The 144,179-nt window shown below is 44.4% G+C and overlaps 1 protein-coding gene and 1 long non-coding RNA gene across 3 annotated transcripts; one reads left to right on the top strand and one right to left on the bottom strand.

The window, feature by feature from the left end:
- Positions 1-19,931: 19,931 nt before the first annotated feature.
- On the bottom strand, positions 19,932-71,559 carry LOC130272951 (uncharacterized). Its single transcript, XR_008843799.1, has 3 exons — positions 71,473-71,559; positions 71,131-71,304; positions 19,932-19,987 (listed from the first exon to the last, which is right to left on the bottom strand). It is a non-coding gene; the product is annotated as an uncharacterized LOC130272951 (long non-coding RNA).
- On the top strand, positions 21,175-45,096 carry TFPI2 (tissue factor pathway inhibitor 2). Of its 2 annotated transcripts, XM_056519002.1 has the most exons (6): positions 21,175-21,404; positions 27,209-27,385; positions 37,660-37,734; positions 37,970-38,149; positions 41,970-42,143; positions 44,357-45,096. In XM_056519002.1, the coding sequence occupies exons 1-6, from the start codon at positions 21,314-21,316 to the stop codon at positions 44,410-44,412; spliced, it is 753 nt and encodes a 250-aa protein (XP_056374977.1). In that variant the 5' UTR covers positions 21,175-21,313; the 3' UTR covers positions 44,413-45,096. The 2 variants fall into 2 exon arrangements, with proteins under 2 accessions (XP_056374977.1, XP_056374979.1); XM_056519004.1 differs by lacking the exon at positions 37,660-37,734 and having other exon boundaries at positions 21,177-21,404.
- Positions 71,560-144,179: the final 72,620 nt, after the last annotated feature.

Here is a 144,179-nt window from a genome sequence, read left to right on the forward strand (position 1 = left end):
GGCAACGGCAGGAGGTCTGGAACACAGGCTAGGAACACACTAGGAAACGCTTTCACTGGCACAATGGCAACAAGATCCGGCGAGGGAGTGCAGGGGAAGTGAGGTATACATAGGGAGTGCACAGGTGAACACACTAATTAGACCAACTGCGCCAATCAGTGGCGCAGTGGCCCTTTAAATCGCAGAGACCCGGCGCGCGCGCGCCCTAGGGAGCGGGGCCGCGTGCGCCGGGACAGGACCGACGGAGAGCGAGTCAGGTACGGGAGCCGGGGTGCGCATCGCGAGCGGGCGCCACCCGCATCGCGAATCGCATCCCGGCTGGGGGCGGTATCGCAGCGCACCCGGTCAGTAGATCTGACCGGGGCGCTGCAGTAGCGAGGATGTTGCGAGCGCTCCGGGGAGGAGCGGGGACCCGGAGCGCTCGGCGTAACAGTTACACTTTAAAAGAAATAGAGGGACAGGATCATAGTAACAGGCAAACATAAAAAAAAAAGGTAACATAGTGCAGCAAAACAGAAGCACGCTCCTTGGAAACCTGATCCCAAAGTCCCAATATGTAGAAACAAAGAAGGAGATGGAAGAAGAAATCAGTGTGAATTGACCATTTCTTCATCATTCACCCATAAGGATGAACATAGTAACAATTATAATTTTCTGTTGAATAAATCACCGGTTATCCCATCTTTTATACCACCTAAAATAAAAAAAATTAAAACTTCTAATCCCACCCAGCACACAAATTGTGGTGTCAGTGGACCCGATCCTTTTCTCTTTATCCATGGAATTGGAGAAAATACTGACTGCACTGGTCACAGAAACCAGAGAGTTTTTTTTACATGTACTCTCAGACAGGACACTTCAGAGGGGACTCAGTTGGTGTCTATAAGTGTAGTGAGTCTATATACATCAAAGAGAACGCATACCTGGGATTAGGAAGGAGTGGATACAGGACTATGCAGTAACTTTTTTTTTTTCTTCTAGATTTACTATGTCTGGCATATTATTATTTTTTATACACCAACAATTTCTACCTACAGAAGCGAGGTACAGCAATGGGGGCAAACGTGGCTCCCCTCAAATGCAAATGCATACATGGCTCATTTTGAAGCTAATTGTTCTTTGAATACTTAAAGGGGTACTCCGCTGCTCCGCTGCTTAGAGCCGGCGCCAGGAGCTTGTGACATCATAGCCCCGCCCCTCATGATGTTACACCCCTCCCCCTCAATGCAAGTCTATGGGAGGGGGCGTGACACCCCCTCCCATAGACTTGCATTGAGGGGGCAGGGCGTGACATCATGAGGGGCAGGGCTATGACTTCATCGAGCTCCCTGCACCGGCTTTAAGCATTCAGAACATTTTGTTCCAAACGCTGAGTAGTGGAGTACCCCTTTAAACAATGTGAGAGAAGAACTGAAATTTACTATGGTGTGTGACCAGAGTAGGATCAGCTTTCAGATACTGTTTTTCTAAAAAAAAATGGGGAAGTTTATGTACTGATCTATAGAGGAAAGACACCGACCGCAATAGTTTATTACATTACATGAGCTCCGACCCAATGGAAGTAAAAGGATCAATTCTCAGGACAGACTTTGGCTGTCCGGGTATGCTGGGAGTTGTAGTTTTTAACATCTGGAGGGCCCCCTTAAGCCATGAACAATATTTATCCTTATTACAGGATCTCATCTGCTGGTTTTCTCCCAATGGTTTCTTTATGGTATTAGAATTTCTTATCTAATCTCTAAAACATTGGACATTCGGCCCCTCATATGGATTATACATAATCACCTCTGAGGAGGAGACGCTGCAGAATTTTGGTTATAAATCATGAGTTAAGAAAACATTTACATTTTTTGCAGTTTTGCCCATAAAGGAATGCGTCAGGAATAAGTCTCAAAATGTAAAAGTTTGTGTTAGGAAAAAGTTGAAAAAAATATTCTGACAAAAATAAAAAATATATATCTACAGTATCTGTTGGCATGTTCTCGCTCCGGAGTTGTGGACACAGTGTAGCTGATGGTGCTACACTTTTTATGCAAAGATTTCGAGATAGGTGCGGGTCCCAGAAATGTGACCAACATTTATCGAACATTCATAGATATGGCATAAATGTCCAGATGCAGGAACATCAGTCACCGGATGGTGTCACTAAAAAGTATCCTGTCGACGTTTCTCCCAAATATAACTCCAGGAGGAGCATTATACACTCCAAGCATTTATTTAAAAACACTCACAATAACATGTTTCGAGTCAGGACCTGACTCTTCATCAGAACCAATGAACAGTCTGGTAATGACTCGAAACGTGTTAAAAGTACTTTTAAATAAATGGTGTCACTAAATAGGATCTTGTCGACGCTTCTCCCTAATATAACTACAGGAGGAGCATTATACACCCCAAGCGTTTATTTAAAAACACTCATAATAACGCGTTTCGAGTCAGGACCTTACTCTTCATCAGAACCAAGGAACAGTCTGGTACTGACTCGAAACGTGTTAAAAGTACTTATAAATAAATGCCATGAGAGCTTTTTAAAGTTAGATGTGTATCATGTATCACCCTAAACTATAGCTGAAGGAACAGAAGCAGCAGCCACTTATGTATTAGGCATCAGAGAGTTCTTATTATTGTCCACAGAATTATATGTAACTTTAAAAAGCTTTGGCCCAGGTAATTTAAAGGTAAAAAATAAAACAATCTTGCAAACAGTCTGCATTAAAAAAGTTCCTGTGCCTTTAGCATCTATACAGACATGCATCTCCATGGTAACAGACAACAAACAAGCCATTTGTAGTCTGAACCTGCTATCACATTCCCATCTATCTGTCCCTTATTTTCTGCTAATATATCAAATGTAAAGGTCAAATATAAGGGTATATGTGTACACCCAATGTCTATGTCTTAACCCCTTAAGGACAAAGTGTTTTTTTTATTTATTCATTTCATCTGTAGTGACTAGAAGTCTGCAATTCTGGAAATTCTAGCCAGACTAGAGAAGCAGAGCAAACCGATGGCACAAAGGCAGGTAGGGACCCTCCGACTGTTGTAGCAGCTGATTGGGACCCCTCAATTTTGCTGCGGAGGAACCGATCAGCCACTGGAAAGACCAGTGCTCTAATTTACCCCCTAGATGCTGCAATCAACGATGAGCACAGTGTCTGAAGGCTTAATGCCAGATATCAGCCTGGTCGATGATGTCCGGCATGAGCCGTGGTTCCTGATTGCTAATAGCAGGAGTGGGTGCGGGGTGTAAATGTACACTGCACTGCACCCGGCACTCTAAATGAACACTGGGTCCAGCGGGGGGGGGGGGGGGGGGGGGGATAAGATGTCTAGGGGTGGAGTACCCCTTTAAAGCTAGCCAGCCTAGTGGACTATAAAAGTATATAATTTTGGGGTTCATTTGCAACCTACATGTCATGGTTTGCCAAATAGACTAGCACTGACTACTGCACTATTAAAGGGGTACTCCACTGCTCAACATTTAGAACAAACTGTTCCCAATGATGGAGTTGGCACTGGGAGTTCATGACATCATAGCCCTGCCCCATCGTGACATCACGCCCCTCCCCCTCAATGCAAGTCTACGGGAGGGGGCGTGGCAGCTGACAAGCCCCTTCCCATAGACTTGCATTGAGGGGGTGAGGTGTGACGTCATGAGGGGCGGGGCTATGACATCACGAGCTCCCGTTGAAGGCTAAAATTATATATATGTATATATATATATATATATATATATATATATATATATATATATATTTTTTTTTAAACAATTTACTTTTATTCAAGAAATAAAAGACAAAATATAACAAATACATGTGTCTTCATTGTTTACAAGGTGTACCATTAATATAGAGAGAAACAATAAAAATGTTATACAGAGAGAACCACTTGAATACGACATGTAGACCTTCCCCTATCTTCTTGTGGTAGTCTCATAGTTGCAACAGTACGACCTGGAAAGTCACCTCTTAACCTACTGACATCAAGGAAGTCCGAACATGTATCTAGAAAGGCTAACTATCTTTGATAGTGTAAGAATTAAACATTTCGCATGGGATGAGTCATATGGCGCTCATGTACTGATTGACATGTCAATCAGCTGTTCGATTAGAACTAGACAAAAATGAGTATGAAACCTCAACGATAGAGGTCAAGAACATTAATAACTATCTCAATTTAACCTAACAACTATGCAGTTCACTAACATTGGAGGGAGACATCACCTGACTGACAAAGGGAGACCAACAGGACAAGACAACATATCACACAAAAGAACACATTGACGACCTCCAGAACCCCAATCAGACGTGTTTCGCGGGAACAGTATAAAAAGTCAGTAAGAACGATACAGTAATTTATTTTTCTTTCCTTATCAATCAGGGAACTTTCAGGGCTCCCAGAGATCCGTTCAGTGTCTCCATTATATACCATTGGTAAGAGGCAAAGGGGCATACAATAAAATTATATACTTTTATATTCCACAGCGTTCCAAACGCTGAGCAGCAGAGTACCCCTTTAAATACAGCTGTATCATGAAACATCAGTTTGGGCCTTGCTTTTGTTAGACACCAGGCTCCTCCTCACAACTGGAAGCCTCGAAACTCTGTTTTCGGCTATTCCCGGCGGACACAGTAGAGCCGGTGGAGGGGAACACAACAACACAGGTGAGAGGGAACACGGACTACACTCCGGGACAACACCTGTTCCTTGCCCCCAGGGTGAGTGCTCCCTATTTACCCTCTTACACCATGTTATTCACAATCCCGTAGATATAAATCATTTCACAGGAAGAGGTAAATGCGTTTCTCTTGTGTTCCCATAAGAGGGATTCTCAGAGCTGGGTGCATATAATCACTTTAAGGGTTCTTAGCAAATTTCCAGAAAAGTCCCATTGGGTAGGAGATTCTTTGGAATTATGTCTGTAGGAATGAATATTCAGATGGAGAATTAAGGAGATCACCAGGGATCTGTTCCTTACATAACACCATTAGTCACCATTGCCAACAGCATGTAAAATAAGGAAACCTACAATACTGAGATATAGACACTAGGAATTGGTATCATTGAGTTCATAGAAATTAAAAAGACGCACTTTACCCAATATGGTAGAGATGAAAACTACAATCTGTGCTGCTAAAAACAACCTCCAGTTCAGTTCAATGACTAAAATAAATTTTAAAAAACATGAGATTCTTAGGATACGATGACACAAGAACAATTTTTTTTCCATTGTTTTTAGAATATATATATATATAATATTATTACTTTTTTATTTGTTAATGCATCCAGCCCACACATTTTTTTTTCTCTTTTCACCATATGAATGTTGTAAAAACAAAATTTTTATTAAAGTGGTTGTCCAGGACTGCAGCACTCTACCATAAACAGCACCACTTTTGTCCTCAGGTTGAATGTGGTATTACATCTTGGCTCCATTCACTTGGCCTGTAATACCACACACAACCTGAGGACACAAGTGGTGCTGTTTATGGAAGAGAGCTGCTATGTTTTTCTATATTTGGACAACCTCTTTATTTAATTTATTTCTATTTTTCAAAATATACATATATATCCTAAAATAGTATTGTTAAAAACCACCTGTCCTGTAAAAAACAAGTTCTCATATGGCTATGTCGATAAAAACTGTTAAAAAAATTAAAAATTACCTATTGGAGGTAACATCCTTTTGAGTTAATGATCAACCTTTAGAGTGCCTTAAAGGGGTACTCCCCTGCTCAACTGAGTACCCCTTTAAGTCAATGGGAGGGGGCGTGATGGCTGTCACGCCCCCTCCCATTGACTTGCATTGAGGGGGCAGGGCGTGACATCATGAGGGGCAGGGCTATGACGTCACGAGCACCCGGCGCCGGCTCCAGCGATCAGAACAGTTTGTTCCAAACACTGAGCAGCTGAGTGCCTCTTTAAACTTGACTGGGGAATATATGCCAAGTCACAATCTCTCACAGGTGGAAGAGTTACCCATCTGAAGAAAAAGCCAGTCTTCTACAGTCTTCTGGGAGACATTGGAATATAACCCCCAGTCATAGTTCAAGGCTTTTTTTTTAGGTCAGCCATTAGCTGAAAGGGATGCTACCTCCAGTAGAGGAGAACTGTTTTACAGACCTCCAGGGGACAAAACTAAGTCCTGGTCCGGTTTGTAAAGAGCCATGCATCTGTTTGTCCCCTGCAAGTAAACATTGAGGGTACAGACAACAAGGTTAAAAATGCTGCATCTCCCCCCATTATCCACGGCAGAAAAGCTGCATTAAAACATGCCAATTTTTGTGTGTATTATACAAATTAAATGGGCACTGTCATTAAAACAAATGTTTGCTATTGCACTCCTTATGGTAAATAAAAAAATCTTTCCAATTTACTTTGTTTAAACAAATGAAGTATTTGTTTTAAAAAAAATCTGCCACTAGGGGTCTCCCTACTTGTCCAGAGCATATACCCCCCCCCCCCCCATCTATTGCACAGACTTTGGACTCCTGCTGGCCTGGCAGAGGTCCAAAATCAGGAAATGCAGTCTAGAGTGCTGAGGGGTGTGTGTGCAGCCTTAGCCAATCATAGTTCATCTCACAGTGAACTGCTCTGGGCTGTGTGTAGCAGAGTGAGGGAGGAAGTTCTCCCCTGTATGGCTTCAGATGATGTCACGCCTGCTGGGGAATGCCCCTTCCCAGTTTGTGAATCTGACTGAGACTAAGCAGAAAATACAGAGCAATATCAAGGTAGAAAACAAAAAAATAATAAAAATAAAGGCAGGGGGTGGTTTATCATGATAGGGACAGTGAACTGGGAGGATTATACAATTTAGCAAGATCATGGCAGTAAAGGGGTACTCCACTGCTCAGCGTTTGGAACAAACTGTTCTGAACACTGGAGCCGACGCCGGGAGATCGTGACTTCATAGCCCCGCCCCCTCATAACGTCACGCCCCACCCTCTCAATGCAAGTCTATGGGACAGCCTTCACGCTGTCTACCTCCCATAGACTTGCATTGAGGGGGCGGGCATGACATCATGAGGGGCAGTGCTATGATGTCACGAGCTCCCGGCACGGGCTCCGGCATTCCGAACAGTTTGTTCTAAATGCTGAGCAGAGGCGTACCCCTTTAAATGCAATGTAAACCATAAAAAAAGCTATAAATCAGTTTTTGATGAGAAGAGATGCTTTGACTTTCACCCCATTGCTGATATTGTTACTACTGTCATCTGTAGCAAACATGCCACATGTGTTGCTCTCCTGAAGGTTCCGGTTAAATGATATCAGTCAAAGATCTTGAATAGATTGAGGAATTTCTACATGATATTAAGATATAATAATAAGATTTATTCGCTAAACCATAATACTCCTTTATCCTCTACAATTAGAAAGCCAGTGTGACAGATACTGCCATTATGTCTGAGGTGACTGCCCTCTTGGAGTCGGACTTGCCCGCGCAGTCACTGACACCCATTCATTCCTGGCACGGTGGGAAATTCCAGTTCCCCGGCCAACAGCGATGTGACCCCTGTGGCATGTCTGGCATGTGATAAGCGTCTATCGTAGGAAAAACCCTGAATGATTTTGATATATTTTAAAGGGATTTTCTGGAGTCCACAATTTAATAGTATTTAACCCAACACCTGCTGGGCCTCCACCAACAGCCTAAGTATGGCTGCCAATGAGAACTTTTATTAAGATAGATATTGCACAGCAGCAGAACCAGTGCCATATCCTGTAACTCAGTGGTCTCAAACTGTGACCCTCCAGATGTTGCAAAACTTCAACTCCCAGCATGCCCCGACAGCCAACGGCATGCTGGGAGTTGAAGTTTTGCAACATCTGGAGGGCCACAGTTTCAGACCACTGCTCTAACTTAAAGGGGTACTCCAGTGGGGGAAAAAAAATATTCAACTGGTGCCAGAAAGTTTTATAAATTAGTAAATTCCTTCTATTTAAAAATCTTAATCCTTCCAGTACTTATCAGCTGCTGTATGCTACAGCAGAAGTTGTGTAGTTCTTTCCAGTCTGACCACAGTGCTCTCTGCTGACACCTCTGTCCATGTCAGGAACTGTCCAGAACAGGAATAAATCCCCATAGCAAACCTCTCCTTCTCTGGACAGTTCCTGACATAGACAAAGGTGTCAGCAGACAGCACTGTGGACAGACTGGAAAGAACTACACAACTTACTCTGGAGCATACAGAAGCTGATAGGTACTGGAAGGACTAAGAATTTTAAATAGAAGGAATTTACATATCTTCATCCAGATAGAGTTAAGAACAGAACGGAGCACTCACCTCCAGCCTTGCAACACAGATAGCTTCTTTATTACTCACTTAAAATGGACATGAAGGAAGGCAGATAGGTGTAACAAACAGCGGGGTGGGGGGGGGTCACATCACAGCGGGCAACGGAACCCTGACGAAGGGTCAGGCACCTGACGAAGCACAAAGGCGCGATATGGCAGCTACTCGCGGCATGCCGCCACACCCGGTAAGATGGGCGTGGCGGGATAGACAGCCATCTTACCTAGGGACCTAGGGGAGTTTCGTCCCCCCCCTCACCTCTATCACTACTATCAGCTAGTCAAATCTGACTGAATTGACTCTGGGCTTCCCTCTTAGACCTCTCGGACTTGGCCATGGGAACTGGGGGATGGGGCTTCCCTGGCGGGGAAGAAGGTGCTCTTGTATATAGTGGATCGGACCAGGCTTATCACCAAATAACCAACGGGGCAACGGTGGAGACCAGGGGCACCCTGCAGACTTCTGGACCTGGGGGGTTTGCTCTGGGCTTGGGGTAGAAGGAGGGGTAGAGAAAGCGGCCTCAGCCAGGGTACTCACTTCTGACTCCTCTGTAGGGATCACCGCCCAAGATCTCCAGGTCCGGTGGTGAGGGGACAGCCTCACCGGTGATGCTCCATGGGAAGATGCCGACGTTCCCTCTGCCGGGGTTGCTGGCCAGTCTCCATCGTCCTCGGGCAGTGGTACTTTGTAGCAGGCCTCTACAACCCCGATGGAGATTTGTTGTAGACGATCTGCCAGCTCCTGAAACATTTGCGCCACGGCCACAGCAACTTTCCGGGCTTCCGACGCCATTTTGGGACTCTCTGACCTTGTGCTTGCCTGTTCTGCCATGTTGCTCCACTCACAGACTTCCGGCGGCGCTGCTCCTTTTATGCAGAGCTTCAAGAAAATGGGCGCAGGCCGCAAGTATGTCAGCGATGCAGCGCTGACTTCCGCTCCCCTGGCAACAAGGGGTGGATCTTTACTGTTCCACTTCGGCTTCGACACAGCAACATGGTTTCCAACACGTTGACCAGTGCAGGACATTTTTGTGCACTTCTCTAGACATCTTTAACCCTTTCTGGTACAGGCAATGTTTTGTTACGCAGCATAACTTCGGTTCTGCTTTTACACATGGTCGGAACAGTTCTAGGGCAGTTCACAATGGCAGATGTGGTGAGGGTGTGATGTGGGCAGATGGAATTACCCTAAGGGCAGATGGCATTAACCCCTTGTGTTCGTGACGCCAGGGCGAAGGTATACCACTGGATCCTGGGCTAGTCACGAGGGCAAATAATGACTCTGACGCCAAGTTACGGAACAACGGCAGCTTTACTAAGTCAGACAGATGTAACAGTCTATACAGCTTGGCTAGGCCCACAGAGGTGACCAATGACTTCAGAGACCACAGGGCTTGTTGGGAATTATAGTGGACTTGGACAATTTGATACAGGGCCACGCTGACAGATTGACTTGGACTGACTTGACTGAGACTGACTATGACAAACTTTACCCTGTTAGTAACTTGCCAGGTTTAGACTTTGGCCTCCTCTGGACTAAAGACACACACACACCTAGGACTTGACCTTGCTGCACTCAGCTAAGCAGGAAAAGAGACTGAGCTAGCTCCACCCAGGGCTTATATGGGGGAGACTCTGGAGGGGTCCCATAGGTTACAATCACATGACAACCTTCCCTGGTTACAATCACATGACAACATTTCTTAACGGTATAACACATTATAGGTACAATACGTGATGATGCTGATATCATGCTGATATACTTCAGGGCACACAAAGTCCAGTAAGTGCCAGGACCATCTATTAAAGAGGATTGAACTGCAGAATTGGTTACATATCAATGCAGGAATGGTAGCAGTCAGGTGTTAGGGTGCAAAAGCATTGAGGCGAAGGCTTTTAGAGGCATTTGGTGTCAAGAAAATTAGCAAAGAAGTCACTTCTCTGCAAAATAAAAATAAAAAACATTAAGGACAGACTGATATTCTGCAAGACGTACAGGGATTGGACTGCACAAGGCAGTGGGGGAGGGGGGGGGGAGTTGTCTTCTCTGATGAAGCCGTTCTTAGGCCATTTTGGACATCAGGGAGAATGATTGTCCAGAGAAGAAAAGGTGATGCTACCATGAGTCTTGTGTCATGCCAACAGTAAAGCCTTCTGAGACCATTCATTTCATTCAAGGGAGTGGGCTCATTCACAATTGTGCCTATGAACCCTGCCATGAATAAGGTTGGTAGCTAAACACCCTCCAATAGCAACTTCTCCCAACCTTCCAGGAGCAATTTGTTGGTAAACAATGCTATTTCCAGCATGATGGAAACCAAGTCACAAGGCAAATGTGATAACCAGGGGGCTTGGGAAACAAAAATTTTTAATTTTAGGTTCATGGCCAAATTGTGGGTTCAGATCTCAATTCAATTGAGAAATTGTCATAAACACCAAGCAGTGATGAGGAACGAATGGGATGTCTCCAGTCAGGATTTGGTGGAAAAGATGATATTCAGCATCCCAAGGAGCACTGCAAAAGTCTTGAAAAAGAAGAAGGATCTACACTGTAAATACATACATAAACTTCAAGTATTTGTCAATAAAAGTTTTAAAACGTAAAGGGGTATTCCGGCCATAGACATCTTATCCCCTATCCTTTGGATAGGGGATAAGATGTCTATGGCCGGAATACCCCTTTAACCTAATGCTTATAATTATACTTTAGTAACCACAGAACCATCTGACTAAAAGATGGTCTTGGTCTTTTGTGTCAGCCTCAAAATTTGTGTCAGGACTGTACTGTTTTAAACACTTTCAACACTCCTGCATTATATTGAAAACATTTGTTTTTGAAGAAATCTTAAATTTAGGAGAGAAAAATTCAAGGGATTTAAGCCTCAGTCCCCTAGAAAACAAAAATTCTAAATCGGTTATTTCCCTAAAAACAGTAACTCCATATTCATCACAAACTAACTGCCAAAAAACATGATCTGCGCGGGGTATTAAAATGAATCAACTGTAGCGTAAACTGAACAGATTACATCAAAAAGTAGGCAACAATCATAAAAACATTCTGGGGTTATCCAAAGAAACCATTAAAGAGTACCTGTCATCAAACCATATTTTCTGAACTAACTCAGATTATATTCCCTAACTACTCCTAAAACACCTCCTGCCCTTAAAAATTTTTCTGAGCTTTAAAAAGCTGTGTATCATACCTTTCCCCTTGCTCACAATGTGCAAGCTGCCGGCAAGAGAAAGTGGGCGTTCCCCAGCAGGCGCAACGTCACTGAAGCCTGTGAGAGCTATGCCTCGCCATGCCCCGCACACACTTCCTGAGTTTGATCTCCTGCCAGGCCGGGAGGAGACCAAACTAACTGTTTGACTTGCGGCAGGGAACAGAACAGAGCCACCTAGTGGCCGTTTTTTCAATCACATTAAAACATATAAAGGTTGAGAATTTTAACAGCAAGTAAATAGCAAAATGTCTTACAATTACATAAGGAACAATATATTACAATTTTAGTTTGGTGACACGTACTCTTTAATGAAAGGATATTCCTGTATAGAAAAAATATAAAATAATAGCAATTCACTTATTAGTAATTCCACTTATTAGCCTCAATTGTTTTTCTTTTAGAGACAAGGAATGTGCTCAATTACCCAACTGCAAAAAAAAAAACACACAAAAAATGCACAAGGATGCGGTTCATCACATACCCTTTCTCCTTAAGGACAGAGGCCTTTCAACAAGCCGTACTCTTCCCCCATGAAAAACCAACAATGCTCCTAGAATCCGCCTGGGCAACAACCCAAGTATCAATCAGGGAGCCAACAAGGTGGCATCCTTGCCGGAGCAGAGACCCTGATGGCCACATACACCCTCCCTAGACCGATAGGATGGACACCCAGAAGACACCACACCCTGAAAAATCCAAGTGGACAAACAAACATAATGTAACATCTGCGCTCTGGCCTGACAGACTGGCCGTGAGCGCCCTCTTGTCATGTCCCCGCGGGATGCGCCCGCATGCGAATCGCAGCCCGCCACTCACCTCCTTGGTCTTCCTGTTCTCGCAGCCCCGGCGTGCGTGCCCCCGCCTCCTAGGGTGCACACGCGCCGGAGCTCTTACATATAAAGGGCCAGTACTAATTTCATTAAGTGTCTACACCTGCACCCTATTTTTAAGTATCTGCACCACCCTTTGTTCCCTGCCAGATCTTTGTTGCCTTGTGCCCTAGTGAAAGCATACTGTGTTCCTGTGTTCCTGATATCCGTGTTCCTGATTCTTGTTCCGTTACCTGACCCTGCACCTGTGCCACCTTCCCTGACCTACTGCTACCTTGACTTTGTCTTGCCAGTTTCCTTTTGTGCTACACCACATCCCAGCAACATCTGTGGTTGAGTCATGCCAGGGAAGGTGACCTGGGTGCCGCCTGCCGCAGCAAGACCATCCTGCTTTGCAGCGTGCTCTGGTGTAAACCAGCGGCACCTTAGACTCCGCTCTCTGGCACGGCTCACGTCATCATCCACACAGACCCAGAGGATCCACCACCTTACCCTTACACACAAAAAGTGGCACAGTGACAAAACAGAAGTGTTAAGCCTAATTGGCTTTATTTGTGGGAGTGGCGTGGGGTATATAATCACCCCTCTCCCACATCTGGGGGCGTGTGTTACGTTGGCGGTAGTTCTCTAGTAGTCTACCGTGTTAGTGCATACGTCCCCCCCCTGGAGTGTCGTTGGTAGTGTGTAACGGTTCTATCCCCCGTCCTCGCAGAGGTTGGTTAGGTAAGTGCCAGTGTGGCTCTATGTTGTTCAGCCCGGGTTCGTAGTGCCGGAGCAGGCTCACCCCCAGCTGGGTCGCTTGCCTCCTCGCGCTCCCCCAGGTTTTTTGTACCCCGTCTTTTCTTGCATGTTTTCCCCTTCCCGTGTTCCCCCACCGCTCACCTGGCCCGCCCGGTTCCCGGTCCCGAGGGAGTGGAGTTGCGCCTGCTGCCGGGCTTGGGGATCCCGTCCCACGCTCCAGATTGCGGCGCGGGGCTGCGGGGGGCGGGGTCCCCATTCGCCCCGGCGGTCGGCGTCGCTTCCGGTCACTCCTTCCCACAATACAGAGGGCGAGAGTACGCGTGCTCGCCGGGCCCGGGGCCCGCTCCCCGCTCCGGCCGACGGCGCGAGGCGGCCGGGGGGGGGGGCGGGGCTTCGCGTCCCGGCGTCCCGCGTAATCACCCGGCGCCGCGTCGCCACGGGGGGGGGCTCCGTTCCTGCACCCAGCTCTGCGGCGACACGGGCTGCGGGGGCGGGGCCCCGCCGTTGAAGGGGGCGGCGCCACTCCCCGGAGCCACACCATCCCTGTCATGGGGGCCGGCCGGGACATTCGCAGGGTGCCATCCCACAGTCGGGTCCGGGCGCTCTCCCCCCCTTTCATGCTAGCTCCCGGCGTGCTTATGCATGGTCGGGTGCCGCGAGGGGGGGAGGCGCCCGGGGTCTGGGCTGTCGCGCCGTGAGCGTCGGCATCACCCAGGTTCGGCCACCATGTCACACCTGCCCCCCCCCCTTCCTTCTCAAAAAAAAAAAAAAAGAGAAAGAAAAAAAAAAAAAAGGGGGGAACCAGCCCTATGGCCAGGCACATGCCGTCCCTCATCATTAATGACTCTAGTATTTGTCTTACCCTTCAGGTTCCACTGTCGTTCCTAAGCCCCACAAGTGGCGTCGCCTCTCAGCTTTCAGCTCGAGGTATATATAAAAAAAAAAAAAAAAAAACGCATATACTGATTTCACTTCTTCTCACATAGCCATCAGTTCTCACTTCTGCACGACATTCAATCATTTTGGCCAACACATTTTACGCGCTGGACCCGCCGCTGACGCGGCCCAGGGCCTCGGGCGGCCGACACCCCCGTTCAGCCTGGGCCGTTCGCGTCAGTGGGGGCCTTGGTGTAGCCCGTTGTTCCTGACTTGCTTCAGCACAACGCAACTCGACACACACGAACACTGGGTCATCCGTTATCTGACACACCCCAAAAGAAAAAAAAAAAAAAAAATATATATATATAGGGGGAAACTCATTTTTAGCCCACCACGTCACGCACTCATCACGTCAGGCACTCAGCTGCCACCCATTTTCACTTATTTGTTGTCTGTCTCTGTGTATCCCCTCAGCCGTGAGCCGGATCGTGCCTATTCAGGCTCCCTCTATTCCCACAACTCAGGATACAGCAGGTCAGTGTTACAAGACAGCAGCCAGAGTTGTTCAGGTACCATCCCTGTTCTCACCAGCATCCAACTTTGTCTACCGGCACCCGTTACTGGCCCGGACAGGTTCCGACGCAGCATGTCGCAACCCTCTGACATTGAGGACACCCTCTCCGTCCCCGAGACCCCAGCAAGAGCTTCGGACCGGGGTAGCATGTCCTCCTACCGTACCTGGACAATCCCCAAACTGATGCAGGAACTCAGGAGGAGGGGCACCCCCTTTCCGGCCTCAGCCAAGAAAGGGGAGCTGTTCAACCTGCTGGGCACAGACCGGGCCCCCCCGGCGAGGCAGGCCGCAGCATCGGACCAAGCGTCCAGTGCTTCACTTTCGCAGCTCCACACCATGATGAGCCAGGTGCTCACATCAGTGTCCGGGCTACAGGATAGACTAGAGGACATGGAACGCGCCAGGGTCACGGACACAGCCCCAGGCCCCGCTGTTCCTGTTGCTTCTACCTCTCAGGCTCCGCCTTCAGGTATGCTTCAGCCTCCCCCGAATGTTACACCCGCACACTTTATCCCGGCAGCAATTAAAAAAGACATTCTGGAGGGCAAGAATGTCAACTTGGCTCTTCTGCTGATAGCCACCACGGACATCAATGACACCAAAACCGTTGCCTGTGGCGATCTCGCTGTCACCTTCAAAAGCAAAGATGCCAGGCTTAACAGGAAACTAACAATTAACGAGTTTGTCATAGCCTTTGGGCTATATAGAGACGTCATTTGCTCAGTTAGTCCCAGTCGCAGGGAGGAACTTGATTTGTACCTCCACAAGATCGCACAAATGGCGTACAAACACGGAGGGTCCACTTTCTACGAGTACCACAAATCTTTTGCTGCTAAGGCAGCTGCTTCTTTCGAGCAATTCAATTACACGACCAACTGGGGAGCCGTCGACACTGAACTTTACTGCGAGTATTTCGCAGGTCTAAAAGCCCCCTCCTGCAGCTGGTGCGGGGTCACTGCACACACCACTAATTGGTGCCCCCTTAGCAAAGATCAGGCGGATACAAGCACCAACAGGAGCCAAAATATCTCCATAGGCCCCAGTCAGAGGAACTCTCCTGCTCTAGACAGGCTAGGTAGGCCGGTCAGGTTTCTGGGCAAGACTCAGATATGTAACAATTTCAACCTCTCTGCATGCACCTACAGCAACTGCAAGCTTCTCCATGTGTGTTTTCTCTGTTTCCGGGCCCACCCCAGCTCCATCTGTTCTCAAAAAGGCAACCAGGCGTGACTAGGCGTGGTGCGGGTTGATGCCCTGGCCCGCATTCTAGCCAGCCACCCTGATCCCTGCTGGGTCAGATGGTTAGTTGGGGGGTTTCGCGAAGGCTTTCACACAGGGTTGGTCGCGTTGCCTCAAAGCACGTATGAATGCCTTAACCTTCAGTCAGCACTCGCTGAATCCACGGTGGTGTCAGAATTAATACAAACCGAACTTCTGAAAGGCTTCATGATAGGCCCCTTTGATGTACCCCCTTTTTCTTTCTGGAGGGTTAGTCCGTTGGGGCTAGCCACTGGGAAGTTTTCTAATAAAAGAAGGTTAATCTATGACCTCTCCGCGCCTTACTCTTCTAACATCCCTAGCATCAATGCACTGATCCCTTCCGATCAGTTCAGTATGAAATATTCCACTATCGATCAAGCCATACAGGCCATACTACAGCTGGGCAGGGGCACGTGGCTCTCCAAAGCTGACATTACCGACGCCTTCAAACTTCTCCCCATCAAGCAAGACCTGTGGCAGTGGCATGGTGTAAAATGGGCAGGCAAGTATCACTTTGCCACTAAACTCACCTTTGGAGCCAAAAGTAGCCCCTGGCTTTTTGATCAACTAGCCACGGCCTTACACTGGGCCTTACAACATGTCTCCAACTGTCACTACACTATCCACTATCTGGACGACTTCCTGTTGCTGGAACACCCTGGTCACAGTCCCTCCAATCTCAGGTCACTGCTGAGGCTGTTCAAGGAAGTTGGGGTCCCAATCGCACCCCATAAGACCGAAGGCCCGTCCACTCAGCTCACCTTCCTAGGCATCACCTTAGACACAGAGGAAATGCAAGCCAGGCTTCCCCAGGAGAAACTGGCTAGGATCCGTGAGGTTATCCAAAAAATTGCAAAGTGCCACACAGTATCCAGGGTGGAGCTCCAAAGCCTCCTAGGCATGATGGCCTTTGCGATGAGGATCATTCCGCAAGGTAGGTCATTCATATCCAGACTCCTGGACTTACTTCCTTCAGTTTCCGGGCAGAGGCATGTCATTCGAATTGACAGCGAGGCAATGTCAGACCTGGCCATGTGGGGTCACTTCCTGAATAACTGGAACGGAATCTCGCTCTTTGTCCCCTCAGCCACGGAAACATCCCCCTCTGTGGTTTCTGACGCCTCAGCCGTCGGTTTCGCCGCTCTCCATGGCGCACACTGGCTGGCCAGTCCTTGGCCTCAGGACATACTGCTTATCCCGAATTTTCACGAAACTTCGGCCTTATTTGAGATCTATCCAATAGTAGCAGCCGCTGCCGTATGGGGTGATTCGTGGGTCAACTCCACTGTCCGCTTCAGATGCGATAACATGGCCACAGTAGACATTTTAAGGAAAGGGCGTTCTAAGTCCCCGCATATCATGCGTTTTGTCAGGAAGTTTGTCTTGATCGCTCTTCAGCACAATTTTCACTTTTGTGTTGAGCACATTGAGGGTACTAAAAACACAGCAGCTGACGCTCTGTCACGAGGTAACATGAAGCTGTTCTTTCAGGTACACCCAGAAGCAGACATCGTCGGGGTCCCAGTTCCTTCAACACTTCTCCAGATGGACTAACAGACTTCATCACAGTGGCAAATTCTTCAATCAGACAGTCCCTTGCACCCAGCACCAAACGGGCGTATGACGCAGCTCTAGCCTCTTTTTCCACGTTCATGCACAAACAAGGTCTCCGTGCCACAATTTCGGTTCGTTCCTCTCTTGCTTATGTCGGTTTCTGCCATTCTTCTCTTCACCTCTCCCACAACACCATCAAGCTTCACTTAGCAGGGTTACAACACCATAGATCCTTCTCACATCCCGACGCACTTTCTCTACTGTCCACTAACCCTATTAAGGCGGCACTCAAAGGCATCCTTGTCCTGTCACGTCCCAAACCACCCTCCCGTGCACCAGTCACTGGCGACCTTTTCCGATCCATGTCCTCACTCCTGGACACTCACCCGTTTGGTCCCAGACTCAGCACTGTCATCAAAGCAGCGATCTACTTGGCCTTCTACGGATTCTTGAGGCCGGGGGAGTTCACACGCTGCGGTCGAAGGTCACGGGGTCTTCTCCTGAGCCAACTATCACCGCACGGGGCAGGGTTTGCACTCACTCTGTCTTCCACCAAAACCTGTAGATGGGGAGCCACCATACGCTATTTCCCCACTTTTCACCAATGGTGTCCGGTCCTGGCCCTCACACAACTCCTTTCCACGTTCCCTGGACAGCCAGCGCACAGCCCTCTTCTGCCGGTCAATGGGTCAGCACTCTCCTCTTCACAGTTCACCAAACACGTGCGGTCCCTTGTCAGAGTCCTGGGACACGAGCCTAGTGGCATTTCAGGTCACTCGTTTAGGATCGGAGCAGCCTCTGCAGCGTCTAAACACAATGCCCCTGCACACGTCATCAAGAAGTTGGGGCGCTGGAATTCTGGCTGTTTCGAGCGCTACGTCCCTGACCCGTCCACCGAGATGGCGGGGGTGTTTAAAGTGTTGGCTCTGTAAATTCAAATAAAACTCAGTTGTACCCTACCTCCGACTCTTTGCCCTCTATCAGGCATACCCACGGTCGCGGTAATTGGGCACACCTCATCCGCTAGTTTTCCCTCTTAGGTCCTCTAGATGGTCTCCTGTTTCCAGGTCGGTAAGTACGGTCAGTATTATACAGTTTGTACAGGTCCCACTCTAGGCTCTTGGAGCCATGACCACAAGTGTTAAGCCTAATTGGCTTTATTTGTGGGAGTGGCGTGGGGTATATAATCACCCCTCTCCCACATCTGGGGGCGTGTGTTACGTTGGCGTCACCCACCCAGCCCTCCCTCATTTCTCATAAATCCCACTAGGGTATGCCCTCTATCAGGCATACCCACGGTCGCGGTAATTGGGCACACCTCATCCGCTAGTTTTCCCTCTTAGGTCCTCTAGATGGTCTCCTGTTTCCAGGTCGGTAAGTACGGTCAGTATTATACAGTTTGTACAGGTCCCACTCTAGGCTCTTGGAGCCATGACCACAAATGTATATAAGTGGATGTATGCCATGAAGTACAGGCCGGACAGCTGGATCTATAAAATTTCCCCTGTGATCAACTAGAGGTGAGTGCGCAAATAGAATTAGAGTAAAGTATCCGCTATGTGCTTTTACTTAATGGGGTATGCTGCTCCTAAACATCTTATCCCCTTTCCAAAGGATAGGGGATAAGATGTCTGATTATGAGGGTCCGACCGCTGGGACCCCCCACGATATCCAATGCAGCAACCCGAACTCCACTCCGTGCCTGATGACGGGTGACCACAGCCGTCACGCCCCTCCATTCATGTCTATGGGAGGTGGCCTGATGGCTATGTACTGTCACGCCCCCTCCCATGAATGGAGGAGGTGTGGCATGACGTCACAATCATGGAAGCTCCAACCTTTTGATAGGGGACAAGATGATTAGGAGCAGAGTACCCCTTTAAGTGTGTTGGCTACACCCAGTAAGCTTCGACATCACTCCCAGGGCATATTTGCACTTAGGCTCTTACCTTACTCAGACCTTAAATGGGCACTGTAAGATACAAAAACTTTGGACACATACTAGTCCTGCTGTGTCCATGCGTCATCACCTATGTCATGGACACACTTCCTTGATTGACAGCTGTGAGTGCAGGGATTACAGCTGGAGGAAAAATCCTCCCACTGTCAGCTTGTGTCCCGCTACTTTCAGTGAGGACATGCTGGGAGTTGTAGTTTTGCTAATGCTAGGGGAGATGTGAGCAGACAGCATACTGAGGGAGGGGGCGGAGACCTGCACAGTGAGGCCCCACCCCCTCCCTTTGAGAGGAATTCAGACTAGTGAGCTAAACACATAAAAAAATAAATAAAGGTGCTAGACAAGGGTGCAAAATTAAATGTACATGGTCAGGATTAGGTACTGAGTGATGTATTAAAAAAAAAAATTAGTTGGATCTGATGGGTACGCTTTAAGGCCAGTCCCGGAGGGAACAGGTTGCTTCAGGGCAACCCCGGAATTCCTTGGTACACCTGCCCCACTCTGTGTGGTTCTCCATTCTGCTTTAGGGATCTTCCATACCGCCAACAGGACAGATACTACAATTGATCTTAGCCAAAATGAAAGTTACAACCTGGTTACTTACAGGTAAAAACCACAGCTCCACTTTGATAAATCTTCCCCATTGTGCTTCAGAATCGGCTTCCTATGAGATTACTAAAATAGTATATAATAATAATATAGATATTATTATTATTACTATTATTATTATACAAAATAATGACAGTGATTGTGAGAGATTATTATCCTGTATAATATAAAAATATAATAATAAAATGATAAATAATAATATAAACAATATAATAATCATAACACAAAATACTAAAATGATAATAATAATAATATGAATATTAATAATAACATAGATACTACTATTATTATTATTATTATACAAAATAATGACAGTGATTGTAAGATACTATTATCCTGTATAATATAAAAATATAATAATAAAATTATAAATAATAATATAAACAATATAATCATCATAACAAAATACTAAAATGATAATAATAATAATAATAATATGAATATGAATATTAATAATAACATAGATAATACTATTATTATTATTATTATTAATAATAATAATAATAATAATAATAATAAAATAATAATAATAATGACAGTGATTGCAAGATATTATTATCCTGTGTATATAAAAAACAATAATAAAATAGTAAATAATAATATAAAAAAATACAAGAGTAATAACTGAAGTAACACTGAAATCCCCCCAAAAATAACAAATAATAATAAATATTAACAACAACAATATTATTGTTTTGTCGTTGTTATTACTATTATTATTATCACCATCATCATCAAGTAATTCCGTGACCTTATTATCCCACATTGTAAATGGAATTTTTTTTTCTCTTTATATTAGTTTTAATGACCAAAGATCCCAAACCTCTCAAACTTTCTAACCTTTCACTTTTTAACTCTGTGACTACACGAATAGTCAACGTCACATTTCCAAATTCTGACACCTCGCCCGCCCTTCCTTTCCCCTCGCCTCCGAATGTTTTAGTCACATCGAGGAACACGAGATAAAAATAATATTTTATGAAGCTTTAGCAAAAAAAAAAAAAAAAAAAGAAAAGAAAAAACATTGCGATGACTTTAACCTATGAGAAATCCGCTTTGCATTTCCTAAAGGAAAGGGGTTTCTGCAAAGTCACTTTTTTTTTTTTTTTCTAACTAAATTTAACATTGCAAAAAAATTCCCTCCCTACGGTGGGTGACGTGAGCTTTTTTGCATAATAAGAGTGGATAAGAGTTGTGCAGCTTTGGGATAGGGATGATGTCTACCCCAGATGGGATGAGTCACTATGGCCACTCCTTCTGCTCCACTCCAGGCTACTACTCTCTTTGTGTATAAAAGTTCCCCTTGGAACTTGACTCTCTCCATTACTCCATGCCCAGCTCCGCCTTGTACAAGCCTTGGTGAGCCTCAAGCCTGAAGTTCAGAGTCCAGCCATGCCAGTCTACGCTGCCCAGGTTCTCGCTGCTGCCATCCTGCTGGTGCAGGTCATCGCTCTACCCCAGGATGGACCATCTGCAGCAAGAAGTAAGATGGATGGGGAAGGAAGAAGGAAGTTTTGGGTTGTCTGGAGCCTTCAATTACTTTTCCTTTAGCTTCAGATATGTGGTCTCCAAACGGTGGACCTCCAGCTGTTGCGAAACTACAACTCCCAGCATGCCCGGAGTCGTAGTTTTGCAACAGCTGGAGGTCCACCGTTCGGAGACCACTGTTCTAGATGAGCTAAACTTGCCACCTAACTAGTGTTGAAAAACTATAGTTGCAAAGCTGGCCGGACATGCTGGGGGTTGTAGTTTTGCAACAGCTGGAGGTCCACCGTTCGGAGACCACTGTTCTAGATGAGCTAAACTTGCCACCTAACTAGTGTTGAAAAACTATAGTTGCAAAGCTGGCCGGACATGCTGGGGGTTGTAGTTTTGCAACAGCTGGAGGTCTAGCGTTTGCAGACTGATACATTTGCTTATTCAGTAGCAGCAGAGCTCAACTTGCTACCCAATTAGTGTTGCCAAACTGTAGTTGAAAAATTATATGTTGCAAAACTACAACTCCCAGCATGCCCGGACAGCCAACGGCTGTCCGGGCATACTGGGAGTTGTAGTTTCGCAACAGCTGGGGATCCACCGTTTGGAGACCACTGTTCTAGAGGATACAGTTGCTTATTCAGTAGCAGCAGAGCTCAACTTGTTACTTAACTATTGTTGCAAACTATTGTAGCAAAGCTGTCCGAGCATGCTGGGAGTTGTAGTTTCGCAACAGCTGGGGAGCCACCGTTTGGAGACCACTGTTCTAGAGGATACATTTGCTTATTCAGTAGCAGCAGAGCTCAACTTGTTACTTAACTATTGTTGCAAACTATTGTAGCAAAGCTGTCCGAGCATGCTGGGAGTTGTAGTTTCGCAACAGCTGGGGATCCACCATTTGGAGAACACTGTTCTAGATGATACATTTGCTTATTTAGTAGCAGCAGAGCTCAACTTGCTACCTAACTAGTGTTGCCAAACTATTGTTGCAAATGATATGTTGCAAAACTACAATTCCCAGCATGCCCAGACAGCCAACAGCGGCTGTTGGCTGTCTGGGCATGCTGGGAATTGTAGTTTTGCAACATATCATTTGCAACAATAGTTTGGCAACACTAGTTAGGTAGCAAGTCCACCGTTTGGAGACCACTGTTCTAGATGAGCTAAACTTGCCACCTAACTAGTGTTGAAAAACTATAGTTGCAAAGCTGGCCGGACATGCTGGGAGTTGTAGTTTTGCAACAGCTGGAGGTCTAGCGTTTGCAGACGGATACATTTGCTTATTCAGTAGCAGCAGAGCTCAACTTGCTACCCAATTAGTGTTGCCAAACTGTAGTTGAAAAATTATATGTTGCAAAACTACAACTCCCGGCTGTCCGGGCATACTGGGAGTTGTAGTTTCGCAACAGCTGGGGATCCACCGTTTGGAGACCACTGTTCTAGAGGATACAGTTGCTTATTCAGTAGCAGCAGAGCTCAACTTGTTACTTAACTATTGTTGCAAACTATTGTAGCAAAGCTGTCCGAGCATGCTGGGAGTTGTAGTTTCGCAACAGCTGGGGAGCCACCGTTTGGAGACCACTGTTCTAGAGGATACATTTGCTTATTCAGTAGCAGCAGAGCTCAACTTGTTACTTAACTATTGTTGCAAACTATTGTAGCAAAGCTGTCCGAGCATGCTGGGAGTTGTAGTTTCGCAACAGCTGGGGATCCACCTTTGGAGACCACTGTTCTAGATGATACATTTGCTTATTCAGTAGCAGCAGAGCTCAACTTGCTACCTAATTAGTGTTGCCAAACTATTGTTGCAAAATGATATGTTGCAAAACTACAACTCCCAGCATGCCCAGACAGCCAACAGCCGTCCGGGCATGCTGGGAGTTGTAGTTTCGCAACAGTTGGGGGTCCACCATTTGGAGACCACTGTTCTAGATGAGCTCAACTTGCCACCTAACTAGTGTTGAAAAACTATGGTTGCAAAGCTGTCCGGACATGCTGGGAGTTGTAGTTCTGCAACAGCTGGAGGTCTAGCGTTTGCAGACTGATACATTTGCTTATTCAGTAGCAGCAGAGCTCAACTTGCCACATAACAAGTGTTGCCAAGCTATAGTTGCCAAATTATATGTTGCAAAACTACAACTCCCAGCATGCCCTGACAGCCAACAGCTATTTGCAGTAGCTGGAGGTCCACTGTTTGCAGACCGCTGTTCTAGATACATTTGCTTATCCAAAAGTAACAGAGATTGTTGCTTAACTATTTTTGAAAAACTACAACTCCCAGCATGCCAGGACGGGAGTTGTAATTTTGCAACAGCTTCAGGTTCCACCGTTGGCAGACCACTGTTCTAGATGATACATTACCTTATTCAGAAGTAGCAGAGCTCAACTTGTTACTTAACAATTGCTGCAAAACTATACTTGAACAGCTTTATGTTGCAAAACTACAACTCCCAGAAGTTCAGTGGTCTCCAAATGATGTGCCTCCAGCTGTTGCAATACTACAACTCCTAGCATGCCCGGACAGGAGTTGTAGTTTTGCAACAGCTCCATGTTTACCGCTTGCAGGCTACTATGATACATTTGCTTATTCAGAAGTAGCGGAGCTCAGCTTGTTACTTAAAAGGGTATTCCAGGGAAAAACTTTTATATATATCAACTGGTGCCAGAAAGTCATCAGAGAGCAATTAGACAGAAAAGAACAACTCTACTTCAGCAGCTCATAAGTACTGAAAGGATTAAGATTTGTTTAATAGAAGTAATTTACAAATCTGTTTAACTTTCTGGAGCCAGTTGATATATATATATAAAAAAGTTTTTTCCTGGATAACCTCTTTAAAGGGGTACTCCGGTGAAAACCTTTTTTCTTTTAAATCAACTGGTGCCAGAAAGTTAAACATATTTGTAAATTACTTCTATTAAAATTTTTTAATTCTTCCTGTACTTATTAGCTGCTGAATACTACAGAGGAAATTCTTTTCTTTTTGGAATGCTCTCTGCTGATGTTATTATAATAATAATAACACTTTCTTTATTGTTGTCCTTAGTGGAATTTGAACCCAAGTCCCCAGCACTGCAAGGCAGCAGTGCTAACCACTGAGCCACCATGCTGCCCTTAGCATACATCTGCTATGCACAGTTGCTAAAATGGACAGAGATGTCAGCAGAGAGCACTGTGCTCGTGATGTCATCAGTGTTCCAAAAAGAAAGGAATTTCCTCTGTAGCATTCAGCAGCTAATAAGTACTGGAAGGATTAAGATTTTTTAATTGAAGTAATTTACGAATATGTTTAACTTTCTGCCACCAGTTGATTTAAAAGAAAAAAGGTTTTTACTGGAGTACCCCTTTAAACATATTTGTAAATTACTTCTATTAAAAAAAATGTTAATCCTTCCAGTACTTATTAGCTACTGAATGCTACAGAGGAAATTCCTTTCTTTTTGGAACACTGATGACATCGTGAGCACAGTGCTCTCTGTTGACATCTCTATCCATTTTAGCAACCATGCATAGCAAATGTATGCTAAGGGCAGCATGGTGGCTCAGTGGTTAGCACTGCTTATTATTGTTACTATTATAATCAGCAGAGAGCACTGTGCTCGTGATGTCATCAGAGAGAATTCCAAAAAGAAAAGAATTTCCTCTGTAGTGTTCAGCAGCTAATAAGTACAGGAAGGATTAAGATTTTTTAATAGAAGTAATTTACAAATCTAATTAACTTTTCGGAGCCAGTTGATTTAAAAGAAAAAAGGTTTTCACCGGAGTACCCCTTTAACTATAGTTGCAAAACTAAATGTTGCAAAACTACAACTCCCAGCATGCCCGGACAGCCGTTGGCTGTGCGGGCATGCTGGGAGTTGTAGTTTTGCAGCAGCTGGAGGTCCTCCATTTGCAGACCACTGTTCCAGAAGATACATTTGCTTATATAGTAGTAGCAAAGCTCAAGTTGTTACTTAACCTTAGCACAGTAACAGACCTGTGATACATTCTGATACATTATAGTATCACAACGTGTCAAGTGACTCAGCTCTGCTACATCTTGGACAAACTGTGTATATTCTGCATGGGGAACAACTTAGGCTCTTCTGTTTGTGTAAATATGAGAACGGCTGGAACACAAATTCCTATCTTGGAATGCTCCACAATACTCAAGGGGAGAGGGGGGATGGGATAATTGGTTCAAGTGGTGGAAAAAGAAAACATTTGTTGCAGATTTTTAGTGCATTGTTATTTATATATATTTTTTTAAGTAAAGCTTTTGCGTCGCCATGGGGCAGGCAAAACGGCGATGAGATCTGCAAAGGGGATGAAGGCTGAAGAGTTTAAGGCAGTGTTTCCCAGCCATTGCACCTCCAGATGTTGCAAAACTACAACTCTCAGCATGCCTGGATTGTCGACGGCTGTCCGGGCATGCTGAGAGTTGTAGTTGTGCAACATCTGGAAGGCTGCAGTTTGGAGAACAAAGTCCTAGAGGTATTAGGGCAACCATTTTGGCCATCACAGACTTTGTCTCAGCTTTTGCAAAACTACAACCCCCAGCATGCCCGGCTCAGCCAATGGCTGTCTGGGCATGCTGAGAGTTGTAGTTGTGCAACAACTGGAAATCCACAGTTTGGGGACCCAGGTCCTTGAAGTCTTAGGGCAACCATTATAGCCGTCACTGGCTTTTGGCTGTCTGTGCATGCTGAGAGTTGTAGTTGTGCAACATCTAGAGGTCCACAGTTTGGAGACCTAGGTCCTAGAGGTCTAAGGTCAACCATTGTTGCTATCACAGACTTTGTCTCAGCTTTTTCAAAACCACAGCGCCTGTCCAGGCATGCTGGGAGTGGTAGTTTTGCAGCATCTGGAGATCAACAGTTTAGGGACCCAACCCTAGAGGCCGTATGGAAAACAACCCTAGAGGCCGTATGGAAAACAACCCTAGAGGCCGTATGGAAAACAACCCGAGAGGCCGTATGGAAAACAACCCTAGAGGCCGTATGGAAAACAACCCTACAGGCCATATGGAAACCATCCCTAGAGGCCGTCCAGGGATGCTGGAAGTCGTAGTGGTGCAACAGCTGGGGACTCACTGTTTGAAAAACACTGTTCTAACTCTGTCCGGGCATGCCGGGAGTTGTAGTGTAGCAACAGCTGGAGGCACCCTGGTTGGGAATTACTGATTTAAGGCATCATGCATATGGCCGTATTATAGGTCTGCGTTGTAAGGGCACATAACGCAACCTCCCATACCCTGCATTGCGTCTGTAATTTTAGACGGAGGATTTAGTTTTTCACACTAATTCATGCGAAAAACTATTTTTGAAATGTTCTATCAGATGCTATATCATGTATTGCCAAGGGGAGAATACGGTGTTGTGCAATGACACGTCTGCTACATCGATTCTTCTTTTATAGGAAAAAAGTGTGCACTAAAGGAGAGTCGGTGGAAAAGTTCAGAAGTAGTAGTGACGAGAGTGTCTTATGGTTCTCATGATGATGATTTTATATATATATATATATATATATATATATATATATATATATATATTTTTTTTTTTTTTTTTTTTTTTCCCCTGTGGTTTTGCATTGAAGTACAGTTTAGAATGCTTTAAAAGAACGCAGACATCCTTCGCTAACAAGATCAGCTCTGCTACATCCAGGAGTTTTAATGTATGGGCGCTCCAGGATCCTGCTGGTCTGCTGACAATGTTGCACCATGGACCCTTATGTGCTTTTCGTCTGAGAAATGTTAAACAGCTGAGGGTTTACTATCTGTGAATTTTGACCTACAACCACCCTTCCCCCACTAAAAACATATGATCTCCTTGCAGATATGACCGCATGTCTTCTTCCCATGGACGATGGTCCCTGCAAAGCCCTGCTGCCGCACTATTATTACGACCGATACACCCAGACGTGCCAGGAGTTTCTCTACGGAGGCTGCGGTGGAAACGACAACAATTTCGAGACGTTGGAGGACTGTGAAAAGATGTGCTGGAAGATCAAAAGTGAGTAATGTCGACGACTGTACCCAGCAATCTGGTGTCTCCCAACCAGTGTGCCTCCAGCTGTTGCAAAACTACAACTCCCAGCATGCCCGGACAGCCGAAGGCTGTCCGGGCATGCTGGGAGTTGTAGTTTTGCAACAGCTGGAGTCACTCCGGTTGAAAAAACACAGCCCTAGAAACACATATCCACCTGCGCGCACTGCCAGCAATGTTATTGAGAGGTCCTCAATGAAACATGGAAAATATGATAATGAGCACTGGATTTCTTAAAGGGAAGCTCCATGGGGTAAAATACGCTCTTCAATAGGCCACACCCCCTGTTTACTGTACTCTAGGAGGACTACCGGCCCTCACTTTGTCTTGCAGGAAGAGCTTCATGGGAAACAAATTATGTAAATTAGCTCCCACCCACAAGGAAGTAAGCTGTCTCTCTAGTGCCACCTATGGGTAGCTATTCTGTAAGTCAATACTGAAGCCTGTATTGGCCCAGACAACTAAGCAGCAGCAGCATATAAGATGTATAAGTCTATACTGTAGTATAAGAGATACTACAACCCCCAATTGCAGTGTTTACTAGGGCTATCTCTAGCCAGTATGGCCCATAAAAGAGTAAAGGGTCTTTTATTTCACTTAATATGAACACTGATTTGGATATAGAATATACATTTTATTTAATTCCTACTTAAATATTCCGTCCGCCACCAGTTTACCATGGGCATGCTGGGAGTTGTAGTTTTGCAACAGCTGAATCCACACTGGTGGGGAAACACTGCTATAAGCTACTGGTTGCATAGTAATGCTGCATGATAAAGCAGATATTGATGGGTCCACCTACAAACCATGAGGGCACCATATGGAACTAGCGATGCAAGTGTGACTGCACCCCCTGAACCTTTACTAAAGTTCTCCATGGTAGCCTAAAACTTGGATTTTGGACACTATTGATTTCCTAAATTTGTGATATATGCTTTGTAGGTTTTTTTTTTTGTTTCTTTTTTTCAGATTATTTTGGGTATTTGAAAGCTTTTTGTCATGAGGGGGGCATCAATACTAAAGCCAAATAGGCTCCTAGCCAGTGGGTACTCTCCACTGGGTGATCAAGAGACTGGTCTAAGAGGAAACTAAATATAAACAAACAAGGGTACAGGCACAAGGCTAACTCACTCCTAGATAGACAGATTAGCCCAAGGCTCAGAACAGGATTCTGTCCTCGGAGTTGAGTCAAACAAGGTCAAAACAGGACTAACATAGCGGCAACACAAAGCAAATGCAGAACGAACATACACAAATACTAAAACCCCATAAATGTACTAATACAAAGTAGACTAAAATCTATATGTCAAAAGGTGCATGAAAAACAAGGCATGGTCAGAGTACAGGTCTACCAGCAGAGAGTTCCAGCAGAGCTAGGGTTTAAAAAAACCCACCCGAGATGCAATAGGCTGGAAGCATTAACTCTTCCCAAACCAGGGAGAATTAACATAGAAACTGTTCAGACAGAAACAAAATCTGAACAGGACCCAAAGTAGGAAGTACAAAAAAATGAAAAATGGACATTACACGTTGTATCATATAGGTTTGGACTGGTCCACCATAGAAACATAGAATGTGTCGGTAGATAAGAACCATTTGGCCCATCTAGTCTGCCCAATAATCTGAATCCTATGAATAGCTCCTGGCCCTATCTTATATGAAGGCTAGCCTAATGCTTAGGCCATGCATGCTTAAACTCCTTCACTGTATTTGCAGCGACCGCATCTGCAGGAAGGCTATTCCATGCATCCACTACTCTCTCAGTAAAGTAATACTTCCTGATATTACTGCAGAAACCTTTGCCCTTCTAATTTAAAACTATGTCCTCTTTTGGTAGTTTTTCTTCTTTTAAATATCTTCTCCTACTTTACCGTGTTGATTCCCTTTATGTATATAAAAGTCTCTATCACATCCCCTCTGTCTCTTCTTTCTTCTATACATGTTAAGGTCTTTTAACCTTTCCTGGTAAGTTTTATCCTGCAATTCATGTACTAGTTTAGTATCTTCTCTGAACTCTCTATATATGTACAGCGGAATGAGCACTTCTCTCTACAGCTTATACCTCTCCCTATACATCCATGAGCACTGTTACGCCGAGCGCTCCGGGTCCCCGCTCCTCCCCGGAGCGCTCGCTACACTCCTCTCACTGCAGCGCTCCGGTCGGTTCCACGGACCCGGGGCGCTGCGATACCGCCTCTGGCCGGGATGCGATTCGCGATGCGGGTAGCGCCCGCTCGCGATGCGCACCCCGGCTCCCGTACCTGACTCGCTCTCCGTCAGTTCTGTCCCGGCGCGCGCGGCCCCGCTCCCTAGGGCGCGCGCGCGCCGGGTCTCTGCGATTTAAAGGGCCACTGCGCCGCTGATTGGCGCAGTGGTTCCAATTAGTGTTTACACCTGTGCACCTCCCTATATCACCTCACTTCCCCTTCACTCCCTCGCCGGATCTTGTTGCCTTAGTGCCAGTGAAAGCGTTTCCTTGTGTGTTCCTAGCCTGTGTTCCAGACCTCCTGCCGTTGCCCCTGACTACGATCCTTGCTGCCTGCCCCGACCTTCTGCTACGTCCGACCTTGCTTCTGTCTACTCCCTTGTACCGCGCCTATCTTCAGCAGCCAGAGAGGTTGAGCCGTTGCTAGGGGATACGACCTGGTCACTACCGCCGCAGCAAGACCATCCCGCTTTGCGGCGGGCTCTGGTGAATACCAGTAGTGACTTAGAACCGATCCTCTAGCACGGTCCACGCCAATCCCTCTCTGGCACAGAGGATCCACTACCTGCCAGCCGGCATCGTGACAGTAGATCCGGCCATGGATCCCGCTGAAGTTCCTCTGCCAGTTGTCGCTGACCTCACCACGGTGGTCGCCCAGCAGTCACAACAGATTGCGCAACAAGGCCAACAGCTGTCTCAACTGACTGTTATGCTACAACAGTTACTACCACAGCTCCAGCAACCATCTCCTCCGCCAGCTCCTGTACCTCCCCCGCAGCGAGTGGCCGCTTCTGGACTACGACTATCCTTGCCGGATAAATTTGATGGGGACTCTAAGTTTTGCCGTGGCTTCCTTTCCCAATGTTCATTACACTTGGAGATGATGTCGGACCAGTTCCCCACTGAAAGGTCTAAGGTGGCTTTCGTAGTCAGCCTGCTGTCTGGAAAAGCCCTGGCTTGGGCTACACCGCTCTGGGACCGCAATGACCCCGTCACTGCCTCTGTACACTCCTTCTTCTCGGAAATTCGAAGTGTCTTTGAGGAACCTGCCCGAGCCTCTTCTGCTGAGACTGCCCTGTTGAACCTGGTCCAGGGTAATTCTTCCGTTGGCGAGTATGCCGTACAATTCCGTACTCTTGCTTCTGAATTATCCTGGAACAATGAGGCCCTCTGCGCGACCTTTAAAAAAGGCCTATCCAGCAACATTAAAGATGTTCTGGCCGCACGAGAAATGCCTGCTAATCTTCATGAACTTATTCACCTAGCCACTCGCATTGACATGCGTTTTTCCGAAAGGCGTCAGGAGCTCCGCCAAGATATGGACTCTGTTCGCACGAGGCGTTTCTTCTCCTCGGCTCCTCTCTCCTCTGGTTCCCTGCAATCTGTTCCTGTGTCTCCCGCCGTGGAGGCTATGCAGGTCGACCGGTCTCGCCTGACATCTCAAGAGAGGACACGACGCCGCATGGAGAACCTCTGCCTGTACTGTGCTAGTACCGAACACTTCCTGAGGGATTGTCCTATCCGCCCTCCCCGCCTGGAAAGACGTACCCTGACTCCGCACAAAGGTGAGACAATCCTTGATGTCCACTCTGCTTCTCCACGTCTTACTGTGCCTGTGCAGATGTCTGCCTCTGCCTTCTCCTTCTCTTCTGTGGCCTTCTTGGACTCTGGATCTGCAGGAAATTTTATTTTGGCCTCTCTCGTCAACAGGTTCAACATCCCAGTGACCAGTCTCACCAGACCCCTTTACATCAATTGTATAAACAATGAAAGATTGGACTGTTCCATACGTTTCCGCACGGAGCCCCTTCTAATGAGCATCGGATCTCATCACGAGAGGATTGAACTTTTGGTCCTCCCCAATTGCACCTCGGAAATTCTCCTTGGACTTCCCTGGCTTCAACTTCATTCCCCAACCCTGGATTGGTCCACTGGGGAGATCAAGAGTTGGGGGCCCTCTTGTTCCAAGGACTGTCTAAAACCGGTTCCCAGTAACCCTTGCCGTAACTCTCTGCTTCCTCCAGTAACCGGTCTCCCTAAGGCCTATACGGACTTCGCGGATGTTTTCTGCAAAAAACAAGCGGAGACTCTACCTCCTCACAGGCCTTATGATTGTCCTATCGACCTCCTCCCGGGCACTACTCCACCCCGGGGCAGAATTTATCCTCTCTCTGCCCCAGAGACTCTTGCCATGTCTGAATACGTCCAGGAGAATCTAAAAAAGGGCTTTATCCGTAAATCCTCCTCTCCTGCCGGAGCCGGATTTTTCTTTGTGTCCAAAAAAGATGGCTCTCTACGTCCTTGCATTGACTACCGCGGACTTAATAAAATCACGGTTAAGAACCGCTACCCCTTACCCCTCATCTCTGAACTCTTTGATCGCCTCCAAGGTGCCCACATCTTTACTAAATTGGACTTAAGAGGCGCCTATAACCTCATCCGCATCAGAGAGGGGGATGAGTGGAAAACAGCATTTAACACCAGAGATGGACACTTTGAGTATCTGGTCATGCCCTTTGGCCTGTGCAACGCCCCTGCTGTCTTCCAAGACTTTGTTAATGAAATTTTTCGTGATCTGTTATACTCCTGTGTTGTTGTATATCTTGATGATATCCTAATTTTTTCGGCCAATCTAGAAGAACACCGCCAGCATGTCCGTATGGTTCTTCAGAGACTTCGTGACAATCAACTCTATGCTAAAATTGAGAAATGTCTGTTTGAATGCCAATCTCTTCCTTTTCTAGGATACTTGGTCTCTGGCCAGGGACTACAAATGGATCCAGATAAACTCTCTGCCGTCTTAGATTGGCCACGCCCCTCCGGACTCCGTGCCATCCAACGTTTTTTGGGGTTCGCCAATTATTACAGGCAATTTATTCCACATTTTTCTACCATTGTGGCTCCTATTGTGGCTTTAACCAAAAAAAATGCCGATCCCAAGTCTTGGCCTCCTCAAGCGGAAGACGCCTTTAAACGACTCAAGTCTGCCTTCTCTTCGGCTCCCGTGCTCTCCAGACCTGACCCATCTAAACCCTTCCTATTGGAGGTTGATGCCTCCTCAGTGGGAGCTGGAGCTGTCCTTCTACAAAAAAACTCTTCCGGGCATGCTGTTACTTGTGGGTTTTTTTCTAGGACCTTCTCTCCGGCGGAGAGGAACTACTCCATCGGGGATCGAGAGCTTCTAGCCATTAAATTAGCACTTGAGGAATGGAGGCATCTGCTGGAGGGATCAAGATTTCCAGTTATTATTTACACCGATCACAAGAACCTCTCATACCTCGAGTCTGCCCAACGGCTGAATCCTCGTCAGGCCAGGTGGTCTCTGTTCTTTGCCCGATTTAATTTTGAAATTCACTTTCGGCCTGCTGATAAGAACATTAGGGCCGATGCTCTCTCTCGTTCCTCAGATGCTTCTGAAATTGAACTCTCCCCTCAACACATCATTCCTCCTGACTGCCTGATTTCCACTTCTCCAGCCTCCATCAGGCAAACTCCTCCAGGAAAGACCTTTGTTTCTCCACGCCAACGCCTCGGAATCCTCAAATGGGGTCACTCCTCCCATCTCGCAGGTCATGCGGGCATCAAGAAATCTGTGCAACTCATCTCTCGCTTCTATTGGTGGCCGACTCTAGAGACTGATGTGGTGGACTTTGTGCGAGCCTGCACTATCTGTGCCCGGGATAAGACTCCTCGCCAGAAGCCCGCTGGTTTTCTTCTTCCTCTGCCTGTTCCCGAACAACCTTGGTCTCTGATTGGTATGGATTTTATTACTGACTTACCCCCATCCCATGGCAACACTGTTATTTGGGTGGTCGTTGATCGATTCTCCAAAATGGCACATTTCATCCCTCTTCCTGGTCTTCCTTCAGCGCCTCAGTTGGCTAAACAATTTTTTGTACACATTTTTCGTCTTCACGGGTTGCCTACGCAGATCGTCTCGGATAGAGGCGTCCAATTTGTGTCTAAATTCTGGAGGGCTCTCTGTAAACAACTCAAGATTAAATTAAATTTTTCTTCTGCATACCATCCTCAATCCAATGGACAAGTAGAAAGAATTAACCAGATCTTGGGTGACTATTTACGACATTTTGTTTCCTCCCGCCAGGATGACTGGGCAGATCTTCTACCTTGGGCCGAATTCTCGTATAATTTCAGAATCTCTGAATCTTCCTCCAAATCCCCGTTTTTCGTGGTGTACGGCCGTCACCCTCTTCCCCCCCTCCCTACCCCCTTGCCCTCTGGTCTGCCCGCTGTGGATGAAATTTCTCGTGATCTTTCCATCATATGGAGAGAGACCCAAAATTCTCTCTTACAGGCTTCTTCACGCATGAAGAGATTCGCGGATAAGAAAAGAAGAGCTCCTCCCATTTTTTCCCCTGGAGACAAGGTATGGCTCTCCGCCAAATATGTCCGCTTCCGTGTCCCTAGCTATAAGTTGGGACCACGCTATCTTGGTCCTTTCAAGATTTTGCGCCAGATTAATCCTGTCTCTTACAAACTTCTTCTTCCTCCTTCTCTTCGTATTCCTAATGCCTTTCATGTTTCTCTTCTTAAACCACTTATCATTAACCGTTTCTCTCCCAAATCTGTTTCCCCCACTCCTGTCTCCGGCTCCTCGGACATCTTCTCCGTCAAGGAAATTTTGGCATCTAAAAAGGTCAGAGGGAAAACCTTCTTTTTAGTGGATTGGGAGGGTTGTGGTCCTGAAGAGAGGTCCTGGGAACCTGAGGACAATATCCTGGACAAAAGTCTGGTCCTCAGGTTCTCAGGCTCCAAGAAGAGGGGGAGACCCAAGGGGGGGGGTACTGTTACGCCGAGCGCTCCGGGTCCCCGCTCCTCCCCGGAGCGCTCGCTACACTCCTCTCACTGCAGCGCTCCGGTCGGTTCCACGGACCCGGGGCGCTGCGATACCGCCTCTGGCCGGGATGCGATTCGCGATGCGGGTAGCGCCCGCTCGCGATGCGCACCCCGGCTCCCGTACCTGACTCGCTCTCCGTCAGTTCTGTCCCGGCGCGCGCGGCCCCGCTCCCTAGGGCGCGCGCGCGCCGGGTCTCTGCGATTTAAAGGGCCACTGCGCCGCTGATTGGCGCAGTGGTTCCAATTAGTGTTTACACCTGTGCACCTCCCTATATCACCTCACTTCCCCTTCACTCCCTCGCCGGATCTTGTTGCCTTAGTGCCAGTGAAAGCGTTTCCTTGTGTGTTCCTAGCCTGTGTTCCAGACCTCCTGCCGTTGCCCCTGACTACGATCCTTGCTGCCTGCCCCGACCTTCTGCTACGTCCGACCTTGCTTCTGTCTACTCCCTTGTACCGCGCCTATCTTCAGCAGCCAGAGAGGTTGAGCCGTTGCTAGGGGATACGACCTGGTCACTACCGCCGCAGCAAGACCATCCCGCTTTGCGGCGGGCTCTGGTGAATACCAGTAGTGACTTAGAACCGATCCTCTAGCACGGTCCACGCCAATCCCTCTCTGGCACAGAGGATCCACTACCTGCCAGCCGGCATCGTGACAAGCACTTCTCTCTTTCTACTGCTTATCCCTCTCCCTATACATCCAAGCATTCTGCTAGCGTTTCCTGCTGCTCTATTACATTGTCTTCCTACCTTTAAGTCTTCTGAAATAATTACTCCTAAATACCTTTCCTCAGATACTGAGGTCAGGACTGTGTCAAATATTTTATATACTGCCCGAGGGTTTTTTTTTACGCCCCAGGTGCATTATCTTGCACTTAGCCACATAAAATTTCAGTTGCCAGATTCTTCTAGCTTGCCTAAATCCTTTTCCATTTGGCGTATCCCTCCAGGAACATCAATCCTGTTACATATCTTTGTGTCATCAGCAAAAAGACCAAAACCTTACCATCTTTTGCGATATCACTAAGGCTGGGTTCACACCACGTTTTGTTAAATGCTTTTTCGGCCATATGCGGTTTCCCGACCGCAGGCAAAAACGTGGTCGACCACGTTTTTGCCTGCGGTCGGGAAACTGCATACGGCCGAAAAAGCGGCCGTCCGGAGGCTGCGGTTCACTCCGGTCGGCTCATAGGCATGCGTTAAATACGGTTCCCGAAGACGGCTGAGTGCAGGCGCTGCGATTAAGCCCCGTCTCCCTCCTCGCAGCCGTATAGGGGAACCGTATTTAACAAAACGTGGTGTGAACCCAGCCTAATGAAAATATTAAACAAAACTGGTCCCAGTACAGATCCCTGAGGTCCCCACTGGTAAAAAAAAGGCTTGCTCTGAATATTCTCCATTGACTACAACCCTCTGTTGTCTGTCACTGCCTAATCCACTAAAAAATATGGAGTCTAAGCTCAATGACTGTAGTTTATTGATAAGTCTTCTATGTGGGACAGGGTCAAAAGCCTTACTAAAATCTAGATACCAAAAGGGAGGTCCAAGAGTGGAGCTGGTCCTTTGCTACTAGGGTTGACCACTAACTGAAATAACCTAAACAATGGCCCAGATTTATTAAACTGTGTGAGAGAAAAAGTGGAGTGATTTTCCCCCAGCAGCCAATCACAGCTCAGCTTTCACTTTACCAGAGCTCGTTAGCTGAGCTGTGATTGGTCGCTATGGAAAAATCACTCCAGTTTTTCTCTCAAACAGTTTGATAAATCTGGGCCAATGTGTTTCATATGGTGAGACGGTGTGCCTTCAGAATAATTTCTCCTGGTGGGTCGGGATGCTTCTGCCAAATTATTTATCTGAGATAAAAAGTATAATCGAGCCATACCCCGTCCAACCCTGTCTATGATGGAAATTGCATGGATGGGCTGTGTGCCTGCCAAATGCTGCCGTCTTAAAGAACAATGTCGCCTGAGGCAAGGTTCTTGGTTGAGAATAACCTAAACAATGTGTTTCATACGGCTAGACTGTGGGCCTTCAGAATAATTTCCTCTGGTGGGTCGAAGCGCTCCTATCTTCTTATTTATCTGAGATAAAAATTGGAATAGAGCCATCCCCTCCCAACCCTGATTATGATGGAAATGGCAAGTTGTAGAGATGGGCTGTATGCCTGCCAAATGTTGCTGCCTCAAAGAACAATGCTGCCTGAGGCAAGGTTCTTAGTTGATGGATGGGGTACTTATGCATAGGCCAAATGCTGGTGCCTCAAAGGACAAAATAAAAACAATAAGCTCTCCATAATGCATTTCCATGAGAATGGGTAAAATGCCAAAAGTCAATTAGAACCTATCCTTGTTGGTTGTGCAGCCCAAGCACAACTTTGGAATCAGTGTAGAAGGATGTACTGTGGCATCTCTGTACAGCCCTTCCAGTCAAATCACACTACGATATCACAAACGACACCTCCAAGAAAACCCTGAGAGTTTCTGGCAGGCGCCTAGAGGGCCTATACTCCAAGAAGGTGTGTATAAAAGGTTTATTACTCAGCATGCAACGCATTTCACTGCAACTTCCTCAGGAGTCTGAGAATGCCTGAGGAAGCTACTGTTGCAGTGAAACATGTTGCATGCTGGGTAAAGGCTCTTTTGGCACCAGAGAATCCCATAGTTTTCCTGGAGGAGTCATTTGTGATACCATAGGGCCTTAAGGTAAAATGCCGCCTGTTGATGGATGGGGCACTTCTGTATAGGCCAAATACTGCCGCCTTATGGAACAATGCTGCCATAGACGAGGTTCTGGGTTGATAGATGGGTCACTATTGAATAAGCTTGAAATGTTTTTGGCAGAACTACCAATTGTTCATAACTTCCGACAAAGCCAGGGGCAATCCATAAAGAAGGGGGGGAGGGTTGTGTAACAACTATGTGCTTTTTATCCCTTACCTATTTTATGGCCTATTATTGGTGGGAATGTCAATGTGTGGGAGGACAATAAATCTCTATTTCCTATTCAGAATTAACAAAAATGTGTGGGTCCTATTATTAAACTTGCGCTAAATTGGTGTAGTCTGGAAGGTAGGTTTCCATTACCTATGGGCATTTAGCCGGATCATGCTCGATCTCTAACACGGATGCCATAGATAGATCTAGCTTGGGGTCATTGATGGGTTGTGTTGGATTTATTTCAGATGATTCGATGATTTATGTTTCTGAAAAAAGCTTTCAGTCGACTGTCGAGAACTTACGGAAAGTGGAGGAGTTGGGTAAGGTCTAGCTAGATCAGTCTGTGTGTGCCAGGGTCCTTCTGCAAAAGTTGATTAAAAATAAAACCTACTAAAAAAACACACGTCAGATGACCTCAGTTTCTGCTTGTAGCCACGCTTCTATGTTGGTCTGTCTTACTTATAATATTTATTATCTATATATATATATGTTTTTTTTTTTTATTTAGTCTTTGATGAGTCAATTGGTCTAATTATCTCCCCTTACATTTTATAGAAGTCCCCAAAATTTGCAGGATGGAGCTAGAGCCGGGCCGGTGCCGAGCCTATCTGAAGCGCTTCGCTTTCAACCTAAAGACCATGAAGTGCGAAAAGTTTATTTATAGCGGCTGCTATGGAAACGACAATAATTTTAGGGATGAAGCGTCTTGTCTGGAGACCTGCGCCCCCAAAAGAAGTAAGTGATCTCAGTCAACAGCTGGGTTTGGCCCAGATAAAGTAAAACAATGTAACATGTACAACCTAATACAATTATCAGAATTTTATTAATGGTGGAAAGAATACAAAACTTGAAGGGTCACTCCGCCCTGAGACATCTTACCCCCATACCCAAAGGATAGGGGATAAGATGTCTGATCGATGGGGTCCCGCCTCTGGGACCCCGCGATCTCCGTGCCGCACCCGACATTCTAAACGGTAGGTTAAGAACGCTGGGTTTCCATGGCCAGAGATGTGATGTCATACCACGCCCCCTCGTGATGGCACGCCACCTCCATTCATGTTTATGGGAAGGGGCGTGACAACCGGTCCCTGCATCGGGACCCCCCTGATCAGACATTGTATCCGCTATCCAAAGGATGTCTCTGGGTGGAGTACCCCTTTAAAATTAAGGGAAAAAAAAGTGTTACACAATAATAAAAATACAAGATTATAGAAATATTTGTTATAAGTAAAAATGCTAAATATTATCTAGGACTAGCTTAAAATTCAATACTAATTCCAAATATTCCAATACATTTATTGGTTTGCTTCTCAAATAAGGAGATACCATGGAGGCCCATAAAAATGGAAGAACATTATGGCATCCTCCAATTCTAGAAGGGTTCCGGAAAACCTGTAACAGTAGTCTCAAACTGAGACCCACCATATGTTGCAAAACTTCAACTCCCAGCATGCCCGGACAGCCGTTGGCTGTCCGGGCATGCTGGGAGTTGAAGTTTTGCACCATCTGGAGGGCCACAGTTTAAGATTGCTGGTCTATAACTCTATCTACGGTCATACCGGTAGATGATACGCGCTCCTTACTGAGAGTGCCGGGGTCCCGTCCCGGTTATCGCGGAGGTCCATAGCAGTCGGACCACCCTGCGATCAGCTACTTATCCCCTATCCTTTGGATAGGGATAAGTTATTTTTCGGCGAAGTACTCCTTTAAGCTGTCCATACATCTAAGATACGCATTGGCGAATGCTCAACAGCTATTTTATCTTTTATGGTTATGGCCGTACCCTTGATAGGAAACAGTGAGGAGCTTTTATACTTTCAGCTTTTGCTTGGTGGTGGTGTTACTATAATTGTCTTTATCTATCTATCTATATATCTAGCTATCTTTATAATAATTGTTATATAAAGTATCCATTATATGCAATACAGAGGTCATGTTTTTTTTTTTTCTTGACAACCCCTTTCCTTATGCACACATGGACACCATAGAAGTGGACTACCTCTATGATCCAGGGAGTTGGCTTTTACCCTGGCAAACCCAAACTATTCATTTATTACCTGGATAACCATTCATTTGAATGGCTGCATGTAATACCATGCTTCACCTGTAGTGGCCACTGCAGGCAAAATAAACAGTCAATGATCAATTCTACCTGTTAAGGGGGAACTCTGGTGGGAAACAATTTTTTTTTTAAATCAATTGGTGCCAGAAAGTTATACAGATTTGTAAATTACTTCTATATAAAAAAATCTTAATCCTTCCAGTATTATCAGCTGCTGTATGCTCCAGAGGAAGTTGTGTAGTTCTTTCCAGTCTGACTACAGTGCTCTCTGCTGACACCTTTATCTGGGTCAGGAACTGTCCAGAGCTGGAGAGGTTTGCTATGGGGATTTTCTTCTGCTCCGGACAGTTCCTGACACAGACAGAGGTGTCAGCAGAGAGCACTGTGGTCAGACAGAAAAGAACTACACAACTTCCTCTGGAGAATACAGTACTGGAAGATGATTATATGGAAGTAATTCACAAATCTGTATAACTTTCTGGCACTAATTGATTTAAAAAACATTTTGTTTTCCACCGGAGTACCATTTTAAGGGGCAATAACCCTAAAACAGTTGTCTGCAGATGGGTATCTCCATGTTTTGGTAGAGATTCTGGCTTGGAATTTAATCCCCAGTCATATCTCAAGGCTCTTTGATCTGAAGTGACAGCTGGAGGCACACTGGTTGGGAAACACTTATCTAGGGCATCTTACAGAGAAAGGAGTCAGACTTTGTGACACAATCCCTTTCACTAGTTTATTGTCTCTCTAGGAGGATATCACTTAATCTCCAGTATAGTACTATTGACTTAGGTGTTGTTCACACAATTTGTCATGCATGAGTAATACTTGTCTGAAGAAGGCATTACTCACACTTCAGTCACCAATCCATGGAGTAAGAGAAAAAAAAATCAAAAATAATGACAAAAAATGTAGGTGGCTATAAACTATATGGAAAAAAAATTTAAAAGACCGTAGCCAATTTTTTTTTTGCATTTTACTTTTTTTTTTTAAACTGTATTTTAGAGGGGTATTTAATTTGGATTAAAAAAAATTATATTCTGTTATTTAAAGGTGTTTTGCATTATCAATGGTTAGGATAGACGATCAGTGGTGGTGGGGGAGGGGACACAACAAGTCTCCGTTCATTGTGTAGTGGCTGTGGTGGGTGACTGCAGCTTAGGATCCATTGAATTATATGGGATGTACTGGAAAAGTTCTTGAAAACGTCTATAATAAAAGATGTTCATTAAAAATGACCGAACCTCCCAAAATTTATTTGAAGAGGATCAATTTGGGTCATCAATTGGATTCCAATTGGATGGCTGGTTTGAATTTAGCCCACAACTCACAGAGCACCCGGCCCAGCTAATATACTAGTGAGTGTAAGAGGCGATGCGTGGAGAAAGACGGGAGGGCCTTATGTACTGAGAAGAGAGGCATATGTCAGCCCTGTTTGCCTTGCCGCTCAGTGAATATTCACAGATTGTCCCGGCCCAGCTGATGTATGATGTAAGCCATGATGCGTAGAGTATCACTGCTCACCTCTTGGATCAGGTGTCCAGTGAACATGAACCAGTTAGCAAGGTATACAGCTTCTGCACTGATTCTCCCCAAGAGGATCACAAAATCCAATTTTTTATATAAAATTCGGAAAATTTATTTGCTCATCTCATTCACTCATGCACAATGGATAAACCCTTTAGGGAGTACAACTATTTTTCTTTACTGTTGGTGTTTTCAGTAATCTAATTCCAGATCAAACGATATATAGATAGATATGAGATAGATAGATATGAGATAGATAGATAGATATGAGATAGATAGATATGAGATAGATAGATATGAGATAGATAGATATGAGATAGATAGATATGAGTTAGATAGATAGATAGATAGATAGGAGTTAGATAGATAGATAGATATGAGATAGATAGATATGAGATAGATAGATATGAGATAGATAGATAGATATGAGATAGATAGATAGATAGATATGAGATAGATAGATATGAATTAGATAGATATGAGATAGATAGATATGAGATAGATAGATATGAGATAGATAAATAGATAAATAAATAGATATGAGATAGATAGATATGAGATAGATAGATATGAGATATATATAAGCTAGATAGATAGATATGAGATAGATAGATAGATAGATATGAGATAGATAGATTAGATAGATATGAGATAGATAGATATGAGATAGATAGATATGAGATAGATAGATAGATATGAGATAGATAGATATGAGATAGATATAAGATAGACAGATATGAGATAGATAGATAGATATGAGATAGATAGATAGATATGAGATAGATATAAGATAGATAGATATGAGATAGATAGATAGATATGAGATAGATATGAGATAAATAGATATGAGATAGATATAAGATAGATAGATAGGAGATAGACAGACAGACAGAGTCCCTTTCACATTCTCTGATCTTTCTGCGCTTATCCTATACTTTATAGCGGCTCTTTGGTTTTGTGTTATAGATGCTCCCAGCTTCTGCTATAGCCCCAAGGAAGAGGGATCATGTTCTGCTTCTGTATCCCGCTATTATTTCAACATTGAATCCAAAGCCTGTGAAGAGTTTACCTACACTGGCTGTGGAGGAAACTCCAACAACTTTGTCAGAATCGAAGATTGTAATAACGTGTGTAAGAAAGGTGTGTGCGGAGATTTAACCAAAATTGTTTAGGTTACAAAAACAAAACAGAAAAATGTCCAAATAACTTGGTTTGATTGCAAATATTAGAGAAAGCAAGAATGAGGTAAAAATATGCAATTAAACATGTTAATTAGTTTTGTTTTAAATTGATTAAATTAATAGAATTTTAATCTACAAAATAAATGAGCTGCAAATGTATTTGCAGTAATGCAGGTTACTCAAATATTTCCTGAAAATCAATAAAGAATTGTACTTAAATTAGAAAAAAAAAAGGGCAAAGTGAAATAAAAAAAATAAAAAAAAGGTAATATGCAACTAAACCAAGTTTTCATTTTTCTGGTTTTACACAAAAATATCATACTAAATAAAAATATATATGAAAATACTTTTATTATAGTTAGGTGGTTAATTGTATTACCGTATATACTCGAGTATAAGCCGACCCGAGTATAAGCAGAGACCCCTAATTTCAACCCAAAATCCCAGGAAAAGTTATTGACTCGAGTATAAGCCTAGGGTGGGAATTACATCATCCCCCCCTGTCATCATCCAGACCCGTCATTAACATCCTCATCATCATCACCGCCTGTCATCATCCAGACCCTCATCATCATCACCTGTCATCATCCCCTTGTCATCATCCCACACATCCCCCCTTCATCATCCCCTTGTCATCATCCCCACCCCCCTTCATCATCCCCTTGTCATCATCCCCACCCCCCTTCATCATCCCCTTGTCATCATCCCACACACCCCCCTTCATCATCCTCTTGTCATCATCCGCCCTCAGTGGTCTTCAACCTGCGGACCTCCAGAGGTTTCAAAACTACAACTCCCAGCAAGCCCGGGCAGCCATCGGCTGTCCGGGCTTGCTGGGAGTTGTAGTTTTGAAACCTCCGGAGGTCCGCAGGTTGAAGACCACTGCGGCCTTCAACATCATCCAGCCCCCTCTCACCCCCTTTAGTTCTGTACAGTACTCACCTCCGCTCGGCGCTGGTCCGGTGCTGCAGGACTGTCCGGTGAGGAGGTGGTCCGGTGGGATAGTGGTTCCGGGCTGCTATCTTCACCGGGGGCGCCTCTTCTCTGCGCTTCCGGCCCGGAATAGAGGCGTTGCCTTGACAATGACGCAGAAGTACGTTGGCAATGAACGTACCTCTGCGTCGTTGTCAAGGCAACGTGACTATTCTGGGGCCGGGCCCGAAGCGCGGAGAAGAGGCCTCCCCGGTGAAGATAGCAGCCCGGAACCACTATCCCACCGAACCACCTCCTCACCGGACAGTCCTTCAGGACCGGACCAGCGCCGAGCGGAGGTGAGTACTGTACAGAACTAAAGGGGGTGAGAGGGGGCTGGATGATGTCGAAGGCCGCGGTGGTCTTAAACCTGCGGACCTCCGGAGGTTTCAAAGCTACAACTCCCAGCAAGCCCGGACAGCCGATGGCTGCCCGGGCTTGCTGGGAGTTGTAGTTTTGAAACCTCCGGAGGTCCGCAGGTTGAAGACCACTGCGGGTGGGGGAGTTCACTCGAGTATAAGTCGAGGGGGTGTTTTCAGCACGAAAAATCGTGCTGAAAAACTCGGCTTATACTCGAGTATATACGGTATTTATACAGAGATGTTCAAAAAATGTCATACACACTTACACACACACACACATATATATATATATATATATATATATATATATATATATATATATATATAAACTTTTTGAACATCTATGTAGAATATTAAATGTGTATTTAAACATATTACATATTTATCCGTAAAAAATGTTCTTTAATTTTATCTTTTTTTTTTTACTTTTTTATTTTATTTTTTTTAAACCAGGGATGGATTTATAAATAGTCCATTGAGCTTATGTGTAAAGAACCTGTAATTTACAGGCGTCTCATTCATATGATCACCAAAGCTAGTTTATTACTTACTACTTACATCACATAAAATTTTAGAAATGTTTATTAATATGTAAAGTACCGGTATTTAAAATGCCCAATCTAGCATCTATCCCTATAAATCTCGGCTAAGTATTTTCTAGATAATATCTTTTTACTTTTTTTTTGCCATTATGAAAATCTTTATACTTTGTAATGTCAAATCTGTGATCACATTCACGAATGAAAATATAGATACAAAAATAAAAAAAAATTAAAATATACAAAGCAAAAATTTAAAATTTGTTCCTTAATTATTTTCAATTATTATTGATTTTTAGGAAATAAAAAGCCAAGGAATAGGAATCGTATTCGCAAGATGAAGCCGCAGTCTTGAGTGGTGAATGTCGAAGATAACGCTCTTATAAGGGTCACATTAATGCACTTTCTGTCTTTCTTGGGACAACTGCGATTCGGCCGGCGGAGAAGAGCTCGCCAATTGTTGCAATGTATCTAAAATCGGAATATTGTACTTCCAGTTAACTAAGCAGTAACGTAATTTTGCTTAAAAGAAAAAAAAAATCTTTCATAAATTTGTGTGAATTTTAAGTTAGCTAAACGGGCCTACATCTGGCTCCAGGGAACACTGTGAATTGAAGGCCAAGCGGAACTTTTTGAACAATGTGAACTTTCTCCTTGGCTGTACAAACTGTTCCACTTACAGACGGGGCGGTACAGACCTCCAGGATTCTAAACAAGCCACGTAAATTTTGTTGCCAAAATTACAAAAGAAATCCAAAAAGTCTCTGGAAGATGAAATTTACAAAAATTCCAAAAAAGGCTCTAGATTTACCATAATGCTCCTTCTAGTTCTAACAAAGTCTGGATGGACTGAAAGGGGAAATCTACATCCAAGTCTCTTTTGAATTAAGGTTTAGGACCAACCCTGTGACTATGAGCTCAGGGGTTTATTATATACTCTCAAAAATGTCTTTTTTTTTTTTTTTTTTTTATAATAATTTGTATATAGCTGTATGTATGTATGTAAGGCAATGCTTCCCTTTTTTTTTTTTTTTTTTTACCATAACCAAGGATACTGACACTATTTGTACATCTGTATCTATACTATACACAAAGGGGCAGATGCGGGCGATGCCACTTTCGTGGTGGATTCACATTTATTATCTCTATATGTTTTGTATATTAAAAAAATTTAAAATTAAATCCCTGTTGAAGTCTGCAGAATGCTTCATTTTATTTGATAAAGTTTAATAAAGTGTAATGGTTATGTGTTGTAGAGACATGTCTAAAGTTTTGATCGGTTAGGGTCTGAGTGTTCAGAAGGACATGGCTGGGCGCATGCGTCTTTGTCTGTTACGTGGCAGAGAGCTGGAGAAAATGTTTTTAGTGTACAAGTATCCCCACTCATTCTAGCGATTGGAAAACGTTGACATGTCTCTACAACAAATGGTGTCACAGACAATACACTAAAATATAACTTTAATCTGTAACCTTCTACACGCGGATACTAGTATGACTGATCAACCAAGTAACACTAGAGTACTAGGGCATTTTCATTTTTTCCTCATTACCTTCTAAAAATCATAACGCTTTCAATTTTGCACATAAAATTCCATATGATGGCTTAATTTTTGCGCCACCATTTCTACTTTGCTGTGACATTAGTCATTTTACCCAAAAATCCACGGCGAAAAGGAAAAAAATTCATTGTTCGACAAAATTGAAGAAAAAAATTCATTTTGTAAGTTTTGGGGGCTTCTGTTTCTACGTAGTGCATTTTTTGGTACAAATAACACCTTATCTTTATTTTGTAGGTCCATATGGTTAAAATGATACCCTACTTTTATAGGTTGGATATTGTCGCACTTCGGAAATAAATCATAACTACATGCAGGAAAATGTATATGTTAAAAATTCTCATCTTCTAGCCCCCTATAATTTTTTATTTTTCCACGTACAGGGCGGTATGAGGACTCAATTTTTGCGCCGTGTTCTGAAGTTTTTATCGGTATCATTTTTGTATTGATCGGACTTTTTGATCGCTTTTTATTCATTTTTTCATGACATAAAAAGTGACCAAAAAGACACTATTTTGGACTTTGGAATTTTTTTGCGCGTACGCCATTGACCGTGTGATTTAATTAACAATATATTTTTATAGTTCCGACATTTCCGCGCGTGGTGATACCACATGTTTTTTTTTTTTATTTACACAGTTTTTTTGATGGGAAAAGGGGGGGGGGATTCAAACTTTTATTAGGGAAGGAGTTAAATGACCTTTGTTAACTTTTTTTTTTAAACTTTTTTTTTTTGCAGTGTTATAGCTCCCATAGGGACCTATAACACTGCACACACTGATCTCGTTTGCTGATCCCTGCAAAGCCATAGCTTTGCACGGATCAGTGAGATAGGGGCTCGATTGCTCAAGCCTGTAGCTCAGGCTTGGAGCAATCAATCAACGATCGGACGTCGCGGAGACAGGTAAGGAGACCTCCGCTCACGTCCTAGCTGATGAATAAGCTTCCGGGAAGCATTTACTTTCACTTTCAGACGCAGCGGTAAACTTTGATCACCGCGTCTGAAGGGTTAATAGCGCGCTGCACCGATCGTTGTTAGCCCAGGATCCCGGCTATGAATAGCAGCTGGGACCGACCCGGTGTGATGCGGGGTCACGGTGTGACCCCGTTTTAAACACCGGGATCGGATGTAGGGCGTACAGGTATGCCCTGCGTCCTAAAGAGGATACATTTAAAAAATTCTTGTGTTTTTTCTTGGAGATTGTGAAGCCCTGGTGTGTACTCATGCTTCTGCCAACTCCAGGCTGTGTCATTCAGGCAATATATGGTTTACTGATGCCGCTGCTGGGCCTGGGTCTGGGATTACAATTTTTGTTATGGTAGGTAGCACCAGCTATCCAAAATCTTCTGTTTACATTTATGAATTCATCTTTTATTCTTAGGGATTGTGAAGGCCTAGTGTCTACTCATGCTGCTGCCAACTCCTGGCTGTGCCATTCAGCCCTATATGGTCTCCCCATGCTGCCAACACCTCCATGCTGTGTCATTCAGCTACTATATGGCCTCCACATGCTGCCAACACCTCCACGCTGTGTCATTCAGCCACCATATGGTCTCCTCATGCTGCCAATACCTACACGCTGTGTCATTCAGCCACTATATGGTGACCTCATGCTTCAGCCTCATCCAAGCTGTGTCATTCAGCCACTATATGGTCTCCTCATGCTTCAGCCTCATCCAAGCTGTGTCATTCAGCCACTATATGGTCTCCTCATGCTGCCACCACCTCCACGCTGTGCCATTCAGCCACTATATGGTCTCCTCATGCTGCCAACACCTCCACGCTGTGTCATTTAGCCACTATATGGTCTCCTCTTGCTTCAGTCTCATCCAAGCTGTGTCATTCAGCCACTATATGGTCTCCTCATGCTGCCAACACCTCCACACTGTGTCATTCAGCCACTATATGGTCTCCTCATGCTGCCAACACCTCCACGCTGTGTCATTTAGCCACTATATGGTCTCCTCTTGCTTCAGTCTCATCCAAGCTGTGTCATTCAGCCACTATATGGTCTCCTCATGCTGCCAACACCTCCACACTGTGTCATTCAGCCACTATATGGTCTCCTCATGCTGCCAACACCTCCAAGCTATGTCATTCAGCCACTATATGGTCTCCTCATGCTTCAGCCTCATCCAAGCTGTGTCATTCAGCCACTATATGGTCTCCTCATGCTGCCACCACCTCCACGCTGTGCCATTCAGCCACTATATGGTCTCCTCATGCTGCCAACACCTCCACGCTGTGTCATTTAGCCACTATATGGTGTCCTCATGCTTCAGCCTCATCCAAGCTGTGTCATTCAGCCACCATATGGTCTCCTCATGCTGCCAACACCTCCACGCTGTGTCATTCAGCCACTATATAGTCTCCTCATGCTGCCAACACCTCCACGCTGTGTCATTCAGCCACTATATGGTCTCCTTATGATGCCAACACCTCCATACTGTGTCATTCAGCCACTATATGGTTTCCTCATGCTGCCAACACCTCCATACTGTGTCATTCAGCCACTATATGGTCTCCTCATGCTTCAGCCTCATCCAAGCTGTGTCATTCAGCCACTATACGGTCTCCTCATGCTGCCAAAACCTCCACGCTGTGTCATTCAGCCACTATATAGTCTCCTTATGCTGCCAACACCTCCACGCTGTGCCTTTAGCCACTATATAGTCTCCTCCTGCTTCAGCCTCATCCAAGCTGTGTCGTTCAGCCACTATATGGTCTCCTCATGCTTCAGCCTCATCCAAGCTTTGTCATTCAGCCACTATATGGTCTCCTCAAGCTGCCACCACCTCCACGCTGTGTTATTCAGCCACTATATGGTCTCCTTATGTTGTCAACACCTCCACGCTGTGTCTTTCAGCCACTATGTGTTCTCCTCATGCTTCAGCCTCATCCAAGCTGTGTCATTCAGCCACTATATGGTGTCCTCGTGCAGCCAACACCTCCACGCTGTGTCATTCAGCCACTATATGGTCTCCTCATACTGATGCCACCTCCAGGCTCTGTCATTGTGCCGCTCTGCGGCAGTGATTCTAAAAGCGATGCCAGTAATCTGCATGTTATTCTGAATAACAGTACTATTTCACTACCCCAGCACACTCCATATGCATTTTAGAACACAGCAAAGTGTTCTATACTCCTATTGAGGCTGTATGTAGGCTAGAAATAGCCATTTTTAATATAGATTCGCCACAAATAAATTCGTAACGAAACAAATTTTTTCGCAAAATTCGACGTATCAGCCGAATCGAATTTTTGAAAAGTTCGCTCATCTCTAAACATTAAAACAGGAAACTTCATAGGTTTATGTTTAATAGAAAAGCAGAAGAGCATCCAGCTCCATCTATAGATACAGGTGGGGCACGTCTGGAGTCTATAGAAAGCACAATATCGGTCATGGTTCTGGTAATAATGGTCATTGTCCTTGTTGTTTTCTCTACAATGGGTCAGCATGCCCCGCCCACAAGAATATTTAGGTAATTATGTCCAATCTTATGTACATGCACTTTAATAATGCCAATTGATGCTTTGCACATATTTAGACATTATATGGAATGTTTTGTATGTACTTCACTATGACACGCACTTTATATTTAATGTAGAGAATGCTTTGCATCTTGTATATCCTTTACTTTATTGTATTTACTGGCTGAGTAACCGGCATTGCCCAGTTTTTCCTTCCTAGATCTTGTTGGGGAGGAAAATCAACAAAGGAGGAAGCTTTTGACTTCATATCCCATCCTCATTGTTATTGAATCCCAACCCCATATCCCATCCCCATATCCCGTCCTAATATCTCGACCTCCTATCCCGACCTCCTATCCCGTCCTCCTATCCCGACCTCATATACTGTCCTCATATCTCGTCCTCATATCCCGTCTTAATATCCCATACTCAAATCTCGACCTCATATATTGTCCTCATATCCCATCCTCATATCCCGTCCTCATATTCCGTCCTCATATCCCGACCTCATATCCTATCCTCATATCTGTCCTAATATCCCGTCCTCATATGTTGTCCTCATTAGTGTTGAGCGGCATAGGCCATATTCGAATTTGCGATATTTTGCGAATATATGGATGAATATTCATCATATATTCGCTAAATTCGCATATTCGTAATATTCGCGTTTTATTTTCGCATATACGAAAATTTGCCTATGCGAAAATTAGCAGATGTGAAAATTTGCATATGTGGAAATTCGTACATGCGAAAATTTGCATATGCAAATGTTCGCATATGCGAAATCTCGCACGCCAGTCTCACACAGTAGTATCTTTACACCACACAGCTGGATGCAGAGAGGGATGATCACTGTGATGTGTACTATGAAAAAAAAAAGCCAAAAAACCAAATATTCGTAATTGCGAATATATAGTGCTATATTCGCGAATAAAATTTGCATGGCGAATATTCGCGAGCAACACTAGTCCTCATATCCCGACCTCTTATGCTGTCCTCATATCCCATCCTCATATGCTGTACTCATATCCCATCCTCATATCTCGAAATCATATCCCGACCTCATATCCCTACCTCATATCCCTTCCTCATATCCTGTCCTCATATCCCGTCCTCATATCGTGACCTCATATCCCGTCCTCCTATCCCGACCTCGTATCCCGACCTGATGTCCTGACCTCATATCCCAACCTCATATCCAGTCCTAATATCCCATCCTCATATCCCAACCTCATATCCTGACTTCATATGCCGTTCTCATATCCCGTCCTCATATCCTGTCCTCATATCCCGTCCTCATATCCCGACCTCCTATCCTGTCCTCATATCCCGACCTCATATACTGTCCTCATATCTCATCCTCATATCCCGTCTTAATATCCCATAGTCAAATCCGGACCTCATATATTGTCCTCATATCCCGTCCTCATATCCCATCCTCATATCCTGTCCTCATATTCCGTCCTCATATCCCGTCTTCATATCCCATCCTCATATCCCGACCTTATATCTGTCCTAATATCCCATCCTCATATCCCATCCTCATATGTTGTCCTCATATCCTGACCTCATATGCTGTCCTCATATCCCGTCCTCATATCTCGAAATCATATCCCGACCTCATATCCCTACCTCATATCCCCTCCTCATATCCTGTCCTCATATCCTGGTCCTTATATCGCGACCTCATATCCCGTCCTCATATCCCGACCTGATGTCCTGACCTCATATCCCAACCTCATATCCCGTCCTAATATCCCATCCTCATATCCCGTCCTCATATACTGTCCTCATATGATGTCCTCATATCCCAACCTCATATCCTGACTTCATATGCCGACCTCATATCTCATCCTCATATGCCGACCTCATATCCCGTCCTCATATCCCCACCTCATATCCCGTCCTCATATCCCCACCTCATATGCTGTCCTCATATCCCATCCTCATATGCTGTCCTCATATCCCATCCTCATATCTCGAAATCATATCCCGACCTCATATCCCTACCTCATATCCCGTCCTCATATCGTGACCTCATATCCCGTCCTCATATCCCGACCTCATATCCTGACTTCATATCCCGACCTCATATCCCGACCTCATATCCCGACCTCATATGCTGTCCTCATATCCTGTCCTCATATGCTGTCCTCATATCCCGTCATCATATGCTGTCCTCATATCCCATCCTCATATCTCGAAATCATATCCCGACCTCATATCCCTACCTCATATCCCGTCCTCATATCCTGTCCTCATATCCCATCCTCATATTGTGACCTCATATCCCGTCCTCATATCCCGACCTCATATCCCGACCTGATGTCCTCACCTCATATCCCAACCTCATATCCCATCCTAATATCCCATCCTCATATCCCAACCTCATATCCTGACTTCATATCCCGACCTCATATCCTGTCCTCATATCTCGACCTCATATCCCGACCTCATATCCCATCCTCATATCCCAACCTCATATGCTGTCATCATATCCTGTCCTCATATGCTGTCCTCATATCCCGTCATCATATGCTGTCCTCATATCCCGACCTCATATCCCGACCTCCTATCCCGTCCTCATATCCCGACCTCATATACTGTCCTCATATCTCATCCTCATATCCCATCTTAATATCCCATAGTCAAATCCTGACCTCATATATTGTCCTCATATCCCGTCCTCACATCCCATCCCCATATCCTGTCCTCACATTCCGTCCTCATATCCCGTCTTCATATCCCATCCTCATATCCCGACCTCATATCTGTCCTAATATCCCGTCCTCATATCCCATCCTCATATGTTGTCCTCATATCCTGACCTCATATGCTGTCCTCATATCCCGTCCTCATATCTCGAAATAATATCTCGACCTCATATCGCTACCTCATATCCCGTCCTCATATCCTGTCCTCATATCCCGGTCCTTATATCGTGACCTCATATCCCGTCCTCATATACTGATCTCATATCCCGACCTGATGTCCTGACCTCATATCCCGACCTGATGTCCGGACCTCATATCCCAACCTCATATCCCGTCCTAATATCCCATCCTCATATCCCGTCCTTATATGCTGTCCTCATATCCCAACCTCATATCCTGACTTCATATCTTGACCTCATATCCCGTCCTCACATGCCGACCTCATATCCCGTCCTCATATCTCCACCTCATATCCCGTCCTCATATCCCAACCTCATATGCTGTCCTCATATCCTGCCCTCATATGCTGTCCTCATATCCTGTCATCATATGCTGTCCTCATATGCTGTCCTCATATCCCGTCCTCATATCCCGACCTCATATCCCGACCTCATCCCGTCCTCCTATCCCGACCTCATATCCCGTCCTCATATCCCGTTCTCATATCCCGACCTCATATTCTGTCCTCATATGCCGTTCTCATATCCTGTCCTCTTATGCCGTTCTCATATCCCGTCCCCATATCCCGACCTCATATCCCGTCCTCATATCTCGACCTCATATCCCGTCCTAATATCCTGTCCTCCACCCCGTCCTCATATCCGACCTCATCTCATCCTCCTATCCTGACCTCATATCCTATCCTCATATCCGACCTCATATCACATCCTCATATCTTGACCTCATATCCCGTCCTCATATCCTGTCCTCCTATTCTGTCCTCCACCCACGACTTCATATCCCATCCTCATATCCCGACCTCACATCCCATCCTCTTACTCGACCTCATATCCCGTCCTCCTATTCTGTCCTCCACCCTCGACCTCATACCCCGTCCTCATATCCCCTCCTCATATCCCGTTCCTCATATCCTGTAGAGAATAAAAGGGGTGAGGCTTAAACAGTGGGCGTGTCTGTGTGAGATGGGGTGTGGCGTGCAAACTGGATTGACACATTCACCAGGAGATGAAGAGCGGAGCTTGTGGCGTAAGATACTATAAGTCCCATGTACTATAAGTAACTCATGGATTGTACATAGTAATGGGAATATATGATTTGAGTTTAATTTTATTTTTTCATTGTATATATTATTGTATTATTATTATAATTTTTTTCTTTTTGTGGCTTGCAGGTGTGACAACAGTTTGACCATATTAGGTTAACTAGTAGGACATGAATACACAGGGAGATGGTTCATTTACTATCATGTAGATACCGGTATTAGGTAGGGGGTTTTATCTATGGTGAAATTTTGACAATCTTGGTGGCATATTCTTTGGAGATTAATGTGATAAATTATAGTGTGATAATATATACTATTGTTGATATGGATGATACAATAGGGTAGTTTCACATGATTAGAATTATGAGGCTTTAGGATTTTCCTTATATATCATGTGATATGTAGTGTTGCTTGCGAATATTCGCAATACAAATTTTATTCACGAATATCGCATATTTGCGAATATTCATGAATATAGCACTATTATATACATATACTGTGTGAGACTGGCATACGAAGTTTCGCATATGCGGAAATTTGCATATGCTAATTTTCGCATATACAAATTTTCACTTATGCTAATTTTTTATATGCTGATTTTCGCATCTGCTAATTTTCGGATACGCGAATTTTCGCATATGCGAAAATAAAACGCGAATATTACGAATATGCGAATTATGCGAATATATATGACGAATATTCGTCCATATATTCGCGAAATATCGCGAATTCGAATATGGCCTATGCCGCTCAACACTAGTGATATGATGGGCTTTAATTATTTGTGTTTTGTGTGCATGGTGTGGTATGGGTATGTGTTTTTTAATTTAATTATGTTATTCTATTATCTTTATATATTAATTACTACATTTTACTAGTGATGTCACTTTATGAATTATGATAATCATGATTATGTTTGATTTATTATTATCATGTTTGTGATTTATAGATTATGTGCCCTGGGATACATTAATCATGTTTATTTTACTGTAGTAATGAGGTTATTTAAGTATTATGATTATTGCACAGTGATTTGGTAATTATGCACATTATACTACATTGATTACGTCTATTATTACCCATGCACCTTGTGCTACATTAATTGGGCCATATTAATTATGTCTATAGGTTTAGTGTTATATTGTTATCACACTACTGTATTGCGATCTATTAATCATGCACATTGTGCTATATGAATTGTCTCATATTAATTATGTCTATAGGTTTAGTGTTATATTGTGGTTTATTAATCATGCACACTAATTATGCACATTATGTCTTATTAATTAGGTCATTAGGTCGTTTAGCTATCATTGTCATTATTATATTATCATAATAGTATTAATTTTAACTAAAGTACCTGATCCGTATGACTGTATCACCAATGATTGTATGAAATTTTGTTGTATTCATTGTCTCTTTTTTTCTTTTCTTATTTTGTTAGATAGATTTTGTTAGATAGAGCATATGGGAGGTTTTATTGGGTCATGTGACCGCGGGCCATGTGATCCGGAGGCGTGGGTATCCATGGATGCTTACTACTGCTCTGTCTGCCTCGGCCGGCACATCAGCGTCATCTCCATGGTGACCGCGTTCTCCATGTTATCATGTGATCGCGGGTCACGTGGTCACATGATCCTACGACATCATCGCGTTTGCTGATGCAGGCGGGGTTGCGTCTTTTCTATGGGAACCTTCTACCTATTACAAAATGACGCCATTTTGATGGCGTCCGTGGACGCCAAATAAATATATCCATATTAGTGGAGACTGCGGATATTCTTATATCCTTTGGTGATGTCACGCGGCATGGCCACGCCCCTGAACTCTGACCCTGAGGGTCAGCTGATACAGCAAGATGGCGGCCACGGCGTGGTCTCCTGTTGTCACACCTGTAAGGTATTTTTTGTATTTTTTGTTATTAGTTTTTGTATATAAGACACGTTGCTAGCTTACATCTCCACACTCCTGAGGAAGTCACTCAGTGACGGAACGCGTGGAGGTTCTTGGACCCGGGCGTATGGGTGATATTTGCTCCTACCTCTTGCAGGCCTTGCCTCATATTTGACCCTATATTTTGCCGGTATCTCTCGTTCATTTGTCCACATTTGCTGACTGCTTGGCACTATATTTACAGAGATACTGCATGTCATTTTTCCGATGTTCACTGTGATATTTTTCTATATACATATATATATTTTTTATATCTGTTGCATATGTCACTTTATGGTGAGCTTGAGTGATATAGGTCAGACGGGGGCTTAGTGTTGGTTGGAGAGCCATACCTTTTAGGCCTTGGTCCAGTTGAAACATACACCATGTCTCATCTGTGTGGTGTGGCCCACTATGGGTGTCACGCTGCCGGCTGGCAGGTAGTGGATCCTCTGTGCCAGAGAGGGATTGGCGTGGACCGTGCTAGTGGATCGGTTCTAAGTCACTACTGGTTTTCACCAGAGCCCGCCGCAAAGCGGGATGGACTTGCTGCGGCGGTAGTGACCAGGTCGTATCCACTAGCAACGGCTCAACCTCTCTGACTGCTGAAGATAGGCGCGGTACAAGGGAGTAGACAGAAGCAAGGTCGGACGTAGCAGAAGGTCGGGGCAGGCAGCAAGGATCGTAGTCAGGGGCAACGGCAGGAGGTCTGGAACACAGGCTAGGAACACACAAGGAAACGCTTTCACTGGCACGATGGCAACAAGATCCGGCAAGGGAGTGCAGGGGAAGTGAGGTGATATAGGGAAGTGCACAGGTGAACACACTAATTGAAATCACTGCGCCAATCAGCGGCGCAGTGGCCCTTTAAATCGCAAAGACCCGGCGCGCGCGCGCCCTAGGGAGCGGGGCCGCGCGCGCCGGGACAGGACCGAGGGAGAGCGAGTCAGGTACGGGAGCCGGGGTGCGCATCGCGAGCGGACGCTACCCGCATCGCGAATCGCATCCCGGCTGGAAGCGGAATCGCAGCGCCCCGGGTCAGTGGATCTGACCGGAGCGCTGCAGTGGGGAGAGTGTAGCGAGCGCTCCGGGGAGGAGCGGGGACCCGGAGCGCTCGGCGTAACAATGGGCCTTTTTAAGTGTTTTTAATTAACTTTTCGTGTCTGTTATCTTATCATTTTTTCCTTTGCTGTGTTCATTTTGTACTCCTAATAAAGATTGTCACCTTTGTTTAAATTGAATACCGTACTTTTGGTGTGCTTCCATTTGTACGTTATTTCTGGTTTCTTTGTCGCTTTTGGCTTTATTTAATGTTGGTTAAACACCCATGTTCATATATATATTTTTTCAGCTGAGCCCCCCTCCTTCCAATGTAATTGCATGGGACTTGAAACAAAAACCCATCTTTTATATAAGGGTGTAGGTAAGGGTTGATTTAACTATCATAGTTTTTTATTTGGCATATAAGTAATATGTGACCAGGTATTAATGAAATATCTCTAGCCATACAGAACTTATGCTGGAACATGCATTTGCCGTAGATACAGATCACTGCATCTGCGATCCGATCATCCAGAATGGCACATGGAGGTCCCCTCACCTGCCTCCGCCACCTTCCACGGGTCTTCTGCACTGGTCTGCTTGATCTCAGACTAGAGCAGAAGACCCGTAGAAGATGATCGATAACACTGATCAGTGCTATGCCCTATGAATAGCATTGAACAGTGTTAGCAATCAAAGGATTGCTATAGATAATCCCCTATGGGGACTATTAACCTGTTAAGGACACATGACGTACCGGTACGTCATGTGTCCGCTCCCAATCTATAAGCCGGGACCCGTGGCTAATAGAGCTCTGCATTGATCGCGATGCCGCGCGCTATTAACCCTTTAGACGTGGCGTTCAAAGTTGAACGCCGCGTCTAAAGTGAAACCATGCCAGTTAGCTCAGGGAGCTGCTCGGGATAGCCGCGGCGAAATCTTGGCATCCCGAACAGCTTACAAGACAGCTGGAGGGTCCCTACCTGCCTCCTCGCTGTCCGATCGCCGAATGACTGCTCAGAGCATGAGCAGTCAAGCGGCAGAATCATCGATCAGTGGTTTCCTATGAGAAACCAGTGATCAATGTAAAAGATCAGTGTGTGCAGTGTTATAGGTCCCTATGGGAGCTATAACACTGCAAAAAAAAAGGGAGAAAAAAGGGAATAAAGATCATTTAACCCCTTCCCTATTAAAAGTTTGAATCACCCCCCTTTTCCCATTAAAAAAAAAACACAGTGTAAATAAAAATAAACATATATGGTATCGCCCCGTGCGGAAATGTCCGAATTATAAAAATATATCGTGAATTAAACCGCACGGTCAATGGCGTACGCGCAAAAAAATTCCAAAGTCCAAAATAGTGCAATTTTGGTCACTTTTTATATACCGTATATTCTCGAGTATAAGCCGAGTTTTTCAGCACGATTTTTCGTGCTGAAAACACCCCCCCCCCCCCCCCTCGGCTTATACTCGAGTGAACTCTCCACCCACAGTGGTCTTCAACCTGCGGACCTCCAGAGGTTTCAAAACTACAACTCCCAGCAAGCCCGGGCAGCCATCGGCTGTCCGGGCTTGCTGGGAGTTGTAGTTTTGAAACCTCCGGAGGTCCGCAGGTTGAAGACCACTGCGGCCTTCGACATCATCCAGCCCCCTCTCACCCCCTTTAGTTCTGTACAGTACTCGCCTCCGCTCGGCGCTGGTCCGGTGCTGCAGGGCTGTCCGGTGAGTAGGTCGTCCGGTGGGATAGTGGTTCCGGGCTGCTATCTTCACCGGGGAGGCCTCTTCTAAGCGCTTCGGGCCCGGCCCCAGAATAGTCACGTTGCCTTGACGACGACACAGAGGTACGTTCATTACCAACGTACTTCTGCGTCATCATCAAGGCAACGCCTCTATTCTGGGCCCGAAGCGCGGAGAAGAGGCGCCCCCGGTGAAGATAGCAGCCCGGAACCACTATCCCACCGGACGACCTCCTCTCCGGACAGTCCTGCAGCACCGGACCAGCGCCGAGCGGAGGCGAGTACTGTACAGAACTAAAGGGGGTGAGTGGGGGCTGGATGATGTCGAAGGCCGCAGTGGTCTTCAACCTGCGGACCTCCGGAGGTTTCAAAACTACAACTCCCAGCAAGCCTGGACAGCCGATGGCTGCCCGGGCTTGCTGGGAGTTGTAGTTTTGAAACCTCTGGAGGTCCGCAGGTTGAAGACCACTGAGGGCGGATGATGACAAGAGGATGATGAAGGGGGGGTGTGGGATGATGACAAGAGGATGATGAAGGGGGGGTGTGGGATGATGAAGGGGGGTGGGGATGATGAAGGGGGGTGTGGGATGATTACAAGGGGATGATGAAGGGGGGTGGGGATGATGACAAGGGGATGATGAAGGGGGGGTGTGGGATGATGACAAGGGGATGATGACAGGTGATAATGATGAGGGTCTGGATGATGACAGGCGGTGATGATGATGAGGATGTTAATGACGGGGGTCTGGATGATGACAGGGGGGGATGATGTATTTCCCACCCTAGGCTTATACTCGAGTCAATAACTTTTCCTGGGATTTTGGGTTGAAATTAGGGGACTCGGCTTATACTCGGGTCGGCTTATACTCGAGTATATAATGTATTAAAAAAATGAATAAAAAGATCAATAAGTCCTATCAATGCAAAAATGGTACTGTTAAAAACTTCAGATCACGGCGCAAAAATGAGCCCTCATACCGCCCCAAACGCGGAAAAATAAAAAGTTATAGGGGTCAGAAGATTTTTTAAACGTATTAATTTTCCTGCATGTAGTTATGATTTTTTTCAGAAGTACGACAAAATCAAACCTATATAAGTAGGGTATCATTTTAATTGTATGGACCTACAGAATAAAGATAAGGTGTCATTTTTACCAAAAAATGTACAACGTAGAAACGGAAGCCCCCAAAAGTTACAAAATGGCGTTTTTTTTTTCAATTTTGTCTCACAATGATTTTTTTTTCTGTATCGCCGTAGGTTTTTGGGCAAAATGACTGACGTAATTACAAAGTAGAATTGGTGGCGCAAAAAATAAGCCATCATATGGATTTTTAGGTGCAAAATTGAAAAAGTTATGATTTTTTAAAGGCAAGGAGCAAAAACCAAAAATGCGAAAATGGAAAACCCCCCATTTAAGGGGTTAAAGTGTAAAAATGAAAGTAAAAAAATTTAAAAATTTAAAAATTTTAAAAATCCCCTCCCCCAATAAAAATGTAAAATGTCCTTTTTCCCATTTTACCCCCATAAAGTGTAAACAAAAAATAAATTAATGTATGTATGTGTGTATGTGTATATGTATGTATGTATGTATGTGTGTTTGTATGTGTATATGTATGTATGTGTGTTTGTATGTGTATATGTGTGTATGTATGTATATGTGTATATGTGTATGCTTGTGTGTATGTATATGTGTATGTATGTATGTGTGTATGTATGTGTGTATGTGTATGTATGTGTACATGTATGTGTGTATGTATGTGTGCGTGCACTGTATCTATGAATATTTGTTAACGCCGCGTGCGTAAATGTCAGAACTATGAAAATATAAATGTTATACATCCCATACGGTGAACAGCGCAACAATAATAGAAAAGTACGTAATCATAGGTCTTATTTTATTCGTATCGACCCACAGAATAAGTAACGTATCATTTTTACCGTAAATTGTACGGCGTGAAAACAAAACCTTCCAAAATTTGCAAAATTTAGGTTTTCTTTTTAATTTCCCCACACAAATAGTATTTTTTTGGTTGCTCCATACATTTTATGGTAAAATGAGTGAAGTCATCGTGCAAAACAACAGCTTGCACAAAAAACAAGCCCTCATACTGGTCTGTGGATGAAAATATAAAAGGGTTATGATTCTTAGAAGACGAGGAGGAAAAAACGAAAATGCTAAAATAAAATTGGCCTGTTCCTTAAGGTCAAAATGGGCTTTGTCCTTAACCCCTTATGGACTCATGACGTATTGGTACGTCATGAGTCTGCTCCCAATCTATATTTTTTTTATAAATATGTCCAGCTGTACAGAAGTTATGCTGGAACATACATTTCCCTTTGATTTGCATGGGACTTTAAACAAAAACCCTGACCCTCACAAATGGGGGTAGTTAAGGGTTAAATTAACTATCCTATATTTTAAGTGGACATATAAGTAACATGTGACTGAGTATTATCGAAATATCTCCAGCCGTTTGGAAGTTATGCAGTACACTTATGCAGTATATCTATGCAGTTCATAGATACAGTGCACACATACATGCACACATACATACATTCACACAAGCATACACATATACATACACACATACACACATACATACACACACACACACACAAGCATACACACATACATACATACATTCACACAAACATATACATACATACACACATACATACATATACACATACATACATACATACATATACACATACACACACACATACATATATACACAAACACACATATACATACATAAACATACACACATACATACACACACACATACATACATACACATATACACACATACATACATATACACATACACACACATACGCACACACATACACACATATACATACATACACGAACACACATATACATACATATACATACATACACACACACTCACACAAGCATACACATATACATACATACATACACACATACATACACACACATACATACATACATACATACACACACATTGAGTTTTATATGTATATTATATATATATATATATATATATATATATATATATATATATATATATTATACAGCCTGTTTTGACATTAAGGACACAGACAAATGTTTTAAATCTGACCCGTGTCACTTTATGCTTTAATAACTCTAGGATTCTTTTACTTATGAATTTGATTCTGAGATTGTATGTTCATGACATATTCTAGTGATGATTTTTTTGTCGATACTTGCACATGAAAAATTCCAAAATGTAATGAAAACATTTGCATTTTTCTAATTTTAAAATGGATACTGGTATATGTGGAATATTTATTTACATATACAATATGTCTTCTTTATGTTTGCATCGTAAAGTTGACATGTTTTTACTTTTTGAAGACATTAGAGGGCTTCAAAGTTTAGCAGCAATTTTCACAAAAATTTTAAGATCTGAATTTTTCAGGGACCAGTTCAGTTTTAAGTGGATTTGAGGGGCCTTGATGTTAGAAATCCCCCATAGTTGACCCCATTTTGAAAACTGCACCCCTCAAAGTATCCAAAAGAACATTCAGAAGGTTTGTTAACCCTTTAGGTGTTCTATGGGAAAATCAGCAAAGTGGAGGAGAAAAGTCAAAATCTAAATTTTTTTATATTTATATGTTCTTGTAGACACAAGTAGCTGTAAATATGAAAACATTTTTTTTTTTCATTTTTACCGCCCACTGATTCAAAAATCTGTCATACACCTGTGGTGTCCAAATGCTCACTGCACCCCATGTTACATTCCTTGAGGGCGGTAGTTTCTAATATAGTTTCACATGTGTTTTTTTATTTTTTTTATTTTTAGCTTTTATGTCAGAAAATATGCAACTATCAACTATTAGGCCTCAAATCTACATGTTACTCTCTTACTCCTGAGCCATGTTGTACGTCCGCAGAGCACTTCACATCCATATATGGGGTATTTCCCCTTTTACCCTACACCCTACACCAGCATGTTAGTGTAAAAAAAAAAAAAAATGTCATTTCCATCACACCTAAATGCTAGTTTAGCTGTTAAGTTCCATTTTCAGAAAGGGTAATAGGAGAAAAGCCCCCAAAAGTTTGTAACAGAATTTTTCCTGGCTGCAGAAATACCCCTTATGTGGCCCTTCACCACTTAGGGACCACGGGCGTACAGGTACGCCTTCGCTCCCTAGTACTTAAGGACTTTCGGTCCCCACCGGGCGGGTACCGGACCGGGGTGACTGCTATCGATCAGCAGGCACCCCGAGCAAATGCCCAGGGGGGGGTTGGCGATCTGCCCAAATAGCAAGTGAATTAACACTTTCGATTTGCGCCGATCCCGGGTCATACAGGTCTATGGTGACCCAGTGACCCGGAATATAAGGGGGATCACGGTTGTCCAAGACACCCACGATCCCCCTGAAGGAATAGGAGCGAGGTGGCAGGGGGGCCACCCCTCCTGCCCCTGCTATTGGTCGCCAGAAGCGACAACCAATAGCAGATCGGGGTGGTGGGGTTAACTTTCGTTTCCCCCATTCTGCCCACCCACAATAGGCGGGGAAGAGCGGGGAAACCAAAGGGGACCAGACCGAAGATCCACTTACCCATCCGTGGTGGTAGCGGGCAGCGATTGGTGGTGGCAGCAGGCGGCAAAAGAGGATGACTATGCGGCTCCCTGGATCCTATGGAAGCCGGTGAGTTGCCTAGCAAAATCTGGAGGGCTACAGTCTGAGACCACTATACCGTGGTCTCTAAACTGTAAGCCTCCAGATGTTGCAAAACTACAAATCCCAGCATGCTCAGACAGCTGTTTGCTGTGTGCGCATGCTGAGATTTGTAGTTTTGCAACAGCTGGAGGGCTGCAATTTGGACATCACTTTGCAGTGATCTCTAAAATGTGGCTCTCTAGATCTTGCAAATCTACAACTCCTAGCATGCCCAAACATCATTTTGCTGTCTGGGCATGCTGGGATTTGTAGTTTTGCAACATCTGGAGGGCCACAGTTTGGACATCACTGTGCAGTGGTCTATAAACTGTAGCCCTCCAGATGTTGCAAAACTGCAAATCCCAGCATGCCCAAACAGCTGTCTCGGCATGCTGGTAGTTGTAGTTGTGTACCTCCAGCTGTTGCATAACTACATCAAAACTACAGTATTTTAACGGCTGGAGGCACACTGGTTGGAAAATACTAAGTCAGGTAACAGAACCTAACTGAAGGTTTTCCAACCAGTGTGCCTCCAGCTGTTGCAAAAGTACAACTCCCAGCATTCATGGTTTGTAAGTACATGCTGGGAGTTGTAGTTTTGAAACAGCAGGAGGTTTGCCCCCCCCATGTGAATGTACAGGGAACATTCACACGGGCAGGTTTACAGTAAGTTTCCTGCTTCAAGTTTGCTGCAGCGCAAACTCCTAGTGGGATACTCACCGTAACCCGCTAGAGCGAATGTACCCTAAAAACACTACACTACACTACACTACCAAAAAATAAAGGGTAAAACACTACATATACATCCCCTTACACTGTCCCCCCCCAATAAAAATGAAAACGTATCGTACAGCAGTGTTTCCAAAACGGAGCCTCCAGCTGTTGCAAAACTAGAACTCCCAGCATTTCCGGACAGCCACTGACTGTCCAGGCATGCTGGGAGTTTAGAAACAGCTGGAGGCACCCTGTTTTGGAATCACTGGCGTAGAATACCCCTATGTCCACCCCTATACAATCCCTAACTTAGTCCTCAAATGCGCATGGCGCTCTCTCACTTCGGAGCCCTGTCGTATTTCAAGGAAACAGTTTAGGGCCACATATGGGGTATTTCCGTACTCGGGAGAAATTGCACTACAAATTTTGGGGGGCTTTTTTTCCTTTTACCTCTTATGAAAAGGAAAAGTTGGGGTCTACACCAGCCTGTTAGTGTAAAAAAATTAACATTTTTACACTAACATGCTGGTGTTGCCCCATACTTTTTATTTTCACAAGCGGTAAAAGCAAAAAAAGACCCCCAAAAATTGTAAAGCAATTTCTCCTGAGTACAGAAATACTCCATATGTGGGTGTAAAATGCTCTGCGGGTGCGCAACAGGTCTCAGGAGTGAGAGTGCACTCTGTACATTTGAGGCCTAAATTGGTGATTTGTACAGGGGTGGCTGATTTTACAGCGGTTCTGACATAAACGCAAAAAAATAAATACCCACATGTGACCCCATTTTGGAAACTACACCCCTCACGGAATGTAACAAGGGGTATAGTGAGCCTTAACACCCCACAGGTGTTTGAAGAATTTTCATTAAAGGGGTATTCCGCCCCTAGACATTTTATCCCCTATCCAAAGAATAGGGGATAAGATGTCAGATAGCCGCGGTCCCGCTGCTGGGGACCCCGGGGATCGAGTTCGCTCTGTGCGTAATGACGGGCGATAAAGGGGACGGAGCCGTGTGACGTCATGGCGCTGCCCCTCGTGACATCACGGCCAGTCCCCTTAATGCAAGTCTATGGGAGGGGGCGTGACGACCGCCACGCCCCCTCCCATAGACTTGTATTGAAAGGGGCGGGACATGACATCACGAGGGGTGGAGCCGGGACATAACGATGCTCCAGCCCCTGTATCGCCCATCATTACATGCAGAGCGAACTCGCTCTGTGCAATAATGATAGCGCGGTGCCGCAGCGGGGATCCCGGGGGTCCCCAGCAGCGGGACCGCGGCGTTCTGACATCTTATCCCCTATCCTTTGGATAGGGGATAAAATGTCTAGGGGCGGAATACCTCTTTAAAGTCGGATGTGAAAATGAAAAAAAATTAATTTCACTAAAATGCTGGTGTTACCCTAAATTTGTCATTTTCACAAGGGAAAATAGGAAAAAAAAATTTGTAACCCCATTTTCTCTGAGTAAGAACATACCCCATATGTGGATGTAAATTGCTCTGCGGGTGCACTAAAATGTTCAGAAGAGTGGGAGCGCCATTGGGATTTTGGAGAGAGAATGTGTGCGAAATTGAAGGCCATGTGTGTTTACAAAGCCCCCATAGTGCCAGAACAATGGACCCCCCCCCCCACATGTGACCCCATTTTGGAAACTACACCCCTCATGTAATGTTATAAGGGGTACATTGAGCATTTACGCCCCACAGGTGTCTGACAGATTTTTGAAACAGTGGTCTGTGAAAATTAAAAATGTAATTTTTCATTTGCACAGCCCACTGTTCCAAAGATCTGTCAAACGCCAGTGGGGTGTAAATACTTACAGCACCCCTTATTAAATTCTGTGAGGGGTGTAGTTTCCAAAATGGGGTCACATGTGGGGGGGTTCCACAGTTTTGGCACCACTGGGGGCTTTGTAAACGCACATAGCCCCCGACATCCATTCCAAACAAATTCTCTCTCTAAAAGCTAAATGGCGCTCCTTCTCTACTGAGCATTGTAGTTCAACAGCAGAACACTTGACATCCACACATGGGGTATTTCCATACTCAGAAGAAATGGGGTTACAAATTATGGGGGGAATTTTCTCCTATTACCCCTTGTAAAAATGTAAAATTTGAGGGAAAAGCAGCATTTCAGTGAAATAAAAAATCATTTACACATCCAACTTTAACGAAAATTCGTCAAACACCCATGGGTTGTTAAGGCTCACTGTACCCCTTGTTACGTTCCTTGAGGGGTGTAGTTTCCAAAATAGTATGCCATGTGGTTTTTTTTTTTTTTGCTGTCCTGGCACCATAGGGGCTTCCTAAATGTGACATGCTCCCCAAAAACCATTTCTGAAAAACTCACTCTCCAAAATCCCATTGTCGCCCCTTCCCTTCTGAGCCCTATAGGGAAAATCTTCCCCTATATCCCTACTGTGTTGATACAGAGGAAGGCAACAAATCCGTATGAGGCGGATGACATTTGCCCCATGACAGGAAAAATTACTTCTTGACCCAGATATGGCATCAGAATAAATCCCTGGATCCATGGGGGATTATTACAACCAGGGACTGTAATAGTGCTGTAAAAGTGCTGTAATAGCCGTGGTCCAAGCTCATGTACAACACAACCAAAAAAAACAAAAACAAAAAAGTGTTGTACAATGCCATATCCAGGCTTATGTACCATGCACAGAAAATTTGGGGAAAAATACCAATGGGGTGAATCATAGATCCCGGTAGTCGTGGTACCTCGCACGGGGACAGTGGTGCTGCCGTTAGCCTTACCTCCTATCCTTATATCTGACCAGCCACATGTTGTCACTAGTTGGGGCCCTTCTTTCACCCCTAGGGATTGACATTTTTAAAGGATTTTTTAGAAGGCCTCTCTGATTTTTCCGCACAGTGCAACAAGCTGCAGTGACTCTGGCGGAAAGGGACTTGAAGAGGGAGAGGCTGGTATGAAAGTTATCCACGTAGAGGTGGTAACCTTTATCCAGCAGTAGGTATATCAGTTCCCACACAATTTTCCCAATATCTTTCAGGATAGGGGGGCATTCTGAGGGTTTAATGCGGGAATTCTTCCCTTCGTACACCCTTAACCTGTAAGTATACCCTGCGGTACTCTCACAGAGTTTGTATAATTTCAGACCATACCTTGCCCTTTTACTGAGAGTGTATTGGCGGACATGGAGCCTCCCTTTCAAACTTATAAGGGACTCGTCAAGGACAAAGTATTTTCGGGGGACATTGTGGCAAATTTAGTGGTAAAATGATCTATGACCGGCCTCATTTTGAACAGGTAGCCATGTGTGGGATCATCTCTGGGTGGGCATGTTGTATAATGTGCATAATGCAAACATTTCCGGATAGCTTTAAAGCGATCTCATTTCATGGCCATAAGGTAAAGTGGGGTGTTCATCACCAAAATAACGTAGTATATCAAAAAGGTTACACTAACTTTACTAAATGGACATAAAAATTACACACAATGTTAAAAAAACATACAATAGGCAAAGCAGACATCACAACAGAAAGAAAGAGGGGTAAACTCCAAATAGTAGCTACAAAATTTCCCCCAGCGTCTGGTTGGAGCCCCCCGGGTGTTACATCTCCTGCCTGATGGACGGAATAGACATAAATATTACAGATCCACAATATGGTCATAACTGGTGCGAAACACATGAAGTGTCAGCTCTGATATATAGAGAAGTAATGACACAATAGAGACAATAGTCATGTATATCTCTTTATTACATCCACATAACATGTAACATCAGTCACTGAGGATTTTCCAAGTGATGTCTGTAAGCGGTACCTGCGTGTGTGGGTCCCCTTAGCCAGAGTCCCTAGGACGTCGGGGTCCCCATTGTCTAGTTCATCCCTGGTCACCTCTCATCTAGATAGTTATTGCGCTAATAGTTTATTTAGGAAGCATGTAAATAGGATATCAATGTCTATAAATAGTTAATTACCTGCCTGTAGCGTAGCAGGACCTACGGGTCACGTGGTCAGGTGAACTCTATGGTATTTCTGCTTAAGGACCTTTGGAGGTCCCTGTGACGTAGTCAATCCCATCGTACTGTGTAACAGTGAATGACAGATGTTCGGACCAATCAGATTAACCCCACCCCTGCCCATATAAGGGAGCGGCGGCCATTGTTCTCTCTCTTGTTCCTGGGTTGTAAAACGAGCAGGATCTGCGCAGCTGTCTATCACAGTGAGTTAGGCCTGAGCATTGCGGCAACGGCTGATATATTCTGGATCGCAAGTGTATCGATCCCTAAGCACTCTGCAGGATCACCGGACCTTATCTATCCCCTAAATCCGGACGGATCTGCAATAATTACCCTAAATTCAGAGACTTTAATTTTATTCAAGGTCCGCAACAATTGTCAGTCATTGAGATATATAGAGACTGTTTGCCTGAGACAGTTATTGTTCATTGGATGTATCGCAAACATCTAAGTAAAGTTCTTCAAGTTAAAGTTCAACTACTTTGTGGATTTTCAGTCATTTTATTACATGCACCTATCGTTACTGGGAAGGGCGGCGATAGGCCGGATAATTACCTCAGCAAACTAGCCCTCAGCCTGGCGTCACGAACTATAGGGTTAACATTAACCCCTCATCTACCTAAACACCACCCCAACTACCATATACCCCCCAAGGCTCACCACATTATCTAACTATCTATCTATCTCATATCTATCTCATATCTATCTATCGATCTATCTCATATTTATCTACAGGTTGGGCCATTTATATGGATACACCTTAATAAAATGGGAATGGTTGGTGATATTAACTTCCTGTTTGTGGCACGTTAGTATATGTGAGGGGGGAAACTTTTCAAGATGGGTGGTGACCTTGGTGGCCATTGTCACGATGCCGGCTGGCAGGAGGTGGATCCTCTGTGCCAGAGAGGGATTGGCGTGGACCGTGCTAGTGGACCGGTTCTAAGTCACTACTGGTTTTCACCAGAGCCCGCCGCAAAGCGGGATGGTCTTGCTGCGGCGGTAGTGACCAGGTCGTATCCACTAGCAACGGCTCAACCTCTCTGGCTGCTGAAGATAGGCGCGGTACAAGGGAGTAGACAGAAGCAAGGTCGGACGTAGCAGAAGGTCGGGGCAGGCAGCAAGGATCGTAGTCAGGGGCAACGGCAGGAGGTCTGGAACACAGGCTAGGAACTCACAAGGAAACGCTTTCACTGGCACAATGGCAACAAGATCCGGCGAGGGAGTGAAGGGGAAGTGAGGTATAAATAGGGAGTGCACAGGTGAACACACTAATTGGAACCACTGCGCCAATCAGCGGCGCAGTGGCCCTTTAAATCGCACAGACCCGGCGCGCGCGCGCCCTAGGGAGCGGGGCCGCGCGCGCCGGGACAGGACAGACGGAGAGTGAGTCAGGTACGGGAGCCGGGATGCGCATCGCGAGCGGGCGCCACCCGCATCGCGAATCGCATCCCGGCTGGAGACGGTATCGCAGCGCACCGGGTCAGTGGAGCTGCCCGGAGCGCTGCGGTAGCGAGAGTGAAGCGAGCGCTCCGGGGAGGAGCGGGGACCCGGAGCGCTCGGCGTAACAGCCATTTTGAAGTCGGACATTTTGAATCCAACTTTTGTTTCTTCAATAGGAAGAGAGTCATGTGAGGGTCATGTGACACATCAAACTTATTGGGAATTTCACAAGAAAAACAATGATATACTTGTTTTTAAAGTAACTTTATTCTTTCATGAGTTATTTACAAGTTTCTGACCACTTATAAAATGTGTTCAATGTGCTGCCCATTGTGTTGGATTGTCAATGCAACCCTCTTCTCTATATACTACTATATACACCGCAGGAGAAATGCTAGCACAGGCTTCCAGTATCCGTATACACTGCTATATACACCGCAGGAGAAATGCTAGCACAGGCTTCCAGTATCCATAGTTTCAAGTACTGCACATCTCGTATCTAGTGTTGAGCGGCATAGGCCATATTCAAATTTGCGATATTTCGCGAATATATGGACGAATATTTGTCATATATTCGCTAAATTCGCACATTCGCATATGCGAAAAATTTGCAGATGCGAAAATTTGCATAAACGAAAATTCGTACACCAGCCTCACACGGTAGTATTAGAGCCTTCTTTAAACTCAGGGAACGTGTCGGCTTCAGTGCATAAAGAGGGAAACACATCATCATGTAGCAATTTCACATATCCAGTAGCCTACATGATGATGTGTTTCTCTCTTTATGCGCTGAAGCTGCACGTTCCCTGAGTTTTTCCAGCAAGATGATGACCACCACATTATGGGTGTCAGGTCCGAGCATTCCTAGATGAACAGTTTCCTGGAAAGTGGATTGGTCGTCGTGGGCCTGTTGAATGGCCCCCAAGGACTCCCGATCTGACCCCCTTAGACTTTTATCTTTGGGGTCATCTGAAGGCAATTGTCTATGCTGTGAAGATACGAGATGTGCAGCACCTGAAACTACGGATACTGGAAGCCTGTGCTAGCATTTCTCCTGCGGTGTATATAGTAGTATATAGTAGTATATACGGATACTGCAAGCCTGTGCTAGCATTTCTCCTGCAGTGTATATAGTAGTATATAGCAGTGTATACGGATACTGGAAGCCTGTGCTAGCATTTCTCCTGCGGTGTATATAGTAGTATATAGCAGTGTATACGGATACTGGAAGCCTGTGCTAGCATTTCTCCCGCGGTGTATATAGTAGTATATAGCAGTGTATACGGATACTGGAAGCCTGTGCTAGCATTTCACCTGCGGTGTATATAGCAGTATATAGCAGTGTATACGGATACTGGAAGCCTGTGCTAGCATTTCTCCTGCGGTGTATATAGTAGTATATAGCAGTATATATGGATACTGGAAGCCTGTGCTAGCATTTCTCCTGCGGTGTATATAGTAGTATATAGCAGTGTATACAGATACTGGAAGCCTGTGCTAGCGTTTCTCCTGCGGTTGTATATAGTAGTATATAGCAGTGTATACGGATACTGGAAGCCTGTGCTAGCATTTCTCCTGCAGTGTATATAGTAGTATATAGCAGTGTATACAACTACTGGAAGCCTGTGCTAGCATTTCTCCTGCGGTGTATATTGTAGTATATAGCAGTGTATACGGATACTGGAAGCCTGTGCTAGCATTTCTCCTGCGGTGTATATAGTAGTATATAGCAGTGTATACGGATACTGGAAGCCTGTGCTAGCATTTCTCCTGCGGTGTATATAATAGTATATAGCAGTGTATACGGATACTGGAAGCCTGTGCTAGCATTTCTCCTGCGGTGTATATAGTAGTATATAGCAGTGTATACGGATACTGGAAGCCTGTGCTAGCATTTCTCCTGCGGTGTATATAGTAGTATATAGCAGTGTATACGGATACTGGAAGCCTGTGCTAGCATTTCTCCTTCGGTGTATATAGTAGTATATAGCAGTGTATACGGATACTGGAAGCCTGTGCTAGCATTTCTCCTGCGGTGTATATAGTAGTATATAGTAGTATATAGAGAAGAGGGTTGCATTGACAATCCAACACAATGGGCCGCACATTGAACACATTTTATAAGTGGTCAGAAACATGTAAATAACTAATGAAAGAATAAAATCATGTGAAAACCAAGCATATCATTGTTTTTCTTGTGAAATTCCCAATAAGTTTGATGTGTCACATGACCCTCTTCCTATTGAAAAAACAAAAGTTGGATTCAAAATATCCGACTTCAAAATGGCCGCCATGGTCACCACCCATCTTGAAAAGTTTCCCCCCTCACATATGCTAACGTGCCACAAACAGGAAGTTAATATCACCAACCATTCCCATTTTATTAAGGTGTATCCAAATAAATGGCCCACCCTGTATGTATCTATCTCATATCTATCTATCTATCTATCTATCTATCTCTCATATCTATCTATTATCTATCTATCTATCTATCTCATATCTATCTATCTGTATCATATTTATTTATTTATCTATCTATCTAATAAAATAACTTAGACACCAACCTTATTATTTCCTGCAGGCTTTCACACAGTCTGAAATTGTCGTAAAATTGTTCTCATTTCCTTTGCAGCCGCCATACAAAAAAATTGCACAACGTTTTGTCTTTGTATTAAAGTAATATCTTGTCGTGAGTCCCTTACATGGTCCAGTCATCCGAGGTAACAGACATCTCTCATCTGAAATAGAGATGAGATTGTTACGGGGGTAAATAGTGTAATAATAGGTTATAATACACAGAAGATCCTCCTAACATTATAGTATGGAGGGAACCAAAGACATCTGGGGAATAAGGCGCCGCCCTGGTGGTCACATCACATGATCTCCTGCGCACTCAGCATTGTCACCTGGATTCCATGTGGATTCTGACATTATTTCAGAAAAATCCTCATCATGTGAACTTGTGAACTGTGTTATTCAAATCTGCCTTAAAATCTGTGTCAGAGACGTGATAAAAAAAAAAAAAAAAAAAATTTAGAGGTGGATTTGTTTTTTTAGCTAAAAGTGTCAAAGTTTAATAATTTAAAAACTCTTTGGGGGAGATTTATCAAAACCAGTGCAGAGGAAGAGTGGTGCAGTTGCCCATAGCAACCAATCAGATCGCTTCTTTCATTTTCCACAGGCCTCTAAAGAGGCCTGTGGAAAATGAAAGAGGCAATCTGATTGGTTGCTATGGGCAACTGCACCACTCTTCCTCTGCACAGGTTTTGATCAATCTCCCCCTTTGTGAACGCTCCCTCAAAATTTTCACTAAGGGTGCGTTCCCACCTGGCGTATATGCAGCGTATTTCACGCTACGCAAAATTTGCGGGAGCAGCGGGAAATACGCTGCGCATTCCTTGCTCACTATACACACAGGGCTTTCTGGCGGGCAGCCCTATGTGTGCAGTGACTTTTGGAGGCGGAGCCGCGCGTCACAGTCACGCCGCCACACGGCCCCGCCTCCAAAACTCACTACACACATAGGGCTGCCGCTGGAAAGCCCTGTGCGTATAGTGAGCGAGGAATACGCAGCATATTTCCCACTGCTCCCGCAAATTTTGCGTAGCGTGAAATATGCTGCATATACGCCAGGTGGGAACGCACCCTAAAAAGGAAAAATACCTGATCCTGTCAGTTTGCCCTCTACATGAATGATCACTATTGATCGTTGCTCGCAGAGGGGTAAACGGCAGGAGTCAGCTCGAACATAATGTTGCTCGTGAGTCAATTCTACTTGCAGTGACCCTCAAACGCCATAAAAAAGCCCTATCTGCAGTCATTAAAAGGTTAAACTCATTGGGCTGTCTGTTTTTTTTCCCGCCTAGTTAGTGACATTTTTTCTCCCGTAGACCCATACACATTTAAAAAAAATATATAAAAATGTTCACACGTACATAGGAGGAGATTTATCAAAAGTTGCCCATAGCAACCAATCAGATCGCTTCTTTCATTTTTAACAAGGCCTCTGCAAAATGAAAGAAGCGATCTGATTGGTTGCTATGGGCAACTGGGCAACTTTTCCTTTGCACAGGTTTTAATGAATCTCCCCCATAATTCACAGCAGATTTTGTTAACACCTTCATCCCAATGGGTCATCAGAAAATCTGCAAATCCACCTCCCCTATTGCAGATTTGAAGTTCAAGCCATTGGAGTTAACAGAGAACAAAATCTGCAGCAAATCTGCCAGTGTGAACACATCCTAATGTGACTTATAATGAGCTGGAAAAAAACAAAAGACCCCATAGAAAATAATGTAGAGAAGTCATTTCTAGATAATAAAGGTGCAAAACTGCAACAGAATGAAGAGTAACCGGCTTTAGCAGCACCAACCTGACACTTGGTTTAGAAGATGAGTTAGGGTCTATTCACATGGCAGAATTTCTGTTTGCGGAATTCCGCCTCAAATTAAAGGGGTTTTCCAGGAAAAAAAACTTTGTTATGTATCAACTGGCTCCAGAAAGTTAAACAGATTTGTAAATGATGAAAACTTAAAATTAGGTGCAGCTCAAAACAGAAGGACCGAGGTAATCAAAGCTAAAGCCGGACCCCACCGGCAACACAAATAAATTACAAATAGAATATATAGCTTATACCTCAAGGACCTCACCAATGGTTCATAATGATGTGGGTAAAAATGGAATATGGCAGCGTTAGTCAAAAATTATTTTAATTTTAATTATAAAATCTAAATAAATAAAACAATGACAAAGTGACACATTAAACTGGCACTGTCTAGTGATAATCCCACTGGGCCCTAGTGGGATATCTAAAATATAAAATATAAAAATAATGTGCTAGTGTTCCAATAAATGTGGAATATGGTCCATAAATCTGCAAACAAAAGATGGAACCCGCAAACAAAAAGGAGATGAATGGATATTCGGTTTTGTGGCAGAGTATGCTTGTAACATAAAGTCAATGATCAAAAAATGAATGATACAAAGTATCTCTCACCACTGCTTCTGGCGGCTTGATGGATTTTTAGATGCCCCAAATGGGGAAGGGGGGCGCTGGTTCTCCCGTCTCCCTAGCAGCCCCGATGGCAGGGGGGCGCAGACAGATGTTCCGTAACCGTTGGCTCCGGTGTCAGAGGAGCGTGCAGCAGTATTCTGCGCTGAAGACCACACTTGCTACCCGGCTTGCTGTAGATGGCACTGTTTTGACACTCCGGCAAGAGTGTCAGTCAGCTCGGGAGCGACAATGGGTCTGGCGGTGATGGTACGTTCGGGAACGGTGGATGGTTCGGGGATGGCGTCCCACGTGGAAGCTTGAGTAGCGAGAAGTATAGGCTGTGCCAGATGGTTGAAAGTGTGGTTGTGTTCAGGCTCCATACATGTACTAGTGACAAGAAAGATTGCCTATATACCTATACAAGATCTTACCCTAGCATAGCGGTCTGAGTTGTGCCATAACCGCGTAATGAGGGCACGCCTATAGAGGGCATGCCCTATAGTGAAAGAATAAAATAAGGGAGGGTTCCACAAACGACTCGTACTCCGCCCCTGTAGGAGAGGGGAGAGTTATATACACACGCCCCCACCTGTTCCCAATAAGCCCCACCTGGAAGTGCAGGGAGCGATAATTACTTCCGCCCCTCGCACAATCACAGCCCTGTGGGCTTTATACTTGCGGCCAGGCAGGGCGGAATGTAGCTGGATTAACTCCTCTGTTGCCAGAGGAGTAAATCCAGCTACATTCCGCCCTGCCTGGCCGCAACCACACTTTCAACCATCTGGCACAGCCTATACTTCTCGCTACTCAAGCTTCCACGTGGGACGCCATCCCCGGACCATCCACCGTTCCCGAACGTACCATCACCGCCAGACCCATTGTCGCTCCCGAGCTGACTGACACTCTTGCCGGAGTGTCAGAACAGTGCCATCTACAGCAAGCCGGGTAGCAAGTGTGGTCTTCAGCGCAGAATACTGCTGCACGCTCCTCTGACACCGGAGCCAACGGTACGGAACATCTGTCTGCGCCCCCCTGCCATCGGGGCTGCTAGGGAGACGGGAGAACCAGCGCCCCCCTTCCCCATTTGGGGCATCTAAAAATCCATCAAGCCGCCAGAAGCAGTGGTGAGAGATACTTTGTATCATTCATTTTTTGATCATTGACTTTATGTTACAAGCATACTCTGCCACAAAACCGAATATCCATTCATCTCATTTTTGTTTGCGGGTTCCATCTTTTGTTTGCAGATTTATGGACCATATTCCACATTTATTGGAACACTAGCACATTATTTTTATATTTTATATTTTAGATATCCCACTAGGGCCCAGTGGGATTATCACTAGACAGTGCCAGTTTAATGTGTCACTTTGTCATTGTTTTATTTATTTATATTTTACAATTAAAATAATTTTTGACTAACGCTGCCATATTCCATTTTTACCCACATCATTATGCACCATTGGTGAGGTCCTAGAGGTATAAGCTATATATTCTATTTGAGATTTGTAAATTACTTTGATAAAAAAAATCTTAATCCTTTCAGTACTTATGAGCTTCTGAAGTTGAGTTGTTCTTTTCTGTCTAAGTGCTCTCTGATGACACATGTCTCGGGAACCGCCCAGTTTAGAAGAGGTTTGCTATAGGGATTTTCTTCTAAACTGGGCGGCTCCCGAGAGACGTCTCATCAGAGAGCACTTAGACAGAAAAGAACAGCTCAACTTCAGAAGCTCATAAGTATGGAAAGGATTAAGATTTTTTAATAGAAGTAATTTAAAAATCTGTTTAACTTTCTGGAGCCAGTTGATTTAAAATCTATATATATATATATATATATATATATATATATATATATATATATATAAAAAGTATTTTCCTGGATGACCCCTTTGACCCCTTAATGACGCAGGATGTAAATGTACGTCCTGGTGATGTGGTACTTAACGCACCAGGACGTACATTTACGTCCTGAGCATAACCGCGGGCATCGGAGCGATGCCGGCATCATGCGCAGCAGGTCCCGGCTGTTGATCGCAGCTAGGGACCCGCCGGTAATGGGGGACACCCGCGATCCCGCGGATGTCCGCCATTAACCCCTCAGATGCCGTGATCAATACAGGTCACGGCATCTGCAGCATCACGGTCACTTAACAGGATGATCGCCCGCAGCGCTGCCGCGGCGATCCGATCATCCTGCACGGCAGACGGAGGTCCCCTCACCTGGCTCCGCTGCCTTCCGGGAGTCTTCTGCTCTGATCTGCCTTCCCGCAGACCAGAGCAGAAGATGACCGATAACCCTGATCAGTGCTGTGTCCTATACATGGCACTGAACAGCATTAGCAATCGAATGGTTGCTATAAATAGTCCCCTATGGGGACTATAAGAGTGTAAAAATAAAAGTAAAAAAAGTTTTAAAAAAAAGTTTTAAAAAAAGTTTTAAAAAAGTGAAAAAACCCCTCCCCCAATAAAAATGTAAATTGTCCCATTTTCCCTATTTTACCCCCAAAAAGTGTAAAAAAAAATATTTTATATACATATTTGGTATCGTCACGTGCGTAAATATCCGAACTATTAAAATAAAATGTAAATGATGCCGTACGGTGAACGGCGTGAACGTAAAAAAAAAAAAAAGGAAAATTTCCGCCCAGAGATTCCGACTTCCGCCTGCGAGGCTGCGAGGAAGAGCAGGACAGCAGAAGTCTTAATAGCTGGTGGAGATGTTTAGGGCAGATGAAGGAGACGTCTACAAGATGGAGGATGAGGATTCTTCTGTAACCCTGGGGAATGTGACGACTTTTATATCAGTGAAGTGAACATCGCACCCACTACACTCCCAGAACATCAACCCTGATGGTCACAAAATAGAGCTTGTGATTCGTGTCTGGTGAGATTCCTTCTCTGGGGCACTTTCTGCAATGGTGGTCAATATCTAAGGTCATTCTTAGAGAGGAGCGAATTTACATCACGAACTTCTCGGCTCGGCAGTTGATGACTTATCCTGCATAAATTAGTTCAGCTTTCAGGTGCTCCCGTGGGCTGGAAAAGGCGGATACAGTCCTAGGAGACTCTTTCCTAGGACTGTATCCACCTTTTCCAGCCCACCGGAGCACCTGAAGGCTGAACTAATTTATGCAGGATAAGTCATCAACTGCCGAGCCGAGAAGTTCGTGACGAATCGAATTTACTGTAAGTTCGCTCATCTCTAGTCATTCTTACAGTTCACACAATACTTTGCCTTGCCTCAAGTGCTGCCCACCCATGCTAGACCACAACGTGTTGCCAGTAAAAAAAGGATTTTACTGGAATTGCTAAAGAAGTTTAGTAAATCAGAGCAGGTAACTTAGGCAGCTGTCTTAGGGTGCCGGAGGTGGAGGGGCGGAAAAATCGAAATCCCCAGCCACTGGCAGGGGATTCGGATGAGAGGTGCCCCCTCCTGTATGTAAAATGTATGCATCGCCATATGTGCATCTAACTACTGGGGGGGCTGCAATACCCATCTAAGTACTGCATGCTTTCCTACCTATGTTAGTCTACCAATTGGGGGCGGAAGAGGATAGAGAATTTTCCTACACATCTACCTTTTTCTCCTATACCTGAGTACTACCCATCTACCTAAAGTATTCCCTACCTACCTATTGGGGTCATCAACCGAATTGGGGAATGGGGGAAGGGAGGGTGTCCAAATTGCACTGTCGCCTGTATAGATGGAAATCTGTACACGAGCCCTGCATCGGAGATACAGTATCATTCCTAGGATTTGGATGTGGAAACAGTTTCACTGACAAAAGGTTGTGGCCGTAGTCGGCATAGCGTCATTCATGTGAATAGGGGGATACGTTTCTTTATACTGGACGACTAAAGATTTCTGTTAAGCGGTTTATGAGCCAAAATACATCCAAATGGAATGTCTCATCTGTGGACAGTCATTTTATTTGCCAAAACCTATGTCATTGGTTTTCGATTCATGTTTTAACCTCTTTAGATACATATTTGAGGTTTTGTCTGGACTGTTCTTGGTCTTTTTTTTTTCAGTCCTTATCGTCACTTTTGGTAATTTTGCTCTTCTGTGAATTATTTCAGGCAGAGGGGAGGACGTGTTTTCTCCTGTAACTGGGACTTCATTTTGTGCAGGCCGAGCAAACTTTTCTTGTTTTTTTCATACTTGAATTACAAGATTTTTTAAATTCTCCTTTAAAGACCATCATGTTCAGCTGAACCACTTACTCCATTATAGGAAATTACAAGGATGCATACATATGTAGAAACACAATGAATACTTCAAAGAATCTATAGCAGTTAATATGCTGAGAGCAGAGGCGGCTCTAGACTTTTTGAGGCCTTAGGCAAAAATAAATCTGAGGCCCCCCAAGCGCGATAAAAAAGAAGAAGAAAAAAAGAAAAGTAAAAAAAAATAAATAAAATACAATTTCCGCGGGGCTCCCCTACCGAGGTTGACAAGCAAAAAAAAAAAATAAGGAAAAAATTGTAATTTTTTTTTTTTTAAAACCCGCAATGCACTATATCTATTTATCAGTGGGTATGTAGCTTAAAGTGCTGCTTTATACAGCAACTCACAAATGACGTCTTCTCTAATTTGATTCATTGCCTTCTCTTCTCCATTTGATCCGGGCCATCATGACAATTTCTTCCACAATTCTTCACCGTTAAACCTGCAAAACAAACCTATTAGGCTCCGGCTCCGCACTTTTTTTTCCATGGGTGACAGAGGGGTGTAGAGGAGTGTACATGGGTGACAGAGGAGTATACATGGATGAAAGAGGGGTGTAGAGGAGTGTACAGAGGGGTGTAGAGGAGTGTACATGGGTGACAGAGGGGTGTACATGGGTGACAGGTGTGTGGAGGGTTGTACAGAAGGGTGTAGAGGAGTGTACATGGGTGACAGAGGGGTGTACATGGGTGACAGGTGTGTGGAGGGGTGTACAGAGGGGTATAGAGGAGTGTACATGGATGAAAGATGGGTGTAGAGAAGTGTACAGAGGTTGTAGAGGAGTGTACATGGGTGACAGAGGGATGTAGAGGAGTGTACAGAGGGGTGTAGGGGAGTGTACAGAGGTTGTAGAGGAGTGTACATGGGTGACAGAGGGATGTAGAGGAGTGTACAGAGGTTGTAGAGGAGTGTACATGGGTGACAGAGGGATGTAGAGGAGTGTACAGAGGGGTGTAGGGGAGTGTACATGGATGAAAGAGGGGTGTAGAGGAGTGTACAGAGGGGTGTAGAGGAGTGCACATGGGTGACAGAGGGGTGTAGAGAATTGTACATGGGTGACAGAGGGGCATAGAGGAGTGTACATGGATGACAGAGGGGTGTAGAGGAGTGTACATGGGTGACAGAGGGGTGTAGAGGAGTGTACATGGGTGACAGAGGGGTGTAGAGGAGTGTACATGGGTGACAGATGGGTGTAGAGGAGTATACATGGGTGACAGAGGGGCATAGAGGAGTGTACATGGATGACAGATGGGTGTAGAGGAGTATACATGGGTGACAGGTGGGTGTAGAGGAGTATACATGGGTGACAGAGGGGTGTAGAGGAGTGTACATGGGTGACAGAGGGGTGTAGAGGAGGGGGACGCAGGGGGAAGCAGTGCGCACGCAGGCTTCCCTTCCCCCCTGCGCGCAGGCCGGGGCGGGACATTTAAAAAAAAAAATTTAAATCTCGCCAAAATCACTGCTCTAACTACACAATCGCTTAATTAGAGAGCTGCCTCTGGCTGAGAGACCTGGAAGAAGAATCTCATGATATGCCTGAAAACGGGTTACAGAATGCAGATCACCTTTTGATCCCTTTTTTAAATATTGCCACCACATTTGCCATGCGCCAGTCCTGGGGGACAGTCCCTGTCACTATAGAGTCCCTGAATATTAAAAATAGAGGTCTGTCTATTACATTACTTAATTCCTTTAGAACACGGGGGTGAATGCCATCTGGACCTGGTGATTTGTCTATTTTGATTTTTTGTAAGTGGCACTGTACTTCCTGGGTTAGACAGGTGACCTGTACTTCTTCCTGGGTTAGACAGGTGACCTGTACTTCTTCCTGGGTTAGACAGGTGACCTGTACTTCTTCCTGGGTTAGACACCTGTACTGTTCACCTTATCTCGCTGTATTTCACCTGGCATTTCATTTCACTGGGTGAATACAGCGGAGAAGAATGTGTTTAATATATTTGCTTTTTCCTTATCCCCGTCTATAATTTCTTCTACATCATTAAAGGGCCTACACTTTCATTTTTAACCTTTATGCTATTTATATAGTTAAAAAAACATTTTGGGGTTAGCTTTACTCTCTTTGGCAAAGAGTCTTTCTGTCTCTATTTTTGCGGCTTTTATCTGTTTTTTTTTTTTTTTTTTACACATTTTACATTTTTCTCTATAGCTTTTTAATGCTTCTTCACTGACATCCTTTTTTAGTTGTTTAACCCCTTAAAGGAGTAGTCCAGTGGTGACCCGGTGGTGAACAACTTATCCCCTATCCTAAGGATAGGGGATAAGTTTGAGATCGCGGGGGGTCCGACAGCTGGGGCCCCCCTGCGATCTCCTGTACGGAGCCCCGACAGCCCACGGGAAGGGGGCGTGTCGACCTCCGCACGAAGCTCTATGGCAGAGCCGAAGCGCTACCTTCGGCAATCTCCGGCTCTGCCATAGCGATGTATTGAGGGGGCGTGTCGGCCGCTGCTTCGTGCGGAGGTCGACACCCGCTATCTGGCCGGAGAGCCTGGCCCCCGTACAGAGAGATCGCAGGGGGCCCCAGCGGTCGGACCCCCCGTGGTCTCAAACTTATCCCCTATCCTTAGGATAGGGGATACGTCTTTCACCACTGGACTACCCCTTTAAGGACCACGGGTTTTTCCGTTTTTGCACTTTCATTTTTTCCTCCTCACCTTTTAAAAATCATAACCCTTTCAATTTTGCACCTAAAAATCCATATGAGGGCTTATTTTTTGTGCCACCAATTCTACTTTGCAGTGAGATCAGTCATTTTACTCAAAAATCTACGGCAAAACAGAAAAAAAAAATCATTGTGCGACACAATTGAAGAAAAAATGCCATTTTGTAACTTTTGGGGGCTTCCGTTTCTACGCAGTACATTTTTCGGTAAAAATTACACCTTCTCTTTATTTTGTAGGTCCATACGGTTAAACAGATCCCCTACTTATATAGGTTTGATTTTGTTGTACTTCTGGAAAAAATCATAACTACATGCAGGAAAATGTATATTTTTAAAATTGTCATTTTCTGACCCCTATAACTTTTTTATTTTTCTGCATAAGGGGCGGTATGAGGGCTAATTTTTTGCAACATGATCTGAAGTTTTTTGCGTAACCATTTTTGTATTGATCGGACTTTTTGATCGCTTTTTATTCACTTTTTCATGATATAAAAAGTGACCAAAAATACGCTATTTTGTACTTTGGAATTTTTTTGCGCGTACGCCATTGACCGTGCGGTTTAAATAATGATATATTTTTATAGTTCGGACATTTATGCATGCGGCGATACCACATATATTTATTTTTATTATGTTTATATATTATTTATATGGAATTTGGGAAAAGGGGGGTGATTTAAACTTTTAATAAGAAAGGGGTTAATGTGTGTGTGTTAAACTTTTTTTTAACCTTTTTTTCTTTTACACTTTTAGTCCCCTTAGGGGACTTTTAGGAGGAATCATTTGATTCCTCATACAGATGAATGGGATTACATACAATCCCATTCATCTGTGTGCTCTGCGCTCGATTGATAAAGCCTGGTCCTGCCAGGCTGTATCATTCAGAGAGCCGGAGACGACACAGGAGGAGAGGTAAGCCCTCAGGCTACCTCAGTAGTGGATCGCTCCCCCGCGATCGCGCTGCGGGGGTGCGATCCACCCTCATTTTACACAAAAATCTACAGGGAAATGAAAAAAAAAAATCAGTGTGAGACATAAAAAAAACCACAATTTTGTAACTTTTGGGGGCTTCTGTTTCTACGCAGTGCATATTTCGGTAAAAATGACACCTTATCTTTATTCTGTAAATCCATACGATTAAAATGATACCCTACTTATATACGGTAGGTTTGATTTTGTCGTACTTCTGGAAAAAATCATAACTACATGCAGGAAAATTTATACGTTTAAAATTGTCACCTTCTGACCCCTATAACTTTTTTATTTTTCCATGTACTGGCCGGTATAAGGGCTTGTTTTTGCGCCGTGATCCGAAGTTTTATCGGTACCATTTTTGTTTTGATCTGACTTTTTGATCACTTTTTATAAAAAAATTTTATGGTATTAAAAATGACCAAAAACACGCTATTTTGGACTTTGGAATTTTTTTGCGTGTACGCCATTGACTGTGCAGTTTAATTAATTATATATTTTTATAGGTCGGACATTTACGCACACGACAATATATGTTTATTTTTATTATGTTTACATATTTTTTATATGGAATTTGGGAAAAGGGGGGTGATTTAAACTTTTAATAAGGAAGGGGGTTAATGAGTGTGTTTTTAGACTTTTTTATTTTTATTTTTTTAGACTTTTAGGAGGAATCATTGGGTTCCTCATACAGATCATTATGGTTGCACAGGACCATATTGATCTGTGTGATCTGTGCTCTATTGATAAAGCCTGGTCCTGCCAGGCTTTATCATTCAGAGCACAGCAGCCATGGAAGCAGAGGTAAGCCCTTCGGCTACCCCCACAGTGGATCGCCCTCCGCAATCGCGCTGCAGTGGAGCGATCCACCCCACTGGACCACCATGGAGTGTTCAAAGCTTCCTTTAGACGCCGCTGTCAGCTTTGACAGCGGCAATCTAAAGGGTTAATGGCCGGCCGCGGCGATCGCCGCATGTCAGCTATTAACGCCGGCCCCCAGCTACATGAATCAGCTGGGGGCCAGCCGGTATGGCACGGGCACCATTCGGGAGCCTGCGCCATACCCCGTTAAAGGCATCCAGGTTAAGGGGTTAATGTGCATGGGGGTTAATGTACATGTGGGTTACATGGGGGTTAATGTACATGTGGGTTACATGGGGTTAATGCACATGGGGGTTACATGGGGGTTAATGCGCCGGGGATAAGTTTTAGGACTCACCACTCCACTGTTTTACTGTACGGTACTGTATAACATCTGGCCCGCAGCAGTCACTGAGTGAATCTCGTGGCAATGTCATGTGACGATTTGAAGCTCCGCAGCAACCAGCGCCGCTGGAGAAGCATTTATTTTCACGATGGCCTGACAAAAAGTATTGTATGTCGATACTGCTTTCAAGATATGATGGCCTCTGAGAGACCATCGTATGTTGAAAATAACGTCAAGGCCATCGTATCTCTAGGGGTTGCTGTATTATGATCACTATTTCCTAGGTGTCCTTCTACCTGCACATTAGTTACAAAAGAGGTGCATAGAAACACAATGCAGAAAGTCCAACAACTTCAACATTAGAACATTGTTCCACATCTTTCTATAATTTGTGCAGTATAGCCAAGTATGTTACGAAAACATTGACAGGTAATATAGTGGAATCACCAAGAACACCAGTAACATTATTAGAGATAAGGTTCCACAACCAGAAAATGGCAATTGTAGAGTCAGAACAGATGACGTATATCAAACACTTCAAACCAGGGAGTAAACGGCCATCGACTTATAAAGAGCGGAGCGTATAGTGATAGCACCACGATGAAAGGGAGGCAGGAAGTGAAGGAAGAAAGCGTTACAGAGCAAAGCCAGAAAAGTAAGGGAGGAGCAAGCGAGGGCAAGAAAAAAGAAAGGAAAAACGATAGCAGGCTATATGAGAGGAAACTTACCTCCATAGTAGTACATCCACCAGAGGCTCCCCTGCCTCTTCCATTATGTTTGGTGGCTTATAGTAAACCCCTATCAGAATGCTATTATTTTTATCTCCATATATTTCTACCCATATTGACTCCACATTATCGTTTCCCTCCCAAATATCCTCCCGCAGTGCGGCCTTCAGACTGGACTTTACATAAAGACAAACTCCTCCCCCTTTCTGTTTTGTCCGATCCTTCCTGAATAGACTATAACCCTGTATGTTTACTGCCCAGTCACAACCATCGTCCAACCAAGTCTCTGTTATGGATCCAAGTAGGAGAAATGGGGAAGGGGGAACTCCAGCTCCACAATAGATAAAAATTAACCTTTAATGGTACATGTTAAAATGAAAAAGTCCAAAAAAAGGGACAAAAGACAAAAAAGTGCTCAGTGAGTAAAACCTGACGCGTTTCGGACCATTAATAGTCCTTAATCATGGTGCTGCATCCTCTCCGGACAACTGCCTTATATATTCTAAATACCGTAATATGTCAAAGTCACATGACAGACTACGTCATGAATTAAACCACAACTGTTGCATAATCGCTGTTAATCAGAGTAAGGCAAGCAAACTTAGAGCTTATAACAATCATAAGCAAAGAAAGGTTCAAACTCAGTATATGTATGCTAAGTCACTTCTGTAATTCATACCTTTAGGATATCTCGTGTCTAACATTAGTATCCAAAAGGCTTCACGCTTCAAAAGGACACGTGACCAGTCTCCACCTCTTCGTGGTGGATGCACCCTTTCAATGCCACATACTTCAATGGAAGACACATCCCCTTGATGGATCTCATGGATGTGTTTTGCAAGACCAGATAAAGAACGCAAGTTGAAAGTCGCAGCATGTGAACTGTGAAAGTGTTCATAGATGCGTCTTTTTAGCTTTCGGGTAGTACACCCAACATATTGCACTTTACACAGTCCACATGTTGCTAAATAGACCACATGTGTCGTATCACAATTAATAAAAGTTTTTATGGGACACCTATTTCCATTTACAGATGATGCAAACTCTGTTGTCTTAACAACATGCTTACATACATTGCATCTGGTACGGGCACAGCTATAGAAGCCTTTATGGTGAAGCCAGGTATCTGAAGACTCATTGTTTGATATATCGCTAGGTGATAACTGATTACGTAGCGTACGACCTCTCTTGGTCACAAAGTGAACCCCTTCATGTAAGATGGACGTCAAAGCACTGGAAAAAGGTTTGAAATTTGTGCCGAACCAGGGGTTTGATTTATACGGAACATTACAGGAAGTAAACAGCTTTGTGAGACTTCTTGCTGTTAAGCGCCATTTCAGCTCTGATAAAGAATGTGTTGCCCCTGGAGATAGCACATATCAAATATGTTTAAATTCATTGGGAGCCAACCAACTACCACTCCATTGCTCTTTTCAAGATCAATGTGCCACGCTCGAGATGGTATATCTGTCTGTGGAATCCTTTGTCTCAAACACCACTCCAGTCACCAACACTAAAAAATGATTTCAAAACTGCGAACCCCCAGTAAATGCAAGAACTGAGTCTAAGGACACTTTCCAGAGCCGCATAGAAAAAGATTTGAAAGAACTTTATCAAAAAAACAAAAGGCCATCTGAAGACAATTTAAATAGCGCTGAAAAAACAGCACTTAAACAATTAGAAAAACAAACAAACATCATAATAAGGGGAGCAGATAAAGGGGGGGGGGGACAGTAATAATGGATAAATCGTTATACCATGATCAGGTGCTAAAAATTCTTAGTGATGTTGATACATATCGAAAAATTTCCAATGATCCAAAAGAAATGGTCAAAAAAGAACTGAACATATTGATTTCTTATGGTGTATCACTGAATATCTTCAGTAAACAGCAAGCTGAATTTCTTTGTCCTGATTGTCCTGTGATGCCAGTCTTTCATGCGCTCCCAAAAATTCACAAACAGATTTTCCCTCCACCTTTACGCCCCATTGTGGCAGGGATCGGATCGGTGCATGAAAGACTGGCATCATGGGTAGACATGCTGTTTCAGCCTTTGGTTGTGCGCACTGCAGGTTATGTCCGTGACACAATAGCACTACTATCAGCAGTTGACAAATTTGAGTGGTTAGATGGCTATTCATGGTTATCTTGTGATGTGGCAAATTTATATTCATGTATTCCCCACCATTTGGCAATAGAAGCTGTCAAATATCATGTCAAAAAATATGGCAATTATGATGCTACATTGTGTAATTTTCTATTGGATGCACTACTCATTCTTTTAAAAAATAACTTTTTTTTCGCTTTGACACTGATTTCTACATCCAAGTTACATGTTGCCCTATGGGATCCAAATTCTCCCCCAGTTTAGCCAATTCATTCATGTCTTATTGGGAGGAGGTTCATCTATATTCGGCCGACAACCCCTTTGTCAGTTCCATCCAATGGTACAGCCGATATATATAGATGACCTCCTCCTAATATGGTCCCACTCCCAGGAAGAGACTATTTTGTTCCTAAGTTATATTAATAACAAAAACCAGGACCGTAGGTTTATGTTGGAGTGGGGGGGGGGGGGGGGGGGCACTTCAATTACCGTATTTTTCGTCCTATAGGATGCACCGGCGTATAAGACGCACCCAATTTTTAGGGTCAAAATCTAAAAAAATTAAGATTTTGAACCCAATAGTGGTCTTCAACCTGCGGACCTCCAGATGTTGCAAAACTACAACTCCCAGCATGCCCGGACAGCCGTTGGCTGTCCGGGCATGCTGGGAGTTGTAGTTTTGCAACATCTGGAGGTCCGCAGATTGAAGACCACTGCATAGGAGGTAATACTCACGTGTCCCCGCCGCTCCGGACCCGTCACCGTTGCCCTGGATGTCGCTCCATTGCTGTCGCCGTGTCCCCGCCGCTCCGGAACGTCTCTGCTGCCGGCCGGGTATCCTCGCTCTCCGTCGCCGCCATCACGTCGTTACGCACGCCGACGCACGTACGCGACGACGTGATGACGAGGAAGGAGAGCGCCGGCCATACAGGGGATCCCTGAACGGAGAAGACACCGAGGAGGCAGGTAAGGTCCCCCCCGGTGTCCTGTAAGCACTAACCCGGCTATTCAGTCGGGCTGTTCGGGCGGTGAAATCGCGGCGGTCCCGAACAGCCCGACTGAACAGCCGGGTTAGTGTCACTTTCCCTTCAGACGCGGCGGTCAGCTTTGATCGCCGCATCTGAAGGGTTAATACAGGGCATCACCGCGATCGGTGATGTCCTGTATTAGCCACGGGTCCCGGCCGTTGATGGCCGCAGGGACCGCCGCGATAGGGGTGTATTCGCCGTATAAGACGCACCGACTTTTCCCCCCCAGTTTTGGGGAAGAAAAAGTGCGTCTTATACGGCGAAAAATACGGTAAATTTTTTTAGATGTACATCTGATAGGCAACACACCTACCAAGTCGGTACACACGAAAATGTACAGAAAATCCACCTCAGGGAATAATATACTACATGCCACTAGTTGTCATCCTAGTCATGTTACTCGCAATTTACCTGTTGCCTCTTCAACAGATACCATTTTCGAACAGACGTGTGCCGACATTGATGACAGGTTGTTAGCCAGAGGTTACTCCAGAGCCACACTTATTAGAGCAAAAAATATAGCTAAGAAAAAAAGCCGTGATGCTTTATTAGTGGAGAAAAAAACCTCCAAAGCTGTTGGTGTCATGACGACACCAACATGACGACATTTTCCACTCAATATAGCACGGACTTTTCAGCCATCAAGAGTATTGTATTCGAGCACTTACCGGTTTTGTTTGAAGATGAGATACTGACGTCCATCTTACATGAAGGGGTTCACTTTGTGGCCAAGAGAGGTCGTACGCTACGTAATCAGTTATCACCTTGCGCTATATCAAACAATGAGTCTTCAGATACCTGGCTTCACCATAAAGGCTTCTATAGCTGTGCCCGTACCAGATGCAATGTATGTAAGCATGTTGTTAAGACAACAGAGTTTGCATCATCTGTAAATGGAAATAGGTGTCCCATAAAAACTTTTATTAATTGTGATACGACACATGTGGTCTATTTAGCAACATGTGGACTGTGTAAAGTGCAATATGTTGGAGGTACTACCCGAAAGCTAAAAAGACGCATCTATGAACACTTTCACAGTTCACATGCTGCGACTTTCAACTTGCGTTCTTTATCTGGTCTTGCAAAACACATCCATGAGATCCATCAAGGGGATGTGTCTTCCATGGAAGTATGTGGCATTGAAAGGGTGCATCCACCACGAAGAGGTGGAGACTGGTCACGTGTCCTTTTGAAGCGTGAAGCCTTTTGGATACTAATGTTAGACACGAGATATCCTAAAGGTATGAATTACAGAAGTGATTTAGCATACATATACTGAGTTTGAACCTTTCTTTGCTTATGATTGTTATAAGCTCTAAGTTTGCTTGCCTTACTCTGATTAACAGCGATTATGCAACAGTTGTGGTTTAATTCATGGCGTAGTCTGTCATGTGACTGTGACATATTATTTAGTATATATAAGGTAGTTGTCCGGAGAGGATGCAGCACCATGATTAAGGACTATTAACGGTCCGAAACGCGTCGGTGGACGTGGGTTTTACTCACTGAGCACTTTTTTGTCTTTTGTCCCTTTTTTTTGGACTTTTTCATTTTAACATGTACCATTAAAGGTTAATTTTTATCTATTGTGGAGCTGGAGTTCCCCCTTCCCCATTTCTCCTACTTGGATCCATTGGTTTCCCCAAGGATATGGCTCGGCATTCTGCTCTCGTGCTCCCTGCAGATGTATCTCCTTGACTTAACGGCGCCTATGGTGAGCTGGAGTCTTTTTCTTCCTTATTGTTTTTTCTCTGCAAGTCTCTGTTATACCCGCAATGTCATAATCCTCCACAGACATTATCAACTCCATTTCATCAGTTTTATTGGTCAGACTTTTGGCATTAGTCAACATGCAATTTAAAGGTGTATGTTTTTTCTTCTAAGAACGCTGAGGCGGCGGAGCACCCCTTTAACCCCTTCCCGACCCATTACATACATGTACGTCATGACCGGAAAGGTTTTCCCGACCTATGATGTACATGTACGTCATGCAGATACTGGCCGCTCCTCGCGGCATCCCGCCGCACCCGGTAAGATGGTGGCTATTATTAATAGCCGGCCATCTTGCCTCAGCACCTAGGGGGGTTTCGTCCCCCCTCCTCACCTTGATCACTACTATCAGCTAGTCGAATCTGACTAGCCAATGGCAGCGTTTCGTAATGAAAATCCTGAACAGAGCAGTATGTGTCTCCAGATCACTGGGATCATGACACATACACGGCTCTTCTAAGTGTCCCCAGTGTCCTGTCTCCCTTCACCGATGTCCCTTACCCGTTCCGGGCTTCCGCAGCTGTGCCCCCTTGCATGCTTCAATTCCGGGTGAAGCGAGTGCAGTCATTTTATTTTTTTGGTAAATGAGCTGTTTAGTTGTACAACAGCAGAAAAAATTAGGCAATTATGACCAGAACCAGGAACAATGCTTAGTTGTACAATTGCATCTTGTGCTTGGCAGGGCAGACACTAGGGGGAGCTGTTGTACAGAAGTAACATTTTTTTTTTTTATAAAATAAATATATGTATATATATATATATATATATATATATATATATATATATACACACATATATTTATGTGCACTCCAAGGGATTACAAGCTGTCGAAAACTGTCTTCTTCATACAGACTTGAGTGAGCCAGCCCGTTGCTTTGTTCTGGACTTACTGGGAGTCATCCTCAGGCGGAATTATTTTCTGCTTGGGGATGACTTCTATGTGCAGAACAGAGGAACGGCTATGGGGTCCAATGTGGCCCCAACATACGCAAATGTGTATATGACAGACGTTGAGGAACGTTTCATTTACACCTCCCAATGGTTCCAATATGTCGAAACATGGTTTCGATATATTGACGATACATTTGTCTTATGGAAAGGTACACATACTCAATTGACTCTCTTTTTTGAGGAACTCAATGGAATTTACCCTGAATTACAATTTACGATGGTGGTCTCGGACCACAGTCTACAATTTTTAGACACACTGATAGAGTTGGATAATTCTACTTTGACAGTTGATTTATTTGTTAAGGAAACTGATAGGAACAGCATATTAATTTATGACAGTTTCCACCCACGTCCTACTGTGAAATCTCTACCCTGGAGTCAGCTTCTCAGGGTGAAACGTATCGTTTCTGACCCGGCGAGGGCTGAAACCCGGGTGGATGAGATGTGCAGGAAATTTCATAACAGGGGTTACCCACAACGCCTCCTTGATAGTCATAAAAATAAATTGGCCTCCCTAGATAGGGATGCACTTCTACAGCAACAGCCCAGAACACAATCAGACAGAATCCCTTTTGTCTCTACCTTTAATAGGAACAGTACGCACATAGCAAAAATTATACGTAAAAATTGGACACTAGTGAGCAGAACACTTAACATCAAGGAACCTCCAGTGATGGCATACAGGAGAGGAAGGACACTTAAAGATAGTCTAACAGCATCCGACATAGGCAGCCTTAAACAGAAAACGGGTCAAACTTTGCTAAGTAAATTAAAAAATGGTAATTTTCCTTGTGGGTCATGTAGTCACTGTAATAACATGGTGAGAGGGGATACCTTCCATCATCCTTATACAGGACAACACTTTAAAATTAAAGATCACTACACATGCCGTTCGAGCTTTGTGGTGTATCTTATACAATGTCCTTGTGGACTCAATTATATTGGAGAAACGACTAATGAATGCAGAATACGTTTAAATGGACACAAATCGTCCATCCGTACTGGAAGGAGGGATTTGCCCATTCCCAAACATTATCTGGAAATGGGGCACAACATTAGTCAGATCAGGTTTCGTATAATTGATCATGTGTCCCCATTACGTCGAGGAGGAGATAGGGAGAAACTATTGCGGCAGAAAGAGCTAAAATGGATATATAGGTTGGAGACCATGCACCCAAAAGGTTTAAATGTTGATTTTAGCTTGAAACCCTTCATGTAAATATGGTATTCAGTTTTCTATTTATTCTCTATTCCTGCTTCCTGCACTTTTTTTCTAACATAGTTTTTTTACATTGTTCTTCCTGCCTTTTCCTTTTTAACTCTTTCTCTTTGCCCTAAAAAAGTACCCTTTGTTCCCTCTCATAACCTTTTTCCCTTTTCCCCTTTTCTTTTTCCCCCCCTTCCCCCCCCCCCCTCCCTTTTTTTTTTTTTTTTACCTCTTTCCCTTTGCCCCTCTTCTGTGCTCTCTCATAACCTTTTCCCTTCCCCCCCCTCCTTTCTCTCCTTCTCTTCTTTTTCTTTCTTTTCTTCTTTCCCCTCCCTTTTTCTTTCCTTTTTTCTTTCCTTTTTTATTCTCTTCCCCCCTTTTCTTTTACACTTTATCCTGTTCCGGATTTATTTGCACGCTTCGTTAATATCTCATGTTTTTAAATAATTTGATGTGTACCTAACACTCATTTTATTATTCTTTAAATTTTAGACATATTGGGATCACATCAATTGTTTTTGTAAAAGGACCTTCACCGCAGCCACGATCGCAGAACGCCATCCCCGCAACCATCCTGCATTACAGTATCACTATTACAGTTCAATATTTGTTTTTGATACTTGGTATACAAGAATAAAGTAATTTCTGCATACTTTTTTTGATTATAATACTCTTTTGTGATTATAATACTTTTTGCCCATAGATGCACTATTGATATGCCAAGGGTATGGACCCGATACCCACTGCGCATGCGCGGACCGACAGGTTTGACCGCAATACGTCATACATGATGACGCGGTCACCGGGCCCACTGGCGCAGCCGCAGTGGGTAGACAGTGACTGTACGGCTCAGGCCAGCCCCGCACCTGATCAGCTCGCAATGTGTTGAGCGATCGGAGGCGGACATGACGTAGTCACGAGCGTGACAACCCTTTGACGCATGTGCAGATGCTTTGTTTACAAACTGAATGTGGCAGCGATGGTTGCGATCGGCTGGCAGACGAAGCGACCACGATGGCTAAATGGCTGAAAGCGAAGGTACCTTCCTAATCTCACATATGTACACAGGTTTTATGACACAGATTAGTATTTCTGCACATTGATTGTTTTGTATATGTAATGTTACTATGACAACCGAGTTCTTACTATGATTGACATGATGGATTCCCAATGGGATTTGAAAGGAGGTGTGGTGTTGATTAACTACACATTCACAACACATGAGTTGTACCCAATGAAATGCACTTGCTGTATATATATATGTGCACTTTTGATAATAATGTTATGCTTGATAAAGGCTATTGTTGCCGAAACGTTGTATTTTTGGGGTAAATAAAGAAACCAGCTTATGAAGATCCTAGACCTATTGGTGCTGTGATTCCTGGACTTTGCATATATATATATATATATATATATATATATATATATATATATATTCAGAATTCAAATGTGATTTTGAACTTTCATAAAAAATTTGAGAAATTACTACGTATTACTATAAGCCTTCTAATGTCGTAAAAAAGTAAAAAAGTAACAAATGATACCAGCATAAAGTAGACATGTTGTGGATGTGAATTAATAACTACATTTATTTGACTATTTCTCTAAGTAGAGAGTTTCAAACATAGAGAAATGAAAATATTTCACATTTTCCACAATATTTTAGAGTTTTTCACAAAAATCGCTTCATGTATCAACAAAAATTTACCACTTATATAAAGTACAATAAGTCTCGAAAAAACAATCTCTGAATCACTTTGCCAGGTAAAAGCAGTTCAAAGTTATTACCACTTAAAGAGACACATGTCAGATTTGAAAAAACAGACTGAATCATAAAGGCCAAAACTAGCTGGGTCATGGAGGGGTTTAAAGGGGTACTCCCCTGGAAAAAAATTTTTTTTAAATCAACTAGTGCCAGAAAGTTTTGTAAAAAAACAGATTTGTAAATTACTTCTAATCAAAAATCTTAACCCTTCCAGTACTTATCAGCTGCTGTATGTTTCAGAGGAAGTTCTTTTCTTTTTGAAATTTCTTTCTTTCGGACCACAGTGCTCTCTGCTGACACCTGTCCATTTTAGGAACTGTCCGAAGCAGGAGAGGTTTGCTATAGGGATTTGTTTCTTCTCTAGATAGTTCCTAAAATGGACAGAGGTGTCAGAGGAGAGCCCTGTGGTCAGACAGAAAGAAGATTCAAAAAGAAAAAAACTTTCTCTGAAACATACAGCAGCTTATAAGTACTGGAAGGGTTAAGATTTTTAAATAGAAGTAATTTACAAATCTGTTTAACTTTCTGGCACCAGTTGATTTAACCTCTTAAAGGGGTATTCCGCCTCTAGATATCTTATCCCCTATCCAAAGGTCCGCCCCCGTCAATACAAGTCTATGGGAGGGGGCGTGGCGGTCGTCACGCCCCCTGCCATAGACTTGCATTAAGGGGACAGCCTGTGATGTCATGAGGGGCGGAGCCATGACGTCCCGCTGCTCTGGCCCCTGTATCGCCCGTCATTACGCACAGAGCGAACTCGCTCTGTGCTGTAATGAGAGCGGGGTGCTGCAACGGCGATCCCCGGGGTCCCCAGCAGCGGGACAGCGGCGATCTAACATCTTATCCCCTATCCTTTGGATAGGGGATAAGATGTCTAGGGGCGGAGTACCCCTTTAAGAGGTTAAATCAACTGGTGCCAGAAAGTTAAACAGATTTGTAAATTACTTCTATTTAAAAATTGATTTGGATATGGGATAAGATGCCAGGGGCGGAGTACCCCTTTAAGGACACATGACGTACTGGAACGTCATGTGTCCACTCCTGATCTATAACGTGGGGCCACGGCGTGGCCCCTCGGGCCCGGCCTCTAACAACGGCCGGGATCCGTGGCTAATAGCACGCGGCATTGATCGCGGTGCCGTGCGCTATTAACCCTTTAGACGCGGCGTTCAAAGTTGAACGCCGGGTCTAAAGTGAAAGTGAAAGTATGCCGGTTAGCTCAGGGAGCTGTTTGGGATAGCCGCGGCGAAATCGTGCCATCCCGAACAGCTTACAGGACAGCTGGAGGATCCCTACCTGCCTCCTCGCTGTCCGATCGCCGAATGACTGCTCAGTGCCTGAGATCCAGGCATGAGCAGTCAAGCGGCAGAATCATCAATCACTGGTTTCCTATGAGAAACCAGTGATCAATGTAAAAGATCGGTGTGTACAGTGTTATAGGTCCCTATGGGATAACAATGATCAGTATAAGAGATCAGTGTGTGCAGTGTTATAGGTCCCTATGGGAGCTATAACACTGCAAAAAAAAAAGTGAATAAAAATCATTTAACCCCTTCCCTATTAAAAGTTTGAATCACCCCCCTTTTCCCATAAAAAAAAAACACAGTGTAAATAAAAATAAACATATGTGGTATTGCTGCATGCGGAAATGTCCGAACTATAAAAATATATCGTTAATTAAACCGCACGGTCAATGGCGTACGCGCAAAAAAATTCAAAAGTCCAAAATAGTGCATTTTTGGTCACTTTTTATATCATGAAAATATGAATAAAAAGCGATCAATAAGCCCTATCAATGCAAAAATGGTACCGTTAAAAACTTCAAATCACGGCGCAAAAAATGAGCCCTCATAACGCCCCATAAGTAGGGTATCATTTTAATCGTATGAACCTACAGATTAAAGATAAGGTGTCATTTTTACCGAAAAATGTACTACGTAGAAACGGAAGCCCCCAAAATTTACAAAGCGGCGGGTTTTTTTTTCAATTTTGTCTCGCAATGATTTTTTTTCCCGTTTCACCCTAGATTTTTGGGCAAAATGACTGACATCATTACAAAGTAGATTTGGTGGCGCAAAAAATAAGCAATCATATGGATTTTTAGGTGCAAAATTGAAAGAGTTATGATTTTTTATAGGCAAGGAGCAAAAAACGAAAATGCAAAAACGGAAAAAACCCGATCCTTAAGGGGTTAAAAACAAAATGTTTTCCAGTGGAGTATTCCTTTAAGTCTTTCCGTAATTTATATAACATTGGGTTGAGCCTGCCAAACTTTATTGTGTACCACCAGGCCACTATTTTCAAACAATAATTGGAAAGGCTCAAACCATTAGAGTCAAGGAAACCATGGGCAATACAAGAAAGTAAAATACATAATATTACAAATTGGGAAACAGTGATTCTAAACACTAACAGAATCAAAGCTATTAATATGAAATTGAACCCACTGGTGTCTGTTGCTCTAAATACATGAAAGTCAGGACTAAAGGTCAATATATCTCAAGAAATACATGTAGAACAAGAAATTCCACAAGACACGTTAAGCCTATTCACGAAGATTAGTGGTTTACAATCCTGGGTATTTAATGGGATACGGAATGTACAGGATTTAATTAGAGATGACAAAGCTCTCCCCTTTGAGGAACATAGATTTAAAGGAGTACTCCGGAATAGGAAAATTGTCCTCTATACTGCCGGCAGTAAAAAAAAATAAAGAGATACATATCTTCCTTCGCTCCCCCGGTGCCTCTGGTAACCCACTCTGGTCTACACCGCGATCCTCTTCCTGGTTGGCGGTGGTCGGCGAGTCATACTGCACTCAGCCAATCACCGGTCGCAGCAAAGTCCCGACTCGGTCGGCAATAGGCTGAACGGCAGTGTGACGTTTTCGGCCCCAGAACCAGGTCCCGGGGCCGAAAACGTCACACTGCCGCTCAGCCTATTGCCGACCGAGTCGGGACTTTGCTGCGACCGATGATTGGCTGAGTGCAGTATGACTCGCCGACCACCGCCAACCAGGAAGAGGATCGCGGCGGAGACCAGAGTGGGTTACCAGAGGCATCGGGGGAGCAAAAGAAGGTATGTATGTCTTTATTTTTTTTTTACTGCCGGCAGTTTAGAGGACAATTTTCCTATTCCGGTGTACTCCTTTAATCTACATGACAGTGAAAAGAAATGATACCAGATATTGCTAACCCACCGTAAAAAGTATCCAAGTTACAAAGCTAAGTTGCCACAATTTCTACATGACATGGCTAAACTCGCACCTGAAAGCATAGACATAATGGGGGACATGTATCAAAGATTTTATCCCTGTTTTGTGTGTATTTTTTTGCGCAAAAATTTGCGCAAGCGCTTTTTTTTCCCCATTTTTTTGCGCACGTTTTGGTAGAGCATGTCCTACAGATGTGGCTGAATCAGGGTACCCTGGAGTGACATCTATAGTACACATGGATTTATTTCCTGCGTTATTTTCCTTTGCACCAAAAATTTTGACCCAAGTGCGTCTTTTTCCCCATAAATATAAGCCAACTTTAACTGCACGTAGCGAAATCCTTTCTATTTCTGAAGGAAAGTTCTACTTAGGAACCACCGGAATGTTATAACTTTCCTATCTCAATTCCTCATTTGGTTGCTTTATATTGCTTTTTACTCCTTGGTTATTCCAAAGCACTTTAAAAATAATTTGCATATAGAATATTTGTTTACAGTTCAGTTATTCACTAGATCACTTGTATATTGTTATTTTATGATCCAACAATTTAATACATTTACATAGGAAATGTTTGATATCTTATCACTGAACAAGCTCCGTCACATTAAAATAGCTTTGTAATCCACTTAACACTGTAGATCATTCTCCTTTTATTTTTACAATTTACTGCTTTCCGTTATACTTTTCCCCAGCTCCTGGTAAGATGGTGGCTATCACTGATAGCCAGCCATCTTACCATGTGACCATCTGGGCATGCTGGGAGTTGTAGTTTTGCAACATCTGGAGGGCCACAGATTGGAGACCATTATACAGTGGTCTACAAACTGTGGACCTCCAGCTGTTGCAAAACTACAACTCCCAGCATGCCCAGACTGCCCAAGCATGCTGGGAGTTGTAGTTTGTCAACATCTGACCCTTCAAATATTGCCGAAATACAACTTCCAGCATGTCTGGCCATGCTGGGAATTATAGTTTTGCAACAGCTGAAGGCACACTAGTTGGGAAACATTGTTGGTTTCCTAACTCTTTTTCCCAACCTGTGTGCCTCCAGCTGTGCCTCCAAACTATAACGTGTACTGACAGACCATGCATGCTGGGAATTGAAGTTGTGCAACAGCTGGAGGCACACTGGTTTGGAAACACTAAGTTAAGTAAAAAACTTTCAAGTGTTTTGCAACCAGTGTGCCTTCAGCTGTTGCATAACTACAACCCTCAGCATGCACGGACTGCCAAAGGGCATGCTGGGAGATGTAGCAGTATGCCTCCAGCTGTTGCATAACTACAAGTTCCAGCATGTTCTTCTGCTGTCACTGCATGCTGAGATTTGAAGTTTTTGCAACAGCTGAAGGCACACTGGTTGCGAAACACTAAGTCTGTTTCCGTGTTTCGCAACCAGTGTGCCTCCAGCTGTTGCAAAACTACAACTCCCAGCATCCAGCATCCACGGACAGCCAAAGGGCATGCTCGGAGTTGTAGTTTTGCAACAGCTGGATGTTTCCCCCCCCCCCCTCCCTCCAATGTGAATGGACAGGGTACACTCACATGGGCGGAGGTTTACAGGGAGTGCTGCAAGATTGAGATGCAGCAAACTCGCTGTCAACCCCCGCCCGTGTGACTGTACCCTAAAAACACTACACTACACTTAAATAAAATAAGTAAAAAACACTATATATACACATTCCGCTACACAGCCCCCCTCCCCTCCCCAATAAATATGAACAACGTCTGGTACGGCAGTGTTTCCAAAATGGAGCCTCCAGCTGTTGCAAAACAACAACTCCCAGTATTGCCGAACAGCCATTGACTGTCCAGGCATGTTGGGAGTTTTGCAACAGCTGGAGGCACCCTGTTTGGGAAACACTGGCATAGAATACCCCTATGTTCACCCCTATGCAAATCCCTAATTTAGGCCTCAAATGCACATGGCGCTCTCACTTTGGAGCCCTGTCGTATTTCAAGGCAACAGTTTAGGGTCACATATGGGGTATCGCCGTACTCGGGAGAAATTGCCTTACAGATTTTGGGGGGCTTTTTCTCCTTTTACCCATTATGAAAAGGAACAGTTGGAGTCTACACCAGTATGTTAGTGTATAAAAATAAAATTATTTACACTGACATGCTGGTGTTGCCGCATACTTTACATTTTCACAAGAGGTAAATGGGGAAAAAAAAACAAAAATTTTTTGGGACACAATTTAGCCGGAGTACGGAGATACCACATATGTGGGCGCAAAGTGCTCTGCAGGCGCACAAGCCCATAAGGTAGAGTGCACCATGTACATTTGAGGTGATTTGCACAGGGGGGTCACAGATGTTAAATGAAGAATAAGGACATTGGTATAATTGATGTGTTATAATTGGGAGATGTGGTATTATTGTGAGATTAAAACACTACATAATGAAGAAAAAATTCTAAAACTAATAACGAGGACACATTTACTGTTTAGGTGCAGAAACGCTGCAGACAAAGCTCCTACTAAATAGAGCTGCGGTGTAAATTTATGCTCTGAGGAGAATTCAAAAAAGTAGCTGCACAAGAATGATAAATGTAACGCAGCTGCGCCAAATTTAGACAACAGGCAGAGGGGTAAAAAACTTCTATTATACACTGGAAATGATACATGTCCCCCAATGAGCATCACAAATGTACGGTATATGGTTTCTTTAATTCAGACAGATTCCCAACCCTGCTCCAGTATCACAAAAATGGGAACAGGAATTAGGGAATGTGTTTTGAGGATTGGACAAAAGCTCCCTCTACTCTTCTGGGCCTTCCTGGCTCTTCCCATTGCCCCTTATTGCAGACAGCACAGTGGTTTAGTATTTAGCACTGTTGCCTTGCAGTGCTGGGGTCCTGGATTCAAATTCCATAATGGACAGAATCTGCAACAATTTCCCCCCTTTCAAGACCCACATTAAACACATTTAGTAAGTAAAGAAAATGTAAATATTGTTTCCAAGTAATCCAGGTGTTCTCTCTATAAAACAAGTAAAAAGTCCCACACCCCAAAAAATATTAGGCAATCTTAGGCTGACAATGGCTGGTAATACCAGGTTTATTACTAGTGTTGAGCGGCACAGGCCATATTCGAATTCATGATATTTTGCAAGTATATGGACGAATATTCCTCATATATTCGCTAAATTTGCCTATTCGTAATTTTTGCGTTTTATTTTCGCATATGCGAAAATTAACATATACAAAAAATTGCATATGCGAAAATTCGCACGCCAGTCTCACACAGTAGTATTAGAGCCTTCTTTACTCCACACAAGCTGGAAGCAGAGAGGGATGATCACTGTGATGTGTACTGGGAAAAGAAAAAAAAAAAGAATATTCGTAATTGCGAATATATAGCGCTATATTCGCGAATATGCGATATTCACTATTAAAATTCTCATTGCGAATATTGGCGAGCAACACTATTTATTACATGTCTCATTATCTATCTACCTATCTATCTACTATCAATCTAGCTATCCGGTGGTGTTGCTAGGGGGGTGCGGGAGTTGCGGACCACACCTGGTGACACTCCCTGGTGGGTTGACACCCTGACTCCATCTCTGTTGCTCACTATGCAACTGCAGTTGGGGCAGTCAGCTGATTACAGACTGGAGGTGCACAGTGTTACTTACATTCACTTCTATGCTGTGCACCTCCAGTCTTTTTTTGACCTATATGGAACTTTTTATTAGTGTTGCTCGGGAATATTCGCAATTCGAATATTATTCGCAAATATCGCATATTCGCGAATTCGCGAATTTCGCGAATATAGCGGTATATATTCGTAATTACGAATATTCGTTTTTTTTTTTGTTTTTTTTCACAGTACACATCACAGTGATCATCCCTCTCTGCTTCCAGCTTGTGTGGTGTAAAGAAGGCTCTAATACTACTGTGTGAGACTGGCGTGCGAAAATTCGCATAAGCGAAAATTCGCATATGATAATTTTTGCATATGCGAATTTTCGCGTATGCCAATTTTGTATATGCTAATATTCACATATGTTAATTTTCGCATACGCGAAGTTTCGCATATGCGGAAATAAAACGAGAATATAACGAATATGCGAATAATCGCGAATATATGACGAATATTCGTCCATATATTCGCGAATATTCGCGAATTCGAATATGGCCTATGCCGCTCAACACTACTTTTTATGTCCGGGCAGATAGGAGAGGGAGAGGCAGATCACTATGGCAGCCTTCAGAGGTCAAAGTGAATGAAAGCCAGGAAGTTGCCTGTGCTGCCGTCTTACAGTGGTCTCAAAGCTTTGGCCCTCCAGCTGTTGCAAAAATACAACTCTTAGCATGCATGAACAGTCTTTGGCTCTCTGGGCATCCTGGGAGTAGTAGTTTTGCAACAGCTGGATGTCCACAGTTTAACCCCTTAAGGACCCGGGCTTTTTCCGTTTTTTCATTTTCAATTTTTCCTCCTTAACTTTAAAAAATCATAACTCTTTAAAATTTTCACCTAAAATTCTATATGATGGCTTATTTTTTGCGTCACTAATTCTACTTTGTAATGACATTTGTCATTTTACCCAAAAATCTACAGTGAAACAGGAAAAAAAATCAATGTGCCACAAAATTGATGAAAAAACACTATTTTGTAAGTTTTGGGGGCTTCCGTTTTTACGCAGTACATTTTTCGGCAAAAATGATACCTCCTCTTTATTCTGTAGGTCCATACGGTTAAAATGATACCCTATTTGTATAGATTTGATTTTGTATCACTTCAGAAAAAAATCATGAATACATGCAGGAAAATTTATACGTTTAAAATGGTCATCTTCTGACCCCTATAACTTTTTATTTTTCTGTGTTCAGGGCGCTATGAGGGCTCATTTTTGGCACCGTGATCTGAAGTTTTTAGCGGTACCATTTTTGTTCTGATCAGACTTTTTGATCACTTTTTATTCACTTTTTTGTGGTATAAAAAGTGATAAAAATGCGCTATTTTGTACTTTGGAATTTTTTTTGCGCATACGCCATTGAACGTGCGGTTTAAAAAGCGGTATATTTTTATAATTCGGACATTTTTGCATGCGGCGATACCACATATGTTTATTTTTATTTACACTGTGTTTTTTTTATTCTTGGAAATGCCGGGTGATAATTGAAAGGGTTAATGATTTTTTTTACACTTTTCTCATGCAATATTATAGCTCCTATAGGGGGGGGCTATAACATTGCATTAACTGATCTTTCCCACTGATTGATGCATCTCCATAGGAATGGATCAATCAGTGTTTTCGGCTATTGATTGCTCAAGCCTGGATCTCAGGCTTGAAGCATTCATTCGGCGATCGGACTGCAGGAAGGAAGGTAAGAGACCTTCTCCTGTGCTACAGCTGTTCGGGATGCCGCGATTATACCGCGGCGATCCCGAACAGCTCCCTGAGATAACCGGCACTTTTCACTTTCACTTTTAGCCGTGTGGCTCAGCTCTGAACGCGCGGCTAAAGGGATAATAGCGCGCGGCACCGCGATCAGTGCCGCGCGCTATTAGAGGCGGGTCCCAGCTTAACTATGATGCCAGGCCCGCCCAATATGATGCGGGGTCACCCCGCTATATATCGCAGGACCGGGACCCAGGACGTACTCATACGTCCTGGGTCCTTAAGAGGTTAAAGACCACATGTGTATTGTATGAGTTTATGTAAGTGCAAAAGTGTGGTATACTTGTGTGTGTACGTGGTATATATGGGTGCTAGCATGTGATAACATAAAAAACACTGGTACTTATCTCCCTCGCTCCTCCGCAGCGATATTATCAAGGCATCTGGTTCCTGTCTTGTCTCTGCTGAACCTCAGAGGCCTTTTCAAAAATGAAAGAAGCGATCTGATTGGTTGCTATGGGCGACTGGTCAACTTTTTCTCTGCACAGGGTTTGATTATGTCCAATGGAATTCCGCTGTCCCATTCAAAGACCTGTCATCAAATTTTACGAAATTGGGGGTGAACTCACATTGAACTCAGTGGGGCTTCGAATTTTGGCAGAATTCTGTGTTTTGAGCACTCAGAAATTCAGAAATTCTGTATAAATTTTGCTGCAACCTTTGCAGATTAACATTTGAGCAATATTACAGAATTATTCTGTGTAAACATAGCCTTAGGTTGTAATTGTTCTGCTGATCTAAGTCACAGTATGTGGTGGGGGGATGGGGGGGAGGGTGACACCATTTTCTAAAGCACAGGATGACACTGACCACAGCAATGCCCCTCTATCTATCTATCTATCTATCTATCTATCTATCTAACCAAAGAATAAGTTAGCCAGCACTATTGATTCCAAACTATTGTATAGACCTGGCCTACAGGTGCAGGCTGCTGGGCTAAATATACAGCAACAGGAGAATACAGCAGCACACTGCTAGCACAAAGATATAGATGAAACATGAGTATATAGATAGAACATGAGAAGCTATACAGCTGTAATGCAATAAATGAAGATATGAAACTATGAAATTATGAGGTACTTAGCTTTCAAATTTGGTGGCCAAATAGCGTGGACCGTCCCACCACGGTAAGGTGACCTCATTCTGGGACGGACCCTACACTATGAATATGCCTCTGTGTGAACAGCTCAGCAGGCATTGCAAGATCTGAAACATCCAAGGCACCTTATATACACCTAATAGAGGTGGGTGGGGTGCAAGAGCCAACATGGAGGTAGTCACTCCCCCCGTATGTGTAATACAACCAAAGAATAAGTTGGCCAGCACTCTTGATTCCAAACTATTGTATAGACCTGGTCACTTATAGAGGTCACCTTACTGTGGTGGGACGGTCCAAGCTATTTGGCCGCCAAATTTGCAAGCTAAGTGCCTCACTGTTTCATAATTTCATATTTTCATTTATTGCATTACAGCTGTATAGCTTTACATGTTCTATCTATATACTCATGTATACTCATGTTTTATCTATATCTTTGTGCTAGCAGTGTGCTGCTGTATTCTCCTGTTGCTATCTATCTATCTATCTCATAACTATCTATCTATCTATCTACACCATATCTATTATCTATCTATCCATCCATCCATCTATCTATATCATATCTATTATCTATCTATCCATCCATCCATCCATCCATCCATCTATCTATATCATATCTATTATCTATCTATCTATCCATCCATCCATCCATCCATCTATCTATATCAAATCTATTATCTATCTATCTACCAAAAGAAAATCGGGGCAGCACCTCCATCAAAGAGCCAGCAACCAAATCGTCCAGGTCAAGGACTGGATAATTCAGAATTGGAAAAATGTTGCAGCACTCCCAGATGAATTCAAACAAGACTTACATTGAGGGGGCGGGGCATGACATCACACAGGGGCGGAGTTGTGATGTCACGATATTCCGTCCCCGTGGTCGGGAGATATAAGACTTAGAGCCTCCAGGGCTTCCTGCAGTGCTCACAGGTGGGTGCTGCATGCTAGATTGCGGGGGTCCCCAGCGGCGGGACCCCCGTGATCAGACATCTTATCTTATAGAAAGGATAGGGGATAAGATGTCTTAAGGCCGGAGTACCCATTTAAGAATTGACCTGTTATTTGTTGTCCATCAGCTGATCACATATTGTCTTACTGCTGGGACACATGATCACCTGTTAACTGTGGGAAACTACATCCTGATATTGAATGGGTTTCTCCCTCTGGGAAAAATCTGGAGAAAAAAAACATGGGGAAACTCATCATCTTCCCCCCTCCCCCCAAAAAAAAATCCGTGCAGCTGTTGGCTGAGATTCAATAAGAGAATATAAAATGCCAGACCTACAATGGTTTCTGTCACTGCCCTTTGATGCTGTTTTGCCTTAACCCCTTAATGACCAAGCCCATTTTAACCTTGAGGACCAGGCCTATTTTATTTTTGCGTTTTTGTTTTTTCCTCCTCGCCTTCTAAAATCCATAACTCTTTTATATTTCCATCTACAGACCCATATTAGGGCTTGTTTTTGCGTGACCAATTGTACTTTGTAATGAAACCTCTCATTTTACCATTAAATGTACAGTGAACCCCCAAAAAAACTTTTTTAGGGAGGAAATTTAAATGAGAAAAAAATTTTGCACATTTTGGAGGGTTTTGTTTTCACACTATACACTTTACAGTAAAAATGACGTGTTCTTTATTCTGTGGGTCAATATGATTAAAATGAAACCCATGGCTAGATACTTTTATATTTTTGTACCGCTTAAAAAAAATCTAAATCTTTTTGTAATCTAAAATCGCCCTATTTTGACCACCTATAACTTTTTAATTTTTCCGTATATAGGGCGGTATGAGGGCTAATTTTTTGCGCCGTCATCCTGACTTTTTTTAGATACCACATTTGCATATATAAACCTTTTAGATAATTTTTTATTAATTATTTTTTAAATAAAATGTGACAGATAAGCAGCATTTTTGGACTTTTTTTATTCTTTACGTTTACGCCATTCACCGTATGGGATCATTAACATTATATTTTGATAGTTCGGTCATTTACGCACGCGGCAATACCAAATTTGTTTATTAAAAAAAATTACGCTTTTTGGGGGTAAAATGGGAAAAACAGACAATTTTCATTTTTATTGAAGGAGGGGATTTTTCATCTTTTTTTACTTTTTATTTTTACATTTTTAAACTTTCTTTACACTTTTTATGTCCCTATAGTCCCGCCAAACCAGGACGTACATTTACGTCCGTGGTCGTTAAGGGGTTAAAGGGGTACTCCGGTGGAAAACATTATTTTTTTTTTTTTAAATCAACTGGTACCAGAAAGTTAAACAGATTTGTAAATGATTTCTATTAAAAAAAATCTTTACCCTTCCAGTACTTTTAAGCAGCTATATGGTACAGAAGAAATTCTTTTATTTTTGAATTTCTTTTTTGTCTTGTCCACAGTGCTCTCTGCTGACACCTCTGTCCGTGTCAGGAACTGTCCAGAACAGCATAGGTTTGCTATGGGGATTTTCTCCTGCTCTGGACAGTTCCTGATATGGGCATCAGGTATCAGCAGAGAGCACTGTGGACAAGACAAAAAAAAACATTTCAAAAAGAAAAGAATTTCATATGTTGCATACAGCTGCTAAAAAGTACTGGAAGGGTAAAGATTTTATTTAAAAGAAGTAATTTACAAATCTGTTTAACTTTCTGGCACCAGTTGATTTAAAAAAAAAAATGTTTTCCACCGGAGTACTCCTTTAACGCTGTTAACCGTATGGGAGCAATAATGTGATATTTTGTGACAGTTCTGACAATTCTCCATTCGGCCATAACAAATATTTTTATTTTATTTGAAAAGTGGGAAAAGAGGTGATTTGAAGCTCTATTAGTGTGGGGTGTTGGAAGGAGGGTGTGCTTTTTAAAAACTTTTTCTATTTATGTGACACTTTTTAAGTCCCCATAAGGGACTATTATATGCAATCATTAGACCCATAACCAGCAGATTTCTGCAGGACCGGGACGGAGGACTTCAAGAGGACATCAACTGCTTGGCAAAGCTATTGACCCCCCCCCCCCCCCCCCCCCACACACAGGGGTGGGGATCAGCTGGTAAAAGGTGCCGCGGCATGTAAGAGGTTACTGATGGACATGAATGTGATCAGTGATTTCGATCATTCACTGCTGATAGGAGCTGTCACTAATGTTTATAAAGCGAGGACTGATGAGATCGTAAGCGGCAAGAGAAAGAAGGACGGGGAGGACGAGCAGGACAGCAGAAGTCTTCATAGCTGGAGGAGATGTTTAGGGCGGATGAAGGAGACGTATACAAGATGGAGGATGAGGATTCTTCTGTAACCCTGGGGAATGTGAAGACTTTTATGTCTGTGAAGTGAACGTCTCCCGGTATATGAGGAGCTGATGATCACACGGTAGAGACTGTGACACCTGACTGCTGAGAGTGCTGCTCCGGGGCACCTTCTGCACTGATGTTTATTTTATAATATAAACTTGCAGAATGTTCCATCTGGTAATTACCGTACTTTTTTATTGGACTAAACGGATTTTGGAAGCAGAAGCTTTCGGAAGTCTTCTCTGTATCAAGTCAAAAGTATTTCTGAGCACATAAGTAAAAAACAAGAAGGTTACAAGAAGAATGTTACATGGTCCCGTGTAGATCCAACCACAGTGGTCGCCCGTCACATTTTGACGTCATCGCCGCCAGACGCAGCACCGCCCGGCTCATCAATATTCCTCCCCTCCCTCCGCCCCTCCCTCTTTTCCCCACTCTGTAATGAAAAGGGAAAGGCGGAGGGAGGGGAGGAATATTGATGAGCTGGGCGGCGCTGCAGCTGGTGGCCGTGATGTCAGAGTGCCAATTAATGCCGCCTGTGCCAGTTAGCACTTAATTAGCATACAGGGAAAAACGGGCGGATCCGGTCACAGTAGGTATCAAAATATGAGCCCTCATACCTCCCTGTTCGTGGAAAAATAAAAAAGTTATAGGGGTCAGAAGATGACATTTTTAAACGTATAAATTTTCCTGCATGTAGTTATGATTTTTTCCAGAAGTCCGACAAAATCAAACCAATATAAGTAGGGGATCATTTTAACCGTATGGACCTACAGAATAAAGAGAAGGTGTCATTTTTACCGAAATATGCACTGCGTAGAGACGAAAGCCCCCAAAAGTTACAAAATGTCGTTTTTCTTCGATTTTGTCGCACAATGATTTTTTTTTCTGTTTCGTCGTGAATTTTTGGGTAAAATGACTGATGTCACTGCAAAGTAGAATTGGTGACGCAAAAAATAAGCCATAATATGGATTTTTAGGTGGAAAATTGAAAGGGTTATGATTTATAAAAGGTAAGGAGGAAAAAAATGAAAGTGCAAAAACAGAAAAACCCTGAGTCCTTAAGGGGTCAAGGTCATGTATGGAGTGACTTGTTTTGATAAAGTGGTGTCCAACTGGGGGCAATAGTCATTTTCTTTATAGTGATTGTTGGGAAACCTGTATAGATTTTTCCTTATATTGAGCTTTTCCAATGTAACATTTTATTTCACACTTGTATCATTCATTGTATCATGTACACCTCCCTTAATATTTTATGTCTTGTTGTTACAGTGAAATTTGATGCATGAATGGGTCTGTGTGTGTTGTTTCTGTGGGTAGTGTTCACATGGTGTTTGAAGAGCTGAGTGCATTTTCTTATTGATGGTTTTTGTTTTGTATGTTTTTTTGTTTGACTTTCTCACACAGTGTTTTTAGATTCATGTGTGGTGTCCCGGTACCGTATTACATACAGTACCTTGGTAGGGGTCCCCAAAGTCAGAGTTCCTAGGAACCGTGGGGGTCCTCAGGGCTAGTCTTCCCCTAGTCACCCCTTAGATAGTGAATATATTGTTAAAGTAAATGTGTATAAATGTATATAGAAAGTGTACTTACCTTGCGCTAGCGTCGCAGGACCTGCGGGTCACGTGACGAGGCTTTAGTCTCTATGGTTAGTGAAAAGGACCTTTTGAGGTTCATAGGCCATGTGATACCCACAATGCTTTGTGAGGCTGATTGACAGATGTCGTGGATAATTCCTAAAACGGCCAGCCCCTTGCCCATATAAGGGAGCTGCGGCCATTATTCTCTCACTTGGGTTGCTGTCACTGAATGAGGTAGGACCTCCGCAACTTACAACGACAATTACTAGGCCAAAGCCTTGCGGCCTCGGCTGAATTACACAGTGAGTTCTTCTAAATTCTCCGTAATTATTGGCAAGGACCCTGGACCTAAACTTAACCCTACATCCAGCGAATCTGCGCATACTAAATTCCTACAAGTTAAAGAACTTACTAAAAGTCCCAACCAATGGTCAATCTCAGCCAAACTGTTTGTAGACTCTGTTACAAAGACTGTTCTTATGTTCGAATGTTACAGAAAATCTTCAGTAAAGTTTATGCAAGTTTTCAGCAAAGCTCTGGTTGTGGACAATACTTTATTCTGCAAACACCTATCGTCCTTAGGAAGGGTGGCAATAGGCCAAGTCATACAGCATTTAACCCCTCACCCTGGCGTCACGACTGACAAGGGTTAATAGCACCCTTTATAACCTGCACAGCAACATCCCGGTCACCATTCACACCCACAAGGCGACCACCACACATGTCTCTCTCACCAATGTTGGAGCAGATGACGTGATACCTGGTGGCTCGACTATACATGACTGGATGGGATTTTAGATACATCCCTTCCTCTCTAACCCACTCTTAACCACGTACCAACCCCTTCACCTAATTGAAAAGACACTGACACCTGCTGTGGGAAAATTGGGCCGTGTGGCCCATTTATTTAACAAACCAATAAATAACATTTGAATATTTACATATAAACATAACCAAACTGGAGGGCACTCCCCTCCCCCAACCGGATTTGTGCAACACGCTTCTTACCCCTGGCCGCGAGCCCCTGGCCCGGGGGAACCCCGGTAACCTTCTGCACAATCCCTCGAACTCCTGAGGCCCAGAACCACCACCAGGAGGCCCAATTGAACCATCTCAAACATTTATCTTTCAAACTCCTAACTCCCCGGGGACCCTTTCACATGCCACAGATGAAAGACAGTGACACCTCACTGACCTTCATCCCGCCACACACGCAACGCCAGCTCAATACCCCCTTTGCAAGGCCAACGCCCACAAATCCATCCCAATGTCATTTAAATGAATACCATCGGGATCCAAGAATTCTCAAGGCTCCCCCTCCAGATCAGTGTGCCTCACCACTATCCCCCCATTCCTACGAACAAAACGACCCACCTCTTTGTTGAGCTTGACCCGAGCCTTATTCAAGCGATCCACCGACCTGGCGTGCCGCCACACCGCCGAGCCACCATGTCAGACCAAACGAACAACAAACCTGGAAAGGTAGATTTTAGCCTCAGAACGTCAAGCTTAATGTCTCTAATTAACTCCCGTGACGATCGAAGGCCCAAATCATTGCCCCCAGCATGCACCACCAAGATGTCCGGGTGGGGGTCCAAAGAAGCGTTGAACTGTACCTCAGGGAGCACCCCGCACCACAGCATGCCACCAATTCCAATCCACCGCAACACCGCCAGGTCCCTCGAAAAACCCAGCTGCCTCCCGTCCCGTCTCACCGCAGCCCGGATCGCACCCCTCCGAACATAGGAGTGACCAAAAATCCACACCAAGCACGGATCACGACCTGAAAAACACAAACAAGAAAACATAGCAAGCAAAATAACCCACGTAACATACTCATAACAGATGAGGACGAACATACAGACGAAAACGAGCAGACTCCCATCGCCCAATCCGCTGAATCACTTCCTCACCCATCCCCCACCGGGCCGCCTCAGTGGCGGCCCCTATCCTAAATGAATGAGAACTGTAATCCCCAGGCTCTAGCCCCCGTGCCTTCAAACATCTACGGAAAACAGACACAAATTGAAAGCGCAAGAGAGATGACCCATCCCTATGCACTAAAAAAGATCCCATACCATCCGGCCTAACTGACAGAAATGCCCGCACGCATCGCACCGGGCACACCAAGGACCCTGGCAACTCACCTAGAACCACCTAACAACCCCGACCTCTCAGATCAGTTTTGGACCTGCGTAAAAAAACAACTCACCCCCTCCGCCTGTAACATCACATCCCCATACAACAAACCCCCAACCACCGATCTACTCTGAGCCACCAGTTCCGAAATTCGAAAGGCCCCAAAAAAGGCCAACACAAACGCCACCAGAAACAACAGCACCTCGTAAGCATCCGTGCATTCACACTCCACCCGTTCCGCCAGGATACCCAACAAATCAAAAGAAACCGGGCGATGCCTATCCGGCTGCGTACCCCCCCTACGGTATCCCATAAGGGCGCGACGCACTAAAAAATGCTTAGTGGCATCCCCCAGGCCCCGCACCAAAACGCCAGAGCTGACATGCGGCGTGACACACCCGAAACAGACACCCCCGACTCAAACTGCATCCCCACAAAATACAGCACCACAGTCACCCAGTCCTCAGTACTAGTACGTACACCCACCCTCTCCAGTAACGCCTCCCATTCACCCCAAACCTTCGAATACGCAGACCAAGTGCGAGCACTCAGTGACCTCTGGATCAACTGCGCCGCCGCTCCCAAACCACGCTCCACAGCCAATCGGGGCAAGGGATCCCGCACCGCTCCGCCTCCGGTGCCAGTACGCAAAACCTGTCCCACTGTGAACGAGAAAGAGAATCAGCGACAGAGTTGACAACACCTGGAACATGTACAGCAACAAACTGCGCATTCAACAACAATCCCCGCAGAACCAAATGACGAAGCAAGCGCAAAACCGGCGGAGAACTAGAAGTCTGATGATTAATCGCATGGACCACCCCCATATTGTCACAACGAAAACAGACCCTCCTATCCCTCAGCCGATCCCCCCAAATTTCCGTTGCCACCACAATAGGAAACAGCTCCAACACAACTAGATTAGCCACCAAACCCGCTGCACGCCAAGAATCCGGCCACTCCGCCGCACTCCACTCCCCCTGAAAAAATGCCCCATAACCTACCGAACCCGATGCATCGGTAAACAATTCCAACTCAGCATCATCAACCACCTCCGCCATCCACATGGACCTGCCGTTGTAAACCGACAAAAAGGAATCCCACACTTCCAAGTCTGCACGCACCTCCCCAGACAACCTAACATAGTGATGCGGAACTGTCACCCCCGCCGTGGCCAAGGACAAACGTCTACAAAAAACCCTACCCATAGGTAAAATCCTACAGGCAAAATTTTATTTCCCCAACAACGACTGGACCTCCTTCAAAGGTGCCCTCTTACAACGCCGACACTGCTGCACACACTGCCTCAAATCCGCCAACTTATCCTCCGGCAAGCGACACTCCATACGATCCGAATCAATCACTATACCCAAAAACTTCACCACCGTGGACGGTCCCTCTGTCTTATCAGGAGCTAACGGGACCCCAAAACGCTGCGCTACTGCCTCCATAGTATGCAACAACATCGAACAAATCAGAGAGCCCCTGGGCCCCAAAAAAAGAAAGTCATCAAGGTAATGCAGCACAGAGGACCAGCCGGCCTCCTGCCGCACCACCCATTCCAAAAAACAACTAAAAGTCTCAAAATACGCACATGAAATCGAACAGCCCATTGGTAAACAACAATCAACATAATACAAGACAAAGACAAATGATGTATTAATCTGAACTTGCCCGGCTCCTTTTTAGGAACCAGGCCTAGCGGTGAAACCACCAAATCCGCCAATGGCGGGTCCGGAAAAGGACCCGCCATCCTACCCAACGCCACCTCACTTTGCAGCTTAGCCGTGACCACCTGAGGATGACCATAAGCCGAAACCAAATTGCGCCCCCCAACCCCCTGCGCAACTGCCGAACTGGGAATCACAAACCCAAACTAAAACCCTCCTCCAACAAAACCACCAACGACCTATTTGGGTACTGTCTTAAAAACGGCCGCATCACGTCCACCCTCACTGGAGTCGCCCCGGGACGCTGAAGCCTCAGCTCCCTTTCCTTTCCCACGCTTAAAACTTCGGGAGAAACTGTGAGCCCCCCCCCACCCCGAACATTCATGCTTAAATTTACAATCTGAGAGGAAGCGGCAATGCCCTTCATTATACTGCCAACAGCAGCCCCGACGCGAACCGGCCGACTGTCTGGTCGCTGAGAAACCGCCGGCCGCCCCCTGAAAGGGCTGAGACCCCCCACGAGGAGCGGCCATAAGGCACATCCATAAACTTATGTCCTTATGATCCCACCTCAAGGAAGCCCGGACCGCCTTGCGCTGACGAAAATACTCGTCATAACGCAGCCACGCCACTCCCCCATACACCCGGTATGCCTCACCAATAGAATCAAAATAACAAAAAAGCGCCGAACAATGTTCTGGTGCCTTCTCCCCAATAACACTCGCCAGGATAGAAAAGGCCTGCATCCAATTAGTAAACGTGCGAGGTATCAGCCGATAGCGCCGTTTCTCCTCCTCCTCCTTCTTACTCTCCTCCGGCTTCTTCCTATCTAAATAAAATTTTTCCAACGGAAGCAAGGAGAAGATCTCGACATATTCGTCCTTCCAGATCTTCTCCTTCACTTCCGGTTTCAAGTGAGCCCCCAGGGGCCCCTCAAAACAGACATACACTTCCCCTTTCGCGGAGTCCGCCATACGGACATCCTCTGCCGCTGCCTTAGCGACCGCCGCAGCTCCCGCAGCACCTCCACCCACGGCCAATGCCACCACCGGCCCGCCCCCCGCCGGCGCCTCAACCTGCACTCCCGCCGCCGGAGCAACCCACACAGGAACCGGGGACGCCCCCACAGCCGCACCCCCAGGACGCCCAGACAAAACACTCATTAACTGTGAAAGCAAAACCCGCAACCCCCCATCCCCCGTCACATTCAAAGGAACAGGCCCCAGCCCCAAATCCCCAGAGGACTCACCAGGCTGACCCGAAGCCGATGCCCCAGCAGCCGCTGGCCTGGGCGTCCGCTCCCTGGAACCGCCGGCCGCACTCCTGTCATCCAGCGCCGTTGAAGGTCCCGCCAAATCCGCTCCAGGCTCCCGCCGACGAATGACCGCCTCACCGGCCGCCCTCCTTTCCGGATCCGCCAGCTCCTCTTCAGCATCTTCAGCACAATCAGAAAGGGAAGAATCAGAAGGAGAATATTCCCCAGCTGCAGTTCCAGACCTGCCATGCCGACTCCTACCACCAGGTGGCGCCCTCTCACTGTAGCACTCTGGATCCTGCCGACCTCCAACCAGCCTATCTTCCCTCACAGGCAGAGAGACACTGATAGAAGAAGATCTCCGAGCTCTGGCCTCCCCTGCACTCCCGGAGCTCTGCTGCTGTGCTGTACGCTGCTGGGCTGCACTCAGAGAAGGTGAGCCAGCCATGTCCCTGCTGCCTCCGGGCCTCCACTCCTCTGCAGACCTGGCCCCAGAACGCTGCTTAGAGCCCGACCCTGCACTGGACAGGGCCGGCCCTGCCTCCTCTCCTCCACTCTGCCGGGCCTCAGTACTAGAAGGCCCCGCCAGCTCCTCACGTCGGGACCCACGCCGGGCAGATGAAGAAGCCGCAGCAGTCATCACAGGGGGACCGGCAGCTCCGGCCGTCCCCCGTTCACTCCTGGTGCCCTTCCTCGACGATCTCCGGCTTGACACCCCCACCTCAGGGACGGCCGCACCACCACCCGGGCCGCACAGTGGGGAAGGAGCGGAGGGACCAGCAGCCGCCCCCCCTCCTGCATCCTCTGCCCTACGCCCTGACACTGTCCCCCGGGAAGCCGCACTGGAAGTGCCCCTACTCACTGTACCTGCCATCTCCCGGGAAGACCGCACAGGGCTCAGGCACCGCCGCCTGCTACGGGGAGTGGGCTCAGGACTCAGACGCTCCGGAGCCCTGGATCTACGGGACCCGCACCGCAAGCCAGGGAGGGGGTCAGCCTGCACCCCACTCCCGATCCCCAGGACCCCTCGCACCTGTTCCTGCACCCAAGCATCCCCATGAGGCGCTGCAGCAGCCCGGAGGTGGGTGAAAAGATCATCCAGGGACGACATGGCACCTTCTTCTCGCTTCTACACGGCGACTGGTGAGTACCCTCCCCCCCTGGGGCACCCCCCTATATACACTCCTCCCCCTCCCCTCCAGATGACCTCCCTTTCACCCCACACTCGAGCCACCTGCTACTGTCCCTTAAAGGAGCAGGAGCCATTTAACCCTTTAACCCCCATTCCCTTGAAATATACCTCTAACCACATTAACCCTTACTAACATCTGGGAGTGCCACTAAAACCCCCATCAAGGCGCCACTATGCCAGGGGTTCCCCCGCTCCATTTGCTCCCATGATGCCTTTCTTATTGTATGTACAGATAGCTGGATCGGCTCGTGGGTTTTCTGTATACAGATGTCTGTAGTGCTACAGTAATGTTCAGGAAGTTCACACTTTCTGTAAAGAAAGGTCATAGGATATAATATGTGTTAAAGGGGTACTCCGCTGCTCAGCGTTTGGAACAAACTGTTCCGAACGATGGAGCCGGCGTCGGGAGCTTGTGAAGTCATAGCCCGCCCCTTGTGACACACGCCCCGCCCCCTCAATGCAAGTCTATAGGAGGGGGCGTGACGGATGTCACGCCCCCTCCCATAGACTTGCATTGAGGGGGCGGGGCTATGACGTTGCCAGCTCCAGAGTTCGGAACAGTTTGTTCCAAACGCTGAGCAGCGGAGTACCCCTTTAACCCCTTAAGGACTCAGGGTTTTTCCGTTTTTGCACTTTCGTTTTTTCCTCCTTACCTTTTAAAAATCATAACCCTTTCAATTTTCCACCTAAAAATCCATATTATGGCTTATTTTTTGCGTCGCCAATTCTACTTTGCAGTGACATTAGTCATTTTACCCAAAAATGCACGGCGAAACAGAAAAAAAAATCATTGTGCGACAAAATCGAAGAAAAAACGCCATTTTGTAACTTTTGGGGGCTTCCGTTTCTACCCAGTGCATATTTCGGTAACAATTACACCTTATCATTATTCTGTAGGTCAATACGGTTAAAATGATACCCTACTTATATAGGTTTGATTTTGTCGCACTTCTGGAAAAAATCATAACTACATGCAGGAAAATTTATACGTTTAAAAATGTCATCTTCTGACCCCTATAACTTTTTTTTTTTCCCACGTACAGGGCGTTATTTTTTGCGCCGTGATCTGAAGTTTTTATCGGTATGATTTTTGTTTTGATTGGACTTTTTGATCACTTTTGATTAATTTTTTAATGGTATAAAAAGTGACCAAAAATTAGCTTTTTTTGCGAGTTTGGAATTTTTTGCGCGTACGCCATTGACCGTACGGTTTAATTAATGATATATTTTTATATTTCGGACATTTACGCACGCAGTGATACCACATATGTTTATTTATTTTTTTTTTTACACTGTTTTATTTTTTTATGGGAAAAGGGGGGTGATTCAAACTTTTATTAGGGAAGGGGTTAAATGACCTTTATTAACACTTTTTTTTTACATTTTTTTTGCAGTGTTATAGGTCCCATAGGGACCTATCACACTGCACACACTGATCTCTCATCCTGATCACAAGCGTGTATTAACACGCCTGTGATCAGTGTTATCGGCGCTTGACTGCTCCTGCCTGGATCTAAGGCACGGAGCAGTCTTTCGCCGATCGGACGCTGAGGAGGCAGGTAAGGGCCCTCCCGGTGTCCTGTCAGCTGTTCGGGACGCCGCGATTTCACCGCGGCGGTCCCGTACAGCCCGACTGAGCAGACAGGTCACTTTCACTTTCGCTTTAGAAGCGGCGGTCAGCTTTGACCGCCGCTTCTAAAGAGTTAATACCGCACATCGCCGCGATCGGCAATGTGTAGTATTACCCGCGGGTCCCGGCCGTTGATGAGCGCCGGGACCGACGCGATATGATGCGTGATCGCGGCGCGATCCCGCTTCACATCGCAGGAGTCGACGCAGGACGTAAATATACGTCCTGCGTCGTTAAGGGGTTAAAGACATTGTGAAAATTTCTTAAGGTTTTCTTTTACTCCGCTCCAAATAATGAAAATGTCTATGTAATGGTAATAAATGTAAGGTTTTTGAGGTTGTGTATCTAAATATCATTGTTCCAGGCAAGAAATAAATAGATTGGCATATTGTGGTGCCATCCTGGTTCCCATTGCAGTGCCCATCATCTGTAGCTATGTTACTGTTAATGCTGAAAGAGTTGTGTGGGAGGATGAATTTTATGAGTTTGGTGATGATTTGAGGGCCGGTTGTGGGTTTGGGATGAGAAGAACAAGAAGCAGGAGCCATTTCCATCTCTCTGTGGGAAGTTACACAGGAATTCTACATCCATTAGATACCAGTATGGAGTTGGAAGGCAAGTCTGTAATCTGTATTGCATGAAACTGTTTTTTTAACATATTTTCTACTAAGCCAGAGATCTGTTCAGTTAATGTATCCATACCTCTTATTGAGGGTTTTTTTTATGTGCAGAACCAAAAATGTCTTTTTTTTTTGTTTTGTTCTTTTTTTGTTTCTTAAAAATTTTCGGTTCTGTGAATATTCGGAATGCTGTGCATTCGTCATATTTGGTTTTCGGGTGCATCCGTAAATTTTTTTTTTTCGTTTTCAAATGCATTCGTTTAAAAAACAGATGCATTCATTAAAAACAACTAATGCATTTGTTAATTCTGATCTGTGGTTCTGCACATGTCTAGTGATCCCTCAACATACGATGGTAATTCATATGTTGAGGGATTCGTGCAATGTTAAAAAGTAAAGTCCTACTCACCTGTCCCCGCTGCTCCCGATGGTGTCCCCGGGCCTCCGTTGGGCTCTCCTAGTCCTCTTCGATACTCCGCTGGGCTTTCCTGGTCTTCTCCGGTCCTCCGCTGTCTGCCGCAAGGCCTTACTGGGCCTCCATAGCGAAGTCATCATGTCGCTGCACACGCCGTTCCTATTAGATGACGGGATGGCATGCGCGTCGGCGTCATAACGACGTCAGAGGGAGACCCGTATGAAGGCCCCGGACCAGCCCAGGACCCACCGGAAGGCCCCGGACCAGCCTAGGACCCACCGGAGGAAGGCCCAGAGCAGCGCGGAAATGTGAGTGAACCTGCCCGGGCTGCTTCAACTGCTATCCGGCAGCAGCTTAAGCATTATGCGCTGCCGGATAGCAGTTGATGCATGGCCCCGACATTCGGTATAATGATAATGAATGCATTCGTTGTTCGTTAACATGCATATTCGTTATGCGTTAGTTAACGAATGCATTCGTTAACTGTATATTCGTATGCTTTTTCGGGATTTTGTGATTTTTTTTTCGTGCATTCTTTTTGTAACAAACATCCGAAAACGGGAAAATTCGTTTCGTTCCGTGTTCGTTACAAAACTAATTGCACATGTCTAGGGTTTATCATGTTGTGTATCTAAAAATTGTATCTAAAAATTGTAGTTCTAGCTCAGCCATTATTTTACATATTTTAATTATGAACTCTCCAAACCAGAGACATCTCCTCTTTCTAAAGGACGATCATTTTGTCTGAGCCAGGTGAACCCGAACTAGATTTAGACCTGGAATACTTTTTAGGAGACTATGACTAAAATAGTTCTGTAATGATAAAGAGGACATTACCACGACGATATCAAGAAAAATAATTCCCATTTCACTCCAGCACCAGAACATTAGAAAGAAATATTGCAAATTTCCAACTAAGAACAGCATTTTAAGTTACAAAATACCATTATAAAACCAAAAACAATCTCTCAATAATGGAAAGAGAGGCCAGGAAAAAAATAAAAAAAATATTCAAACCATCAGACAAGGGAGCAGCAGAAGAGATCATTATCCTCCAGGATTGTCACGATGCCGGCTGGCAGGTAGTGGATCCTCTGTGCCAGAGAGGGATGGAGAGGACCGCGCTAGTGGACCGGTTCTAAGCCACTACAGGTTTTCACCAGAGCCCGCCGCAAAGCGGGATGGTCTTGCTGCGGCGGTAGTGACCAGGTCGTATCCACTAGCAACGGCTTACCTCTCTGGCTGCTGAAGATGCTGAAGATAGGCGAGGTACAAGGGAGTAGGCAGAAGCAAGGTCGGACGTAGCAGAAGGTCGGGGGCAGGCGGCAAGGATCGTAGTCAGGGGCAACGGCAGGAGGTCAGGAACACGGACTAGGAACAGACAAGGGAACGCTTTCACTAGGCACAAGTGCATCAAGATCCGGCAAGGGAGTGCAGGGGAAGTGACTAGATATAGGGGAGTGCACAGGTGGGAGCCAATTAAGCTAATAGGGAAGATTGGGCCAGGCACCATCATTGGAGCACTGGCCCTTTAAATCGCAGAGACCCGGCGCGCGCGCGCCCTAGGGAGCGGGGCCGCGCGCGCCGGGACAGGACCGAGGGAGAGCGAGTCAGGTAAGAGACCTGGGATGCGATTCGCGAGCGGGTGCGTCCCGCTGTGCGAATCGCATCCCCAACGGCCATGACAGAGCAGCGCTCCCGGTCAGCGGGAGTGACCGGGGAGCTGCAGGAAGAAAGACGCCGTGAGCGCTCCGGGGAGGAGCGGGGACCCGGAGCGCTAGGCGTAACAGTACCCCCCCCCTTGGGTCTCCCCCTCTTCTTGGGGCCAAAGAACCTGAGGAAAAAAAACTCAATTTTTCCGTGATGAGGTCCGATGCAAATTAGGAGGGGTTCTGTGTGGAAACGTACGAGACAGTCCAATCTTTTATTGTAAAAACAATAGATGTAGAGGGGTCTGGCGAGACTGGACACAGGAACATAGAACCTGTTGATGAGAGAGGCCCAAAAAAATTTTCCTGCAGATCCGGAATCCAAGAAGAGCATAGTAGAGAAGGAGAAGGTAGAGGCAGATATCCGCACAGGCACAGTAAGGCGTGGAGAAGCAGAGTTGACATCAAGAACTGTGTCACCTTTGTGCGGAGTCAGCGTACGTCTTTCCAGGCGGGGAGGACGGATAGGACAATCCTTCAGGAAGTGTTCGGTACCGGCATAGTACAGGCAAAGATTCTCCATGCGGCGTCGTGTCCTCTCTTGAGGTGTCAAGCAAGACCGGTCAACTTGCATAGCCTCCGCGGCGGGAAGCACAGGAACAGATTGCAGAGGGCCAGAGGAGAGAGGAGCCGGAGAGAAAAAACGCTTCGTGCGAACAAAGTCCATATCCAGGCGGAGCTCCAGACGCCATCCGGAAGAACGCATGTCAATGCGAGTGGCTAGATGAATGAGTTCATGTAGGTCAGCAGGAGTCTCTCGTGCGGCCAGAACATCTTTAATGTTGCTGGATAGGCCTTTTTTAAAGGTCGCGCAGAGAACCTCACTATTCCAGGACAACTCGTAAGCAAGAGCACGGAACTGAATGGCGTACTCGCCAACGGAAGAAACACCCTGGGCCAGGTTCAGCAGGGCAATCTCGGCTGAAGAAGCTCGGGCAGGTTCCTCAAAGACACTTCGAATTTCCGAGAAGAAGGAGTGTACAGAGGCAGTGACGGGGTCATTGCGGTCCCAAAGCGGTGCGGCCCATGACAGGGCTTTACCGGACAGAAGGCTGACTACGAAAGCCACCTTAGACCTTTCAGTAGGAAACTGGTCCGACATCATCTCCAAGTGCTGGGAACATTGCGAAAGAAAGCCACGGCAATACTTAGAGTCCCCATTAAATTTGTCCGGCAAGGACAGGCGGAGGCTAGGAGTGGCCACTCGCTGCGGAGGAGGTGCAGGAGCTGGCGGAGGAGAAGATTGCTGGAGAAGTTGCGACTGAAGTTGGTGCGAAATGGTGGACATTTCCGACAGCTGACGGGTTAGAAGGGCGATCAGTCGGGCTTGCTGGGCGGCCACCGTGGTGAGGTCAGCGACAACTGACAGAGGAACTTCAGCGGGATCCATGGCCGGATCTACTGTCACGATGCCGGCTGGCAGGTAGTGGATCCTCTGTGCCAGAGAGGGATGGAGAGGACCGCGCTAGTGGACCGGTTCTAAGCCACTACAGGTTTTCACCAGAGCCCGCCGCAAAGCGGGATGGTCTTGCTGCGGCGGTAGTGACCAGGTCGTATCCACTAGCAACGGCTTACCTCTCTGGCTGCTGAAGATGCTGAAGATAGGCGAGGTACAAGGGAGTAGGCAGAAGCAAGGTCGGACGTAGCAGAAGGTCGGGGGCAGGCGGCAAGGATCGTAGTCAGGGGCAACGGCAGGAGGTCAGGAACACGGACTAGGAACAGACAAGGGAACGCTTTCACTAGGCACAAGTGCATCAAGATCCGGCAAGGGAGTGCAGGGGAAGTGACTAGATATAGGGGAGTGCACAGGTGGGAGCCAATTAAGCTAATAGGGAAGATTGGGCCAGGCACCATCATTGGAGCACTGGCCCTTTAAATCGCAGAGACCCGGCGCGCGCGCGCCCTAGGGAGCGGGGCCGCGCGCGCCGGGACAGGACCGAGGGAGAGCGAGTCAGGTAAGAGACCTGGGATGCGATTCGCGAGCGGGTGCGTCCCGCTGTGCGAATCGCATCCCCAACGGCCATGACAGAGCAGCGCTCCCGGTCAGCGGGAGTGACCGGGGAGCTGCAGGAAGAAAGACGCCGTGAGCGCTCCGGGGAGGAGCGGGGACCCGGAGCGCTAGGCGTAACAAGGATTAAATCAAAATGGGAAACAGAGAATTGTCCGCACAGAAGAATACACTACAGGACTGAGGAAACTAATCAAATCCTTAGTAGAAAATATGTTAAAGCCCTTTGTCAAAAATATTAACAGGTTCATACAGGACAGCACTGACTTTCTTAACAAACTCAGTCAGATTACAGACTTGTCTGCCAACTTCATACTGAAACCAATTGTAGAATGTAGAATCCCTGTACAGTACATCCCCCACAAAGATTGAAGCAATGTCTGCTCCTCTAAGACCAAAACCTACAACCAGAAATACACAGTCAAATCATCCCCAAACCCATAGAATTCATCCTCACACACAACTACTTCAGCTTCACTAGTGACATGTATCTGCAAATAATGGGCACTGTAATGGGGACCAGGATGGCACCACAATATGCCAATCTATTTGTTGCTGACCTTAAACAATTATTTTTAAGTACACAACGTTACAAACCCTACAAATTTTAATGCTATATCAATGATATTTTCATTTTTTGGACTGAAAGAAAATAAAAACTCAGAAAGTTTCTTGCAATCGGACCAAACCATCCTCCCAACCTTGCTGTAAACTCTGCCAACATATTGGCACAGAACTAAAATCACTCTCAACAACAGGACATATAACATTAAGGTACTGTACTCCTGCACATCTCACAAAGGGGTATACATGATACAATGCATCAAGTGTCAAATAGGGTTTGGGTAAAACCAATCAGAAGTGCATTGATTTGACTGTGTGTGTGTCTTAATATATCTCTGTTAGTTTGTGTGCCTTCAGCTGTTTTCCACCTCCTACTGTTTTTTTATTTTATTATTTTGACAACGCTGCCCCAGCACTTAGCAGGGAGGGGTTTTCATCGTGGTTGTCGATCTGTCATTTAGAGTGGATAGGCAATAGGTAGGGACAGTGGCTCTGGATGAGTTATGGCTTCACTGTTCCCTGCTCATGCGTGACAGCTGGCCAACATTTTTAGCTTTAGCAATGGGTATAAAAAATGCAGTAGAGGCAGCATAGCCATCTAAAGTGCAGTTACATGTATTTTCTTGGTTTAATCTCACACAAAGTATTTATACCTGGATGTAACATAACAAAGCAGTCAAACAGTGAACAAAAGATTGTCGTCCAGCTCTCGAGGTGCGGTTAAAAGAAGTTTTCTTTATTCAAGGAACATCAGACAGGTTACACACACAGAGATAGAAGCGTCTGACACGTTTCGCACTGAGCGTGCTTAATCGTAGACTGGCTTCATGACTTAACCGACATGTTAAAATACGTATAGAAAGCTACGTATATAGCTAACTCTAGATTGACATTTGTAATAATGATTTACATTTACAGTGATGTTTGATTTTAAATATATTTCAAGTACACGTAACTACTAAATCCAGCCTTTTATTAAGTCCTCTGGGTTGTCTAGTTGCCAATAGGAACATCAAGTATGTTTCCCTGTTATATAGTTTTCTTCTGAGGTCTCCACCTCTGGGACCCAACCGGACTTTTTCTATCCCTGAGACCTTCAAATATTGTGAGATATATTAGTAACAACAATCTCAATCTTGGTTTCACTTATCATTTTGGGGGCCCAGAGGTACATTTTTTGGATATCAGGATTTGTGGAAGTGAGACTGGAATAGAGATTTTCCCTTATAGAAAAGAAACGGCTACAAACTCAGTATTAATGGCAACATCATGCCACCCCAAGCATGTATTGAATAAAATACCTTTTGGGGAGATCTGCCGTATCAAAAGAAATTGTACTAATCCAGCCGCGCTCCAAATAGAAACTGATGAGTTAATACACAGGTTCAAAAACAGGGGGTACTCTGAAGCGACTCTAGAGACAGCGAGGAGTAGAGTAAATGCCATTGATAGAGTAGAATTGCTGAGGCATTCCAGAAGACGTACTGATCAACATACCAACCCATCAACATCTCAAATAGACACAAATACCGATATTGACTCTGTAACCAAGGGCAACAAAGGGAGGCACAAAACAGAAAGCAAAAACATCAAAACTAACAGAAAAACATTCTTTGTCACACCCTACAGTGCACAGTTCAACAAAATTAAACAAATTATTAGAATATACATACCAGTATTGGAGACTGATAACATCTTACGAGAAATTGTAGCAGGGGGCATTTCCACAGTTTCCAGAAGAGGTCCAACAATAGGGTCAGTCATATCTCCAAGCCTCTTCCAAAGTAATAAGATGTTGACATCAAACCGTACATGGTTAAATGAAACGGGCAACTGGAAATGTGGCCATACTAGGTGCCTGCGGATATATGGATGTCTCGAGAGAAGTCACTTCATGCCATACGGGAACCACCCACAAAATAAAAGATTACATAAATTGCAACTCTAAATATGTGGTGTATGTGGCTACCTGCGTGGCATGCAGAGTCCAATATGTAGGCTGCACTAGTAATTCGTTGAAGACAAGATTTAGGAAGCATGTATCTGATATAGGGACTAGTGCTGCCAGTATATCTATGTTATCCAGGCATTTCAGGGACACCCACAATGGTGACCTTCAATATTTGAAGGTCTCAGGGATAGAAAAAGTCTGGTTGGGTCCCAGATGTGGAGACCTCAGAGGAAAACTATATAACAGGGAAACATACTGGATGTTCCTATTGGCAACTAGACAGCCCAGGGGACTTAATAAAAGGCTAGATTTAGTAGTTACGTGTACTTGAAATATATTTAAAATCAAACATCACTGTAAATGTAAATCATTATTACAAATGTCAATCTAGAGTGAGCTACATATGTACGCCTTTCCTTTAATGTTCAATGTACAATGATAGGTCCGTATCTAGGTTCTTCTTAATGTTTGTTTTTTGTATGCACTTTTGTAATTTTTTGCAATCCTTTTGGCTTATAGATAAATTATGGGAAAGTGTTTTATCTCTCAACATTAGAAATGGAGGTGATTTCTGAAGTCGGTGGATGGTTGCCTGTGGTAACACACAAGAAGAGATAATACAACAGAATCCACATTGCCCAGCAGAAACACTGAACACTCCAAGTAAGAAGCAGTTGTCCATATAAGCATATTGTATCCAGTATGAGAAACCGGAAGGAATACTGGTTAATACTGCAGCTCTAGAGATCTTTATATGCCTGCGGGTAAGGGAGGAATGGGCTTACTCGAATGATGTGAATATTATACTAAGGTAACCACCCACCATGACACAGAGACTATCTCATTATTTTACTCCTATCCAGGTTTTCCACATTGCCTTGTTTTGTGATCAATGATGTAATGGGTCCCTTTCTATACGTATTTTAACATGTCTGTTAAGTCATGAAGCCAGTCTACGATTAAGCACCCTCAGTGCAAAACGCGTCAGACGCTTCTATCTCTGTGTGTGTAACCTGTCTGATGGTCCTTGAATAAAGAAAACTTCTTTTAACCGCACCTCGAGAGCTGGATGACAATCTTTTGTTCACATATCTACGTTTAGCTGAAGGCGGGACCGGCACGTCCGTGCTCAGGTGATGCGTGTTTCCCATTAGGTGGTGAGCGGAGCTAAACTTTCCACAAACGCAGTCAAACAGTTAACAACACATTACAAGTGAAGGTTAACTAGTAGGTAAGTGACAAAAAAATTATCCAAAAAGATAGTAACATCAGCCATGTACCTGGTGGTAGTAGTAGCAGCTGTGTCAGCAAAAAAACTGTCTTCCTGGTGTTGTGTGGTTTCAGAGGATAGTACGGCCCTTGTGGAATGGTTGACTAATTTGAAGGTCTTTTCAGGAGGAGGAAGAAGCGTCTAAGAATATGATGATAAGCCAGCTGCCCATGGATTCTTTTTTGTCTATAGTTACATGGTGCAGTGGAAATGTCTGTCCCATCAATATCCTTTTGCAGCTTCCAAAAAAGGAGCCTTTTTAAAATGCTTGGAGAAAGCCATTACGTCTCTGGATGCCTTTGTGTGCATTTTAATAAAGGCAGGCATCTTCCAACAACCAGGAATACTTAATCCACCTTCCAGTGTAGCATCAGAGAGTATGTTTAGTGCAGCATGCGTCATTGTTGCCCCTAGGCAAACAAGATTGTCTGCCAGCAACTGGGAAAAACTTTATTGAAAACTTAAATTAATCAGGCATGGTGCAAAGAGGGATTTAAACCACCTGTGCCAGATGCCACGGATGAGATAGTACTACCACCACCCCTGCTGTACGCTGCCTACTACCCTCCACCAGTTCACCACTGCTTGCTGTCCACTGGCTACTACACGCTTACCAGTCTGCCACCTCCTCTTTTCAGGCCTTGAGCTTTGTAAGGGGACCAAATATTCTTATGGCAGCCCTGACAACACTTCACCGAAATGGCTCTAACCAAAGTCTCTAATGATCTCCTGACAGCTAAATCTAATGGCAATTTCTCTTCATTGATTCTCCTAGATCTTTTGCTGCTTTTGACAATGTAGACCACCAGCTCCTTCTCAGTAGTCTCCACTCCTTTAGTTTTAAGGACTCTGCTCTCTCCTGGATTTCTTTCTACCTCTCGGACCCCTCCTTAAGATTATTTTCCAGCTCTATTTCTTCTTCTCTTCCCCTTGCAGTTGTGATTCTCCAGGGATCAGTCTTGGGTCCTCTCCTCTTTTCTCTCTACACATCCCCCATTGTACATACTATCAGTAGATTTGGTTTCCAGTACCATCTCTATGCTGATGACATGCAGCTCTATACCTCTTCCTGTGACATCACCCCTGCACTCCTGTCTCTCTGCTGTCTCTAACATCATGTCCTTCCTATATCTGAAACTAAATCTTTCTAAAACTGAATTTATTGTATTTTCTCCATCGGTAAGTGGTACTACCATAAGTCCCATGCAGCAATCTCACTGTCTTGGAGTTATACTAGACTCTGATCTGTCTTTCACTCCCTATATTCAATCCCTTTCATGTTCTTGTCACCTGCACCTCAAAGGAATCTCCAAAATCTGCTCATTTCACACTATTAAAACCACTAAAACTCTCATTGTTGCTCTGATTCATTCTCACCTTGACTATGGTAACTCTTTACTAATAGGCGTTCCCTTCTCTAAACTCTCCCCTCTCCAGTCCATCCTAAATGTCGCAGCCGGACTCATCTCCCTCTCTAGCCGTTACACTGATGCCTCCCCAGGGATGTGCACAGGTTGACTAGAAAGGGGGATCGAATCCCTGCCCTTTTCATGTTCCTACTAAAAGTGCCCTGGGCAGCGCTGGACATTCCGAAATCATTATGTGGGCATTTATATTAATAATTTTGAGAAGTTCCCATTTTTTAGGTTCAGGCTCTGCCCCCCTAAATGTCTATTCATGTCCCTGCAAGTGTTATGCCCCCTAACCCAGTTGGTATTTTTTTTTTTCTTCATACCTAAGTTCCATCAGGATTGGTTGTTCCTCTTCTCCTGCGACCTCCGGCTTAGCAGCAGTCCTACCAGCTCTACAACTCCTGGTAACCCCAGTGTGGGTTGATACGCAAGTTCTTACTTGCTCTCAGGTGTGCAGTCACTACCTAGGGGTTTGTCTATTTTGACCCCCTATTGCTGTGTTGTTTACCTATATGGTATCACACAAGGCGCCCCCCTCTGGTCTCCTTTTTTCTCTTCCACAGGGTATAGTGAGTGGTGATGCATACAGTGTAGGTTAGGGGGCACAATACTCGTCAGATTTTGCACCCCTAAAAATGTTTTGATACAACTGCCCATGTGGTCCCTTTTTTGGGAGACCAGTAATGTAAATGATGCACCATTTTTTGGAAACCTATTGCTGGTTTAGGCCCTTTATGTTACCCAAGATAATTTATGATGATAATGTTGGCAGGAGCTCTGTACCTGGAACAGTCAGAAGCCTCCCCCCCCGTGTCAGTCATTACACTAATGCCTCCCCCCGTGTCAGTCACTACACTGATGTCTCCACCCTGTGTCAGTCACTACACTGATGCCTCCCCCTTTGTCAGTCACTACACTGATGCATCACTGTGTCAGTCACTACTGTGATGTCTCCCCCTGTACCAGTAACTACACTGATGTCTCCTCCCTGTGTCAGTCACTACACTGATGTCTCCCCGTGTCAGTCACTACACTGATGCCTCTCCATGTGTCAGTCACTACACTGATGCCTCGCCCTGTGTCAGTCACTACACTGATGTCTCCCCCTGTGTCAGTCACTACACTGATGTCTCCCCCCTGAGTCAGTCACTACACTGATGCTTCCCCCCTGTGTCAGTCACTCCTGTGATGTCTCCCCCTGTGTCAGTCACTACACTGATTCCATCCCCTGTGTCAGTCACTACACTGATTCCTCCCCCCTTTGTCAGTCACTACACTGATGTCTCCCCCCTGTGTCAGTCACTACACTGATGTCTCCCCTCCCCTGTGTCAGTCACTACACTGATGTCTCCTCCCTGTGTCAGTCACTACACTGATGTCTCCTCCCTGTGTCAGTCACTACACTGATGTCTCCTCCCTGTGTCAGTCACTACACTGATGTCTCCCACTGTGTCAGTCACCACATTGATGTCTCCCCATTTGTCAGTCACTGCACTGATGTCTCCCCCTGTGTCAGTCACCACATTGATGTCTCCCCATGTGTCAGTCACTGCACTGATGTCTCCCCCTGTGTCAGTCACTACACTGATGTCTCCCCTGTGACAGTCACTACATTGATGTCTCCCCATGTGTCAGTCACTGCACTGATGTCTCCCCCTGCGTCAGTCACTACTGTGATGTCTCCTCCCTGTGTCAGTCACTACACTGATGTCTCCTCCCTGTGTCAGTCACTACACTGAGGTTTCCTCCCTGTGTCAGTCACTATACTGATGTCTCCCCCCTGTGTCAGTCACTACACTGATGTCTCCCCCCTGTGTCAGTCACTACACTGATGTCTCCTCCCTGTGTCAGTCACTACACTGATGTCTCCTCCCTGTGTCAGTCACTACACTGATGTCTCCCCCTGTGTCAGTCACTACACTGATGTCTCCCCCCTGTGTCAGTCACTACACTGATGTCTCCCCCCTGTGTCAGTCACTACACTGGTTACCCATTTAGCGCTCCCCAGTGCTGCACCTCCCTACATCTCCTCTCCCATCTGTCTACCATCCTTCACTCTACACTCTGCTAATGATCTAACACTAATATCTTCTATAATCCAAACCTCGCACTTTAATCTCCAAGACTTTGCTCGTGCTGCAGAATTTCTCTGGAATGTGATACCCCAAACCCTCAGACTTTTACCCAATTGACCTGTTTAAATGTGCTCCAAAGACACATCTCTTCAAGCAAGCCTATAGCATCCCCTAATTGGTCTTTTCTACTATCACTTTGCCCTTTTGAGACCTCTAGATTTTGGAGACATCAAAAATACCATATTCAGCAGTCTCCCCCTTCTCTCTATGCAGAGATTAGTTGGTGACTGGTTCATCCTCCTTTATGTAGCCTCCCCTATTTATAAAACATGGACGGACCATTGTATCTGTGGTGGCCCAGTACTGGAGGTGTTACCCGGTACCTTCGCTGTCCTGTCAGGCCGCCTCCTTCAGTGTCTCCAGGGCCCCCTGCATTAGTTTCCCCATTGTAAATATGTTGTACTGTATAAAATGTAATGTTTTAAGAGTTAAACCATGTGATATGTCATGTGATTGTTACCTAGTGACCAGGTGATCCCAGGGGTGACCTATGGGCTCCCTGCTAGTCTCCCCCATAAAAGCCTGGGATGAACTAGCTTCTGTCTCTTTTACACTGAGTCTTTTCTGAGGTCAGTCATGTCTAGTGTGTGTGTCCAGAGTATTGGAGGCCTCAAAGTCAAGTCCTGCAGCCACCATCAAGTCAAGTAAGCTAAACCTGCAGCATTGTCCGTCATCAGTCAAGTCAAGTCAGTTTCTGTCAAATTGTCAAGCAACGTGGCCTGCACTAAATTCTCCAGTCCTACTACAAGTCCCAGCAAGCTCTTAAGGTCTCTGTGTCACTGGTCACCTCCTTGGGCCCTGGCTGAACTGTATAGACTTTACCATCTGTCTACCCTCAGTAAAGCCACCATTGTCGGTAACTTGGCGTCTGAGTCATTATTGCTCCCGTGCCTAGCCCAGGATCCAGCGGTATACCTTTGGGTGGTCATAGGCTAAACCACGCCCTGGCATCACGAAAACAAGGGGTTAATGCCATCTGCCCCTAGGGAAACAACATCTGCCCTCATCACACACCCCGACACCACATATCCATACAGCACTTTCAGTCTTTTATCACTCCTCATCAGGGAAGTGCACACATAGGGATAAAAGGAGGCTGCAGCCCCTGCCCTTTTCCTCAAATGCCCCTAAAGTGCCCTCACAAAAGGAGCTACAGACTCAGGGTGACAGGTGCAGTAAAAAGGATCCATTGCTGGGGAGTTGTATGAGGTTTAATGGAGGATGCTGTGCCCTCCCTGCAGGAAGGGGGCACCACTCACCCTGTCATTATCAGCTATTTCTCTGCTACTCTCCACACGGAGGAGACAGGAGCAGATGAGGCAAAGAGAAGCCCCGCCCACAGCATGTCCGGCCACAGCATGTCCCGGCCACAGCATGTCCCGGCCAGAAACTTTAGTCTATGCAGAGTGATTGTATGTCAGTGTGTGTGTATGTATATATGTGTGCGTGTGTGTGTATCTCTATGTATGTGCCTATGCAGAGAGGGATGGCTGGGGCATATATGTGCATATATGTGAGTGATTGTATGTCAATGTGTCTGTATGATGTGTATATATGTGTGTGTGTGTATCTCTATGTATGTGCCTATATATGTGAGCAAGTGAATCTATGTATATGTGTGTGTGTATATATGAGCAAGTGAATCTATGTATGTGTGTGTGTGTGTGTATATATATATATATATATATATATACTGTATATACACACACACATAGATTCACTTGCTCACATATACACACGCACATGTACATAGATTCACACACACACACATATATATATATATATAATGTGAGAAAGTTAATCTATGTATGTGTTTATATATGTGAGCAAGTGAATCTGTGTGTGTGTGTATATATATATATATATATATATATATATATATATACATATCTGTGAGTGAATGTATGTGTGTACCTGTACGTATGATGTGCCTGTTGGCTATATCTTTTAGTATATATTCCATGTTGTATGTATGTGTAAAAGTGTCTCTATGTATGTGTGTATATTTCTTATGTACTGTATGTGTCTTTCTGTTATGTGCTTGTATGTATTGTATGATGCACATTATTAGGGAATTAATAGAGGAATGTAAGCACAGTATATAGAGAATTTATGGAAGCACAGAATATATTTTATTTATATTGGAACATTATATTTTTATGTATTCTGGCACTGTGTATAGATCCTTAATGGTGGCACAGTATAGTTAAATAATGGTGGCACAGTAAATAGTTAATTAATGGAAGCACAGTATATAGGGAATTAATAGATGAATTTGAATGGTGGCACAGTATATAGATCATTAAGGGGGAGTACGGTATATAATTAAAGGGCTGATTTACTCGCACCAAACCCAATACACTAGGTCACAGTGCAGGTGAACAGGAGAAAGATAATGTTATACTTACTAAATGTGGAGCAGCCGTTTTCTAGGTATTGCCCCACATTGCTAGTATGCGAAGTCAGTCTTGTGCGCAATGGAGGCGGAGCTTCCCTGCCTCCATCCTGTATGCTGTGCTATGCCCGGCCGTCTTTGTATATTTATAATTCTTTTTTCTCCAACACTTGTATATTGTAGCATGTAAGCATATATTAGTGTGGTGTCCATCTCTTCAGTGTAAGAACCAGAGCTGTGTGGAGATTCCTGCATAAGGTGGGTGATTGGGTATGGGTGATTGGTGATGGGTGATTGGTGATGGGTGATGGGGGATGGGTGATTGCGGATGGGTGATTGGGGATGGGTGATTGGGGATGGGTGCTCAGTGATTGGGGATGGGTGATGGGTGATTGGGGATGGGTGCTGGGTGATTGGTGATGGGTGACTGGGGATGGGTGCTGGGTGATTGGGGATGGGTGATTGGTGATTGGGGATGGGTGCTGGGTGATTGGGGATGGGTGCTGGGTGATTGGGGATGGGTGACTGGGGATGGGTGCTGGGTGATTGGGGATGGGTGATTGGTGATTGGGGATGGGTGCTGGGTGATTGGGGATGGGTGCTGGGTGATTGGGGATGGGTGAGGCTGGGTACAGTGCACATTCTGTCATATAGAGGTCAGAACGGGGCATATAGGGGGAGATTTATGAAAACCTTTGCAGAGGAAAAGCCTTCTGCAAAATGAAAGAACGATCTGATTGGTTTCTATGGGCGACTGCACCGCTCTTTCTCTGCACAGGTTTTGTATAAATCTCCTCTATAATACAGTATATTATAGGGCAGCTGTCACATGTTTTCTGTAAATAAGACTGACAGCACAGCCAAAGTGTATATACACATGGCAGACCTCAGAGAAAACTGTTCTTGACTTTATTTTACAAAAACACCAACTTTTATGGGGGCTAGGAATGTTGAGGAGGCCCGGCGGGAGTCCACTGTGTCCCTGGGCCGCAGCACATCTGCCCATTAAGTCTGGCAGACGTTTTTTAAATTATGAGAAGTGCCCTCTTTTTTACTTGAGCCCCTGCCCTCCAAAATGTCTGTGCACGTCCCTGCTCCTCATAGTCTGTAAGCTCTTGTGATCAGGTCCCTCACTCCTCCGGTTTGAATTTTTAGTGTGTAATATTGTAATGTGACACTTGTCTTTATTGGTATCCTCAAAATTGTGAAGTGCTGGGGACTCTGTTGGCCTTATAGAAATAAATATTATTCATATTAATAAATATGATACATGAAGTGTCATCTCTGATATATAGAGAAGTAATGACACAATAGAGACAATAGTCATGTATATCTCTTTATTATATCCACATAACATGTAACATCAGTCACTGAGGATTTTCCAAGTGATGTCTGTAAGTGTGACAGGAAGATCTGTCATGGGGAAATCACAGAACCTGGAAGAGAGAACACAATGGTCTTATTATGGGTTAATTATGTCTGTCTATTTATCTGTCTGTCTATCTATCTATCTATCTATCTCCTATCTATCTCATATCTATCTATCTATCTATCTATCTATCTATCTAATATCTATTTATCTATCTCATATCTATCTATCTATCTATCTATCTATCTATCTAACCAAAGAATAAGTTGGCCAGCACTATTAATTCCAAACTATTGTAAAAACCTGGCTTGCAGGTGCAGGCTGCTGGGCTAAATATACAGCAACAGGAGAATACAGCAGCACACTGCTAGCACAAATATATAGCTGAAACATGAGTATATAGATAAAACATGAGTATATAGATAGAACATGAAAAACTGTACAGCTGTAATGCAATAAATGAACATATGAAACTATGAAAATATGAGGTACTTAGCTTGCATATTTGGCGCCAAATAGCATGGACGGTAAGGTGACCTCATTCTGGGACGGACCCTACACTGTGTATATGCCTCTGTGTGAACAGTACAACAGGCATTGCAAGGTCTGAAACATTCAAGGCACCTAATATACGGTCCACGCTATTTGGCGCCAAATTTTCAAGCTAAGTACCTCATATTTTCATAGTTTCATATCTTCATTTATTGCATTACAGCTGTACAGCTTTTCATGTTCTATCTATATACTCATGTTTTATCTATATACTCATGTTTCATCTATATCTTTGAGCTAGCAGTGTGCTGCTGTATTCTCCTGTTGCTATCCATCTATCTATCTATCTCATATCTATCTATCTATCTCTCTATCTATCTCATATCTATCTATCTCATATATATCTCATATCTATCTATCTATCTATCTATATCTCATATCTATCTATCTCATATCTATCCATCTCTCTCTCTCTCTCTCTCTCTCTCATATCTATCAATCTCATATCTATCTATCTATCTATCTGTCTCTCTCATATCTATCTATCAATCTCATATCTATCTATCTATCTATCTATCTATCTATCTTCTATCTATCTATCTATCTATCTATCTATCTATCTCACATCTATCTTATTATCTATCTCTCATATCTATCTGTCTGTCTATCTGTCTGTCTATCTATCCATGGCTGGCCTAAGATATTAAGCTGCCTGGGTCCAAGAATGAAATGCTGAGATAGACAGATGTAACAGTCTATACAGCTTAGTCAGGGCCACGGAGGTGACCGGTGACTTCAGAGACCTTAGGGCTTGCTGGGACTTGCAGTGGACTGGGACAATTGTGATGCAGGCCACGCTGACTGAAGACAGAAGACTTTGACTTGACTATCTATAGTAGATTACCAGCTCTGACTTGGACCTGGGGTAGTGGACTTGTAGACGTTTGGCCTCCTCTGGACTCCGGACACCTAGGACTTGACTGTACTGCAACTCAACATAAGAGAGTGAGGAGACCCCTCCCAGGGCTTATATAGGGGAGACTCTGGTGGGGTCCCATAGGTCACACTTAGGTCACATGGTCACTGACACCTCACTGGGCTACAATCACATGACAGATGCTTAACCACATGACAACTGTTCTTAAAGCTATAAAATGTTATATACATTACATAGCATAACAATGACTGTACAGGGGAACACATGCAGGGGGGCCCAGGGGACACTGCTGGGAGGCAGCCTGACAGGACAGCAAGGGTAACAACTCCTGTACTGGGACACCATATATATAAAGAGTTAACATATATATGACAGTTTTTTTACGCATGATAATACTGTATACTTAAATACCTAAATATACTAGTCGTGCAGTTACCATTTGATAACACTAAACAAGGAGCAAATATTACCTTACATTATTGTAACCTGACCAGATCGGGCATACTGCGACCAACAATACCAATAATACCGGTATACCAAGATAAATATTACCAATAATACACCTATATAAGGGACACATAATACTGCCACACAAAGACCATTACACCACAAAGCGACTAGTGAATGGATAATTCCACTGTGCTGATATTATCACTTTCCATTTCTTCTCCATCCGGCTCAGACCACCATGATGTCTTCTTCAAGCCAAAACTTCATCTCTTCAGCATCTGCGGGACAAATATGTTAGACTCCAGTGCTCTCCATTGCCGATCCCCCATTTGCCATTTCAATTTCCAATCCCCGCCTTCTGTATCATTTCAATTCCCCCCTCCAATTCATTAACCCCCCTCTCCTCCCCCCCGTGACAATTCATTACCCCCCTATTTCCCCTCCACCAATCCATTACCCCCTATCTACCCTCCTCCCCACTGTGCCAATTCATTACCCCCCCTATCTCCCCTCCTCCCACTGTGCCAATTCATTACCCCCCTATCTCCCCTCCTCCCACTGTTCCAATTCATTACCCCCCTATCTCCCCTCCTCCCTACTGTGCCAATTCATTACCCCCCTATCTCCCCTCCTCCCACTGTGCCAATTCATTACCCCCCTATCTCCCCTCCTCCCACTGTTCCAATTCATTACCCCCCTATCTCCCCTCCTCCCCACTGTGCCAATTCATTACCCCCCTATCTCCCCTCCTCCCACTGTGCCAATTCATTACCCCCTATCTCCCCTCCTCCCCACTGTGCCAATTCATTACCGCCCCCCCCCCCCCCCACTGCAGCCTCACCTGCTCAGTCCTGGTCCCGGTCGTCTCAGGGCAGGGGCAGGTAGCTCATCTTCTTTGCACCAGCAGGGCGCGGGCTCTGTGATGAAGAGCGACGTCCCTCAGTGCAACGTCATCCACAGTCAACCCGCCATAGGTGCTCACTGATTTGAAGAGGCCACCACGCTGCGTGTTTAGCAGCCACTGCGGCCGTTTAGAACAGTGAGATGCAGGGGCGGCCCAATGGCCTGATGCAAGACTGGTGGCCCGATGCAGGACTGATGGCGCCGATGCAGGACTGGCCGTACCATGGGTCCCGGTGGGAGTACTGGGACTTATCGGCAGCAGCACCCTTTTTTTTTATTATTATGTGGTAATAATAAAAAAAAATCTTGGGCAGCAAAGTGAAAAGTGCCGCCTAGGTCCATGGCCCCACCAGGTCCCATGGTAGGGTTGCCCTATATCTATCTATCTGTGGTTGCCCAGTACAGGATGGTGTCCCCCCATACTTCTCCTGTCCTGTTAGGCAGAGTCTCTCCATGTCCGCAGGGCCTCCTTTGTGTGTTATCCCCTATGTACATAAGTTGTATAATAAAATGTACTGTTTCTTTAATAGCTGTTACCATGTGATTGTTACCCGGGAGGCACTAGTGACCAGGTGACCCCCCAAGTGACCTACGGGCTCCTTGTACAGCCCCTCTATATAAGCAGGGGAGGGGCTACAATCTCTCTCTTAGCTCATTGCTATTCCTGCTGAGGTCCATTGCAGATGTCTCAGTGTCCAGAGCATTGGAGGCCTCAAGACTAAAGTCTGCAGCCACAAAGTCAGCTCAAGTAAGCTCAAAGTCATCTTCATGTCAATTGTCAAGTCAAGTCTTCTATATAGTCACCGTGGGCTGCACTAAAGTGTCTCTACATACTGCAAGTCCCAGCAAGCCTGCGAGGTCCCTGTGTCACTGGCGAGTCCGTGCGCGCCAGAACGGTGCTTCCGTGTAGACAGATCGGAGCCAATGAGCGCATAGATGCGCGTGTTGCGTAAGGGGTCACATGGCAGCTCCCTCTGCATGGGCATTAGGAGAAAGAGCGCCGTGCAGCCATCTTAGATCTGGGCAAAGTAAAGCAATACTGTGAATGGCTGGTATGGCGAGTCACATGGCCAAACAAAAGGTCACATGGCTCTACTGGAGCACATGGCTAGGTGTCATAAGGAATGCCTAGTAAATAGCGTTAGGTAGAAGTATATTAAATATTGAAGGTCAAGGAAAAGGTGCCTCATCTGCTAATAAATAAGATATAAATAGAACATAGAACATGCCAGGATAAGTTCTATCTGCCGCCTTCCCATGTCCCACTGTGGAACATTATTGAGGTGTCCCGGTACGTATCTTATACGTTACCTGTATAGAGGTCCCCATAGCCAGTGTCCCTAGGATGTCGGGGTCCCTCTTGTCTAGTCTTTCCCTTGTCACCTCTCACTTAGTCAGTAGATATATAGTAATTATATTTGGTATTTATATAGCTATAGGTATAGAAACTGTATATATTTGGTTATTTACCTGTACGGAGCGTGGCAGGACCTGCGGGCCACGTGATCAGGTAGAAACTCTATGGTTTTGCTTAAGGACCTTTGGAGGTCCCCTGTGACGTGTTCACCCACCATGCCTTGTAACGGTGAGTGACAGCTGACACGGACCAATCCAAAATGGCCCTGCCCCTACCCATATAAGGGAGCGGCGGCCATTACTAGCTCTTTCCTTGTGGGCTGCTGATGAGGACGGATCTGCGCAGCTGTCATCAGCAGTAACCAGGTCTAAGCCTTGCGGCAACGGCCATCTCTCAAAACTGTGAGTTACTTAAATCCCTATTACCTCAGCTAGATCACCGAACCGAAATATTCCCCTAAATCCAGACGGATCTCTGCAAAAAATCCTAAATTTAATAACTCTTTGGATAAGTCAATGGTCCTCAGCATCTGTCAATCACTGCCGTGCTATATAGAGACTGTATTACTAAGACTGTTGCTGTTAATTGGATGTACCGCAAATACTTCAGTAAAGTTTATGCAAGTTCAAGTTCATCTCCATTGTGGACCTTCATTCATTTAAGCACGCACCTATCGTTTCTGGGAAGGGTGGCGATAGGCTGGAGATTTACCTCAGCGTATTAACCCTCACCCTGGCGTCACAAATGACAGGGGTTAAATCAACCCCTTATATTCTGAAGCAACAGCCCAACTACACTACACCCCAAGGGCTACCACAATATCAATGGCTACTTATGTTCTCTATTACTTATGTGGTAACGCCCCCATTTGATGATTTTATCTGTTTTTAACTTCTATATACATTTAACCCCTTAATGACCAAGCCCATTTTCACCTTAAAGACCAGGCCAATTTTATTTTAGCGTTTTCGTTTTTTCCTCCTCGCCTTCTAAAATCCATAACTCTTTTATATTTCCATCTACAGACCCATATAAGGGCTTGTTTTTTGCGTGACCAATTGCACTTTGTAATGAAAGAGAAGGAAGGATTGTCCGGCACCAGGTATGCTCTAAAAGATCACTTTTATTCATGCCATAGCAAGGAAACAGACATCACAGGACTGTAGTAACTGACGCGTTTCGCTCTCTCTTGAGCTTAAATCGCCCAATTTTGACCACCTATAACTTTTTCATTTTTCCGTATATAGGGCGGTATGAGGGCTCATTTTTTGCGCCGTCATCTGTACTTTTTTTTAGATACCACAATTGCATATATAAAACTTTTAGAAAATTTTTTATAATTTTTTTTTAATAAAATGTGACAAAAAAGCAGCATTTTTGGACTTTTAATTTTTTTTTTACATTTACGCCATTCACCGTACGGGATAATTAACATTATATTTTGATAGTTCGGACATTTACGCATGAAGCGATACCAAATATGTTTATGTGGTTAAAATGGGAAAAACTGACAATTTTCATTTTTATTGGGGGAGGGGATTTTTCACTTTTTTTTAACTTTTTATTTTTACATTTTTCAACTTTTTTTTTTTTTTACACTTTTTATGTCCCCATAGGGGACTATCTATAGCAATCCATTGATTGCAAATACTGTTCAGTGCTATGCATAGGACACAGCACTGCTGTGACCCCGGGAGACGGCCGGAGCCAGGTGAGGGGACCTTCGGCCGCCATGCTGCGGGCGATCCGATCATCCAATCAAAGTACCGCAATGCCGCAGATGCCGTGATCTGTATTGATCACGGCATCTGAGGGGTTAATGACGGACATCCGCGCGATCGCGTATGTCGGCCATTACAGGCGGGTCTCCGGCTGCTAGTAGCAGCCGGAACCTGCCGTGTATGACGCGATCACCCTTCCGATGCTCGCGGTCATACACAGGACGTAAATGTATGTTCTGGTGCAGGAAGTCCCGCCAAACCAGGATGTACATTTACGTCCGTGGTTGTTAAGGGGTTAATATTATGTGTACCTTTATGTATGCACTGTGCACATACTGGAGCCATTCATTATGCCTCCCCTATGCACTTGAATGGTTTTGATTATCTTAGATATGCTCTGTTTATGTTTGTGTTTTACTATTATATATGCAAATTTGTATGTCACATGATCACCTGTATTTAAACCCCATTGGATCACTTGTACTTTGACATAACAATGGTGGTGTGAGACCACAGAAACGTAGTCCTTGTATCTGTGGAATAAAGCTACATCATTTTTGGATATGCCGGTGTGCTGCAATCTATTCCTTTTTTGCTATCTATCTATCTCATATCTATCTATCTCATATCTATCTATCTCATATCTATCTATCTCATATCTATCTATCTCATATCTATCTCATATCTATCTCATATCTATCTCATATCTATCTATCTCATATCTATCTATCGATCTATCTATCTATCTCACATCTATCTCATATCTATCTATCTATCTATCGCATATCTATCTATCTCATATCTATCTATCTATCCATCTATCTATCTCACATCTATCTATCGATCTATCTATCTATCTCACATCTATCTCATATCTATCTATCTATCTATCTATCTCATATCTATCTATCGATCTATCTATCTATCTCACATCTATCTCATATCTATCTATCTATCTATCTCATATCTATCTATCTCATATCTATCTATCTCATATCTCATATCTATCTATCTATATATCTATCGCATATCTATCTATCTATCGCATATCTATCTATCTATCTATCTATCGCATATCTATCTATCTCATATCTATCTATCTATCTCATATCTATCTATCTCATATCTATCTCATATCTATCTATCTATCTCACATCTATCTATCTCATATCTATCTATCTCATATCTATCTCATATCTATCTATCTATCTCATATCTATCTATCTAGAAAATTCATAAAAAGCAGCACATCCAGAATAGTGAAATGGGTGCAAGCCTGTTGAACCTCGGTGCTCCGGTTCTTACTAGATATGAAATGGATAAAGGCAGCACACCACGATGGTATAATCCAAAAAATCGTGAATTTATTCCATGATGTAAAAAACAACGTTTCGGCGATCTCTCACCGCCATTTTCAAGTGCATACAAGTGATTCAGAGGGGTTTAAATACACACTTCCCCAATTAATGACATCATCACACATTAGCATAATCAGTGACATCACAATCAAAACAAAATATAAACAAAGTATAAAAACCGTGATATACAGTCATATATAGTATAATAACTATACATAGTATTCCTAGTGCTCTAAACATGCATTTGGCACGTTATTATATGTGTCGATCTACCAACACACTTCTATGGATCGACATAAAAAAGTGTAGCATAAGTGTCAACAGTGACAGTGTACAGGTGTATAAGGTTAAAAACATTAATTGTCATGGTGCCAACCACGCCACTGACCTCGTGTGCGCCGCCATTGTCCGCAACCCCGGAGCCCCAGCTAACATTGCCGGATGTAGACTTCCGGGTAAGGAGAATATTAACCAATAACAGTGTGGCGTCATGGTTGCTAGGCTCCAACAGGAGGAGTCCAGCAAGAGTGTATTGTAATATAGAGCCAATCAATGGCACTCTATTGCGCATGTACGTAAGTTATTTGAAGCTGCGGGCGCCATTTTAGAAAAGGTAAATATAGAAGTGCCGATACTGGCAAACTAATATATGGCCGGTTCAGTTGTTCTAACTTATACAATGAACATAGGAACTAGGTTACACTAGGTAACTCCCAGTAAACCCCTACATACATACAATTATCACTTGCAATAATACAGTCACGGGGCCGGAACACAGCAGTCTCCCCATTAATTTGTGTACCTGGCTGTGTATCAAAGGATACAATTAAGTACCCCCTGTACCACAGTACTCCTGATCCACTGGGAGTGAATCCCTCCCCCTATGGTCCATAGAGTCTCTTACCAGGACACTATTGTTATATGGGAGACAGTGTCCCCAGGCTCCCTATCATCCACATGCCACTCATTGGGGTATCTGTAGAGTGATGTAAGGGAGTACCTCTAATGTAAATGATGTTAAGATGAAGATAGAATTTTTATGAATTTATATGAAACCATGGCACCACACTATACTGACATCAACATCTCCAATCAAAAAAAGGAATAAACAATTATATACTACAGAAAAAAGATTATTTATAAAAATACATATTTAGAAGACTGCGGACCCAGGCACAATATATGGCTATTCAGTGATCTTGTGGCACCATGACAAAATCTTGAAAATCTAAAAAAAGAGGAAAGAAAGAATTAATAATAAATATTCGTATACGTTATCACTTGTACATATTTATAGCAACCTGGACACCGTCAACATCAAGTGGCTATGCCCCATGGTGCAGCAAGCCAGCTTTGATATTGTTAGCCTCTACACTTCAATTCAGCATGAACGGGGTGTAGAGGCGGTCAGAAAATGTCTGGTGAATGCCAATTTTGATCCCCAGCAAGTATCTTTTGTTATAACACTGCTTATGTTTGTACTACAGAATAATTATTTCCTTTTTGATGAGAAATACTATGTGCAGCTGCGTGGGACTGCCATGGGCAGCAACATGGCGCCCACGTATGCCAACATAGTGATGGCGGATTTTGAGGAGACACACATTTATGTAGCCCACCACTCCAGGAAGATCCTGGGGTGGTGGCGCTACATAGATGATATTTTTTTGATTTGGAAGGGTACAGAAAGTGACCTTATGGATTTTCAATCGTATTTGAATGGTATAGATAGTAATTTACAATTTACTCTATCTCATTCTAGACACAAAATACAATTTTTGGATACGGAAATTTTAGTGGAGAACGATAGGTTATCAACAGACCTATTTCGCAAACCTACTGACTGCAATACCTTGTTGAAATTTGACTCATGTCATCCTAGGGCAATGATTAAATCATTACCCTATAGTCAATTTTTACGTGCAAATAGGATTGTAGACACTGAGGAAAAGTTAGACAAGGCCTTGGATAAAATGACATCTCAGTTTATCTCTAGAGGTTACCCCATAGAGATAGTAGAACAACAAAAACAGAAATTACAGGAGGAGAGACGGGGCTTGAGACAGCCTAGGAGGAAAAAGGATCAGACATCCCGGATCCCGTTCATCTCTACGTATAACGAGGTCTCGGGGATGATTGCCCAAAAAATAAAAAAACACTGGCATCTTATAAGCGGGGGTTACCCTAATATACCTGAGCTACAAAACGTTCCATTGATGTCTTATCGGAGGGCTAGAAATTTAAGGGACCGCCTGGTAAAAGCTGATGTAGCGAAATCAGGATTAGGTCCGCAGAAATTTCTCACTGTGCAATCCAAGGGATGCTTTTCCTGTCGGAGATGCATAAATTGCAAATATATTCAGAAAGGGGAGAAGTTTGTACACCCCAAAACGGGAAAGACATTCCCTATTAAACATTACTTAACATGTGATAGTGAATTTGTAATTTACATTTTGTGGTGCCCCTGCAACCTTATATACATAGGGGAGACAAAATGTGAATTTAAAACTAGACTCAATCAGCACCGGTATACAATTAGAAAAAAAAGGATTGACCTTCCGGTATCCAAGCACTTTTTGGATGCAGGCCACTCTGAACGTGATCTAAAATGTATGGTGGTAGACCACATCCCGCCACTCAAGAGAGGTGGGGATAGGGTCACCATCCTACAAAAAAGAGAATTGCGATGGATCTTTGAATTAAACTCACTCAAACCAAATGGTTTAAATGTCGAATTTGTGGTTCCCCCAAAAATGGTTTGATGAGGGATTGCTGCACCATGGGGCATAGCCACTTGATGTTGACGGTGTCCAGGTTGCTATAAATATGTACAAGTGATAACGTATACGAATATTTATTATTAATTCTTTCTTTCCTCTTTTTTTAGATTTTCAAGATTTTGTCATGGTGCCACAAGATCACCGAATAGCCAAATATTGTGCCTGGGTCCGCAGTCTTCTAAATATGTATTTTTATAAATAATCTTTTTTCTGTAGTATATAATTGTTTATTCCTTTTTTTGATTGGAGATGTTGATGTCAGTATAGTGTGGTGCCATGGTTTCATATAAATTCATAAAAATTCTATCTTCATCTTAACATCATTTACATTAGAGGTACTCCCTTACATCACTCTACAGATACCCCAATGAGTGGCATGTGGATGATAGGGAGCCTGGGGACACTGTCTCCCATATAACAATAGTGTCCTGGTAAGAGACTCTATGGACCATAGGGGGAGGGATTCACTCCCAGTGGATCAGGAGTACTGTGGTACAGGGGGTACTTAATTGTATCCTTTGATACACAGCCAGGTACACAAATTAATGGGGAGACTGCTGTGTTCCGGCCCCGTGACTGTATTATTGCAAGTGATAATTGTATGTATGTAGGGGTTTACTGGGAGTTACCTAGTGTAACCTAGTTCCTATGTTCATTGTATAAGTTAGAACAACTGAACCGGCCATATATTAGTTTGCCAGTATCGGCACTTCTATATTTACCTTTTCTAAAATGGCGCCCGCAGCTTCAAATAACTTACGTACATGCGCAATAGAGTGCCATTGATTGGCTCTATATCACAATACACTTTAGCTGGACTCCTCCTGTTGGAGCCTAGCAACCATGACGCCACACTGTTATTGGTTAATATTCTCCTTACCCGGAAGTCTACATCCGGCAATGTTAGCCGGGGCTCCGGGGTTGCGGACAATGGCGGCGCACACGAGGTCAGTGGCGTGGTTGGCACCATGACGATTAATGTTTTTAACCTTATACACCTGTACACTGTCACTGTTGACACTTATGCTACACTTTTTTATGTCGATCCATAGAAGTGTGTTGGTAGATCGACACATATAATAACGTGCCAAATGCATGTTTAGAGCACTAGGAATACTATGTATAGTTATTATACTATATATGACTGTATATCACGGTTTTTATACTTTGTTTATATTTTGTTTTGATTGTGATGTCACTGATTATGCTAATGTGTGATGATGTCATTAATTGGGGAAGTGTGTATTTAAACCCCTCTGAATCACTTGTATGCACTTGAAAATGGCGGTGAGAGATCGCCGAAACGTTGTTTTTTACATCATGGAATAAATTCACGATTTTTTGGATTATACCATCGTGGTGTGCTGCCTTTATCCATTTCATATCTATCTATCTATCTATCTATCTATCTATCTATCTATCGCATATCTATCTATCTCATATCTATCTCATATCTATCTATCTATCTAACATCTATCTATCTCATATCTATCTATCTATCTATCTCATATCTATCTATCTCATATCTGTCTATCTCATATCTATCTCATATCTATCTATCTATCTCATAAATATCTATTATTTAAAATATTTTATACACCAACCTTATTTTTACATGCAGGTTGTCTCACATTCTTCATTTGTCAAAAAATTGTTCCCGTTTCCTCGGCAGCCGCCGTACTTGAATGGTTTACATTCATTTGTTTCTTTATTATAGAAAAATCGTTGAAAATTTCCACGACATCTTCCAGTTTTCGCAGGTAACAGACATTGTTCATCTGAAAAAGAGATGAGATTGTTATGTAAATAGTGTAATAATAGGTTATAATACACAGAAGATCCTCCTAACATTATATTATGGAGGGAACCAAAGACATCTGGGGAATAAGGCGCCGCCCTGGTGGTCACATCACATGACCTCCTGCACACTCAGCATTGTCACCTGGATTCCATGTGGATTCTGACATTATTTCTACATGAATTCCACCTGAAATCCACATCCCAGCGATTGATATGAGAAATCCTCATCATTGGTCACACATGGGGTTTTGTATCAGTTTTTCTGATGCTGATTCTTTATTAAGTATCGTCCTGATCATATGATCGAGTGGACCCAATAAAAAATCCTCCTCTGTCGGCCTCACACCCGCAGGGAGAGACGTGCGATCGCTGAGGATTCATTAGACATCAGGCTCGATCAGATGAGAAATAACGGATGACGGGCCAATTCTTTATTGACCCTTCCCTCCCAGGGCTGCCATCAGGGGTGTACAGGCAGTATCCCTGTAAGGACCCCGGGCCCCGACCCACATGGCTTGCTGCCCGCCAGCACTGCCAGTTTAAGCGAGACATCAATGTGTCCTGAAAGATATTTTCAGGATACAGGAATGTCCTTATCATTTTACCACGGACCTGCAGCCACTTTAAACCCCTGGAGACTGTCAGGAGGCAGCGTGAGCCCAGACAGAAGGCGCGGAGCAATGCAGGAAGATGTGCAGCCGGCACAACACGCCAACTTCTATGCTCCGACCACTGCTCCTCCAGTCCAGGGACATACTGCTAAAGCCCTTAGGCCCCGGACTGGAGGAGCAGTAGTCGGAGCACTGAAGATGTGAAGTACACAGACATACTGCTTCCAGTCATAGACTGTTTGTGGCTGGAGGCAGTAAGTCTGTGGGGGCACAGAAGGGCCTACAACTATATATGGGGGTACAGTGGGCTAACAACTATGTATGGGGCACAGAGAGGGCTATAGCTATATGGAGGCACAGAGGGCCTATCGATATATAAATGGAGGCACAGGAGGCCTATTACTTCATATGGATGCACAGAGGGCCTATAATTATACTTGGAGCACAGGGGGCATATAATTTATATGAGGGCACAGGAAGCATATAACTTTATATAGGGCACAAGGGGCCTATGACTACGTATAGGAGCACAGGGAGGCCTATAACCATAAATGATGGAACAGGGGGCCTACAACTATAAATGAGGGGACAGGGGGCCTAGAACTATAAATGAGGGGACAGGGGGCCTACAACTATAAATGAGGGGACAGGGGGCCTAGAACTATAAATGAGGGGACAGGGGGCCTACAACTATAAATGAGGGGACAGGGGGCCTACAACTATAAATGAGGGGACAGGGGGCCTATGACTATATATGGGGGCACAGGAAGGCATATAACTATAAATGAGGGGACAGAGGGCCTATAACTATATATGGGGGCACAGGGGGCCTATAACTATATATCGGGGCACAAAGAGCTAACAGCTTTATATGGGGGCACAAAGGGGGTCTTAAACTATATATGGGGGCCTGAAACTATATGCTGTATTTATCGGCGTATAACACGCACTTTTTAGGGTAAAATTTTTAGCCTAAAGTCTATCTGCGTGTTATACGCCGATAAGCCGCTGCAGTTCAATAATTTAAAGCGGGCGCTTTAAATCAATGAACTGCAGCGGCTTTTGCAGGTGCAGAGACCTGCCATCGCTGACGAATTCTCTGCCCCTGCCTGTCCTGGGGTCTAGAGCCCTGCTGCCGGCCCTTCTCTCCCCCTGGCTATCGGCAATGGGGCAGCGGTGCCCACAGACAGGGGGAGAGAAGGGGCAGCGGCACCCATTGCTGGCGCCGCTGCCCCGTTGCCTCTCCCATC

The sequence above is a fragment of the Hyla sarda genome, chromosome 5 (assembly GCF_029499605.1).
Source record: "Hyla sarda isolate aHylSar1 chromosome 5, aHylSar1.hap1, whole genome shotgun sequence".
Lineage (NCBI taxonomy): Eukaryota > Metazoa > Chordata > Amphibia > Anura > Hylidae > Hyla > Hyla sarda.

Bases quoted from the DNA above. Each gene is read 5' to 3' on its own strand.
- TFPI2 (XM_056519002.1), top strand. From the start codon at position 21,314: ATGCCAGTCTACGCTGCCCAGGTTCTCGCTGCTGCCATCCTGCTGGTG. The intron at 37,735-37,969 runs GTAAGGTCTAGC...TACATTTTATAG, and splicing joins ACGGAAAGTGGAGGAGTTGG to AAGTCCCCAAAATTTGCAGG. The intron at 38,150-41,969 runs GTAAGTGATCTC...TTTGTGTTATAG, and splicing joins GACCTGCGCCCCCAAAAGAA to ATGCTCCCAGCTTCTGCTAT.